The sequence below is a fragment of the Lucilia sericata genome, unplaced genomic scaffold (genome assembly GCF_015586225.1).
Source record: "Lucilia sericata isolate MDLA Ls3-8-SP2 unplaced genomic scaffold, ASM1558622v1 Contig000439F_arrow, whole genome shotgun sequence".
Lineage (NCBI taxonomy): Eukaryota > Metazoa > Arthropoda > Insecta > Diptera > Calliphoridae > Lucilia > Lucilia sericata.
Window position 1 is genome coordinate 174,227 of NW_023994454.1, and position 140,774 is coordinate 315,000.

A 140,774-nucleotide genomic window follows, 5' to 3' on the forward strand; every position below is an offset into this window, starting at 1 on the left:
TGATCCTAGAAGCATGAAATTAAGCATGTAGAGCCTGGAGTAAATGAGAATCTATAAAAGGGGACTTTTTGGTACTTTTTCGTTCTTCAAAAGGTACTTTTTGAATTTTCTATAATATTGATCCTAGAAGCATGAAATTAAGCATATAGAGCCTGGAGTAAATGAGAATCTATAAGAGGGGACTTTTTGGTACTTTTTCGTTCTTCAAAAGGTACTATTTGAATTTTCTATAATATTGAACCTAGAAACATGAAATTAAGCAAGTACAGCCAAGATTAAGTGATAACCTATAAAAGGGGACTTTTCGGCACTTTTTCGTTCTTCAAAAGGTACTTTTTCAATTTTCTATAATATTGAACCTAGAAACATGAAATTAAGTACGTAGAGCCCGGAGTAAGTGAGAACATATAAAAGAGGACTTTTTGATAATTTTTCGTTCTTCAAAAGGTACTTTTTGTGTTTTTTATAACATGAAATTAACCATGTGGAGCCCGGAGTTAATGAGAATCTATAAAAGGGGACCCTTTGGTAATTTTTCGTTCTTCAACTGGTACTTTTTTAATTTTCTATAATATTGAACTTGGGAACATGAAATTAAATAAAAGAGGTCTTTTGTTACTTTTTCGTACTTCATTGGTACTTTTTGAGTTTTCTAAAATATTGAATATATAAACATAAATTTAAATAGGGGACTTTTTGATATTGCAGATATATATACATTTACAATAATATTTATTTTATTCCATTACGATGAGGGTAGCGAAGCACACTGGGTATAGCTAGTGTTCAATAAATCTTGGAATTGTAATAGATTTAAGCTGTTTAAATCTTGGGATTTTTTCTATTTAAGACATGAGAAAACGTATTTCTACAAGCTGGTGGAGGGTATTTAAGATTCGGCTCAGCCGAATATAGCACTCTAACTTGTTAAGCTTCCATTTTCTTTTCAATCCTGATCAATTGAAATAAATAATAATAATAAAAACAATTGAAGCAGAGGTTGTCAGCATCATTTGATATTAATGTTAATAACAAAATTTTTTAAATAAATTTCGAATTCCATCTTTTCAAATCGTATGTCCTTTAAAGTTTAAGCTCGTTTTACAGGGACATAAGAGTTGATTATGAAAAACTTTTTACACAGAGTTAATACTAATGGTCTACAGTATCCTGTAAACTTAGATTTTTTCATGTTTGAATAAGTCATATCTTCTATCTATATATACATATAAAAATGAATGTGTGTTTGTTTGTATGTTTATATGTTTGAACGTTATAGGCTACTAAACGGTTGAACCAATTTTCTTCAAATTTTCACAGCGTATTCCTGTATGTCTGGAATAGGTAATAGGCTACTCTTTTATTTTGAAATTCCAAGTGGGCGAGGAGCCACGCCCATATTAAGAAAATATTAAATCCGTATATTTGAGATCATATAACAATTAGTGTCCTCAAATTTTTTCGGAGCAACTTTAGTGTCTATATGATTATTTAGAACAAAAAGTAGGCGGAATAGCATTAGGGGGCGTGACACCTCCCATATAAATTAAATACAAAAATTCGTTTATCTTGGAAACTGTTACAGTTAGAATCTTCAAATTTCGCACGAATAACTTTAACATCCATTTAAACATTTTGGGTAATAAATTGGTAGACTACCCATGAGGGGAGCGGCACCTCCCATATGAATTAAATATAAAATTTCGTTTATCTGGGAAACTAATAGAACTTTAATATTCATCTGAACATTTTGGAGGAAAAAGTGCGGACTTTCATCTGGGGAGCTTAAAGCCCCCACATGAATCAAATAGAAAAATTCTTATATCGTATATCTTTAAATTTTATATGAAGAACTTTGACATTCATGTGAACATTTAGTGCATAACGGGCGGACTTTCAATGGGTGGCTTGGCACAATATATATATATATATTTCGTTTATCTTGGAAACTCTTATATTATTAAAATTTTTCATAGATAGATAGAAATTAGTGATAGATAGAAACTGGCGAACTTGCAATTATTTGCTTGACATCTCTCATATGTAGCATATTATAAATCTGGAAAACTATTGTAATTAGAATCTTCAAAATCTTTAGGGTAGCAAAGCACACTGGGTATAGCTAGTTTTACAACTAAGGCAATATTTTAATACAAGAATACACATGAGATTTCCAGTATCAATATGAATTGTCGTTATTTAAAAAATTTGCTAATTGTTTTAAAGATTATGCAAATGTGGGAAGATGAAGAAGTTGATGAACATGAATTATTCTAGACCGTTTAATATAAATATGTAATAAATGTTGAGTTTGAATGGGACTGACATCTTGTTCCATTATTGTAAACGTAAAAACTTAAATTCATATTTTCACGAATATTTGATAAACAAAAATAAAATTTAAATTCAGTTGGAAAACCTCTACTATCTGAATCTGATTTAATTTTTGAAATCCCTTGAATTATTTAAAATATATTTTAACAATTGTAAAAGGTCATTAATCAATCAAAGCCATTTATGTATATCTAAACGATTTTTTTGGGATTATGACAGTCTTGTAGTAAATGAGAGATGTGTTATTTGTTTTTATACCCTCCACCACCATCAGTGGTGATAGAGGGTATAAATAACTTCCGTCACAATGTCGATATCTTCACAAAATTTTACAAATTAAAATCTTATGTCAATAGAATTCATTTAGAGAAAAAATTTTCTGGATCGGTCCATAATTGGACATAGCTCCCATACAAGGTCCCCTCCCGAAAATCACTTAAACGCGTATAACGCATTACTTAATTAAGATATCCATATAAAATTTGGGACAAGTATTGCTTATCTATACAGAAATATTACCGATAAATGTTTTTCCGATCGGTCCATAATTGGTCATAGCTCCCATACAAGGTCCCCTCCCGAAAATCACTTAAACGCGCATAACTCATTACTTAATTAAGATATCCATATAAAATTTGGTACAAGCATTGCTTATTTGTACAGAAATATTACTGAGAAATTTTTTTCCGATCGGTCCATAATTGGTCATAGCTCCCATACAAGGTCCCCTCCCGAAACTCACTTAAACGCACATAACTCATTACAAAATAAAGATATCCATATAAAATTTGGTACAAGTATTGCCCGTATGCACAAAAATATTACTGTGAAATTTTTTTCCGATCGGTCCATAATTGGTCATAGCTCCCATACAAGGTCCCCTCCCGAAAATCACTTAAAACCACATAACTCATTAGTAAATGAAGATATCCATATAAAATTTGGTACAAGTATTGCCCGTATGCACAAAAATATTACTGAAATTTTTTTCCGATAGGTCCATAATTGGTCATAGCTCCTATACAAGGTCCCCTTCCGAAAATCACTTAAAACCACATAACTCATTAGTTAATGAAGACATCCATATAAAATTTGGTACAAGTATTGCTCTTATATACAGAAATATTACTATGAAAGTTTTCTTGGATCGCTCCATAATTGGTCATAGCTCCCATACAAGGTCCCTTCCCGAAAATCACTTAAAACCACATAACTCATTATTACTTAATTAAGATATCCATATAAAATTTGGTACAAGTATTGATTATCTGTACAGAAATATTACCGATAAATTTTTTTCCGATCGGTCCATAATTGGTCATGGCTCCCATACAAGGTCCCCTCCCGAAACTCACTTAAACGCACATAACTCATTACAAAATAAAGATATTCATATAAAATTTGGTACAAGTATTGCCCGTATGCACAAAAATATTACTGTGAAATTTTTTTCCGATAATTACTGAATTAAGATATCCATATAAAATTTGATACAAGTATTGCTTATATGCACAGAAATATTACTGTACTTATTACTTATTTTCCTATCAGTCCATAATTGATCATAGCTCCCATACAAGGTCCCTTTCAGAAAAACACTTAAAGGCACGTAGCTCATTACCTAATAACCCATTAAATATGTGGCATAACTATTATTTTTGTACACTTAAATGTTATTTCAAATTTTTTTCATGATTGGTCCATTCTTGGTCGTAGCTCTCATACAAGGTTCTCTCCCGAAAATCACTTAAACGCACATAACTCATTACCAAATATTGATATACATACATTTAGCAAAAATATACATAAATTAACCTATAAAATTGTTGTACGATCGGTCCATATTTGGTCATAGCTCTCATACTAGGTCCCCTCCAGAAAATCACTTAAATGCACAAATCCCGCAAACGCACATTACTCTTTACCAAATAAAGCTATTGATACAAAATTTGGCATAAATATTAGTTTTGTATACAAAAATTCAATTTCCAGATTTTTTCACGATCGGTTCATAACATGGGTGCGGTCGGTCCCATAAAAGTTTCCTTTCAGAAAATCAAATAAACACTCTTATTACAAAATTACGATATAGATACAAAATTTGACTGAAATATAGCTTTTATGTACAGAAATTTTCTATTTAAGACATGAGAAAACTTATTTCTACAAATATTTGATCAATTAGAAAAGTATTAATATAAAAGTAGCTGGTGGAGGGTATTTAAGATTCGGCTCAGCCGAATATAGCACTCTAACTTGTTTTAATTACTTCTTACAATTTTATATTTTCTTAGGTCTTATCATCATTTGAACAAATTTTAAAGAATGTTTGCAACCTCTACTAGAATTCCAACATATACCAAAATTTGTATTAGTAGATACTTCTTTCGCATGATATTTTCCATTTAAATTGCTAAAAGAATAAAAAAGTTAAATTAAATTATTAACATTAAGGGAAAGCCTTGTTTAACAAACCTATTAAAACAGGCATGAAACCACCATGCACTTTTAAAATACTCAGCACAGTTTTTTTCATTTGTATCTAAGTCATTGTCACGATCTTTCGTGGTAAACATATAACCCTGATGTGGACTAAATGAATCAGTAGCATTGCCAGAATATTTACCCACTTTCAGTAATTTATAATTCTCCAATTCATCTTCGACAATGAATTCAGCATATTTGGCATATGTCAAAGTATTATTGAAATCTTTTAGTTGTATCAAGAGTTCTACTGGTTGTAGTTCAGTCGTCAGGGCATGAAGTTTATCGAGACCGATGAAGAACTCGCCTTCAATATCACCGAAGCCCATCTTATATTCTGACCATTTGCGGTAGAAATCTACGGAACCATTAATACGTCTTTGGATGACAGTCCATCCACCACCATCGGTCTGGTTATCACATGATACATAAAATGGTTTTTGTCCATAAATCTTACTAAATATGCGACATTTGTTATTTGAACAATAATTAGTATTGAAATCAGCACAACTGGTGGGATAAGGATTGGTAGTGCTGAAAATGATATTGTTTATCTATAAATATGTATGTATTTATGTTTGTAGTTAAACTATTTTTGTAGAGAAATTTTTGATCAATTGTAGCTATTATATTTGATTGATAACTGTGTGTATAGTCATATTTATTGACGATACTTTAACTCATAAGTTTGGCGAATTCGATTTGTTAACTTACCAAACTACTGCTTTGCCTTTATGCACGGCAATTAAGTTATTAGCTTCTAAAATAATAACAAATACAAGTAAAAATTATTTTTTCTTGAAATATATTCATACATTCATATGTATGTATGTGTGTATGTGTGCATGTATGTATGTATGTATGTTTGTATGTATGTATGTATGTAGTAGTATGTATGTATGTATGTATGTTGTATGTATGTATGTATGTATGTATGTATGTATGTATGTTGTATGTATGTATGTATGTATGTATGTATTTGATGTATTGTATGTATGTATGTTGTATGTATGTGTATGTAATGTATCTTTGTATGTATGTTAGTTATGTATGTCTTGTCTGTATTTATTTTATGTAGTCTGTATTATGTATGATGTATGTATAGTATGTATGTATGTATGTGTATGTATGTAGTATGTATGTATGTATGTATGTATGTATGTATGTATGTATGTATGTATGTATGTATGTATGTATGTATGTATGTATGTATGTATGTAGTAGTAGATGTATGTATGTATGTATGTATGTATGTATGTATGTATGTATGTATGTATGTATGTATGTATGTATGTATGTATGTATGTATGTATGTATGTATATGTATGTATGTATGTATGTATGTATGTATGTATGTATGTATGTATGTATGTAGTATGTATGTAGTATGTATGTATGTTGTATAGTATGTATGTATGTATGTATGTATGTATTGTATGTATGTATGTATGTATTGTATGTATGATTTATGTTATTGTCTGTATGTATGTAGATGTATGTCTTGTATGTATGTATATGTCATGTTATGTATGTATGTATGTTATGTCTATGTAGTATGTATGTAGAGTTGTATGTATTGTATGTATGTATATGTAGATGTATGTATGTCTGTATGTATGTATGTATGTATGTATGTATTGTATGTAGTATGACTGTATGTATGTAGTATGTATGTATGTATTTATGTATGTATGTATGATGTATGTATGTATGTATGTACTGTATGTATGATGTATGTCTGTTAGTTGTATGTATGATATGTATGTACTGTCTGTATGTATTTATGTATGTATGTATGTATGTATGATGATGTTTATTGTATGATGTATGTCGTATGTAGTATGTATGTATGTATGTCTGTATGTATGTATGTTATGTATGATGTATGTATGTCTGTCTGATTGTATGTATGTATGTATGTATTTGTATGTATGTATGTATGTATGTATGTTGATGTGTATGTATGTATGTATGTTGTATGTATGTTGATGTATATGTATAATTATTTAACTCTTTACCACTTTTATTGAAATGTGTGTGATTATTGATTAAGTTCCTTGTGATCCGCTTTAGTTGCTGCTGTAGTTATAATATCTGTTAATTTCGCATCGATAATTTCTAATTTTGTTAAATTTTTAGAAACACTATTACTCAACTGTTGAGTTTCGAAAATATTTTTGTTTAATATATTTTCCATATTATTTAGTTTCTCATTTAATACTCCTAAGAGAACATCATGACCTTTAACTATTTCCTTGATGTCACTTATCATTTGGATTTTATCATTGGCAAGTATCTCTTGAAATTGTGTTTCAATCAGTTGATTTTGTTTTCCAATTAAATCATTTAATATATCGAAATATTCCTTGCTTTGTGTCTGTATTCTAATTTCTATGCTTTGTGTGCTCTTTTCGATTTTTTCCTCCAAACGTAGCAAAAACTCATCTTGTTTATCCATCCTTATTTTAAGTAATTCATTACCAGTTTTCAGCGCCTCTAGTTGACTCTCGAAACGAGTAAAATCCAAGGTTGGGAATTCATCACAAGCAAGAATATATTCAGGCTATAAATGAAAAAAACAAGTAAGAGTGTTATACTCGGCTATGCCGAATCTTATATACCCACCATCAAATCACTGCCATATAAATAAACTTTGATATTTTGAATATTTTATTATTATATATCGATATTAATGAGAACATCAGGGTAATATTTGAAAGAGGTCCATTAATGGGGGTTTAACTATTGACAGTGCTCTTTCAAATTAAATATGTTAATTTATATAGGGAGTAGTGTTATATATACATAATGGACCAATTCTCATAAAAGTCGGTAGGAAGATTTCAGTTCCTTATTTATTTCAAAGTTCATAGATCTACTTGTATTTTTAAACCAGTAATGAGCATTAAAGTCATTTTCTTAAAGGGACCTTATACGGGGTTAGAGTTAATTATGGACCAATTCTCATAAAATATGGTAGAGAGATTTTAGCATAAAATTAGTTTATGTCGAATTGCATTGCGGTATTCGTATTTTTCTCGTTGTAGTCATTTTCTGTGGGGGAATTTATATGGGGTGGGGTTATAATGGACTGATCCGCATACAAATTGGTAGAGAGACTTCGGTTCCTATAGAACTTATCAGTGTCGAATTTCATCGCTGTACTCGCATTTTTAAGCCAGTAATGAGCGTTTAAGTGATTTTCTGATGGGGACCTTAAAAGAAGGGTAAGGTCAATTATGAACCGATCCCCACAAAATTTTGTAGAGTGATGTTAGCTCATACAAAACTATATCAAATTTCATCGCTTTACTCGTTTTTTAGGCCAGTAATGAGCGTTAAAGTAATTTTCTGTTGGGGACCTTATATAGGCGATAGGGTCATTTAAAGCCCGATCCACATACAATTTGTGGAAAGGTTTTTAGCTCCTAAGATACTTATTTATGTCAAATTTCTTCACTATACTCGTATTTTTACGCCAATAATGAGCGTTAAAGTAATTTTAATTAGGGGACCATATATAGGGAGTAGGGTCAATTATGGACCGATCCACATAAAATCTGCTGGAAAGGTTTTGGCTCCTAAGATACTTACTTATGTAAAATTTCTTCGCTATACTTGTTTTTTTACGCCAATAATAAGTGATAAAGTAATTTTCTGAAGGGGGACCTTATATAGGCGGGTAGGGTCAATTATGGACCGATCCACATAAAATTTGGTATAGAGCTTTGGCTCGTATAAAACTTACTTTTATGAAATTTCATCGCTATACTCGTCTTTTTACGCCAATAATGATCGTTAAAGTCATTTTCTGAAGGGGACCTTATATGGGGGGTAGGGTCAATTATGAACCGATCTACATATAGTTTGGTGGAGAGATATTAACTTGCATGAAACCTATGTGTGTCAAATTTCATCGCAATATTCGTATGTTTAAGCCAGTAATCAGCATTATAGTCATTTTCAAAAGGGAACCTTATATGGGGGGTAGGGTCAATTATGGACCGATCCACATAAAATTTAGTAGAGAGATTTTGACTTATATAAAACTTACTTCTGCGAAATTTCATAGCTATACTCGTACATTTAAGCCAGTAATGAACGTTAAAGTAATTTTATGGAGATGACCTTATGTGGGGGGTAGGGTCAATTATGGACCGATCCACATAAAATTTGGTGGAGAGATTTTAACTCGTATAAAACTTACTTATGTCAAATTTCATACTCGTATTTTTACGCCAATAAGGAGCGTTAAAGTCATTTTCTGAAGGGGACCTTATAAGGGGGGGTAGGGCCAATTGTGGTCCTATGTCCGCCATAATTCAAAATTTTATTTCAAAGAACTGACTTATGCGAAATTTTGTGGCATTTGCTTCATAAATAACGAATTTGTGAATGTTTGAAGCTTTTTACACAATATTCCGGGGGGTACATTTGTATGGGGGCTATGTGAAATCGTTGACCGATTTTGCCGATTTTCAATACCAAACATTTCTGATCAATAAAAAATATTTTGGGAAAATTTCATCTCAATATCTCTTTTTTTGTGGACGCTATCGTGCCAACAACAGACAGACGGACGGACAGACATAGCTAGATCGTCTTAGAAACTTACGAAGTCCTAGAATATATATACTTTATGGGGTCTGTGAACAATATTTCGATGTGTTACACACGGAATGACAAAATCAATATACCCCTCATCTTTTTCGATGGTGGGTATAAAAATATGAGTAAAACTTTCAGACTACCTCGAATAAAATTACATTTTTTTGCAATTCTTTAGTAGTTTTCTCAGAAACTACCAAATATATTTCGATAAATTTTGTTAGGGATCAAGTATGTTCAAACTCATAAAAATTGATTCAATATTTCTCATAGCCCCCATACAAAGGTATATATTCCAGGAAATTAGTTTATCGTTAATAATTCCCTCATATATATCGGTGTCAACACAAAATTTTGTACATGCCAGTTGGTAAACAGAAATCATATTACCAACATAGATCACAGTCGGTCCACAATTGGTCATAACTCCGAAAATCACCTAAACGCACATTGATAAATAAAACTATTGTGATAAAATTCGAATTGAATATGTTTTTTGTCCATTATTAGTCTCAGATTTTCCCTCATATCTGAATTATTTATGGACCGAGATTTAAATAAAGTTCTTTTCGAACCTATGTCTGATAGAATTAGAAAAGATTCGGATTTCTCAAATATCTAGGGTATTCTGAAAATATATTCCAAGATATACACACACAGACAGACAGACGGATAGACGGTAAAATGAACATGGGTAAATCAACTGCGCTATTTATAAGGATCTAGAATATAAATATACTTTATGGGGTGGATTATATCGTCACCTGAAACGCAAACGGCCCTAACTAACCCAAAATACAAAATTGATTTTATGATTGATTCTAATACATCAAAACAAATGTTCACAAACAAAATTGGACTCCTCGAAACAAAATTTGCGATTTTATTGACAAAAAACAAATGGCCCTATATACAAAAACATTTAAATATTAATGGTAAAATGTCCAATTTATCCATTTTTCTATACGCCTTTGTCAACTACCATAACAAATGATAGGTTTCACTATTAAACAATTGCTTTATTGAATAACAATAAATCGTGTTGATAGAAACAAACTTTTCAATTAAAATAGTTTTTTTGCTTCACCTGTAAAATTTTTAAAATGTTAGATAGGGTCATTTGCGTTTTAGGTGACGATATGTATAAGTGAAGACCGGCATAATCCAAAAATCTTATATATGTATGTATAAAGTAGAGCACTATATGTTTCTCATCTGTATTTAAACTTAACTTTTACTTTTAAAATGTTGAATATAATCATGAGATTTAGAATCTAAATCACGTCGAAAATACATTTTTAAAAACAGAGAAAACTTTATGAAAGTCACACATTGGGACGTTGCATATTTTGTAGCACTTAGCCTAAAAAGTCTTGTAGTAAATGACTCATTTGGCTTCTCTCGGACTCCCAGGGTACAATTAACTAAAGAGATTGGATCAAATAAATGTTTCTTTAGAAAATCCATACAAATTTGTTAAAATATCTACGCCAAAACAAATAAAAACTTACATCGATTTCGGCATCTACGAAATTATTCGAATTCCAAACGTAGAATATTAGTATTAAATGTAATAATATGTTATAAAACATCTTCTTTTTCGTATAATACTTTTTGTATTTAATTATTCAATATTAAATGCACAATGAATTGAGATTAAATTTACATGCAGTTTATAAATAAGTTTTAAATTGATAAGAAATATAAATATTCAATCGATTCTTATTAATTGACTTACAATCAGTCGTTTAATTAACTTTGTCAAATGCAGCACAGTGGTTTAGAAAGAACTTTTTTATAATTCATTAACTCATGAACTAAAGGAGATTTGGAGTTAGTTGTATTTATGGTTTCATTGGATGCAGTAGGCTATTTCTTTAAAACTCTATAATTAGTTTAAGTGGTTAGTTTTCATTTACATAATAGTTAAAAATATCTAAAATGTCTTTCTATTATTGTAAGAAATTTCAAATTTATATTCCTTATTATCCACCATATTGATAAAATTGTATTGCTGCAGAGTGGGAAAAATTAACTGAATATTTTTGTAATTTTAAAACTGTTAATTCCTTATTAAAACATCCAAAGAGTGGATGTAATGTTGTGTTTAACATTGATTTTAGTTCTTATATAACCATCTGGGTTAAAGTGTATGGAACAAAACAATTCAATTGGTGTGAGCATGAGCTCAGGGTCATGGACAAGAATTATAAATTTCTAAATTTTGTCTGCTTACTCTACAATATCGTGTAACATTGCAATTTTACTAACCTTTATTAAACTCCCAGCTGTCAAATTTGTTTTAGGATTTTCAGTACCTAATTGCGCAAATTTCGGCAAATTTGATACTTACGTTTTATCAAACGAATATCCTTAATATTATACAAAATTAACTAATTAGAAATTGTTTTGAACAAGAAAAGATTTTTTGACTCTCGTATAGTGCGTATACGTAATATGAAACTCTAATATTGACAAATAATAATCATACGTAAATTACACATTTTTGTGAGACAAAATGTTTAAATACATTTTTGAGACAAATTTTCTTTTTATACCCTCCACCACCATCAGTGGTGATAGAGGGTATATATAACTTTGTCATTCCGTGTGTAACACCAAGAAATAGTCATCTGAGACCCAACAAAGTATATATGTATATTCTGGGTCCTTATCAAATTCTGAGTCGATTTAGCTATGTCCGTCTGTCCGTCTGTCTGTGTAAAACACGCTCTCGATAAAACGAAGCAATGGAGTTTAACCAAATTCACCCAAAATGTTCTTCATTTTCCTAAGTTGTTTGGTATTGAAAATGGGCAAAATCGGTTCACACCGGGAAAAGTTATGAATCAAAATTTAAAACAACCTCGAAAAAAATAAGCAATTTTTAGACATTCTGATGTAATTTTCTCGAAAACTATGCAAGATAATTCCATGAAAGTCATTATACATTCGTTCCTACACAAGAGCTTGATCCCTGCTGAAAATTACCAGAATCGGTCCACAATTTCATATACCTACCATACAAAAGTACATATTCCCAGAAAATGGGTTTTTGTTAATAACTTCCGTTAGAATTTCGATATCTTCACAAAATTTTAGAAATTAAAATCTTATGTCAATAGAATTCATTCAGAGAAAAAAATTTTCCCGATCGGTCCATAATTGGTCATAGCTCCCATACAAGGTCCCCTCCCGAAAATCACTTAAACGCGCATAACTCATTACTAAATTAAGATATCCATATAAAATTTGGTACAAGTATTGCCCATATGCATAGAAATATTACTGTGAAAGTTTTTTCCGATCGGTCCATAATTGGTCACAGCTCCCATACAAGGTCCCCTCCCGAAAATCACTTAAATTAAGATATCCATATGAAATTTGGTATAAGTATTACTCATATGCACAGAAATATTACTGTGAAATTTTTTCTCGATCGGTCCATAATTGGTCATAGCTCCCATACAAGGTCCCCTCCCGAAAATCACTTAAACGCGCATAACTCATTACTAAACTAAGATATCCATATAAAGTTTGGCAGAAGTATTGCTCATATATAGAGAATTATTACTGTCAAATTGTTTTCCTATCGGTCCATAATTGATCACAGTTGCTATACAAGGTCCCTTTCAGAAAAACACATAAAGGCACATAACTCATTACCAAATAATGATATAAATAAATACTATTTTTGTACATCAAAACTATTTCTGTACACATAAATGTTATTTCAAAATTTTTTTCACGATCGCTCCATCCTTGGTCATAGCTCCCATACAATGTTCCCTCCCGAAAATCACTTAAACGCACATAACTCATTACCAAATCTAGATATCCATACATTTAGCAAAAATATTGCACTTATATACATAAATTACACTATATAATTGTTTTACGATCGGTCCATATTTGGTCATAGCTCTCATACTAGGTCCCCTCCAGAAAATCACTTAAACTCACATTACTCATTACCAAATAAAGCTATACTAAATTACGATATAGATACAAAATTTGACTGAAATATAACTTTTATGTACAGAAATTTAGCTTAAAGAATTTTTTACGATCGATCTATAATTGATCTTATCTCCTAACTGTCCCTAAAAGCGCTTTAACCTTATTTAACTATTTGCATTATCAATTTGTGTAGAACAAAATTATATATATGTATGTATTTTGAAAATCCTTAAATCTTTCACACACATGCATACATGCAAATTATTAAATATTGCTAAGCGCTATAAAAATATAAAAGACAAGTAAGAGTGTTATATTCGGCCATGCCGAATCTTATATACCCACCATCAAATCATCCTTATAAATAAACTTTAATATTATCGATCTATGTTGAATCATAAGTCGATATTATTATGAACATCAGGGAAATATTTGGAAGAGGGAATTTAATAAAGGCTTAAGCATGGACCGTGCTCTTCCGAATTAAAAATATTAATTTTGTTTGATCCAATATTTATAACCATAAACTGTTTGTTTTTTGTAAGAGTGGTTATATGGAGGGTGGAGTCAATTATAGACCTATCCTTGTCGGTGTATAAAATAATTATTTGTATCTAATGTAGCTGTACTTGTATCTTTAATTCAGTCATGGGGTTTAAAGTAATTATCTGAAGGAAACCGAAAATGGGTGTTTCGACCGATCCTTATGAAATTCGTTTGAAAAATTCCAGTTCCTATAAAACTACCGTAATTTGGAAGAACTTTTGAGCCATACATGAGCGTTAAAGTGATTCTCTGGAGTGAATCTTATATAAGGGTCAATTATAGACCGATGTTTATAAACTTTCGTACATAAATTATGTTCGCAAGTCGCAATTTTAAGCAACTAATGAGAGTTAAAGTAATTTTACTGAAGTGGTCATTTATCGATCCATCTTCATCAATGTCGGTAGGAAGATTTCAGTTCCCATAACACTTATGTTGAATTGCATATATCTACTCGTATTTGATGCCAGTAATGAGCGTTAAAGGCGAACCTATACGCCCACCCCCGTATAAGTCAATTATTGATCGTTACTTCCAAAATTTAGAACGGGTTTTGTACATACAAATATTGTTTATGTCGCATTTTTGAGCCAGTAATGAGCTTTAAAGTAATTTTCTAATGGGGACCTTAATAGGGGCATAGGGTAGGGGCTCATACAAAACTTGTTTATGTGAAATTTCATCGCTGTAGTCGCATTTGAGCGACAGTCACTATCTGAGGGGGATGGAGGGTGGGGTCAGTTATAGACCAATCCCCTTAAATAGTTTTTGGCTAGTACAAAACTTGTTTACGTAGAATTTCACTGCTGTAATCGCATTTTTGAGTCAGTAATGAGCGTTAAAGTAGGGTACCTCATTTTCTGAAGGGGACCTTGTATTGGGGGTAGGGTCAATTATGAACCGATCCTTATAAAATTTTACGAAGAGATTTAAATTCTTATAAAACATGTTTGTGCCGAATTTCATCGCTATTGATGCTTTTCTGAGCCAGTTATGGGCGATACCCCCATCTTTTTTGATGGTGGGTATAAAAATGGTGTTAGTAATGTTCAATAAATCTTGGAATTGTAATAGATCTAAGCTGTTTAAATCTTGGGATTTTTCTATTTAAGACATGAGAAGACTTATTTCTACAAATATTTGATCAATTAGAAAAGTATTAATATAAAAGTAGCTGGTGGAGGGTATTTATGATTCGGCACAGCCGAATATAGCACTCTAACTTGTTTTATATTTAAAAGAAAACAAATAGGAAATATTTAAACAATGCGTTGACAAAAAAAGTGGTGATTTTCTAAAGGAATATGTGCCTACCTTTAGAAATGTTAGTAGAGAGATTTACCTTTACATCAATACATTTTGACAAACAAATTTTTATCAATAAGAAGGAATTTAATTAAAACGCAAATATTTTTTTTTTTTTAATTCAATCAATACTTATCACTTTTTACGCTGTGAACCGATTTTGTATCTGTATTCATACATATATTTAATATTAAGAATGTCACAAATTTACTTATAATTAAATTACAATTAACAAATATCAAATTCCCATATATACATACATACATATGTATGTATCTATTCTGGCGCTATACGTTTTTCTATATGAATTCGCGGGCCTTTCACCAATTTCAGTGTCATATGGTTTTCTGGAACAATATCTTCGTATTTGAAATCTGTTGTAAATTTATAGGCTTTAATTAATTTAGCCAAGGAAATTTTAAGAAATAATATGGCATATCTCCAACCTTTAATAGAATAAATTATACATTAATATATACATTATAATTACTATAGTATGTACATTTACACACCGATACAAAATTTCTGTCCCTTAGTGAAGGGTATAAATGCGTATGGATGTCTGGCGGCAACGTTTTCTGGCAGAAAATTGTCGGGATTAAATGAATCCGCTTTGAGACCCCATAGTTCTTTGCTACGATGCAAACGAAAGATATCAATACAAATGCTTTGGCCCACGGATAGAGTCAAACCATTGCTAAGAGTGAGTTTATCATTTTTAACTTTTCGAAATACCATTGGTACTACGGGCAAAAGACGCATAGTCTCATTTAATATCATTTCCAAATAGATTAATTGATCAAGTTGTTCCAATGTTAAGACAACATTGTCATCCTCGGGTAATATGTTTATTATTTCCTCAAAAGCACATCTCTGATATTCTTCATGCATGGCCAGTAGTGAAATTGCAAAAAATAATGTACTTGATGTGGTTTCGGTGGCCTAAAAGAAATAAACATTTTTTAATTTTAATTGATTTGAACTATTTGTCCCCTACCTACCCCGGCAAAGATATGCATTATTTGTCCTTCGATTTCATCATATTTAAGTAAATTCTGATTAGTTCCATTTAATACATGTTCTAATATACTATTAACCTTTGGCAAATAGCTGGGATCTGTTTTATTATATTGCATAACATACAATGATTCAGCGACAAGTCTTTTAAACATATCCAAACCGTCTCTAGCCGATTTATAAAGAAAGTTATCAGCTATCTTGCGAACCCAGCTTATGTTCATAACAGGGTTAAAACAAATGTCAGCTATATAATGTAGAATACTGGAAAAGTGTTATGAATGTGTAATAGCATTGTTTGTTTGTTAACTAACTACTAACTAACTAATTAATTAATTAATTAATTAACAAACTAACTAACTAACTAACTAACTAACTAACTAACTAACTAACTAACTAACTAACTACTAACTAACTAACTAACTAACTAACTAACTAACTAACTAACTAACTAACTAACTACTAACTACTAACTAACTAACTAACTAACTAACTAACTAACTAACACTAACTAACTAACTAACTAACTAACTAACTAACTAACTACTAACTAACTAACTACTAACTAACTAACTAACTAACTAACTAACTAACTAACTAACTAACTAACTAACTAACTAACTAACTAACTAACTAACTAACTAACTAACTAACTAACTAACTAACTAACTAACTACTAACTAACTAACTAACTAACTAACTAACTAACTAACTAACTAACTAACTAACTAACTAACTAACTAACTAACTAACTAACTAACTAACTAACTAACTACTAACTAACTAACTAACTAACTAACTAACTAACTAACTAACTAACTAACTAACTAACTAACTAACTAACTAACTAACTAACTAACTAACTAACTAACTACTAACTAACTAACTAACTAACTAACTAACTAACTAACTAACTAACTAACTAACTAACTAACTAACTAACTAACTAACTAACTAACTAACTAACTACTAACTAACTAACTAACTAACTAACTAACTAACTAACTAACTAACTAACTAACTAACTAACTAACTACTAACTAACTAACTAACTAACTACTAACTAACTAACTAACTAACTAACTAACTAACTAACTAACTAACTAACTAACTAACTACTAACTAACTAACTAACTAACTAACTAAACTAACTAACTAACTAACTAACTAACTAACTAAACTAACTAACTAACTAACTAACTAACTAACTAACTAACTAACTAACTAACTAACTAACTAACTAACTAACTAACTAACTAACTAACTAACTAACTAACTAACTAACTAACTAACTAACTAACTAACTAACTAACTAACTAACTAACTAACTAACTAACTAACTAACTAACTAACTAACTAACTAACTAACTAACTAACTAACTAACTAACTACTAACTAACTAACTAACTAACTAACTAACTAACTAACTAACTAACTAACTAACTAACTAACTAACTAACTAACTAACTAACTAACTAACTAACTATACATGAAAGGAATGTTTAAGCACAATGAGGGACTAGGCTCAAATGTAAACCGATTTAATAGTGAAGAATGTTATTATGATTGTGACCTAAAGTTGGAGGTCCACAACACGCGTTTTCTCGTCAAAACATTGCGTGCTTTTCATACTTTCTGCATCTGGGTAGAATCATAATTTTTTGAGTGAGCGTCAACGAGTTAAGCATTCTACGCGTCGAGGCTTCCTAAGTTTTTGCTTTTGTGACTTTCAGCATACAAATAAATTGATTCTACTTTTATGCCACCTGTAGAATACGAGAAAGCATAGAACACCTGGTGTGGACCTCCAGCTTAACAAATATTCTTATTTAGGACTTTTTAAACAATATATTTATATTTCAACTTACCCATGAAGATGTTTTGACATAATTACTGACTTAAACTCAGTCTGCTCTAAATTTCTTTGAAGTAGAGTTTCTGCAAAATAATATAAATTTTTAAAGTAAAAACTATTTCAGTCGCAATAAATTTTAGTAATTTGTTGATAACTAAGAATTTTTGAGTAATGTATAAGAATTTTACTTACTTGTCGCATTTTTAATAGTTAATTCCCGAAATAATACTAACAACTCGATATCTTCTTTATTTTCTAAACAGCTCTGAATTTGTTCGACCAGAGCATTGCTTTCTTTATGGAATATTTTAATGAATGATAGCAACATTTTATGCGAAAAAGCTTTATTCAATAATTTACGATGTTGAGTCCATATTGGTTCTGAAATTTGTTAAAAATTCATATAATTCAAATAATTATAGATTGTAGCAAATTTGAACCATACCATTTTCTGTTATTATACCTTGGCCGGCTACAGTAGTAAATCCCTTGTATAATATTAACGGTTTGTCTATGCAATTTTTAGAAGTTAGAATTTCCTTTAATATCTGGGGATCAGTTGAAATGAAAAATGGCAATGGCCCCATCCAATAAACGCAATTAGCACCATATTTCTTACCATATTCATACATGCATTTTAAAATATCTGAAAATAAATTTGTTATAGCTTTTTTTCAGAAATCTATTAAGGAATAATAAATATTCTAGAATCTTTTAGTTCTAAGGTTGGTGTTTGACTTTTTACCTTTCCCCCTTAATATTTTACCCCAGCCCAGTAGGGTGTGCCATCTATTCGATGGTACTTTATAGGCTAGACTCACAAATGCTCTGGAATACCAACGACATATAAGCCACACAAATACAATGAAGACAAAAAGTCCAAAGAAAATTATTTCCATTTTTAACAGATTCCAATGATTAAATCAAACCAACTGTACTTATTTGACTCATGAATTGTTGTATTTATATGGCATTCATAGAAACTTTTGGGAATGTTTCCCAACTCGGAAATTGCATCATAGTTCTAAATATATTTAAACAATATCACAACAACAACAAATTTCTAAACAATATATATATATATATATATATATATATATATATATATATATATATATATATATATATATATATATATATATATATATATATATATATATATATATATATATATATGTCATACAAAAAGTAAGATTAATATTAGCTTAAGATTAAGTATGGATTAACTTAATATTTTGACGGTCAGCTTTCATTCCCTTAGATAATGTAAAATATATGTATGTATATAATTAAAACTTCCATTAACTTAATTAAATATCTTTGCACCATTTTTATTGTATATTTTAATAAAATTTTGCACAAAGGTTAACTTTCTAACTATAACAATTTTCGAAATACTTTGCCAAATTATCTTGATATTTCATATAGACGAGGTTATTGACATTAGAATTTAATATTTTAACAAGTTATAGTACTATATTCGGCTATGCCAAATACTAAATACCCTTCATCTATATGTGTATTTTATTAACACGTCAAATATTTACATGTATTTACGTTTTATAAATTTTGAAAGCTTAACAATTAAGAATCATCCTTATTAATAAACTTTGATATTATCGAAGCAATTTTCTCATGGAGCGTTCTTTTCCGAATTAAAAATATTATTTTTTTTGGTCCAATTTTTATAATTATAAACTGTTTTTATACCCTCCACCACCATCAGTGGTGATAGAGGGTATATATAACTTTGTCATTCCGTGTGTAACACCAAGAAATATTCATCTGAGACCCAACAAAGTATATATATTCTGGGTCCTTATCAAATTCTGAGTCGATTTAGCTATGTCCGTCTGTCTGTCCGTCTGTCCGTCTGTCTGCCTAAAACACGCTCACGTTAAAACTAAGCAAAGGAAGTACGCCAAATTCACCGAAAATATTCATTGTTGTCCTAAGCAGTTTGGTATTGAAAATGAGCAAAATCGGTTCATACCGGGAAAAGTTATGAATCAAAATTTAAAACAACCTCGAAAAAAATAAGCATTTTTTACACATTCGGATGCAATTTTCTCGAAAATTATGCAAGATAAATTCATGAAAATCACTATACATAAGTTTCTATACGAGAACTTGATCCCTGCTCAAAATTGCCAGAATCGGTCCACAATTTCATATACCTCCCATACAAAAGTACATATTCCCGGAAAATGGGTTTTTTTGTTAATAACTTCCGTCAGAATGTTGATATCTTCACAAAATTTTACAAATTAAAATCTTATGCCAACAGAATGCATTCAGAGAAAAAATTTTCTGGATCGGTCCATAATTGGACATAGCTCCCATACAAGGTCCCCTCCCGAAAATCACTTAAACGCACATAATTCATTACCAAATGAAGATAACCATATAGAATTTGGTACAAGTATTGCTCCCACATACAGAAATATTATTACGAAGTTGTTTCTTGATCGGTTCATAATTGGTCATAGCTCCCATACAAGGTCCCCTCCCGAAAATCACTTAAATGCGTATAACTCATTACTTAATCAGGATATCCATATAAAATTTGGTACAAGTATTGCTTATCTGTATAGAAATATTACTGGGAAATTTTTTTCCGATCGGTCCATAATTGGTCATAGCTCCCATACAAGGTCCCCTCCCGAAGATCACTTAAACGTACATAACTCATTACTAAATTAAGATATCTATATAAAATATTACTCTGAAAGTTTTTTGCGATCGGTCCATAATTGGTCATAGCTCCCATACAAGGTCCCCTCCCGAAAATCACTTAAACGCGCATAACTCATTTCTAAAGTAAGATATCTTTATAAAATTTGGTACAAGTACTGCTTATGTGACTGAGAAATATTACTGAACAATTTTTTTCCAATAGGTCCATAATTGGTCATGGCTCCCATACAAGGTCCCCTCCCGAAAATCACTTAAAACCACATAACTCATTAGTAAATGAAGATATCCATATAAAATTTGGTACAAGTATTGCTCTTATATACAGAAATATTACTATGAAAGTTTTCTTGGATCGGTCCATAATTGGTCATAGCTCCCATACAAGGTCCCCTCCCGAAAATCACTTAAACGCGCATAACTCATTACTAAAGTAAGATATCTATATAAAATTTGGTAAAAGTACTGCTTTTATGACTGAGAAATATAACTGAAAATTTTTTTCCGATCGGTCCATAACTGGTCATGGCTCCCATACAAGGTCCCCTCCCGAAAATCACTTAAAACCACATAACTCATTAGTTAATGAAGATATCCATATAAAATTTGATACAAGTATTGCCCTTTTATACACAAATATTATAATGAAAATTTTTTGGATCGGTCTATAATTGGTCATAGCTCCCATACAAAGTCCCATCCCGAAATCACTTAAACGCACATAACTCATTACTGAATTAAGATATCCATATAAAATTTGGTACAAGTATTGCTTATATGCACAGAAATATTACTGTGAAATTATATTCCTATCAGTCCATAATTGATCATAGCTCCCATACAAGGTCCCTTTCAGAAAAACACTTAGAGGCACGTAGCTCATTACCAGATATTGATATCCATACATTTAGCAAAAATATACATAAATTAACCTATAAAATTGTTGTGCGATCGGTCCATATTTGGTCATAGCTCTCATACTAGTCCCCTCCAGAAAATCACTTAAATGCACAATATTCTTTACCAAATAATGATATAGATACACAATTTTGAAATTTTGTCTTTATATACATAATAGGTCATAGCTCCCATACAAGGTCCTTTTACGAAAATCTCTTAAACGCACATTACTCTTTACCAAATAAAGCTATTAATACAAAATTTGGTACAAATATTAGTTTTGTATACAAAAATCCTATTTCCAGATTTTTTCACGATCGGTTCCATAAAAGTTTCCCTTCAGAAAATCAAATAAACACTCCTAACTTATTACAAAATTACGATATAAACACAAAATTTCACTGAAATATAGCTTTTATGTACAGAAATTTAGCTTAAAGAATTTTTTATGATCGGTCTATAATTGGTCATATCTCCAATACTAGGTCCTGCCCTTAAAAGCGCTTTTACCGTATTTAACTGGTTGCATTATCAATTTGTGTAGAACAAAATTATATATATGTATGTATTTTAAAAAACCTTAAATCTTTCACACACATGCATACATGTAAGTTATTAAATATTGCTAAGCGCTATTAAAATGTAATGTTCAATAAATCTTGGAATTGTAATAGATTTATGCTGTTTAAATCTTAGGATTTTTTCTATTTAAGACATGAGAAAACTTATTTCTACAAATATTTGATAAATTATAAAAGTATTAATATAAAAGTAGCTGGTGGAGGGTATTTAAGATTCGGCTCAGCCAAATATAGCACTCTAACTTGTTTTTATACCCTCCACCACCATCAGTGGTGATAGAGGGTATATATAACTTTGTCATTCCGTGTGTAACACCAAGAAATATTCATCTGAGACCCAACAAATATTCCGGGTCCTTATCAAATTCTGAGTCGATTTAGCTATGTCCGTCTGTCTGTCCGTCTGTCTGCCTAAAACACGCTCACGTTAAAACTAAGCAAAGGAAGTACGCCAAATTCACCGAAAATATTCATTGTTGTCCTAAGCAGTTTGGTATTGAAAATCGGTTCATACCGGAAAAAGTTATGAATCAAAATTTAAAACAACCTCGAAAAAAATAAGCATTTTTTACACATTCGGATGCAATTTTCTCGAAAACTATGCAAGATAAATTCATGAAAATCGCCACGAATAAGTTTCTACATGAGAACTTGATCTCTGCTGAAAATTGCTAGAATCGGTCCACAATTTCATATACCTCCCATACAAAAGTACATATTCCCGGAAAATGGGTTTTTTGTTAATAACTTCCGTCACAATGTCGATATCTTCACAAAATTTTACAAGTTAAAATCTTATGTCAATAGAATTTATTCAGAGAAAAAATTTTCTGGATCGGTCCATAATTGGACATAGCTCCCATACAAGGTCCCCTCTCGAAAATCACTTAAACGCGCATAACGCATTACATAATTAAGATATCCATATAAAATTTGGTACAAGTATTGCTTATCTATAAAGAAATATTACTATGCAATTTTTTTCCGATCGGTCCATAATTGGTCATAGCTCCCATACAAGGTCCCCTCCCGAAAATCACTTAAACGCGCATAACTCATTACTTAATTAAGATATCCATATAAGATTTGGTACAAGTATTGCTTATCTATACAGAAATATTACTGAGAAATTTTTTTCCGATCGGTCCATAATTGGTCATAGCTGCCATACAAGGTCCCCTCCCGAAAATCACTTAAACGCGCATAACTCATTACTTAATTTAGATATCCATATAAAATTTGGTACAAGTATTGTTTATATGTACAGAAATATTACTGAGAAATTTTTTTCCGATCGGTCCATAATTGGTCATAGCTCCCATACAAGGTCCCCTCCTGAAAATCACTTAAACGCACATAATTACATTACAAAATTAAGATATCCATATAAAATTTGGTAAAAGTATGCCCGTATGCACAAAAATATTACTGTGAAATTTTTTTCCGATAGGTCCATAATTGGTCATAGCTCCTATACAAGGCCCCTCCCGAAAATCACTTAAAACCACATAACTCATTAGTAAATGAAGATATTCATATAAAATTTGGTAAAAGTATTGCTCTTATATACACAAATATTACTATGAAAGTTTTCTTGGATCGGTCCATAATTGGTCATAGCTCCCATACAAGGTCCCCTCCCAAAAATCACTTAAACGCGCATAACTCATTTCTAAAGTAAGATATCTATATAAAATTTGGTACAAGTACTGCTTATGTGACTGAGAAATATTACTGAAAAATTTTTTTCCGATCGGTCCATAACTGGTCATGGCTCCCATACAAGGTCCCCTCCATAAAATCACTTAAACGCGCATAACTCATTACTTAATTAAGATATCCATACAAAATTTGGTACAAGTATTGCTCTTATATACAGAAAAATTACTATGAAAGTTTTCTTGGATCGGTCCATAATTGGTCATAGCTCCCATACAAGGTCCCCTCCCGAAAATCACTTAAAATTTGGTACAAGTACTGTTATATGACTGAGAAATATTACTGAAAAGTTTTTTTCCGATCGGTCCATAACTGGTCGTGGCTCCCATACAAGGTCCCCTCCCGAAAATCACTTAAAACCACATAACTCATTAGTTAATGAAGATATTCATATACAATTTGACACAAGTATTGCTCTTATATATACAAATATTATAATGAAAATTTTTTGGATCGGTCTATAATTGGTCATAGCTCCCATACAAAGTCCCATCCCGAAAATCACTTAAACGCGCATAATTCATTACTGAATTAAGATATCCATATAAAGTTTGGTACAAGTATTGCTTATATGCACAGAAATATTACTGTGAAATTATTTTCCTATCAGTCCATAATTGATCATAGCTCCCATACAAGGTCCCTTTCAGAAAAACACTTAAAGGCATGTAGCTCATTACCTAATAACCCATAAAATATGTGGCATAAATATTTTTTTTGTACACTTAAATGTCATTTCAAATTTTTTTCATGATTGGTCCATTCTTGGTCGTAGCTCTCATACAAGGTTCCCTCCCGAAAATCACTTAAACGCACATAACTCATTACCAAATATTGATATCCATACATTTAGCAAAAATATACATAAATTAACCTATACAATTGTTGTACGATCGGTCCATATTTGGTCATAGCTCTCATACTAGGTCCCCTCCAGAAAATAACTTAAATGCACAATATTCATTACCAAATAATGATATAGATACAGAATTTTGAAATTTTGTCTTTATATACATAATTGGTCATAGCTCCCATACAAGGTCCTTTTACGAAAATCTCTTAAACGCACATTACTCTTTACCAAATAAAGCTATTGATACAAAATTTGGCATAAACAAAAATTCTATTTCCAGATTTTTTCACGATCGGTTCATAACATGGGTGCGGTCGGTCCCATAAAAGTTTCCTTTCAGAAAATCAAATAAACACTCATAACTTATTACAAAATTACGATATAGATACAAAATTTGACTGAAATATAGCTTTTATGTACAGAAATTTTGCTTAAAGAATTTTTTACAATCGGTCTATAATTGGTCATATCTCCAATATTAGGTCCTGCCCTTAAAAGCGCTTTAACCGTATTTAACTAGTTGCATTATCAATTTGCGTAGAACAAAATTATATATATGTATTTTGAAAATTCTTAAATCTTTTACACACATGCATACATGCAAATTACTAACTATCACTAAGCGCTATTAAAATATAAAGAAAATCTTGGAATTGTAATAGATTTATGCTGTTTAAATCTTGGGATTTTTTCTATTTAAGACATGAGAAAACTTATTTCTACAAATATTTGATCAATTAGAAAAGTATTAATATAAAATTAGCTGGTGGAGGGTATTTAAGATTCGGCACAGCCGAATATAGCACTCTAACTTGTTTTTTTTTTTTTTTTTTTTTTTGTAAGAGTGGTTCTATGGAACGTAGAGTCAATTACGGACCTATCCTCATCGGTTTATATAATAATTATTTGTATCGAATAAATTATGTTTCGTAAAGAAGTTATTTATTCGAATTCTATCGCCTAAGTCGTAATTTTAAGTAACTAATGAGAGTTAAAGTAATTTTCTAAAGTGGCCATTTATCGATCCATCTTAATTAAAGTCGGTAGGAAAATCTCAGTTCCCATAAAACTTATTTATGTTGAATTTCGTATATCTACTCGCATTTTAATGCCAGTAATGAGCGTTAAAGGCGCCCTTATACGGAGGTGGGGTCAATTATGGACCGATTCTCTTAAAATTTAGAACGATTTTTGTTCATAGAAATATAGGTGCTCATAAAAACTTATTTATTTGAAATTTCATTGCTGTAGTCGTATTTGAGCGTTAGATTAATTTCTGAAGGGCGCAACGAGCGTTACAGTCATTTTCTGAAGGGGACCTTGTATGAAGGGTGGGGTCAATTATAGACCGATACCCATAAAATTTGATAAAGAGTATTTGGCTAGCACAAAATTTTTGTATGTAGAATTTCACTGCTGTAATCGCATTTTTGATTGAGTAATTAAATTTAAAGTCATTTTCTGAAGGGGACCTTATAGGGGGGTAGGGTCAATTATAGGCTGGTCCTCATACAATTTAGTAGAGAGGTTTTGGCTCTTACGAAACTTGTTTATGTCGAATTTCATTTCTGTACTCGCAGTTTTAAGCTAGTAAGGAGCGTTAAAGTCAATTTCTGAAGGTGACCTTATATGAGGGGTAGGGTCAATTGAGGACCGATCCTTATGAAATTTTACAAAGCGATTTAGGTTTCTATAAAATATGTTCGTGTCGAATTTCATCGCTATAGATAATTCTTTTAGTCAGTTATGAGCGTTAAAGTCATTTTCTGAAGGGGGCCTTATATGGAGGGTCAATTATGGACCGATCCTTATAAAATTTTACAAAGATATTAAGATTCCTATAAAATATATTCATGTCGAATTTCATCGCAATAGATGCTTCTTTAAGACAGTTATGAGCGTTAAAGTAATTTTCTGAAGGGGCACTTATATGGGGGGTAGGGTCAATTATGGACCGATCCTTATAAAATTTTACAAAGCGATTTGGGTTCCTATAAAATATGTTTTTGTCGAATTTCATCACTATAGCTGCTTCTTTTAGTTAGTTCTGAGCGTTAAAGTCATTTTCTGAAGGGGACCTTATATGGGGGCTAGGCGAAATCGTGGACCGATATTGCCCATTTTCAACACCAAACAAACTGCATCAATACAAAATGTCTATGCAAAATTTCAGCAGACGGACAGACAGACGGGCGGACATGGCTAGATCGTCTTAGAATTTAATAAGGATCCAGAATATATATACTTTTATGGGTCTTAGATTAATATTTCGATGTGTTACAAACGGAATGACAAAAACAATTTTTTGATGATGGGTATAACAAGAAATATATTTGATTTCCGGAGTTTGTCCTCTTTCATTTGATACCCATATTGACTAAAACTGTTCAGTAATAAATATATTTCAATAAAATTGTATGTCCTTAAAATTTTGAAGTCCTTTAAAAAGGAGAAACGATCAGAAAATTGTAAACTGAAAACGCAGTTTCTCTTTAAATGTATATGGTCCAAATCCAATAAAAAAATGGAAAATTATATCACGGTGTAACTATAAAATGTTATAATAAAATCGGATAAGTAGTTTAGAAAATATGCAATATTAAACTTCATTCTTCAAAAATATAAATTTTGGACTTTGATAAAACGTAACGAATTTGTTAATTTTGGATTACTTTCTTTGCATAACGTATGTTCGAAATTGCATATTTGTTCGAAATTTTTAAAAATTACCCATATTGTTATAAACATCAGGAAGATTTTCGTAATAGGTACTTTAATGGTATTGCACCTTTTAAATACGAAACAGTGCTTATGAATGGAAAATATTTGTATCGGAAGGACATGAGAGTTTTTCATGAACAAATTTTGGGGAAAACTGTGGGGAATTCAATTTAAAACAAGTAAGAAATTATAGTCGGGCGAGGCCGACCATATAATACCCTACACCTTTGACAAAAATATAATGTGATTTAGTTGCCATAATAAAGCATTTAAGTTGAATTGTACCTTGCCTTAGATATACAATTTGAATAAAATTGTGGACATTTAAGTGAAATTTTGATGGGGCTTTTCATAGCGGCTAGGGTCATATGAGAACCTATTATTATGGAATTCGTGGGGGTCATCAAGTCTTGTATACAACTTGGTTATTGCAGCTTTTTGTCGAGATATGAGTATATTAAACATAATTATGAACTTAAAAGCCCTATTCGGCGGGTTCAGTTGTATGAGGGCTAGGTGAAATAATGGACCGATGTAAACCATTTTCAACAGGATTCATCTACGGTACCATAAAAGATCATGTGCCAAATTTCATTGAATTATCTCCAAAATTGCGACCTGTAGTTTGATTACAAGTTTTAAAAGCCCAATTCGAGGGGTTCAGTTATATGGGGGCTAAGTGAAATAATGGACCGATGGTAACCATTTTCAATAGGCTTCGTCTACGGTACCATGAAAGATAATGTGCCAAATTTCATTGAATTATCTCCAAAATTGCGACCTGTAGTTTGATTACAAATTTTAAAAGCCCTATTCGGGGGTGCAGTTGTATGGGGACTAGGTGAAATAATAGACCGATGGTAACCATTTTCAATAGGCTTCGTCTACGGTACCATAAAAGATCATGTGCCAAATTTCATTGAATTATCTCCAAAATTGCGACCTGTAGTTTGATTACAAGTTTTAAAAGCCCTATTCGGGGGTTCAGTTGTATGGGGGCTAGGTGAAATAATGGACCGATGTTAATCATTTTCAATAGACGTCGTCTACGATACCATAAAAGATCATGTGCCAAATTTCATTGAATTATCTCCAAAATTGCGACCTTTAGTTTGATTACAAATTTTAAAAGCCCAATTCGAGGGGTTCAGTTATATGGGGGCTAGGTGAAATAATGGACCGATGTAAACCATTTTCTACAGGCTTCATCTACGGTACCATAAAATATCATGTGCCAAATTTCATTGAATTATCTTCAAAATTGCGACCTGTAGTTTGATTACAAATTTTAAAAGCCCTATTCGAGGGGTTCAGTTGTATGGGGGCTAGGTGAAATAATGGACCGATGTTAACCATTTTCAATAGGCTTCGTCTACGATACCATAAAAGATCATGTGCCAAATTTCATTGAATTATCTGCAAAATTGCGACCTGTAGTTTGATTACAAGGTTTACATGGACGGACGGACGGACGGACGGACGGACAGACGGACGGACAGACGGACGGTCAGACGGACGGACATAGCTAAATCGACTCAGAAAATGATTCTGAGCCGATTGGTATACTTTAAGGTGGGTGTAGGACCAATATTATTGTGCGTTACAAACATCAGCACAAACCCAATATACCCTCCCCACTAAAGTGGTGTAGGGTATAAATAGGGATTTTTTGGGAACATTAAGCTTAAGATTGGGGACATGAGTCAAAATTTTTCTGACAACACTGCTGACAACACTGCTTTAATCATTTTCAGAAAAATAAACATGTGCTAGTACTGACATCTGCAGTATTTAATATTTATTTCTATTAGTAAAAACAACAACCATTTTAATAACTGTTGAAAACATTGGTGAAATAACCATACAACTCTGCGACGCCCTTTCCATAACAGGCATGGAAAATTGAGTCTTTCTAAAGTATTTAAGGCAATAAAAGTTAAATTAAGTAAAAATTACATTAAAATTGTTAAAAATTACATATATTATTACATAAAACTTCAGAATTATTTAATTATTCTTATCTCAGAAGCCTTAAATAATTACGCAATAAAGAATTGTCTAATAGTACTGTATTTTCCATCCCTGATGTTTTCCTTCAATATGTTTTGTTTACATTTTACTATTTAAACAAAATTAGAAAAATTTGTGTGTTTTTAATCAAAATTGTGATATTTTTATAAAGAAAACAAAAAAAAATAGTTGCAGCAACAACAAATTTATATTAAATTAAGTAAACAACAAGGTAATTTGTCGTAATAGTCACAGAAATTTATTTTGATTAAGAAATGCTTTCATTTATTCGAAAATGGAGTTAAAATAGTGTGGCGCAAAGTTTTAAGGGTCATATTTTGTCTTAGAAGGAGATCTTAAGTTATTGTAGCAACAGTTCGAAATTTTTAAAAATTACCCATATTGTTATAAACATCAGGAAGATTTTCGTAATAGGTACTTTAATGGTATTGCACCTTTTAAATACGAAACAGTGCTTATGAATGGAAAATATTTGTATCGGAAGGACATGAGAATTTTTCATGAACAAATTTTGGGGAAAACTGTGGGGATCTCAATTTAAAAATAGGGATTTTTTGGGGACATTAAGCTTAAGATTGGGGACATGAGTCAAAATTTTTGTGACAACACTGCTTTAATCATTTTCAGAAAAATAAACATGTACTAGTACTGCCATCTGCAGTATTTAATATTTATTTCTATTAGTAAAAACAACAACCATTTTAATAATTGTTGAAAACATTGGTGAAATAACCATACAACTCTGCGACAACCTTTCCATAACAGGCATGGAAAATTGAGTCTTTCTAAAGCATTTAAGGCAATAAAAGTTAAATTAAGTAAATATGACTTTAAAATTGTTAAAAATTACATATATTATTACATAAAACTTCAGAATTATTTAATTTTTCTTATCTCAGGAGCCTTAAATAATAACGCAATAAAGAATTGTCTAATAGTACTGTATTTTCCATCCCTGATGTTTTCCTTCAATATGTTTTGTTTACATTTTACTTAAACAAAATTAGAAAAATTTGTGTGTTTTTAATCAAAATTGTGATATTTTTATAAAGAAAACCAAAAAAATAGTTGCAGCAACAACAAATTTATATTAAATTAAGTAAACAACAAGGTAATTTGTCGTAGTAGTCCAGAAATTTATTTTGATTAAGAAATGCTTTCATTTATTCGAAAATGGAGTTAAAATAGTGTTGTGGCGCAAAGTTTTAAGGGTCATATTTTGTCTTAGAAGGAGATCTTAAGTTATTGTAGCAACAGTTCGACTGTGGACGATAGTGCTTTCCTGGGGAAAAGGTTTTCGTTTGATGCAGATGACCGCTATTTACTAATACCAAAAGCAACTGGCAGCTCTCTTTTGTGGCGGTATAAGAGTTTCCTCTGTGAACCTGACCTAGTAAGGATTTAGACCCATCTGTTATGCAAACAATGTCGTAATACTTCTAAATGGAATTAATACACATCACTTATGTCAGTTTTTAGTTAAGGTTACAAATGAAATGGAGTTTGCTGCCTTTGTTTTTACATCACTTACATATATGTACTAGGTATTTAAGTTCCGTTATTTTTTATCATTTACATAAGAATTTATATTTGCACATCGGTGCTTTAAAATTACTATATGGTAAACAACGATAATTAGTATTAAATTAGCTCTTGAAAAGTAAAGATTAAATATTCCGAAAAATTCAATAATTAAAATATTTTTCCACAAACTGTACCCATTGAAATCGAAATTTCTATGAAACTCTTAAAACTGTTTTGCTAAAGCAATATAGTATAACAACAATAATAATTAATATAACAAATAAACTGACCGGCAGCACTTGGAGTATGGATAAAGAAATGTTGTTAGCTTCTACATATAAATGACTTATTTAAAGATAAAGAAAAGAGTGATAAATAGAATAGATAAATAAAATTAAATAAAAACTACTTTAGGACAAGTAAGAAAGAGTCTTAAAAATATTCGGCAGAGCCGGGTATTGTATTAACATTTAAAATTTAAAACAGGTATACAACCAAATGTGATTAACATTATGTACATATCATCATATTTATTACAGTTTATAACTTTCAAAATGACCACACCAGTACAAAAACTTATGGCACTAAAAGTAGGACAGCTACTGCTAGTCGAAACAATTGGAGGAGAACTACTAGTTGGCACGTTAAAAAGTATAAATATCAAGTATCTTATGGTTGAATTGGACAATGTACGAGATATTAAAACCAACTATACATATCAATCATCACAAATATTGGCCTATACCCAAATGAAAAACATTAAATTAATGTTAAGCGAAAATGAGGCCAATTGTAAGAGCACAACTGAAACGGATACTGATAGCACAGCAGAACTGGTAAAAAGTTGCAATACATCCTTAATTGACATGGATCAAATGTCCAATAGTAGTAGTAGTGGTAAAAAACCAACTGTTGACAGTTTAAATATACAATTAACAGCTTTAGATTTACATTTGCTACAAACTCAATTGGATAGCATGTTATTCATAACACAAACCGATCACAAATATCACAAGGCCTTAAATGACATGAAAAGTCAAACGGTAATTGGCCTTTTAATCGATCCCATAGAAATGGGCAGAAATTGCAAGACATCTTTAATGGCTGTCTCTACAGCTCAGAACATTTATATATTTGATATGTTGGCAATTGGTAAAATATTCAAAGAAATACGTTTGATTTTGGAAGCAGAAAGACCACGCAAAGCTGTACATTTTAGCCATAAGATTGCAGATCATTTAAAATATCGTCATAATATTGTACTCAAAGGTATATTTGATACATTTTTGGCCTATTGTGTAGTGACAGGGGAAAAGTGTAATTTAACTTTGGAAGAAGCTGTTCAAAAAACTTTCAGCATATCAAATGTATATTTTGAAAATGATGAAGATAAAGAGGTAAGTTTTGCCGTTGGCGGAATATTTGTAAGTTTTTAAAGTTTAGAGAATTTCTTTAAAAAAAAAAAACAGAATGGAATAAGTTATTTTGCCTTAAAATAGAAACCCTTTTTTCTATTTCTAGATTTCTGTCAATAGCTATCAGCGTCCTTTGCCCCCAAGCCAACGTATGTTAATTGCCAAAAAAGTGGCCTTTCAACTGAAACTTTACGATCATTTATTACATGAATATATGTTAAAAAATTTCTACCGGCAATGTGAAAATTTCTCTCAAACATTTTATAATAACGATGATAATTTCCAGGTAGGTCAACAATTACATCCCAGCAGTCGTGCTGGTTATGAACATATACAACCAAATGGCAATTGGAAAGATAAGTTAAATTTTAATTTAGAAATATTTAAATAATAAGTAAATTTTAATATAATTAGCAATTTTCTATAGGATATGTTTTTATTAGTCCTTAAGGCATCTTTACATTGTTCTACAAAACGTTAGATTTTCATTTTATAACGACAAAGATAACTAAAATGAGAATTGTTATGATTTTTAATGATACCTAATAGAAAATAAAAACCGCATCAGTTGATTGATATATGTACATATCTTCATATTAATTTTAAATTTGTTTTTGTTTTTTAAACTCTGTTAAAATGGACTTTCAGTTTTCCATCTACAATTTTTATTGCTTTCATTTTATTTGTAGTTTTGTCATGTCGTTTTATTTTGTAGAATAATGTAATTAATATTAATTAAAATTTACATTAAATGTGTAAGTTGAAAAGGAATCACACATTTGTTTATTTATAAGCATATTTATTTCTCCTAATATTAGTATAAATACTTTTAATAGTTTACTGAAGAAAACTACTATTAAATTTATAAACACGTGTAAGTTTCTTTTCATTTGTGCAAATTAACTATTTACATTCTTTTAGAATCTATTCTCTAAATATGGTTTTAAAAACCTTAAAATGTTAAAATAATTCAAGTCATAAGGTTAAGTTTATTACTAATACAATCACGAACAAGGCTTTTAAAGAATTCTCTAATTCATACACAGGCCAACGAAATCAAGTTTGGTAAAAAACTTATTAACTCAATTTTTAGGTAATGAAAAAGAGTTTATATAAATTTTAAAATAAAATAATAATTTACGTTAAAGCATACATCGGCAGAGAGTTCGGTAAAGTGTCAATACACACGTAAAAGACCGTCATTTACAGTAATGTGTTTAACACTAATTTGTATATAAGTAACGTGACCAGACATCCCGCCAAAAGCGGGATTACCCCGCTTTTTAAAGATTGATCACGACTTAGATTTCCATCCCGCTTTTTAATAACAAATCACGCTTTTTGCTACAAATCTCTATCAGGACAATTGTCCTTAATTTTATTGTAATCAATTTGGGATTTACTCTTTAAAAGTTTAAAAATTAAACTTTAAATTTAAATTAAGAAATTTTGTTAGAAAATAGAATGTCTGTTCATTAACAAAAATTTGTTACAAATTATCAGAAACTGTTTTTGTATTTCAATATAAATTTCAAATATTTTGTGTGAAAATTAGTAACAACTTTTAGTTATTGAACAGACAAAGATATTCAAAAAAAAAAATACTTAATCTAGTAATTTTTAATAATTTTTCAAAATGTGGGTAAAACTAGACATCCACTTTTTATATAACTAAGTTGATTTTTAAAGTTAATGGTCAAAAAAAATTATTTTAAGTGACAAGTGAGCATTGACTTTTTGGGCCCATGACTTTTAACTTATAAAGCTGGAAAATTGAATTTATTCTCACTTAAAGTGACTATATATCCGATCTAATAGAACACACTAATATTAAACAATCAGGAGAAAAAATTTGTTCTATTTGTGGTCCCATTCTGATTTGTTTTATTTTATTTAATATTTCAGAGTGATTTTATCGAATTTTTCATACACTATGTTTCCTAGATTTTAGGCAGAATTCTAGAGGAACATATGTATGCTGTATAAAAAGATTAATTTAGACTGATTTTTTTTAATAACACAGGCCAACAAAAAATTATATAAATCGAAATGAAGGATTGCTACTTAAAATTTGAATCTGGCATTATAATTATATATATATATTCTGGGTTCTTATTAAATTCTAAGACGATTTAGCCATGTCTGTTCGTCCGTCTGTCTGTCTGTTGTAAACACGGGCGGAAAGAGCTAGAGAGTTGAAATTTTCCACAAATATTTCTTATATGTAAAGTTTGTTTGGTATGTTTGTTAGGGGAATATCGGTCCACGTTTTCGCATAGCCCCCATACAAGTGGAAAATAAATAACATTTTATGAGGATCGGTTCATAAATGACCCTACCCCTCATATATTGTCCCCTCCAAAAAATGACTTCAACGCCCATTACTCGCTTAGAAATACGAGTCTAACGCAGTAATTCAATATAAGTGAGTACTACGAAGGGTAGTACCGAACAAACCTATTAGACCTACAACTTAAATCTACCCCTAGCCTCCCGACTATCCAGATGACTATATATTTTAACATAAGCTTGTCCTAGGAGGAAGTCACAATAGGGACACTCAGACATTACAGAAAGAGTATATTCGTGACTAATGACGAATTGACACACCTTCTATGGAACGATTCTGGAAGTAGTTTTTTAATAAATGATTTTTGTTAGAATTTGTTAGCCTCATAACTAGTACGCTCATTTACTACAAGACTGGTATAATTGAACAAATTTCGTTTCGAGAAAAATGGCTTTCGTTTTTTTAAAGATATTTCACTAGTTTTTAAATAACTTTTAAACAAATCAAGGGGTTTGAAAAATCAAATTGAGATAGTAGAAGTTAATATGTTTCTCATCTAAATATAAATTAAATTTTTATTTATCTAATATTCATGAAAAAATTAGTTTTAGTTTTCACGTTTACAACAAAAAATCGATCTCACTCCCGGTCCAGTAGTTGTTTAATTCCTCATATAAATACATATTAATATTTTAATGCATGTTTCATATTCGTTAAAAATATTTTATTAACTATTTTAGATTTTATTGTTTGTTTTTTTTTTTTCAATTTTTTTTCAAAAGGAAATTGTTTCGATACATGTATGCCTTCCACTGAACTAGTGTAGTACTAATGTATGACTAGTACCAAAGAACTAGATCGGAGAGAACTCTTTAATAAGCTTTAAATTCTTATTTTAAAAAATTCTCTTAATATTTGCACAAATGAAAAAAAACTGTTAAATTAATTAATTTTATGAAAATGTACATAATTTTTAAAAACTTGAATTGAATAAAATAAAATGAATCGTTTTTATTTGATATGTTAACAATTTATTAATTTACTTTAAAAAAAATAGCACTGTAGGTCCTTCCGTTCGGAACCTATGCGGTTTTCAAAAAACATAGTTGAAACTTTAAGCAGTCGCCGAAATTCATAGTATCAACTGCCGCCGACGTTATTGTTTTTCGACTCAGGACTCTGCTTGTTTATATTGGCAAAAAACGAATAAACTCAAGTTATTTTTGGTTGAAAATTTTAAAAACATAAATACAAATTGCAAATTTACTTAAATAAAAAACATAAAACGCAATGTACAAATATGCTGCAACAGATTCAATATTTGATGGTGTTTCAAATATTTATTTAGTAAGCATTGCAACAGCATTTTTAGCGGTTATTATAGCATTTTATTGCAGTAATTTTCTCAAGGACGAAAGTGTAAGTTTTTGTTATTGTTGTTCGATAATCCTTAAATGAAATTATTGACATTAATTGCACGCAAATTGTAGGAAAAGCAATTAAAACAAGTATTAAATGAAGTAGGCGAGGAATATGACGAGGATATGGGGGAGGAAGAATTGCCAGAACATGATGATTATCTTAATAATACTACTACCACTGAAATAGAAAATCATTATCAATTAAAACAGGAAATACAAAAACGTTTAAAACTTGATGAATTGGAAAATACAAGTGATTATGAGGACAATGACGCTTATAAAAAAGTTTATGCGAAACGCAATTCTAATACTTCGACTAATGACAATTCCGACATTGACTATGATACGGATGATGATATGCATGTCGATGGTCTTGTTAGTAAATTGAAATCGAAAAGAGTTAAAGAATTGGAAGCCCAATTAACCAGAGATCAATTGGAGGAAGAGAAAAGGTAAGTTGGAAAAAGTTATATATATAAAACACATATTTTTTCTAAATAGAATTTTAATTAAAATGTCTCTTTTTTTAATATAAATATTTCAATGATATTGGTTTTCTAATTAGAAAGCCAGAAAAACACTATTCATTTTAGACCACCAAGTTTTTCTGATATCAAATGAATAAATTAAAAGTCATGCACTACTCACTCTTCCATTTAAGATCAATCCTTTTATGTACTACCTACCCAATTATTCCACATCAAAATTTGTTGTAAAAAATCTGGCATTTTTCAGATTTTTCTTAGTACACAATTTGCTGTGTAAAATAAGTTTTTTATAACTTGTGAATGAATAAAAATAATTTATACCAAAGTCTTGAAGGACTAATATTTAAATAGTAGATATATTTTGAATCTAATTGAGATATTGGCTTGAACGTTTTTTGTAATATCTAAAATTATCTTATTTTAAATAATTTATTGTAAATTTTTTTATTATACACTTATTAAATTTTATAATTTTTTTTTTCAGAATTGAACGCGAACAGTTGGCAGCCATTTTTGAGCTTTTAAAAAAACAAGAAGCCGAACTTAATATGAAGGAAATCGATGAATCAGAATTAAATGCTCAATTAGCTTTATATCGTTAAATGATGTTACAACAAGTTTTAGATTAACAAAACCAAACCAGGAACCACCAATTAGATACGTTTCTCAGAGTTTTTAAATTTCATATAGTATATAATTATAAATATTTTTATATGCTATATATAGTAATAGATAATATAGTATTAATATATATGTTTTTGTCCATAGTAATTGTGTAATAAATGTTAAATTTTAAACATTATTTAAATGGTTGAAAATTAAGTACATAAAGTGGTTAATAATTTACGTTATATTTTGAATGACTTTTCTAAATGAAAAATACCACTCGTAAGGTTTTAAAACTTGTACTTTGTTTTAAACTGAGTTTTATTTAATAAATATATTTCATTGTTCTTAAGTTACTTTTTTCTCTTTATTTCTTATTACCCACTTACCATTATATATTTCCATAAGTGTCATAGGTTACTTACGGAATTTTCAACTTTTGTTCAATTTCACTGCTCTGCCACAATATTTTTTTTTAAATATTGTTCTAAAGTTACTTTTTTCTTTTTATTTCTTATTACCCACTTACCATTATATATTTCCAAAGTGTCATCGGTTACATACGGAATTTTCCACTTTTGTTCAATTTCACTGCTCTGCCACAATATTTTTTTTTTAAACACAGCATTTGATCGTATGTATTATGAAAAATTATATTTTTTAGTGTCCTCTTTCACATCTAAGTTTAAGGACCTTAATATTTTAATTGGCATTTCGCAGCCTTAAAAAATTTCCAATAAAGTGACACATTCTAATGAATGCCAATTACAGAATATTCAAAAGAAATTAAATCTTATAAATTATATTAGAAATCAAGAAGAAAGCACAATATATAATTTAGTTTATATTAAATTTATAAATTTAGCCGTACTTAATTTCATCACTTTTACTTCACAAAGTTTGGATTTTTCTTTAGTATAACAAAACCTTCCATAATGGGTGTTAATGCAATATATTCTTCGGTGGCCAATTCAGCACGTTCTCCCATAGCCAAGAGTACGGGTGTTGTATGAGTTTGGAAGCCGGTTATGGTCTTGGGTTTACCGGCTTGACCGACAACATCAATAGCCATACCCACACGTACGGGAACTTGTAATTGATTAAGATCTTCATCGAAAGTAATAAGCATACGGGCCTGCATGGCGGGCACCAAACAATACAGCAAATAATGAGAGCGACCCAAAATAAGATTTTTGACATCTAACAGAGACACGAGTGTGGCCATAAGACCAGCAACAGCCATAGGATTCATTAGTTGACGATCACTATGGTAGGGACTTAGGGTAAGAGTACCCTTGCCCAAATGTGTTAAACTTTGAGCGATGCGCACCATGAAAAGATTGCTGGGATCTTTAGAATGATATTGGGCCAACTGACGCAACATAGCAGCCAAACGGGCATTGTTGGTGCCAGCACCAACAAGACCCATAGCAAAGATAGCATTGTGGGCTACCTCAGCATCGCTGTCATGAGAAAATTTACTCAAAGTATCCAAAATATTAAGTTTAGGATTAGACGCAGATATCAAACCCAAAGCCAAGGGTACGGAACGTCTTATACAGGGCTCGCAATAACGCAACAGATTACCAAATGAACGGAATGCCATTTCGGCACCAATATCTTCGCCCATGGCAATGAGAGCAATACCCAATACAGCAATAGCTTGAGTAGCAGAAAGATCTTTTTCCTTTTCTTTCTCTTTTTCGGCCTTATCCTAAAATTAAATTGAAAATCTAAGTTACTGAAATATTTCATAAATTAATAGTAATATTACCTTTTCCTTGTTGTTTTTATCCTTTTTATTTTTATCATTATCGCTTTCGCTGCTATTCGATGTTTCATAATGATCGGAGCAAATGTGCAACAATTGTTGAATCTTCAAAACATTACCAGTACCGGCATAAGCACAGATATCTACCATAGTGGTAGCCATTGATCTGTAGGGTTCATCCAAAACCTCCAAGGTAAGCATAACAGCTTCTGTGGCCTTCTGGCGGCCTAAATAAAGCAAACCCAAGCCCAAGAACAGAAAACGAGTGAAAGTATCTTTCAAATCGGTCTTAGTCAAGTACATAATGGTTTGCAATAAGAATTCCGTGATCTCGGCATTGCAAGAACCCACACCAATCAGACCCAATGACAAGGCAGTTATACCCATAATCTCTACACTGGGCGTAGATTTGTCATTGTGTGAAAATACTGTTTTCAAGGTATCAATAACAATGGAACGATTTGAGCCGGCATAAGCAATGCCCAAGCCCAAAATTGCTCCAATACGCATGGATGTATTGTGATTATGAATATAATCGGAGAGTAGAGCATGAGCAGGATCTACTTCATTACGTATGCCACAATTGACAATACCACAAGCCAACAAAGCTCCAGATTTGATATAGTCTTCGGTAGAATATAGATATTTATCGATCATGGTCAAACCACCATCAACATCCCACAAGAGAATGAGACCCAACGAAGCTGTAGCTGAAAGCATGCCATGTTCTTTATTCTTATACAGCCACTTATTTCCATCTTCGGAGAGAAGTTTATCGACACCGAATCCAGCATTAACAAAACCATTTACAAAACTAGCGGCAAGATTTTGTTTAGCAGAGTCTACCTAAAATTTGACATAAAATAATACATGTAGTTTCTTAAAATTAATATTTTGTGTTTTTATAGAAGAACTGTAAATAAAATGTATTTGAAATTCAATTACATACCTGAATCGATGCAAATCTGGTGCGAGCATTATCCAAATGAGATTTATAAATATCTTCGGGAGTTTTCGGTTCCATAATATCCAACTCACGAGCCAAATTCAAAAAGTGCTTATTTAAATTAGCATTTGACATAATCTCCATGAGATCATCATAATCAGGAAATGATTCATCCAATTCCAAACACACTTGTTGTCTGGCCAACATAAAAGCCAATTGTTTTTGAATGGCAGCATCTTTGGTCTCCTTGAAAATTTCCGTTATCTTGTCCATATCGTTTAGCATCAAGGCCAAACGCATAGCCTGCGTATACTGATTAAATTTACGTGATAGCTGCAATGCCGTTTCCAAAATTATAGTGTTATCCGGTTCGGGTACATAAGGATAACAAGACTGTAGATATAAACATACTCTCGGATAGGCAGACTCATCTACATACTCTTGCAACAAATGCAAATGATCGATTTCGATAAGTAAATCACAAGCATCAGCTTCGGCATTATGTTCCATGTTGTAGGGTATAATCTGTTTTACCAGTTCAATTAGTTGGGCCTGGAACTCACCAGAGGTTTCTAAATAATGGGCAGCTATCTCACCCGATAAATGGCGTACATACTCATGACCCCATTCACCAATTTTTTGTGTACGATCACACAAAAAACGATAGGCCAAGCAATCTTTACCACTACCCATGGTCATGGACAATACCGAAATAATATCGGCACAAAGATGGCGGGTCTTCTCATCTGGCATTTGTTTATACAATGTTTTCATAGTCTCATAATGGGGTCTCATGAACTTGAGAGGTTTTGGAACTGAGGTCATTGACGTTGTGGAGGCTCTTATCAATTTCGCCATCATTTCCAAAGCGGGCAGATACAGTTTTGTATCGGGCTCTTGCAGACGTTGTACCAACATATCTAATTCCTCCTGTAATTGTTGATCCTCATCGGATAGCTCTTGTTCCTTTTCCTCCTTATCCTTAGCATCTTTATTGTCGCCAGCTTTTGGATCATGTTCTTTCTTTTCGTCTGCTGCAGCACTAGGTTTCTTTTCGGTTTTTGCGGCTTCGCTGGGCATTTTCTTGTTTTTAGATTACGCTTTTTACTTGAAAGATAACGAAACAAAATAGCAAATTAATTGTTGAATTTATTTTGAATATTTTCCAATATACAATGTTTATGACTTTTGTTATTTACCTTTGTTAATTTGCTTGAAAATTATAAAATTTGTATTGCAAAATATTTTCGCTTTATTTCACTTCAACAATTACTTTGCGTTTTTCGTTTGTCATTTGTTGTGGGAATTGCCAGCTTAAAATTTGAAAAATGTAAATTTGCTGAGTGTGCCCACAGTGTTGTATTATTTAACTCAGGGTTGTATTTTTGAGTGAGTGTATGACGTGTATGAATGTATGAAGACTTGTAGAAATCCTAAGCCCGTGTCTAAATTAGACAAATATTTATCACGGTACTTGACAAAACGTCGGCAGAAAAATTGTCAGTTTTTTGTTTATGTTAATGCATAGGGGCAACAAAATGCTGATTTTATCACGACAACTTACAGATAATTTTAATGAAATAATGCTATATTTTATAAAAACATTTAAAATTAAATGCAAATTTTGTAAATAAACACTAATTTCACTAAAACTTATGTTAAAAATCAATTTTAATTGTACAAAAACAAAATTATAAACAAATTTTACAATAAAATGACGTTTGTTATCTAGACAACGTTGTCTAAATAATTGTTTAGACAACACTGTAATAACGACGTTATAACGCTAATAAAAGCCATCTTTTATCATGATAACAATTTGACGTTTAGCATAATAAATATTTGTCTAATATATACACGGGGTAAGGTCGTCATACCATAAGAAAAACACGGGATTGTATGATGACTTGGTATGAAGATTTGTTAACCAAGTTCACACGAGCAGTTCGGCCTCTAAATGATGATAGCCAATTAACCCGTTTCTACAATACATTCGTAATTCGTTTTGATAGTCCATTGACATGTTGTTTTTTTTTACATTCATTATTTTGTCGTTTTTTAATATATTTGGGTGTGTGTATGATACAAAAATACGTTTGTTACATTATTTCAACAATTTAAGTTGTATATTTTCTATTTATTTGCATTTTTTTTTAATTTTAATGAAAATAAACAGCTGATTATGATCAGACCTGGGCGATTTCCATTAATTTTGCATTAACATTAAATTAAAAAAAAATTAATTTAATGTAAAAAATATTGCATTAACATTAAATTTTATCATAATTTATGATAAATACTCGATACAAATTAGAGATGACACTCATTCATTCGTAATTCGAACTGAATTAAGTACAGCTTGTGTAATTCGCAGTTGAAATTTTGTATAGCGAATCATGCCATTCAAAACGTAATTGGGGTTGAATGATGAATGAGAGCGAGAATTACGAATAATTGCAACGTGTGAACGGGGTATTAATTGGCTATTGTAATTCAGAGGCCGAAGTAATTCAACTGTCCGTGTGAACTTGGTATAAAACTGTTAATGTACCGCTACATTTATTGCATATATTAAAATGATTACCAAACAATTTCTTTCAGTGTAAACAATCATACAAGGTTGTAAATTTGTGATGATTCATTTCACAACTACTACCTTTTTCATTAACCCTAATATGTTAGTACCTCATTAGACAACCATTCCTACTTTTAGTAAAAAAAAATAATTTCTTGCATTTCTCGAGCAGCATCTGCTTAAAAATTTGTTAAAAACAATAAAATTTCCTAATTAAAAGTCCAAAAAATGGATAAAAATAGCGCTGCCTTAGTAAAGAAATTGCAATCCGAATTGGAAGCTTACCAAAATTTGCAAAAAAGTATGTAATTCACAAACAAAACATTTTTCATTAAGCCGGAGAACGGCGGCCCACCTTAACCAAAATTTTTTTTATTTATTACACAGCATGTGTGAAATTAGTCAAACAACGTACATTATTGGAGAGTCAATTGAATGAAAATAAATGTGTTTTGGATGAACTTAATCTCTTGGGACCCGATAACAAAGTATACAAACTCTATGGCCCCGTATTAGTTAAACAGGAGTTGGAAGAATCACGACAAAATGTGGGCAAACGTATTGAGTATATATCGAAAGAACTTAAGAGTTCCACTGATACTTTGGAAAATGTAGAAAAGGATATGACCAAACATCGGGAGGCTGTGCAAAAGTTGCAACAACAATATCAAGTAGCTGCCGCTATGAAATAAGAAACTGGAATATGTAATTTATTAAAAAATAAGTTGTGTTAATGCTTTAAGTCAATAATCATATAAATGGAAAAGAATTGGCATCAAATTTCGCTAAAAAAATATATACATACATTTTTACTTGAAAGAATTTCTGAATGAATCGTGGGAAATGATAATCAATGTTTATAGTACTTTATATCACATTAATTTCTGTAGACAATATTTTCGTCTTTCATATGATAAGTGCTTGATAGTCCTAATCCATGAAATGCAAGCGTTATGTACTCAAAATTAGAAAAAAATTATTAAAAATCAGCTATTAGGTATTGTGCTAATTTTTGTCTCACTTGTAATACCTTGAACATAATTTTATTTTTTTAAATTTTATTATTACTATGGGTCCATTATTTTTTGCAAAAAATTAATTTGAATGTAAACAAAACAGTGAACCTATTTAAGTGAGCGGGAGTGTATACATATGTTTATTAAACCAAAAAAAAAAAAAAAAAAATAGCTGTTGGTCTCACCTTTCAAATATGACAAAAGTTTTGTCACAAAATTCAATATAAAACCTCTATTTGTTTAGCCACAAAAAAATATATAAATCTGTTAGAATGAAAAAACTCTAAAAACATAATTTTCTTCAATTTCCTCACATCGTCTGAAAACTACAAACCTCAACTTAAAGTATTGAAAATTCACTATATTATGCAGAATTTTTGTCTATCGAACTGTATACTCAGTTAAATTTTTTCCTTTTTGGCCAGGTATTCAGGGTAAATTCCGCATAATGTATCGCGTCAACATTTTTTTAAATCACCTGAATTAGAACTCTTGGTAAGTTTCCCTTTTTGCATCAAACAATTTAAATCGAATTTTAATATAATTAATTAAGTACTACACAGAAAAAATATTTCATAACCATAATGAATTTTGTAATAAATAGTATGAGTCAAACAAGACTTTTTACCAAACCATTTTCATTCTAAAAAAATAATAAAATCCTAATAGTAACGAGTACACGCTATCTTTCAAACTAAAATTCATATGGAAATTAAAATTTTCTAAAGCTAAATTTCTTTCGGATATTTTCTTTTATTATTATGACGAATATTTTTAAGAATTTACATTTTATAGATTTTGAAAGCTTAAATAATAAACAAATAATGGACCGATCCAGAAAAATTTCACAGATCGATTTGTATGTGTACACAATATATTTGAAATTAATTTTACCCATATATAGTTATTAATTTATGAGGTATTTCCGATTATTTGAAAGCTATAACGAATTATCTGCCGATTCGGAACTAATTCGGCTCAGCCGAATTATTTCTAGAAAAAAAGCTCTTTATTTAACCACTGTGCAATATAAATCGCTAGAAACTAAAAATCGCTGTACATTATAAACAATTAACATACTGACAACACTGAAGAAATTATAGAATTATTTGGTTTTTTTTTTGACAGTGCCACGCAATTCTTAACAAAATTTTGTTGATTTTTCTTCAGTGGAAAAACAATTGAAAATATTAAAAATAGTTTTCCAAAGATTTTAAAAATATCAATATTTTTAAGCAAAAGTTGAAATTGAAAAAGAGAAAGTTGCCAGTTAAAGAAACTAGAAAGCTAAACGAAAATGGGATCAAGTCATAGTGTGGAGATACCCGGTGGAGGAACTGAGGGCTACCACGTATTAAAGGTAATGTTATTGAACTGCATACTAGGTACATATTTATCAATTTATTATATACATATATGCATGTCTTTAAATTATTATATCTTGTGTAGGTGCAAGATAATTCGCCTGGACAAAAGGCTGGTTTGGAAGCCTTCTTCGATTTTATTATTGCCATAGCGGGTACACGCTTGGATCAAGACAATGACATGCTAAAGGAACTTTTAAAGCAAAATGTTGATAAGCCTGTAAAGTTAGTGGTTTATTCGAGTAAAACTCAAACGGTGCGAGAATTAACTCTAACACCCAGTTCGGGCTGGGGTGGTCAGGGACTTTTGGGCGTTAGCATACGTTTTTGTTCCTTTGAAGGTGCCAATGAACATGTTTGGCATATTTTGGAGGTACATCCCAACTCACCAGCAGAGGCTGTTGGCTTGAGAGCCTATTCGGATTATGTTATAGGTGCAGATGCTATAAGACATGAAAATGACGATTTATTTACTTTGATTGAAACGCATGAACAGCAGCCCTTAAAAATGTACGTGTATAACATTGATGATGATGCCTGCCGTGAGGTGACAATCAAGCCAAATACACATTGGGGTGGTGAGGGTGCTTTGGGGTGCGGTATTGGTTACGGCTATTTACATCGTATACCCATACAAGCTGGTAATGCTTCTGTTGCTAAACCACCAACAACTATTCCGTCATCTACAAGTGTGACGGCACCACTGCCAACATCTACGCCCGTTATACCAGCAACGGCACCAAGCACAGTTATAGCACCTTCATTGCCTTATGTGCCTCCTCTAAGTAATACTTTTGCTACTGCCGCATCCAACGTAGCAACACCAACAACTATAACGACAACACAACAGGATAATACGGTAAATCCTCCAACTCAAAGTGTTTTCAAGGCCTATTTCAATCCCGATGATAATACACCTGAGTTGATAACAACACCTGAAACAAATAATTTGGAAAATAAGGCGGAAACTACTAGTGAACAAGTAAAACAGCCAATTGAACATAATTCTCCTACTGAGGCCTCCCAGCCAACAGCGACACAAAATGAAAACTTAACAGCACAAATGCAAACTTCTGCTGATGCCAATTTTGCTACTATACCAACATCTGTTACCACTACTTTGCCACCACCTTCGAATCTTTATATACCAGGCGTTATAGAAGCAACTAGTAATATTGCTAATATGCCACCAATACAGGCCCCAACACAATTACCCTATCCTCAAGCTACTGCTCCCCCAACACAGATGAATGCTAATGCAATTCCTATGTATTCGACTGGTATACAACAATATATGTCATCTCCAGCGGCTTTATCGTATCCGGCTGCCCAAACTGTACCTAGTTATCCACAAATTCAACCTTCAATGGGCGGTTTATATCCTACACAAAGTACACCTATGCCACCACAAATGGCGGCTTATCAACAACAGCAGCAGCAGCAGACACAACAAGCAACACCATTAGTACCCGTCATGGCACCAACAACTACATCTGCTCCTGTTATGCCGCCACCAACATCGTCGTCTATGAACCCCTTTACTCCTCCACCACCCACTTCTACAGCATTTAATAATTAAGTTATATGTTAAAAGAAACAGAGTTTATAATTATGCATAAATTTGTTTTTGTTTAAAATTTCTATAACAAACGAAATAACCTTATCTTTTAGTTTCACCCTCTCTCTCCCTTTCTTCTTTAATTATTTCTTATCTTTAGCGAAATTTTATTCTCATAATAAAACTTATTCCCTCTCAACTGTGACAATTGCATGAGCTTTTAACTTTTTATTTTTATTGAATCCCAAGTCCATTTTCTTTTTAAACCCATATATTTTAATTTGCTGACAAAGTCATAATTTAAAATTAAAAGACTTTAAAATGGTTTTAGTATTACAATTAACTAACACATTTAAAAAATAAATGGGCTTAAATTAACTTCATCTAAATGGCTCATACATACATACATACATATATTATTTAATATTAATTTTGTTTATTATTTTTTTGCCTTATTGATTGTTTTATATAAATAAATATAAATAAACTTTATAATGATGTGAACGTATTGATGGTTTTTAAGAAAAAAATTTTATTATAATTATTACAAAATTTATATGTACACTTTATAAATAATAACCATTACATATTTCAAATATTTGTACTACTTCATCTGTATGTACTGCTATTAATAATTATTATATATTATACATACTTAGATAAAAGCAAGTCACAAAAAAAACTTAAAAATTACTCGTTTTATTAAAAAATATTATAAATGAAGAAACTCAGAGACGAAAGTGAACTGAGCCTCAGAATTTCTCCATCACACTATGTTTTTCAGGAATCATTTTCTAAAGTTTGAAAAAAATGTTTTTGGCCACATTTGAGAAGTAATAACACCGCAAAGACAAAAAACATGTTATGTCGTCCAATGTGACGACTTTATAATTAAGTCCAATGTGTCGACTTTAAAATATATGTCTCAAATATGACTACACTGAAAATAATCCATGCCTAATATACACGAAAAAAGTTTTACATTGTACGAAATGCTTCGTGGTTTCGCACCACGAAATTCTTTCGTAATATATACGAAATTGTACGAAATATTTTAATAAAATGCAAAATAATTTTAGAAAAAAAAAATTTGTTAATTTTACGATTTTTTTAAGACATAAATATTTTAGTTCTTTTCAAATAATTATTGTAAATTTAGAAAAAGATTGCGAATTAAAAAAAAAACAAATTTTTTATGTTTTTTAAAAAAACAAAACATTTTTGTAAAAGAAAACAAAGTTTCTTAATATATACGAAAAAAGATATTACGGCAGGTTTTCGTACTTTCGTAAAATTAGAAAAGGGGTTGATTAAACAATATTTCGTATTAAACACGAAATTTTCGTATATATTACGAAAAAAGTAGTTACGAAAGTTTTTTTTCGTAAAGTTAAGCATGGATTATTTTCTGTGTACCTTCGTAAAATTAGAAAAGGGGTTGATTAAACAATATTTCGTATTATACACGAAATTTTCGTATATATTACGAAAAAAGTAGTTACGAAAGTTTTTTTTCGTAAAGTTAAGCATGGATTATTTTCAGTGTAGAATCAGTGGTTTGTTGGCCTGTGTAAACTGCATTTAAATGTCTTTCGTTAACGTTTTTCAGTTCTGTTTCTAAGCTATTTTTATAACCATAGTAACCAAAACTTTGTTTATTCAAATAAATATTGAAAATTATAAAATATTTTACCCAAAAATCTTCAGAAGAAACGCAGCACAATAAAAAATAAAACCAATAAAAATATGGCTAATTTCGTATATCCCGAAGAATTAACATATTTTATTGAAAGTATTCGACCATTTCAAATTAAAGATGTTGGTTCATCAAAATGGTTAGATGTCCATGAAATGATTATTAAACTTAGCCAACAGGCTTTACTTGAGGCTGCTGAACATCGTGAAGAGGAAGTTAAGGAAATGCTAATAGCTCGTGATAAGCTTAAGGTGCTAATACATGAAGCATTCTGTATATTTTTGTGGAAAACAAGAGTTTTACCGCATCTTTTAGACATCGATCCAAATCCTGCAGCTACGTTTTTGATCTACACGGTTTTATATCATGAAGGAGCAGTAATTTCTCTCTTAGACATGGCATTATATCATGAAAGTGGTTGTGAGGCGTTGCAGGATTCGGCTATTGATTTGATCGACTATTGTGCTCAAGCGGTAGCTCAAGTTATTGGTTTAGCAAGGTATGTTTGATAAGAAAATTAACATAAAATGATTAGCCAGGAACTAAATTATATTTTTACGAAAACTCATTAAATTCGTATCTAACCTCAGAATTTCTTCATTACATCAGATTTTCAATGTTTTAAACTTTGTACGAGAACTTTAATTTTAATTTTATCCAGACAGTATGACTTCCTGCTAGGGTTCTATAGTTGAAACGAAAAGTCGACTTTTCGACTTTTTTCAATTAGTTAAAAGTCGACTTTTCGACTTTTTGCATTTTATGAAAAGTCGATTTTTCGACTTTTCCACTTTTTTCATTTAAATAAAAGTCGACTTTTAGACTTTTCGACTATAAGTATTTTATAAATAGTCGACTTTTTGACTTTTTCCGACTTTTCGACTTTTCGACTTTTTCGACTTTTTCCGACTTTTTTCGACTTTTTCGACTTTTTGGCTATTTTCGACTTCTTTCTACTTTTTTCCGACTATTTTTTGACTTTTTTCGAGTTTTTCCGACTATTTTAGAGTTTTTGACTTTTTTTCCACTTTTTTAAAATTTTTGACTTGTTTCTACAATTTTCGACTTTTCGACTTTTTCCGACTTTTTTCGACTTTTTCCGACTTTTTACGACTTTTCGACTGTTTTCGACTTTTTTCGACTTTATTCGACTTTTTTTCGACTTATTGACTTTTTTCGACTTATCGACTTTTTTCGACTTTCAGACTTTTCGACTTTTCGACTTTTATTCACAAAGTCGACTTTTCGACTTTTTTCACAGACGATAGTCGAGTTATCGACTTTTTTGGAACAAAATAGTCGACTTCGACTTTTCGACTTTTTTCGACAAAAAGTCGATTGTTCGATTATTCGAAAGTCGATTTATAGAACCCTACTTCCTGCTGTTATAACTTCTCGAATTTGAAAAAATGGAAATTTTTGAGGTCGAAATCGGATTTAATTCATCTCAATAATTAAGAATAGAGTACTTTTGCCTCAGATTTAAAATAGCAGTACATATTTTTAATGCGTTCCATTTCATAAAATTATCTTCAAAGTATTCTTTTTTCCTTTTTTAGCATGGGATATCATGAGAATGATACTAACATTGATGTCGATGAGTCCATACTCACAGAGTTAGAGCGTCAAAAAAGGGATTTAATCTATAAAATTGGATTGCGATCAATTTCCATACTTAATTATTTGGCAGACAATGCAAACTCTTTGCCTATAAGTGCTTCTAGACGTTTAATAGTTACCCATGATATACCATGGTTAATGGCTGATCTCTTGAATTTTCGTCCTTGGCAAAAACGTACTAAAAAGGGCCTTGAAAAATATATTGATGAAAAATGGACTTTAGTCAAAGGTGAAGCAGTGGCTAAAGTTGTAAAACACGAAGCTCAAGCTTGGTTCTGTTTGCGTCAAATACTTTTCAATAACAATCTTATGTCATCATATGAATTAAATGACGAAAGGCGCAAACAATTGGCTAAAGTGAGTTTAGATATTTTGTCTAGCAAAAATATATCCTAAATTTTTAACTATCGTTTTCTCTTTTGTAAATACTAGTGTCAAGGTCTTTTACATGAATCGCTATTAGATCAGTTGCCTCCCTTAATTGATCTCAAACAATTACTATGCCAACTTACAATGTCGTCTAAAAGTTCGAATGTTTCTAAAAAAACGAATTTAGTTTTAGAAGAACTTCCTGAAATTAGAGAAAATCTTATAAAAGAAACAGAAGAATCTGGCGGTTTTTTGGGTATAGCTCAATTGCAGGAATCGATATTTCTTAACAATGACAGAGATCAAATATTAAATACAGCACAACGTTTAAATGCAGCCTATAATACGGATTTATTAGCTGAGTTGGAAGCCAAAGCAGAAGAATTAGAAAAGGAGATTAAGGAGGAAAAAACAAATAAAGCAACTAGTGAGAAGGACCATAAATGTGCTAATTGTTTGGCCGATGCTGAAAAGAAATGTTCCAATTGTAAAAATATTTACTATTGTTCAAGGTAGAGTATAAATTGATTTATTCTAAATTTTTGTTATTTATTGCAAGGTTATTTAAAAATTATATGTATTAAGATGAAATTTAATCATAAATTGAATCTCCCAATTAGACAGTTATCTGTTATCTGTGTATTCTGAAATACATGATGATAACACTAGTTTAATGAAAACTTTTTATTGTTAATAACATGGCGCATCTAATAATTGTTTAATAATTTAAAAACAATACTAATATGCATTCCAAAATTTTATTTAAATGTTTACACTACTCCTTTCTATTACATTTTAAGATTTCTTTTTTACAATATTTTTTATATGCAGATACTTTATTTTCTTTTCAAAAATGTACATTTCTGATGACTGACTACTAGTAGTAACTGATTTAGCCTCGGGCAGTTTAAATTTTGTACTTGTCTCTGGCGAAACTGAAGTTTTTCTAAACGCTTGTCTAATTCCTAAAGACTTTCTGGTATTTTGTTCCAACTCCTCCATAAAATGGACTTTTCTTCCTCTAGATTAACTACTTATTTTCGTTTGCAGTTTTTTCTGTAACAGCATTTGTCACTTTCATTAGATGATAAATTTGCGTAAAAAGATATAGAGATATAGAGTCGTTTAAATTATTAGGTATAACATTAAAATCCATTTTTGGTTGATAATTAGTTGTAGTAGATAAAGACATTATTTTGTCATTTGTTTTTACCAAAGTTGGTGTAGTGGGGTGTCGTTTAACGAAGTCTCTCAACCATTCCGTATCCGCCAATTCATGTTCTAACCAAGTTTTAGGCATTATTTTATTATTTTTCTGTGCAATAAGAAACACAAATTTTCGTATATCATTTCCATCCAGTTCATATTGTAATTTTGCTAATGTTTTGATATATTCCGCCAGAAAGATTTCCTCCTCATCAGTAAATATTTGTTTGTTTTGGTTACTGTTGCTTACAAGGCTTTTAACGTAAACACAATTTTGTTGTTGTTGTTGTTGTTGCTGTTGGTTAGACATTTGGTGTCTTTTATAGTGCCTCCACAAGGTTGTTTTGGCAATTGTATGCTTTTTGGCAGCAGTTTCTATAGTCATTCCATTTTCGATATCCTTTATGGCCAAAGTTATATTCGATAGATTAATAATTGGCCGTTTAAGGCCATTAGTTTTACCTTTTGGCATAATATTTTCTCTTTTAGACTATTTTGTTTGTTAGGTGTAATAACTGAATATTTACGAAGAGAAATAAGATAAAAAACAAACTGCATATATGGTGTAAAATTTACAACCATTACCGTTATGGTGGCAATAACAGGATGTTTCAAAATAGTTTAATTTATTATATTTATTATTGTACTATACTATAGTATCATTTCTATATATTCATAATAAGATTTCAAATTTATGCAAGTCGAAAATCGTTTTAAGATTTTAATAGATTCACTTCCTATGCCTTTCACATTTGTTATCTACAAAATCAACAATTTAATTTTGCGAACCTGTAAAATATACATCCGTATATTTTCTAACTCTTTGTAGAACTTATAAACTATATTTTAAGTTATCAAATATACGTTAAACCTTATCTTTTAGTTTTGTTGTTTAAAACAACTGATTCAGGATCGCACAGCTGAATCTAGAATTATTACATTTTGACAGTAGTTGTATTATTAGTCATGTATATTCACTAAGGAGAGATTTTTGGAAATTCGAATTATTAGGGAATGGACAAAATTAATAACGGATAAATTCGGTAACCTCATATCTTCTATACTAAAGCACAAAAATATAATATCTTTGTTTATTTAAAAAATAAGTGGTACTTTCTTTAAAATTGGCCCTTCTAGGAAGTATACAGGTAAAAACTTTATTTTGGTACTTTCTTTGCATCTCATACAGGCACGGGAAATTGAAATTTTAAGTACTAACTTATAAAAAAATAGTACTTTTAGGGTTTAAAGTACTAAACTAATTTTCCGCTAGACTGTAGACACCACGATAGACTAGGCTAGTTTTCCATTGACTACCATATAGACTTTTATCAAAATATTCCACATTAAAAATGTATCAAAAATGTCGTGGGGCTACCGTGGTACTAAAATACCGAATTAAGAGAATACTTTTTGTTCAACTGATACATTTTGAATTTTCTATAATATTTGAACCTAGAAACATAAAATTAAGCACGCATGCACTTAACTGAATGGGAATCTATAGAAGGGAAGTTTTTGGAACTTTATTACTGCTTAACTGGTACTTTTTGAATTTTTCTATAATTTTCATGTCATGATTGCATTAAAATCTGTATAAAAGAGAACATTCCTTTTTAGTTCATCAAATACCTTTTTTTTAATTTTTAATATGTATATTGAAATAAAATGTAAAATTTTGGAGGTAGTTGAACTAGTTACCTGATTAATTAACTGCATATCTGTTAATTTGGATTAAACCATTCCTATAGAATTTTGAGTTATAAAGGAATAAAAAGCCTATAGGTTTCACAGATTTTGTTAGGATCAAGTTCATTTTTATACAAAGTTTAAATAACTCACTTGTATTTTACTGGAATAAGGCTGTTTTGTGCGTTTCAATTACACCAAAAGTCTCATAAGATCATATCATAGCAATATATTAAGACAATTCGTCTCTTTTCGCTTTTTGCAGAAAATGTCAGCTTGATGACTGGATGCAACATAAACAGAACTGCACTAAAAACTAGAAGAATGATCCCAGCATTCTGGATTCTCTATACCATCTCTACCTTCAACATAAACTATTATCCTTTCACATTATTTCTTTAACAATTCATAACACTTTTTCTTTTTTTAATATTTTATCAATTTTTAATAAAAAATGTTTTTGATTCAACATTAAAAAAATGTTTTTTTTTTGTTGTTTTTATTACATCTATGTTTTTAGTCACAAATTTGTTGTTATTTTGGTGTGTTTTTGATAAAAACAAAAACAAGATGCATCGCTATCATCGTACAGATGAACCCCATTTACAGACTTACTAGACAACATAATTAGGAATGTGTAGTTTAGCTGTTTTGTCTGAGGTGCTCCTTGACGACATCCAAAGCTTGGGTTTCCTCACCGAAGTCCTTGATGACAACAACGGAACAGCCGCAAACCTTACGGGGCTTGCCTTCTTTGTCGATCTTGCACAAACCAGACCATTCACCGAGTTTCTTGTGGGAATCGACACGGATCAAGGGGATTTGATGTTCATGACAGAGGGCAGTAACGAGCTTCTTGTAGTTGGGTTCGTCAAAAGACTCAGCCAAGATACACAAAACAGCTTGACGTCTAAAAAAAAGAGGGAAATTAAAAGAAAACATGAGGTTAGCTGAATCTTTTATAGAAACGGAATAATTTAAAACTTACTTGTCCAAGGCCTTGCAGGCTTGGTGAATACCATGTACAAGACCATCGGCAATTAAAGACTTCTTCAAAACTTCTTGCAAAGCTTGATTAATGTCCATGGGACCACCTACAGCGGGAGCTGCTGAGGGAACATCTCTGTAAAACACAGAAAAATACACTTCCAATTAACTATCTCATTACAAATTGCTTTACATAAAACAATATTGCTTTTTATTTAACATCGTCCATTTAATATTAAGTTTTAATTAGTTTTATTCAATATTTGTTTGCATTGTTTATGTTTAGCATTTCATTATGTTGCGTACACTTTTTTCTAAATTATTTTAACACTTACACATCAACGTCAGCCATATTTAAATGTATTTGTCGTCCTTGCACTGAAATAATACAAAATTTCACTTATTAATTCAAAGATGTTCATTATTTTTTATATTAAAATTTTACAATAGCTTTAGCAGCGAATTCATTGCTTTCGTACCTTTTTGACAACCGGAAAGAAAGAAGGGTGTTTTGCAGCCAACTTCACATTATTTTGATAATTTTCGTTAAATTTTTGACATTTATGCTGAGTATGTTCAGTGATTTCGTTAAGTTGTGTGTTATATATGAAAGGTAGTTGTTGTGACAACTTTTGTTTATTAACAACTAAAGTGCACGTTATTATTTAAATTACTACTTTTTATTTAAATTATTAATTTTTTATAGATTTAAAGTTATGTAAAATTTATAACCATTTTCATCTATTGCGCGGTGTATAAAATGTATTTGATATTAGTGGGTGTTAAGTTTAAGTAAAGATATTACAACAAATTATGAATTTTATATAAATCCAAAAGATATAAAGTACATCCAGATATATGTATGTATATATACAAATACGAAAACTTATAAAACGGGGAAAATGTGTTCAAAAAAACTGAGTTTTTTTCATAAAAATGCACACTGTGGCGTTGTGTGATATTAAAAAATCTTTGTACATACATATGTATATTTAAGGAATATATAGGACCATATAAATATGGAGCTGTAATGGAATCGGTGCTTTGTTCGGATGGGGCTGATAGCGGCAGTGCCCGCTTAAATGAGCGAAATTTTGTTTTAAGAGCGGGTTTTTGAGATGGTAATCAAATGCCAATTAATAATCAGATTAGTTAATCTATAAATAAATTTAACCTTATGTTAATCCCCTTTGATGTTTTTGAGTACAAGATTAAACTTCGCAGTGTTGCCATACAAAACAACAGAAAAATTCACTGTTTGTTATCAAAACAATGCATATTTTATAAAAAGAAGAAGACAATTGTAAATTTAATATGAAAATTAATGAAAACTTAAATTAAAAACAAAAAAATGTATTTTGAAGTGTCCATAATTTATACTAATCAATAAATAGAACATTTTAATGTTTATATTTATAAAAATTTTATTAATTTTTTTGCATCAGCTGTTTACACTTTTGCATTTCGTGCTTAAGATTAAACCACCTCCATTGGGCGCTTAAACTTGCAAACAAAATTAACTAATTGAGTACTCAAAAACATCTTTCGAGGATTAATTTTAATTTAATCGCTAATCTTTCACCTAAAGATTGGCCCTAAGCGTTTCAGCAGTATTTTGTCTTTCCGGATCATATAAAATTGTATATTGGGATTTCGTTTACAAAGTCTGTGTTTTAGTCTAAAGTCAAAAATATAACGTCTAATTTATAATCTAGTCTAATGTGTGATCAAGTGTATGGTCTACTCTATAGTCTATATTCAAGTCTGTATTCTAGCCTCTTGTAATATCCATAGACTTGTGTATGTCTAGTCTTTAGTCTAGCCTATAGTCTAATGTTATTATCTAATTAAAAGTACAGTGTATGGTGTAGTCTATTTTACAGTTTAGTCTCTAGTCTAATATGTTGTAGTCTCTAAGCAATTCTAGAGTCTAGTGTATGGTCTAGTTTGTAGCAGGGTTCTATAGTTGAAACGAAAAGTCGACTTTTCGACTTTTTGCATTTAGTTAAAAGTCGACTTTTCGACCTTTCGACTTTTTCCATTTTATGAAAAGTCGATTTTTCAACTTTTCGACCTTTTTCATTTATTTAAAAGTCGACTTTTAGTATTTCATAAATTGTCGACTTTTCGACTTTTTGACTTTTTCCGACTTTTCGACTTTTTGATTTTTTACGACTTTTTGACTATTTTCGATTTATTTCGACTTTTTTTCGACTATTTTTTTTTTTGAGTTTTTCCGACTATTTTAGAGTTTTTGACCTCTTTTCCACTTTTTTAAAATTTTCGACTCTTTTCGACTTTTTTCGACTTTTCGACTTTTTCCGACTTTTCGACTTTTCCGACTTTCTTCGACTTTTTTCGACTTTTCAACTTTTTTCGACTTTCCGATTTTTTGACTTTTCGACTTTTATTTACAAAGTCGACTTTTCGACTTTTTTCATAGACGATAGTCGAGTTATCGACTTTTTTGGAACAAAATAGTCGACTTCGACTTTTTTCGGCAAAAAGTCGATTGTTCGATTATTCGAAAGTCGATTTATAGAACCCTAGTTTGTAGTATTATCTGCATGCATGTGTATATTCTGCATGTCTATGTTCTAATTTTTAGTCTAGTCTATAGCTTATTTTATGATATAGTCTATAATGTATTCTAATATATAGTTTAGTTGACGGTCTAGTCTATGGTATGGTCGAGTTTACTGTAATTTATATATTAGAATATTATATGATGTAGTCTAACGTATGGTCAAATATAATCTAATATGTAGTCTAACATATGGTCTCTAATGTATAGTCTAGTATAAGGTCTAGTCCATTGTCTCGACTATAGTCTAATCTATAGACTCTAGTCTAATATATACAATTGTATAATCAATATTATGTATTTGGTCCAATCTAATCTATTGTCTAGTATATGTCCCTAGGCAATAGTCTAGTCTATAGTTTAGTCCCACATTTCACCTTTACATTTTTTTACACCTTAATTAATAATAAAAACAAAATAGCATTTTTTGTAGTTTTTGAATAATTTATTGTTAAATTTTTATTTTGGGGATTCATAATTTATATATAGGAATTGATCATTTGCAGTTCTTTTATGTTTTCTATGTGAAAATTTTTAGCTAAATCTTTATATGCAGTACAGCAAACAGAAACTAATTGTTTGAAAACACCCTCACTTTGTGATTGAATTTTATTGTACAATAAAGATTTCACAATACTTTTTTGTATGTCATTTTAAACTGCCATATGTTTTTAGAACTGATTTTTAAATAGTTACGTTACGAATGCTTATATGGGGCATGATTAATAATAATAAGTATTTTATATATAATTATATTTTTTTGTAAACGAAATTATATCATGTACTACAATTGAGAAAATAGAGATTTAAAAAAATCAAACCTAATCCAATGTTTGTTTTAAAATTATAGAATAAAAAAAAATGGGAGTTATTTAAATTATAAAATGAAATGTATAGATATTAAATCAAAATTAACTACATTTAAACGAAATTATTTATATATATAAGTATGTAAAATATTGTAAAATTTCTTGCACAATTTGTGCAAATTATTTAAAATATTATTTTATATATATGTATGTATGTATGTCTGTATATTAAAATATTAATAAATACGAAACTAAAACTCAAAAAGTATCATATTTTAGAAGTGTGTATGTGTGTGTGTTTTTGTTAGATAAATTTAATTTCCCGAAGGATTGACACCGCTAGTATTATTCGACAATTGACCAGGAACCGAAAATTGAGGCCGGAAATTAGAGAAGTTGCCAGCTGGTCCACCAGTAAACGCTGGTAGAGTAGTGCCTTGAAAACCAGCAGGAAATTGAGCCATTAGTTGAGCTAAAAATAACAAAAAAAAAAAATTTAATTAACAATATCATCACAAATTTCATCTACAAGAACTAAACAAGAACTGAACTAACAATTTCTCTAAAAATATATTAAATAAAACAACAACTTACCGGCATTGCTAACATTTCCAGCTGTAGCAGCTAATCGCGAAAGAATCGATCTCTCAGACATCTGCAAACGTTGGGCAACGGGTGGTATACGTGCCAATGTGGCCGGTAGACGAGAAACATCACTCTTCATATCGGATAATAATTCCTCCAATTGATTGAGTACTTTGTGAAGAACAGCATTAGCTGGTTTATTACCAGCCAATGATTCCTTGCTCAAATGTTGATGAGACTCGGCCAAGCATTCAACCTCAGCGAAGCGTGCATTCAACGACATGGCTGGATGATTAGGATCTTGTGCCAAATTCAAGAAGGCTGCCCTTCTCAGCTGTTCTTCAATAACCAAAGATTGTTCGAGTAACTTAAAACGCCGGGCCAAGAATTTATTTTTAATTTCCAAGAAATTTCCTTTGCCAACATCCATTTTGAATGGTTCGTTGATAATGGCAAAACGTATATCATTTTGTATATCCTGCCAGCGGCCATAGCCGTGAGTAACAATTCCCGCCAACAGCCAATAGTCATGACGACGATGCCAAATTTCATACTCACGGCCGGGAACAGCGGCCTTTTCTTCATTTAACCACAAGGTGTGTAGTTCAGTGAAACCACCATCGGCTATATTGAACATAAATTTACGTTTTAATACTTCTAAGCTCTCCTCAATCTTGGGCTTGCTAATGTTGCTATCCTTATCAGTTGATTTATTCAAAGACATAGAGCTATTGGGCTTTTCAACTTCACCATCTTCTTTAACGATTAGAACATCATCATCGTCGTCGTCAATGATTTCGGTAGTTTTATCATCATCCTCCTTGGGTTTTGCCAAATCTTTGTCGTCTTTTTTTGCTTCTTCCTTGACATCTTTCTTGTCATCCTTGGATTTATCAATGTCAGCATTGTCACCGGCTTCGGATTTTTCGGTTTTAACATCCTTTGTTTCGGAGTCCTTGTCTTTTTCAGATTTTTCCGCCTTAACATCAGCTGAGACATCTGGTTTTTCTTCGCTCTTATCTTCGTCTTTGTCGCTAGATTTCTTTTCTTCGGCTTCCGTTTCTTTTTTAATGTCGTCATTTTTATCCGCAGCCGCAGATTTTTCATCAGCTTTTTCTGAGGCTGGTGCTGGACTGGGAGCAGCACTTGTAGCTGGTGTAGCACTAGTACTGGTAGTTGCACTCTTATCCTCTGGTTTGACTACATTTTCATTGCCTTCTTCTTTTTTGACTGGTTCACATGGTTTCAAAATCAATTCTGGCATGCTATAGTAACCATTAATGTGTTCGAATTCCTGCACCTTTTTACGTATCAAGGACATGACGCCAATGCGTGTTAAAACATGTTGCCTAGACAGACCTTCTCTGGGTACACCATCAGCAAATGTTTCGGCATTATCAGCTCCAGGTTCACACAAATGACGCATGAATAGTGAAACATATGCCTTGAAATTCCGTTCCGATTTTCCTCTCAAATCTCGTACTAACCATTGGGAATTGAAAGCATCTTGGGGTGGCATGCCATAACGCATAATGGCATTGAGGAAACTCTTACGTTGGCGAGCATTAAAACCGAGTACCTCTATGTTGCCACCAACACGAGCCAAAAGAGGTGGTAGTGGGCGATCATCGCGGCGTTCTACACGTCTACGTGCTTTACGTCCCTCCCCGCCATTTTGGTCATCGAAATCATCATCGCCTCCATCTTCATCCGAACCGGCAGAATAGTCAGAATTATATTCAGAGTTGTTGTCTTGCCAGTTGGTGTCTTCACGTGTGGTATCGGCCGCCACCACGCCACCATCGGTATAGTTGACTTGTTTACGTACACGTTTACCTTTGCCCAAAGTACGACCCACATCCTCCTGATGCTGTTCGTAGTGATGACGTAACAGTTTAACCCAATAGGCAGGATCAGAATTTTCAGCTTCTTGTTTAATGATTTCAGTTTCCTCTTCCTCCTCTTCTTCTTTGGTGGCATAAGAAGCCACTTTGAACGATGATAGATATTCATTAGCCCAGGATTCTTTTTCTTCGATACCCTTGTTAGATCTGTCCAGTAGCTCGGCCACTGCTTTGTCATCATAATGAATAGCTTCTTCTTTGTCGTCTTCTTTGAAGAGCTCCTCGGTACCGAAGCGCAAAATATCATCTAACTCTTGTTTAGTGAAATTAGCTCCTTTGCCGCCCATACCCGGCCTTACCACCAAATGTGTCAACATCATTTTTCGTTTGGCTACTTGAGTAACTCTTTCCTCTACCGAATTACGTGTGACAAAACGATATATCATAACCTTATTGGCTTGACCGATACGATGGGCTCTCGAAAAGGCCTGGATATCATTGTGAGGATTCCAATCAGAATCGTAGATAATAACAGTGTCTGCTGTGGCTAAATTAATACCCAAACCACCGGCACGTGTACTCAACAAGAAGACAAATTGCTGAGCACCTGGTGCATTGAAACGATCAATCGCCTCTTGTCTCAAATTGCCAGTAATGCCACCATCAATACGTTCGTACTTATAGCCCTCGCCCTCAAGGAAATCCTCCAGAATATCCAACATTTTTGTCATCTGTGAGAAAATCAATACACGATGGCCCTGTTCCTTCAACTGTTTCAACATTTTCGAGAGTAGCACCAATTTGCCAGCAGCTTTTGTTAGAGAATTGATTTCATATAAACCTCCTGCCGTAGTAGTGGCTTCCTCAGCAGCCGAGGGGAAAAGATAAGGGTGGTTGCAACATTTTTTCAAATCCATCATGACGTTAATAAGAGAACACGAATTGCCGCCACTCTTTGAATTCAAAGCTTCGTAGTTTTTAGTCAAAATAAATTTGTAGAATTTCTTTTGTTGGGCCGATAGTTCAACTCTTACAATGAATTCTGATTTGGAGGGCATATTCTTTAAGACATCAGCCTTCAAACGACGCAACATGTGTGGCCCCAACATTTCATGTAGACGTTTAACTTGTTCTTCTTTCGAAACATCGGCGAATTCGTTTTGGAAAGCATTCAAATCGTTGAATTTATCACGTGACAAGAAGTTAAGCAAATGGAACAATTCCTCTAGATTGTTCTGTAGCGGAGTACCAGTCAACAGCAACTTGTAGGCAATATTATAAGAGTTCAAGATACGGAAAAATTTACTTTGATTCGATTTTAAACGATGAGCTTCATCGACCACAAGAACTGCCCAATCTATTGAGCCCAAACAGGCAGCATCCATAGATATTAACTCATAACTGGTGAGTAATACGTTAAATTTGTATTGGGTTGTTCGCAAGCGGGAAGCCTTGCCTCCCCTAATGGCACCCTCTTCAAAGCTCAACTCGTTTTCACGTATAACAGCTCGAGAATCTTTATCGCCCACATAGGTAATGCAATAGAAATCGGGAGCCCACAACTCGAATTCTCTTTCCCAATTGATAATGGTGGAAAGTGGTACGGCTACCAAGAAGGGACCTTTGCAGTGACCTTCTTTGTAGAGGGAATACAAGAACGTTACAGTTTGAATAGTTTTACCCAAACCCATTTCATCGGCCAGAATGGTGTCTACTCCATTGCTCCAAGAGTAACGCAACCAATTGATACCTTCAATTTGATAGGGATGCAATTGCATGCCGGTGCCCTCTAAAAATGGTGGTTGACCTTCATATTTCTTCTTCAAGTCAGTTGTGGGTTTTTCTGGCGGTGGAGTGTAACGTCTCACTTGACGGTCTTCATCTTCTACCTCTTTAGCTTTACTCTTGCGTCCCTTTTTCTTTTTGCCCAAACGTTGTTCAGATGTACACATGGCTCTTAGATCCAAATAATAATCGATGGCTTGCTTAAGACCAGGAATATCATCGGATTCATCTTCCCATGTCGATTTGTCGTACGGCAGATCACGCCATTTCACCAAATACATAGTAGTGCCGTCTCTAGCTGTGCGATGATTAATGACACGTTGCACTATCAACCATTCCGGTTTAACACCGTTTTTATAGAAACGATCTTCCAAATCCTTTTTATAGGATTCATCTTCATCCTCCGCCTGTATACCGCCTTTAGCTTTGTGCCGTTGTATGCGTTGATAACGGGAATCAGCTTCATCTAAGGTTTCCTCGAATTTGGGAGGTTCCTCCATGTCGTATTTACGATGGAATGATCTGATCATTAGAGGATGATGGACTTCCATTTGAATTTCTGGCACCCATTCGCAATGCCAGTAAGACATGTTGTGCCATTTAATGAAGTATTCACGAATTTTACTCTTGTTCTTTTTCGAACTTGATTCCGGCTGTTCTGCCCAACGCCAAGTAATGATTTTCTCAGCTTTTCCGGTTAATGGTGGACAACTGCAACGGGGACATCTCCAATCGCCGTCAGGTATGTTTTCCAGCGGTGGATTCAAACAGAATGTATGATATGCCGAAGGACAAGAGTCGCAGCACAATAATTCTCCACCATCTTTGCAAACCCTGCAAAATTCTTGATGTTCATCATCGTCCTCCTCTTCAGCAGCACCACCATCAGCTTCGCAATGGGGACAAGACCATTTTCCTTCTGGTGGCTCCTCTAATTCGGGTTCTAAGCACACCAAGTGATAAGCCCGTGGACAAGTGTCACAGAGTATAATTTCACCGCCCTGTTGACACACTTCACAATAGTCCTGGTGTTCATGCTCACCATCTTCTCCATCGGGAAAGCGAGATGTCGTCTTAAGCTTCTTCTTCTTTTTGAACTTGTTGCCAATTTTAACTTTAGCCTTCTTCCGAACAACAGGTGTACCATCATCATTGGTGGCTGCCTGACCGTCAGCCGCACTAGTTGAAGCGGCTGCTGCCGACGATGTGGTGGGAATATCATCGGCACTATCATCAGACTTCTGTAACATTTTTTCAAATTCTAAATCAGAATCTCGTTCCGATGCACCAGAAGCATCTTGATCTTCATCCGAACTACCACGTTTACGTTTGCCGAACTTTATTTTTAATGTTGGAACCTTGCCAGAACGTCTGCCCTTTTTGCCACGACCTCTACCTCCACGCTTGCGACGCCCACTTGAAGATTCTTTTTCCTCTTCTTCTTCCTCCTCCTCTTCTTCCTCTTCTTCGTATAAATCATCAGGCTGAAGGAAATATTTCACAATTAGTTTTATTATATTTAATTAATAAACTTAACCACTTACCTTTTCATTTCTTGATGATCTAGAAGATCTGGGTTCATCAGCCTCCTCGCTCTTAGCTTGTTCGGTTAACAAGTTGGGATGAGCTTCACAAAATTCACGCCACTTAGCATCGACCAGCATCATTAGTTTGGGTGCTGGCACTTTGGCATTCTCCTTTTGCAATATGGGTCGAACGTGTTGAGTGAAAGCCTTGTATGAGGTTAGATTTTGTAAATCCGTTTCGGAATATTCAATATCTACATCTGTAACGTTAAAAGCTGAGCAAACTTCTTCTACCGAGGGCATGCCTACAATTATTTACGTAATAAAAATTTTTTGATTATATATTTTGTTTAAGAAATGCAAAAAATTCTTTTACCCGATGCTGAAGCTTCTTTCTCCTTGTTGGCTTTATCGGCATCTTTACGCTTGCGTCCACGCTTTGATGACGAAGAAGTTGTTGTGAAATCAGCATCGTCATCATCACGCAGGGCATCACTTTCCTCTTCACTTTCATTCTTCTTGCGTTTCTTTTTCTTGCGTCCTTTTTCTTCTCCTTTTTTGGTTTTGCGTTTTTTGCCCTTTTTCTTTTTACGAGTATCTTCGGGATCGTAATCGTCATCCTCGTCGTTCTGTGTGAATCGAAATAAATTAATTATTGTTTTAATTTTAGTATAAATTCGGAAGAAAAATAAATGTCTCTGCAACTATAAGAGATACTTGTATTTTTACAGGTCGTTAGTGGACCTATCTTTATTTATAGTTTTGTTTCATTGGAATTATAAATTAATTTAATCCTGATTAATACGATTGCTGTAAATCCTGACTCAAACACTTCTCTTAATAGACTCTTTCTGGGGACTCTATTAACCTATTCCCTAGATGGAAGGGCTGCTCTCTGAATGAAAAGAAGAAGATGTAAACAACGATTCTAAACTCTTTTAAGTTTTTTTTCCTGATCGTCGACATTTTGGACTTTTATTTTTTACAGAACCATAGTTTCAAGAAGAAAAATCCGATGATCCTATACTCTTTTCAATTTTATCCTGATCGAAAATATTTCCGATTTGTGCTTAAGAGGTACGACTCCTAATCTATTTGTTCCACCTAAACCAAAAAGTTAAGAGATTTCCTAGTGTCCTTATTTGCTCTACCCTCTTTCGATCGTCTAGCTTTAGAGCGGCTTTCTGCCAAAACAAGTTTGTCAAGTTTCTTTCATTGTATGCGCATACTCGATTGGATCCCTTTGGTCTCATCGTTAATAATGCATTCGTCTATCTCCTTGTCGTAGCATGGAGTTATAATCTCGAACCTCAGCATGATACTAGTTTCACCAAAAGAATCCTTCATCTTTCCAAAAGACCGCATTACAGTCCCTTAAAAGCTGTCCTTCATGTTCAATGATCCTGTCGAATTTTCGTCACTGTCAAACCCCCCTATAATGTCAAGAGGCCATTACTGAAGTTCAGGAAGTTAACAACACAGAGCGCAGGCAAGCCTTTGCAGTATACACTTGTTGTCTGGGTAACAGTTTTATCATGTCTTGTGCAAAGACGAGCACCCTTTAAGCATATTCTGATGTATGGAGCGCTTGTCTGGTGGAAAGCTTTGGAAAAATCCACCTACTGCAATCATACTGAAGGAATAATGCGAGCTTCTGCACTAATGATCACCGGTGCGATTAGAAGTACGCCATCACAGGCGTTGTTCACACTTATGCATTGGTTGCCTGCCGATCTGATGGCCAGGCAATTGGCATTAAACTCGGCAGTCAGACTTCATGCTGCCGGAATATGGAAGCCAAACCGACATGGTCATGCTTCTATCCTGGGAAGTATGTCTTACATCCCCGAAAATATAGATTACTGCTCTCCCACGCTCCTTCCGGACAAAAGATTCACAGTTAGGATGTCAAATGAACCATCCTTCTCAGAAGGCGAAACACTTGACATCTTTACTGATGGATCTAAGTCCACTACAGGCGTGGGTGGTGGCTTCTTTATTCCCCGCTTAAATAAAGCGGTATGTTTTAAGCTGAACGATAACTGCAGCGTCCTACAGGCTGAAATCTCAGCTATAAAAAGAGCGGTCAACTGGATGAGGTACTATAGGATATACAATGTTAATATCCGAATTTGTACTGACAGTAAACCTGCTATAAAGTCTCTAACTGGTATCTACACGACATCCAGACTGGTTCGCGAATGTCGGGTGTCTCTTGACGAGATGGCGAACCATTCGTGCCTGGAACTACTCTGGGTACCGGGTCATTCTAACATTCCCGGAAACAGAAAAGCGGACGAACTAGCAAAAACTGGCTCCCGCCTTCATATAGGGGACACTGACACACTAGTCGGTGTTCCGCTTTCATGCTGTAAGGTTTTAATTTAGCATGAACTCTATGGGTCTGCTCAGACCAGATGGTCATCACTGACCTATTGCTCTACATCAAGAATGACCTGGCCTCTCTATGATGAGCGAAGGTCTTTCTGTCTGATGGGGCTTCCAAGGATGAGACTACGCAAACTGGTAGCCATCCTAACAGGGCACTGTACTATAGGTGCGCATGCAAGAAGACTAAATCTTCCATACAATGATTATTGCAGGAGCTGTCAAAGTGAGGAAGAAGAGGAATCTGTAGAACACTTTCTCTGCCTCTGCCCTATCTAATATCAGGACTGAGTTTCTAGGCAGTCCAATATTGCATGAACTTGCGGCTTTATCTAATATAGACATATATAAGATTGAATCGTTCATTCGTGCCTCTGGCTGGTTTAACACCATGTTAATCACGGACATGTAATGTCCCATAGGTTGGTCTTCTCTTGGCAGGATCCACTATAGGGTATCACAACGGGACCATTAGGACCCAAGTGAGTCGGTCAAATGGCCGACTGCCTCAATAACCTAACCTAACAGTCTTATCATGTGATAAACAAGAAACCTAACAACTGTAAATCAACTTGAAAACACCTGAACTACAACCAATGTTAAATTCTATTGCGAAATCTCCAATAGTTCACGAGATAACGAAGTATTAAAAAACTATTTATAAACAGTGATAAGTTATCCGAAATATTATATACTTACATTGGGTTTTAAAGGTGCATCCGAATCATTAGATACTTCCGCCTGTTGAGCTGATTCATCTAAAGCATCCTCCTCTTCTATAATATATATATAAAAAATAAATTTTATTAATTATTGTAATATATTTTGTATTTTTCTATAAATAAATCAAACTATTCATGTGGCTTTATAATTTTAGATTTGTTTTAAGACTTTTAAAACTTACTGTGTTTGTTTTTCATCATTTACATCTAAATAAAAATAAATCAAAATTAAAATAATATATTTAAAAAAACTGGAAATGTTGTACCCAAATAACTAAGGGATGAAATATTACACAAATAGCATTTCTACTTGGTCGATGGGGTGTTACAATACTTATTAAACAAACACTTTACTTACTTTAAAAATGCCTTCGATGATTCCATTTAGGCGCTTTAAAATCTTAAAATGTGTTTAAACAAATTTCACTTAAAGATCTCTAGAGTTTATTGAACTTATCTTAAAAGATAAGATACATTATTATTTGTAAACTACTTACTATATTATGTTCTTAAAACCTCCAAGGGGGGTTAATGAACCACACCAACCAATCTTATGTGTTAAGGGAAAGAGGAACTTTATACACAAACACAAGAAGAAAAACAACAGGTGTGAGTTTAAAATAATAAAAAACAAATATTAATGGAATGATTGAAACATCTGGCGAGTTTCTTTTAAGAAAAGTAGTTTCACGGGATCAGGTATATAAGAAATTTAGATTTATTTTGTAAAGAGAAAACCCTTTGTAGCTAGAAATCTAAACATAGGTTTCTCTCCTTTTTAACAATAATAAAACTGCAGTTGATACTTTTTTTTTATCAATATTTTGTTTTATAATTTATTTAAATATTTGTTTCTTTTTCAGTTTTTAGGTTGTGATCCTTTTCCTTATAGTTTGTCTTTTGTCATATTTTTAATATTTGTTTTACTTCATTTATTTCTTTGTGGGAGTTTAAATGTTGTTTTTTTGTTTTGTTAATAATATAAACTACATAATAACAATATCATAAATTGTATGATATAAATAGTTTTGTTTTTTTTTTTAATTTTTTTGTGAAATATTTTTTTTTTTCATTGATTGCTGTTTTTCAGCAAAATTTGCCACTTAAATGCTAATTTTGAATAATTGTAATTTAATAATATAATTAATTTTAGTCTAAGTTTTTCTGTCGTTTTTTGTTTAAGTTTTTCTTGTTTTAATATCGTGTTTTTTTATTTTAAATTTAGTCGTTATGATTAATTTATATAAATTGTATATAAAGATAAAGTTTTTTTATGTTTAATTTACTTTTTTTTAATTTCACACAAAATTTGTTTTTGTATTAACAAAAAAAAAAAAGGAAAATGTTAAAATTAAGGTACATTATTTTTAGATATTTTTAGAAATCATAAAGAAATAAAAATATTTATTAAAATTTCCAAATAAAAGAAAATGTAGCAATTAATCTATATTATCCGAGTATCAGGGGCTAACTTATGTTTGTTTACAGACTAGTTTATGGAACAGTCCAGTAATTATTGAGTAGTCATGGAGTAGTTTATTAATTTATAAATAAATTACTCTATGGACTGGTCTGTGGTTTAGACTATGAACTAGTCTAAGGACTATGTTCTACACTGTAGATTAGTCTATGAAGTGATCTACTGACTGAACTATGAACAAGTGTACAGACTATTTTAGGGTCTAGACTAAGGGCTAGCCTTTCGGCTAGACTATGTACAAGTCTATGGATTAGCCTGTTGACTAATCTATGGTCCAGTCTATTGACTAATCTATGGTCTAGTATATAGACGAGACTGTTGACAAGTTTATAGACTAGTTTATGTACTGGTCTATTGTATAGTCTATGGTCTTCTCAATTGAAGAGTCTATAAACAAGTCGTATACTGATCTATGGTCTGGTCTATTGTTTACGGTCTAGTCTATTGACTAGACTATGGACAAGTCTATGCTCTAGCCTATTTACTAGTTAATGTACTAGTTTATTGTATAGTCTATGGTTTTCTCAATTGAATAGTCTATGGACTAGTCTGTTGACTAATCTATAGTCTGGTCTATTCATTTGTCTATGATCTAGTCTCATAAAGACTAGAAAGAAATAAAATATTTATTACAATTTCCAAATAAAAGAAAATGTAGCAATTAATCTATATTATCCGAATATCAGGGGCCAACTTATGTTTGTTTACAGACTAGTTTATGGAACAGTCCAGTAATTATTGAGTAGTCATGGAGCAGTTTATTAATTTATAAATAAATTACTCTATTACTCTATTACTGGTCTGTGGTTTAGACTATGAACTAGTCTATACTGTTGATTAGTCTATGGAGTGATCTATTGACTGAAGTATGAACAAGTGTCTAGCCTATTGACTAGACTAAGGGCTAGCCTTTTGGCTAGACTATGTACAAGTCTATGGATTAGCCTGTTGACTAATCTATGGTCCAGTCTATTGACTAATCTATGGTCTAGTATATAGATAAGATTGTGGACAAGTTTATGTACTGGTCTATTGAATAGTCTATGGTCTTCTCAATTGAAGAGTCTATGAACAAGTCGTAGACTGATCTATGGTCTGGTCTATTGTTTACGGTCTAGTCTATTGACTAGACTATGGACAAGTCTATGCTCTAGCCTATTTACTAGTTAATGTACTAGTTTATTGTATAGTCTATGGTTTTCTCAATTGAATAGTCTATGGACTAGTCTATTGACTAATCTATAGTCTGGTCTATTCATTTGTCTATGATCTAGTCTAATCTATGGTCTACTCTATTGACTGGACTATGGACAAGTCTATGGTCTAACTAGCAAGCCTTTCAATTAGACTATGTACAAGGCTATGGATAAGTCTCTTAACTAATCTATGGTCTGGTCTAATGATTTGTCTTTGGTCTAATCTGGTCTATTAGTCTATTGACAAGTATATGGACAAGTCTATAGATTAGTCCAAGTACAAGTCTATTGACTAGTAAATGGTCTATGTACAAGTCTATTGACTAGTCTAAATCAGTATTAATCAATTGAATAGACTATGAACAAGTATATTGACTAGTATATGGACAACTATATCGACTTGCCTATGGATCAGTCTAATGACAACTGCTATTGATTAGCTTTTGATGTATATTCACTAGTCTATGGTCTAGTTTATTGACTATAGATTAGTGTATTGACAAGTTCAAGTCTATGTCTGTTGACTAGTCTACTAATCCAAAAATAACTCTATGAACTGGGATCTATAAACTAGTTTATGGAATGGAATATATTTACTAGTCTATGATTTAGTATAGTGAGTGTCTATGTCTATTGGGTAATCTATTAACTTGTCTTGTGACTATGACTATGTTCCAGTTCTATAGACTTGCGTTATTGCTAGCCTATGGACTCGTCTTTGGACTAGTTTATTAACTTTTTATTAACTAGTTTATGAACCAGTAAATTAAATGGACTATAGACATCTCTATTGACTAATCGAAAGCCATATATATGGAATAGATTAATGATTAGTCTATAAACTAGTCTATTCATTTGCCTATTGCTAAATTTAACAACTGACAACTCGGATATTGTAAGATTATTTTACAACCAATTTAAAATAAGTAAAAACAAGTTAAACAAAAATCAAACAAATTCTAAAAATTTTACAAAAAATATTGCATTTACTTTTAATTTACACAAAAAACCAAACAGATTTTTATAAAAATATTTCATTGTATGCTAAAAAGCCTAATTTAAAGAATTTTACTCGTATAAAAAATAATCTTTAAGCTTTTTTTTTTTTTTTTTTTGCAAAAAATATTTACATTTTAAATTAAAATTTATATTTTTTAATGAAAAAATTCAAAATAAGAGTAAAATTAAAAAGCTAATTAATTATTAAATTACGAATTAAATGCATATTTTTTTGTTTTTTTATTTTAAATGAGCAAAAACTTTTAATAATAAAAATTTATTAATTATTTTTTGTAATGTGTGTGTAAGTCAATTTCTTTTGTAAAATAACGTTTTTTTTTTTTTTTGTTTTAAAGTAAAAACTAGAATTTCACTCAACATTTTTGTTTGTTTAAAAAAAGAGTTTTTTGTATTTATATAATATTTATTTTTTTTATACAATTTCTATAGGCTTTAAAATAATATTGCAAAAAAATATGCCACTTTTTATTTACCTAAATATGTTTTTTGTAAATTTCCTTCCCTATATGTTTTTTTTACAAATTTTAATTATTTAACTCAAAAACTGTTTATATGAGTTAATGAAAAGTGGTTGTAGACAGAGGGTTATTTAAAACTTTGTAAAAGTTTTATCCGATTCAAAACTAAGCAAGAATTAGATCTATTTAGAATTCACCAATAGTTTTTTTTTATCAAATGAAAGGTCCTTCGAATATGTTTTCTTTTGTTTTCTTTGGAACATATTTTTCCAAGGAACATGTTTTTTTCGCATATTGCTTCTTTGCTGATCGCGGTTTGAAAAGAGCTTCTATACTGAATATTACTGCGGGATTCTGAACCGTCCTGTGCAAGCTATTGGGATACTCTAGTGGTTTTGTTTAAAACCCAAATTGCCCTAAGAGAATATTAGTTAAAATTAATATTTCGTTATAAGTTTACGGTGCTGTTGACGATTCCACAGCACCTCACATAGGAGTGACTGCGGGGAATGAGTTGATATCACAGGAATACCTGTGTATATTGTTTCAAGCAACGATTGCACAGTAACAAACTCATCCTGTGGTTAAAAAAGGTCAACGCACAGTGATATAGAAAAAAAATGGTTTACTTGTTTTTTTTTCATCCTTTCCAATCGATGGATTGGATATTAAGTCTACTTTTTAGAAATTCATAAATTCAAAGAAGATTTTTATACCCTACACCACTTTAGTGGGGAGGGTATATTGGATTTGTGACGTTTGTAACATACAAAAATATTCGTCCTGGACCCACCTTAAAGTATACCAATCGGCTTAGAATCGTTTTCTGAGTCGATTAAGCTATGTCCGTCCGTCCGTCTGGCTGGCTGGCTGTCCATGTAAACCTTGTGCGCAAGATACAGGTCGTAATTTTCAAGATAATTGGATGAAATTTGGCACGCACGTTTTATTTGACCCAAGGACACAGCCTATTGAAAATGGTTAAAATCGGTCCATTATTTCACCTAGCCCCCATAGAACAGGTTCCCCCGAAAAGGGCTTCTGAGCTCATAATTATGTTAAATATACACATATATCGATAATATACGGCACAACAAAGTTTTATAGAAGTCTTGATGACCCTGCCAAATTTCATAAAGATCGGGCCCCATCTGACCCTAGCTCCCATACAAAGTCCCCTTCAGAAAATTACTTGAATGTCCCAAAATAGCTTATAAACACAAATATCGCGATGAAATTCAGTACAATAAAATAATATGTAAATATAAATATATTCACAAAATTTTATCGGGCTTGGTCCATATTTGCGCCTAGCCCCCATATAAAGCATCTTTCAGAAAATTAGTTTTTCATCCATAAATTGCTTAAATGTATCGGAACAAGGGAATATTGAAGCTAAATGCTTTATTATGAAAAATAAATCACATTTAATATTCATAACTGGTGTAGGGTATCATATGGTCGGCCACGCCCGACTATACTTTCTTACTTGTTTAATGTGCAAATGTGTGCACCATGAGTTTAAGCTGTCAAGGTAGGCGCTCATGTAAAGCATTTCACATAGACTTCTCACTTAGGTGAAGGATATACAAATTGGTCTCTTTACTCTTGAATTGAAAAATAACATGGACCTTCGACTTATTTACAAATTTGTATGTTAAATACATTCAGACATGTCACAGCAGTTGAAAATTGCAAGCACATATTGACGCATCAAAGTTATTTTTATGTAAAGTGAATTCAAATACTGTTCGGAAAATGACAGGTCTGAAATCTTTATCCTTTCGAAAGGAATAATGAAAAACCCTCAGTAACTTTAAGTTAAAGTCATATTTATTTTTCTTAATTAAAATTATAATTTCAAGAAATATGTATTTAATTAAAAATTAAATTTTCTACTTTGTTCATTAGTTTTATTTTTTTGCTTTCATTTGTTTTTAAAACATATTTTTTTAAGTTGTAAAAATTTGTATATGGACGAAACAAAATGGATGTGTTTTAAAACTGATAAATTTAACAAAAATGTTTTGTTAGTCCCATCTTTTATTTTAAATTAAACATGCTATGCAGCCTTTGTTTTTGTTTGTTTGTCTAAACTAATTTTTTTTTTAAATACATGTTTTCCAAAGTGGCCTTTTTCGTTTTATTCTCTAAGTATATAATTTGATCCTTTTGAATGTTTGTTGTTTGTGTCATTTGTTTAATAATTTGTATGATTCTTTTTTTTTGTTTGTTTATATCTTAATAAAAAATAGGATTTATTTGTTTGTTTTAAATATTTGTTTTGTTGTCATTGTAAATAGTTGTTTGTTTTTCTTTATGTTTTAATATGACATATTTTGTTTGTTGTTTTTTTTTCCTTCTTTAGAATACACATGTTTTTATTTACAACTATAATTAAATTAATAAAATACATATTTGCAAAATGAATTCCGTTACCATTTCAAGGAAATATTTCAATTTGTTTAAGAGTTATTGTGTAATAATTAGAATGATGACATGTTATTTTTACTATACCCACCTTATATGAAAATATTTTCAATCAACAATTGCTTAAGATCTGATTTGCCACATTTGTACAATTTGGAACGAATAAATAACGTTTTGGCCCATGTATACAGGTTAAGGGTTAAAATATGTTATTATTTTTTGTTAATTAAAAATAATAAAAGGATTTAAAGAATTTTGTGTTAATTTAGAATAAAGAAAGAGCATTTAATATATAATTTAAATAAAAAAGTTTTGAAATAAAGAATTAAACTCCAGATTTGTCCCGGCAGTTACTTACTTTAATAATGATGCTGAATGATCAACTGTAATTTGCTGATTCACCAAAATTTGTATCATGTTCCTATTCTGACCTATTCTGATGATGATATTAAATATCGTACTATATCGAAATCATTTGTGTGATCTCCTTTGCTGAGTGATAATCAGTGAAGATATATTAAGAGGCTGCCACAGAATCGTGGATATATATCATGCTAAATAAATAGTTCCTTCTTTAACATTACCCAGTTAGATGCTCCCGTGAGGTATGTCAGGAAGGTATATCGCACTTTTTATTTGAATACGACCTATTGGTACTTACACGAGTATTTTATTTTATAGAAGTTAAATCTGAATCTGGACTACACTATAGCCTTGACTATAGACTAGACTATAGATTAGACTATAGACAAGACTATATATAGACTAGACTTTAGACTTCACTATAGACTGGCCTATAAACTAGACTATAGGCTAGACTATGGACTAGACTAGAGACTAGACTATACTATAATATAGATTAGACTATAGACAAGACTATATATAGACTAGACTTTAGACTTCACTATAGACTAGACTATAGACTGGCCTATAGACTAGACTATAGACTAGACTATAGGCTAGACTATGGACTAGACTATAGACTAGACTAGACTAGACTATAGACTAGACTATAGACTAGACTATAGACTAGACTATAGACTAGACTATAGACTAGACTATAGACTAGACTATAGACTAGACTATAGACTAGACTATAGACTAGACTATAGACTAGACTATAGACTAGACTATAGACTAGACTATACTATAGACAAGACTATATATAGACTAGACTTTAGACTTCACTATAGACTAGACTATAGACTGGCCTATAGACTAGACTATAGGCTAGACTATGGACTAGACTATAGACTAGACTATAGACTAGACTATAGACTAGACTATACTATAGACTAGACAATAGACTAGAATATATAGACTAGACTATAGACTAGACTATATAGACTAGACTATAGACTAGACTATATATAGAATATTGTGGGGAAACCACCAAAAATAACTAAAAGTACTAAAGAACAGAATTTTCCATACCTGGCTGCGATCGTAGTAATGCAGAATACATGCAATCGTTAAGCATTAAAACGAAATGGAGTTTTTCGAACGTCTTTTTATAACGTCTACTATATGTCCAAGAACGCAATATTTTAAAATTTAACAATTTGAAACAAAAAACGCTGAAAAAAAAACTAGTTCTAAAAGTTCCCTAAGGCTACCCTAGAACTAGTTTCCAGGGTGACAATTTCGAACATCATTGATCAAAAAACTAATTTCAAAACAGTTCTGAAGCATACAAAATTCCTGAAATTTGGCTTTAGTAATAATGGGAAAGAGTAGGAGATATATTTAAACTAAAATTAATTTCCCGGTTTAAAGCCCCGTATTCATAAACGCATTATAAAGTTAATGATGAAATGAAAACTTAAAACACACAATTGCTAAAGACAACTTTCATTCGTTCCTCTCCAAAACTTCATTAGAGCCTAAAATATTTTCAGTAAGAAACAGAGTTTGTTGTTTTTTTTTTTCATACAAAACGAAAAACAATAAAATTGCTTTTTTGTTTATTTTAATTTGAAAACAGAAAAATAAAACAGATAATTTTTGTTTTAACTTAAAAATAATAAATGATAAAAGGCTTACATGGCTAATTATTACACAATTATTAAAAAAAAAAAATAAGATTTTATGTGTGGTTGTTTACAAACTTTTGCGTTTTACACTTTAGTGTTTTGTTGTTGTTTTTTTGGAGCTTTTCTTTTTTTCTTTTAATATTAATATTTAATAATTAAATATAAATTTATTATATAGTATATAAAAAAATTCTTTTTTATTTTCTTATAATTTTTTTGAGGATTTTTTTTTTTGCTTGCAAATAATGTGTATAAGTTCACTTATGCTTACAAATAATTTCAACATATTTTGTTTTTATTTTATGTATTTAGTTTTGAATTGTTTTTTGCTTAAGGTTTTTTGTTTTGTGGTTTTTTGTTTTTGCTTTTTAATTTATATATTTATATATTTTTTTGGAAATATATAAAACAATTAAAAAAATGAGCGGTTTTTTTTTGGGGAAATTGGATTAATTAGGAAAGTAGTAGAACATTTTGTTTAAAAAGAGAAATTTACAATATTTTCATTACAATAAATTGTTAATCTTTTCGAAAGAAATAATTTTAGTGCAATAATTAAAAGGTTTTGAAAATTTCTTCTTTTTTTTTTACTCAAAAACACAAGATTCCAAGAAAACATTTAATGTGTAACTTAGCAAAACTTCTCTTTTTAAAAATAGTATTCTTACAAATTTTATAAACACTTTGGTATTCATTTAATAAATTATCTAGCTAATAAGAGGATTTTTCAAATTCAATACAATTTTGCCACAATTTTATTTAATTTAGAAAATTTCCATTAAACTTCTGTATATAATTATCTTAAAACGGCCAAACTTTAATAAAAATTCTGGAAAACCCGCAGAGATTAATTTTTAATACTGAAAAACTTACAATTGCGCCTATCGCCAATCAAAATTTCATGTAAAAATATGTTTCCTTTTTTCCCTGTTGTGAAATTTTTCTATGGAATTTTGTAAACAATGAACAGCTGTTGCGAACAAAAACAATTATTGTGAATGAATTGAAATGAACCTAAAGTTCAAGATAGTTATTTCCCCTTCAAGGTGAATGAAAATTTCACTTCTATTGGCGATACAGATGAATATCACAATACTAATTGCAACGAAATCATTTTAGTCTAAACGTCAAACGTATAGAAAACACTTTATAATCCAAAAAGTTTAACAATACATGTCTTCTTATTTGTATGAATACATTTTAAAATGTTTTTACCACAAAAGTTCATGTAGAGAAAAATCTTTTCAAATTCAATAACAGTAATTCGTAATGAAGCAATGCTTCAGTAAAATAAGATTTCCTAATAATGCTGATTAATAAAGCGTAAGATTTCTATTGTAACCAAATTATTGATCTAATTTTGACTTGTAACATATTGATCTAAATTGGACTTGTAACATCATATTTCCTCATACATATATAATGCTCATTTTTTTAATTAGTTTATACATTTCGATTTTGTTTATTTTGCATTTAATATTATTTTAAAAATTTAAAAAAATAATAATAATTATTTTACACATATAAACCAAAGAAGTAGTAGTAATAGTGTTGAAGAACAATAATAATAATAAGAGTGGTTTGTTTGTTTGCGTTTGGTCGTCATCATCAGTAAAACAAGGGGGGTACATTGCTATGGTCTTGATCATTGGTTATCATTATCATCATCGTTGGAATCATCATCATCATCGGAGTTATCATCATCATCTTCAGAGGCATCCGAATTATCATCATCTGAGTTGTCATCGTCGTTGGATGAAGATGATGAGCTTGAATCACTATCTGAATCGGAATCATTATTATGAATGTGATTTTGCTGTTGTTCTGTTGATGTTGTTGGCTGATAGTGTTGCTGCTGCAGTTCATGTTGTTGTTGTTTTCTTTTATTAGAATGTGTTAAAGATGCAGGATTTGTAACATGTTGTGGGTGATTTAAATGATTATTGCCAACAACGACACCACCACCAACTCCGTTACCATTGTAGGAGTTATGTTGATGATATTGCATTGATGTTTCTTCTTCATCATCATCGTCCTCATCATCCATTTGTATCGTTTCTGGTTCATGATGTTGTTGATAATGTTCTTGTTGCTGCAGTTGCATATGTTGCTGCTGCTGATGATGATTATTTTTCTGATGATGTTTTGAACTCTTTTTACCATGGGAAGATGATGACGAAGAACTCTTAGAATTTACAGCTGCACCACCACCACCATTAACTGTTGTAGGATTCATTATCACCAACGGTGGAGAATGATTGCTTTCACCACTGCTTTGTAGCATTGGAGATAGATGAGCTGAAGTATTTGTAACTGTAATTTGTTGCTGTTGGTTTAGTGTCTCTGGTTGTTGCTGCTGTTGTTGGTTAGTGGTTGTTGTGTTTGTTGTAGGTGCCGCCAGACCACTGGTCAATTTCTTATCATAATCCATAACTAACTGTTTAATGTGTGCCAATTTTTCGTGCAAATAATCAAACCTCTGTTTATCGCGATTTATGGCCTCTTCTTGACGTATGCGATTGTATTCGGAAACAATTTGTTCCTTTATATTATAGTAATCGATACAACCCTGTTGTACACGACTTAAACGATCGGCCAATTGACGAAACCGATGTCCAACACTTTCGATTTGTGCCAAAAGTTTACGATACTCATCGTAGTCACTCTCAAATTCAGTCTTGTATTTTCGCCTCTGTTCGATGCTGGTTATGGGCGTGTAACTGCTAAAATCATAGCGAGGTGCGTCTCCCGATGATGTGGAGTGGTTGGTTAACGAAAATGTCGAGGCAGCGGCGGCAATTTGTTGTGTGGGCGAAGAGTGTTCCTGTTGTTCTCTTTGTTGCGATGAATGCGAGGCAGTTTGGGGCGGTGTTCGGGCAGCATTGTACAGCGCTTGCTGATCTTCCTGCTGCTGCTGCTGCAGTGTTTTATGATGATGGTTATTATTAGTACTATTATTTTGCAGCTGTTGCTGAACATTAGTCGTAGCAGAATTATTTTTACTGCTGTTACTACTATGTTTGTTAAAATGCTTTTGAGTCGGCGTTGAAGATCTTGAATGTTTACTTGACGACGACGACGATGAAGATTCACCATTACGACCATTTGTTGTTGTTGTTCCGGATGAGGTTGATTGGTGCCGTGAACGGCTAGATGATGTATTTGAATTGTGGTTTATTATTGGCGGTGAATAGTCATCAGTCATGCTGGATATGACACTATTACTGCTGTTGCTTGCTTTATGAAGGTGATGATTATTAATGTTATTATTGTTGTTGTGTGTGTAGCTAGGAGATGACTGCTGCTGTTGTTGTCTTTGCTGTTGCTGTTTGTTCAACCTACTATTGCTGCTGCTACCGTTGGAGTTTGAAGAAATTTTAGTTTCAGGCACAAAATTATTAGCATATGGCGTTGGGGAATTTTTACGACGCATGGCAGCAGAGGAGGTTGATGAAGCTGTTGAAGATGTGGATGACGTTGACGAAGATTCACGATTACTGCCGTAACCACTAGATGAACTACTGCTTCCGCCAGAGTTACGTTTCTCTTTAGCATTCGTTGAGGACGTTGAACTACTGTTGTTATTACTATTACTGCTGCTAATTGATGGTGATATCTTACTATTACCCGCTGTAGTTTTACTACGTCCGGCAAATGTCGAATCGCCTCCCACCACAGCTGTATGCTGTATAAACTCATCCATATTATTGAGCACATTAAATGTTAAATCAGAATTTCCAGAATTCTCGTCGTTGCCATTATTTGTATTGCCTGTATTGTAGTTGTGGGGAGAATAAGCTGCAGATGAGGATCGATGATTTTGATTATATGCACCACCACCGCCGCCACTACCACCTCCTCCCATACCCATTCTTGCGCCAGCGCCCAAATTGCTGCTATTTATTAAACTACTACCATTACTATTACTGCTAGTTCCATCCTTTTTGTAATGGCTTATACGTTGTTTTTTCGATTGCATACCCAAGGTTAAGGCCCCATCATATAAATCTGGCTCTAGACTAGTTCGTTTCATGCCGCCGCCACCACCTACACCACCATTCATATTGGCTGTTGCCACCAAAGGAGGCGGGCTCCCCGTATGTGTAGAAGAAGTCGGGCTTTGACCCGACGTTGAACTACCGGCATCTGAGCTCATAGGTGGTGTTAGATTCTGAGGCTTACGTCTTTTCAATTGTTGGATCTCTTGTTCCGAGAAAAATGGCCAATTTTCATCAACATCATTCCACATGCTACGTCTCAGGTTGTAGGTATTGTCGCGCGACAATGTCGATATGTCTTTGAGTATCGTACTGATTAGTTGTCGCTCCCGTTGAGCCAAACCCTCGTTCGTTAGCCTTGTATAGAGTTCGGGTTTTTTGAATGGCTTCAAAGCTAACAAGTGAATCAGACGCTCACGGATTTTCCTCTTTGAGACATCAAGGGTTTTGCCATTCACTTTGCCATTAGTGCCGAGCGAACCTTTAGCGGCTGAGCCATTGCCTCTGCTGTTTACACCGTTACCCATATTCGCTTTCTTGGCTTGCGGATGCAGCGAAGACGACATATGATTGATGCTAGTGGCAGATCCCGGTGGAGAATAACCACCAATGCCATTTGCCATATTTGTGGACAGCGAGGGTAAGTTGGAAGAGGGAAGATTTGAAGGACTGCCATAGCGATTAGTACTACTATTGCCATTGCTGCCGCCCACGGTACCACTGCCACCTATTAAAGACGGATTGGGGGAAGAGCGTAGAGAGGAGGCATTTGTTAACAAACGTGAACCGTTAACACCCACTCCAACCCCTCCGCCGCCGCCGCCAGCACCACCTGGTGGCGGTGAGTGTTGATTGAGCGTTGATGCTGATAATTTATTACGACTATTACTATTACTACTGCTGCTGTTGATGTGGTTGTTGCTGCTATTACTTAAATAACTACTGCTGCCATTAATGCTACTACTAATGCTGTTGCTGCTATTACCATTACTTAGACCATTTAAAAGTGATGACGTCGAAGAGTTGGATGTCGTGCCATTCGTATAGGCCTGTATAGAAGCAGCCGAGACGGGCCTTTTCACCTTTCGTCCAATGTCTGTCTGATTAGGTTTAATCTCACGTATACACTTACTCTTCTCCGTCTCCTCGGCAATGGCCATTTTTGTTCTTGTCGTATCGTAGACATCATCATTGGCATGAATGCGCATACGATAATTAAGAGATCCCAATACATCCAAATCGGCTCCCGACTGTTGTATGCATTCCAGCGAGCCCTCAACATCATCGATGGCAAAACCGAACTTCCGTCCATCGGCTGATCCGTTGGCCGTTGAAGCATCAGCTGTGGGTGGAAATTGTATAACGCCAGTATTTCCAGTAAATTGTATCTTGGCGCATTGTCCTTTTTGTAAACGTTTCGACTGAGCGTTACGCTGATATTCCTCAATTGCACGAAATGCCGAATCAGTAAGTTTAACAAACACATACTCTTTGGAATCATCGATAATGCTGTGACGCTGTGACATACCATATTTGCCGGACGTTAGGATAGACGGGCATTTTGCAGACGCAATCGAATTTGTCATAACGCCTCTCAGCGTAACTGCGGTAGAGAGGTCAGACACGCGGCGTTGTTGCTACAAAGTATTTTCAGCTGTGTGAATTACTTATCCAATTTATTCCAATTTAGTTGTAAATTTATGCTTTTAATTATGTAGTTGCAACTGGGACGTTTAGAAAATAATAGAGTTTAACTCTGTTTTGTGGTATTTTTGTTTAATTTTATACAAAAACTAGATAATTTTGACAAAATTAAAGGAAGATTTATTGGAAATTTGTTTTTCTCTCTATTTGTGGAAGTTTTTTTTTTCTTAACTGATCTTCTAAAAAATAAATTAGATTTCGTCTTTTTTATATTGGGGAGTTTGATTGCAGTTCCGTTCCGTTATGTTTTTTTTCTATAATTGCAATTTTTTTTTATTGCTGTGTTTGACACAATGTTGTTTTTCTATAATGTTGTTTATGGGGAAGTTTCTAACAGCTTCAGTTTGTTAGGGTTTTAAGATTTCTTTTGGGTGTTTTTAAGCATGGAAGCCTACGTTGATTTGTTGGTTGTGTTGATGCTTTGAACCTACCGACCGATCAGACTAGATCTTATCAGGTGGTTTTGTGGTGTGTGATGATGAAGTTTGACTTTAGACGGGAGAATTTTGATTGTTTGACTTTGGCAAGCTCTTTTTAAAGGACGTTCTAGTTGATTTTTTACTCTCTTTACAAAAATTTTGATTTTAATAACAATTTCTGCCACTTTTGATAATTTTTCTTTAAGGCAGACTGTAGTTTCCTTGGTTTATCTCTCTTTTAAACAATTTTTTTCAACACTTATTTAGAGAGTAATCCATTATATTTAGTAGTTGCGTTGTTATTTTAAGGCAGAGCTGTAATATTTATTAAATTTCATTTATTTAATATATATTTTTTAGAAGGCAACAAAAATGTACAATTGTTTTTAAAAACAATTTTTTAATTATCTCTCGTTTACGATTTTACAGAATTTACACTTGTTTTACACTTTATTATTGATTTTGTTTTCTTTTATTTTTACGGTTTTTCTTATTAATTTTTCTTCTTAGTAACTTTGTTTATTTTATATTTTCTTTTCATATACTGATTAAAAATTAAAAATAATGACGTGTATTTTTTGTTTTGTTGGCAAATAAGCTGTTGTTGGCTTGTTGCTCTCCTCCGTCCGTGGTAAAAAATAAATAATTGTTGTTAAAACGAATTATAGAAAAAATTTCTTTTTGTTAAATAATAATTTCAATAAATGAATTGGGTTAAGGTAGGCATGGATGATATCGGTTGTTTGCTTCAATGTTTTCTCATTAGTTTTCATTGTTGCTCGCTCTCTGTCGAGTCTTTTAATCTGTCCGTCCTTCCGTCTGTCAGTCTGTTTATATGCAATTATGTTTTGACTTTTAATTGTAGTGGTTTTAGCATTTTATTTCACGTCGTAATGTTATTTTTAAGATGTATGTATGTATGTATGTATGTAGTTCAATTTATTACGAGAGTGTATACAATTTATTTTTGAGCAGAAAACAAACAACAACTTAATACATATGTTGTAGTTTTATACAAAGTCTTTTGGTTGGTTTAATTAAACAGTGTTTAAAATAAATTTTCTTTAATTTTATAAAACTGAGAGAAAAAAAAAGGTAAACAAGCTTCCCTAAAAATAGTTTAAAGAAATAAACTTTGACAAGTTTATACTACAAAATGTGTATGTACATACATTAAGTGGTTATTTACTATACTTCAGCAAATTTACAGGTTGGAAAATATTTGCAACTGCTTAAAAACTCCCAAAATTTGAAAGACAAAGACATCTTGCAGATATTGTAATTATTCGCTAGCAAAGTTTAAAAAATAGTCTACTAAGGGCCAATCTTTAGGTGAAAGATTAGCGATTCAATTAAAATTAATCCTCGAAAGATGTTTTTGAGTACTCAATTAGTTAATTTTGTTTGCAAGTTTAAGCGCCCAATGGAGGTGGTTTAATCTTAAGCACGAAATGCAAAAGTGTAAACAGCTGATGCAAAAAAATTAATAAAATTTTTATAAATATAAACATTAAAATGTTCTATTTATTGATTAGTATAAATTATGGACACTTCAAAATACATTTTTTTGTTTTTAATTTAAGTTTTCATTAACTTTCATATTAAATTTACAATTGTCTTCTTCTTTTTATAAAATATGCATTGTTTTGATAACAAACAGTGAAGTTTTCTGTTGTTTTGTATGGCAACACTGCGAAGTTTAATCTTCTACTCAAAAACATCAAAGGGAATTAACATAAGATTAAATTTATTTTTAGATTAACTAATCTGATTATTAATTGGCATTTGATTACCATCTCAAAAACCCGCTCTAACTAGTCTATGACCTAATCTATAGACTAGTCTTTAGTCTTGTCTGTAGACTAGTTGTTGTAACAGATTGGCTGTGACTGGATGTTATTCCCTGGGGAAAAAACTTCCGTTTGATACTGAGTTGACAATATTTGAACGATTAAGAATCGGGTAGTTCCGGAGCGGACATTTAATTGTCGTGGGAACGTGTAGATTAGTCTATTGACTAGTTTATAGAACATTCTATTGATTCATCTATTGACTAGTAAATTAACTTAATTATTGAATAGTCTATAGAATAGTCTATGGAATGATCTGTTGACTAGTCTATGGACTAATCAATTGACTATTCTGTCGATTAGTCTATTAAATAGCGTATTGACTAAACTTTGGACTCGCCTATGGGCTCACCTAATAGACTAGTCTATGAACTAATCTATATATTAGTCTATGAACTAGTCATTAGTCTAGTCTATATCCTAATTTATAGAATATTGATTTATATATAGACTAGTCTACTGGCTAGAATATTAGGTGAGCCCATAGGCTAGTCCAAAGTTTAGTCAATACACTATTTAATAGACTAATCGACAGAATAGTCAATAGATTAGTCCATAGCTATTGAATAGTCTATGGAATGATCTGTTGACTAGTCTACGAAGTAATCTAATGACTATTTTATCGATTAGTCTATTAAATAGTAAGTATATTGACTAAACTATTGGCTAGTCTAACTAAATATGAATACTATAAACTATATACCAACCTATCGACTTGTCTATTGAATAGTTCATAGACTAATCTATTGACTAGTCTATAGATAATTCAATAGAAAAATCGATTGACAATTCTATGCACTAGTCTAGTCTAACAAAGTTTATAGACTAGTTTATTCACTAGACTATTATTTACTAGCCTTTACAATTTTCTATTGATTAGTCAATAGGTATGACTATTCTACAGAATAGTCAAAGGTTAGTCTATAAAATAGTCTATAACTAGTCTATATACCTCCAGAGCTTTAGTTTTTTTGTTATAATTTCGCTAATTAAAAAAATGAATTTCGATTTAATTTTATATTTCAGTTATTTAATAGACAAAAGAAAAAGATCTCTATAAAACTGCAAAAAAAAAATACAAAAATTTTTGTCAATCTATTAGAGGTGGATATGTGTGTATGTAGATTTAATTTGAAAGGTGTATATTTTGTTGTTATTGTTTTTTTAATTTTTTTTATATTATTTCTTATAGACAGACTATAAGAAATCGTAACGAATTGTGGTTGTGTTCAGTTTTATTTTTTCAAGTGGTTTCTCGTTTCTTCGACACTCTCTATTTTTTTACAAATACTATATAGAGTAGTGGTGGTACATATTAGACATACATATGAAGAATTATGTCGTTTATATAGTATAAATATACTTATATGAGAGTATTTGAATGTTACAATAAAAAAAAAAACAGCAACAACTACTCTTTATACATATGCATACCTATAGAGCATATGTATGTACATATATATGTCTGTCTGTCTGTCTATATGTTTATACTATATATATAATACACTATACGAAAGTAACCATTCATTTTAGTGTACGTGAGTTGTATCACTTGCCTAAGCTGATCATAATTTTTATATTTTCTTTTAAGTTTTTTTTTTTTTTTTTTTTTTATTATTTTTCGGTTTTGTTTTTCGTTTCTTCTACGCTAAAACAAACAATCATACTCAGCTGCTAGATATTATTTAAATATAAGAAAAAAATCTAAAAAACAAAAACAAGTTTGCAATTTTATATAAAATGGGTTTTTACAATAGACTCATACTCTTTTTTGTGTATTTTAATTTCTCTCTTTATATAAACGTAACTCCCCATTGGCTTACCAGATGTCTGTGGTTATATTAGTTTAACTTCTACTTTGTAATCCATTATTTTCGTTATGGTATTGAATGAGCTCAATATCTCTGAAGAAATTTGTAAAATCGGAAATTTGGAATCGGTAGGGAGATTTAAATAAAACTTTAATTGTCTGGACACATGGAAATGATCGACCAAACAAGTTAAGCGGAATAGAATAAAAAGAAATGTGTACATCTGTAATATCAGAATGATTGTTATGTTATGTGAAATTTTACTTGGGTAATGAGGAAGAAGAAGAAATTATGGACCCACAATGCACTGTGTGTTAGACTAAAGATTTGATTGAAATTTCACTTGATAAATATAATGAAGTGTTTATGTTTTGAATTTGTACCTTCATGGGCTAACTCACAGTGGCAATGAAATGATCGACCAAAAAAGTTAAGCGGAATAGAATAAAAAGAAATGTGTACATCTGTAATATCAGAATGATTGTTATGTTATGTGAAATTTTACTTGGGTAATGAGAAAGAAGAAGAAATTATGGACCCACAATGCACTGTGTGTTAGACTAAAGATTTGATTGAAATTTCACTTGATAAATATTATGAAGTGTTTATGTTTTGAATTTGTACCTTCATGGGCTAACTCACAGTGGAAATGAAATAAAAAAGAGCGAAATAATTCTCTAACTTCTAAACTGTTTGTCCAATTCTTTACATGCGTAAAGAGGAAGTATTAACAAGTTTAGATTATAAATTTAGACCTCATGGGCACACCTGGGGAGTAATCAGATACTATCCCCTTATCGAGCACTATAAAAAAATTATCGTAGCTATCTATTATATCTTATAGCTTATTAGACATTCGCATTACCGCATACCGAATACTTTTTGAAAATATTTTAAATGAAAACCAGGGATTAAGTGTGTGCTTAAAACGTCTATTTTTACATTTAAAATTCAACTTTAGGGTAAAGATTAATAAGTCGCATTGTAGATATCAAATTACAGTGGACGTCCAATAGTACGTACACTCTTTATTACGAATATCCAATAATACGAATGGCAAAATTGTTGCATTGTCTACTCTATAGTACGAATAAAGTCACAATTTTTCTGTTCGATAGTACGAATAACGCATTTTTTATGGGAATTTTGGTTTTATTTACGTATGAATGAAGTTTTTATTATGTTTTTATTTTATTATTTCGGTATCATTCACCTTAAGCTCAGTAATTTTGAAGTTTTTTTGTATTTATTACAAGTGTTTTGTATTTTTAAAAATCCTATACACACAATTTACTGCATGTATATTTACAAATCAACATTTATTTAGTGTTATTAATTTATTTTATTGGAATTTTGATGACCCAAGAGAAGAAATTAAATTGGATGATAACGCCAATGAGGAAAGTATTTTATTAGTTCCCGACAATAACTCTGCTGAGAACAATATTGAAGCCTCAAAAGCGCTGTTATTGAAAAAGCCGTAAGAATCATTTTACAATGTAATAAACATCGATGTTAAATGATGGATTTTTTAATAATTAAAATGATATTTATATACATATGTATGTATGAACTGTTAATTTTGAAAGTAGTGTGACTCCACATTCCAAACAATGGGTTTAAGGATAACTATTCTAATTTTTAAGAGAAAATTATAAATTAGAGAATTGTGGTATATTCCATTCAAGTTTCTAATAAATGTTTTATGTAATCTGAACATTTTAATACATTTTAGAACACATATGTAAATTGCAAATTGTCTTTGGCACACATCTTTTTAAAAACATTAAAATTTAATACCTTCTACATATATCTCATTTCAACCATTGGACTCACGATACTTTCAAAATTAACAATTCATATACGTAAATATGTCCCTTTTATGCCTGTTTATGTACAATAAATTTATTTAAAATAATACACATTTATTATATTTTGTTCCGTTATGTAATTTTTAATGAAAAATAAAACAAAAATAAATAAAATCCAATATTTTATGTGTATTATTTGAATTTAAACATACAAAATGTGTTGTTCAATAATACGAATTTTTCGGTATTACGAAAGGGCCTGACACTATATAATTCGTACTAGTGGACGTCCACTGTATAGTAACACCTTTTATATGGAGTGTTAATTCTCTCTTTTTTTATTTCTATTTATATACCACGAGTGGACTAGGTCTATTGAAAATACAATATTTTTATATAAAATTCAACTTTGGGGAAAAAAAATTCGCAGATTTCAATCAAAATAAATACTGATAACAATAAAAATTTGATATTTCCAAAGAAATTCATAGATTTATTATAATTATTAAACTAACCCACTACTTCTCCTTCAAAATTATCTGGTAACCCTAATAGAGATTTTCAAAAACAATTACAAATAACACTTTTTTTCTCCCTCTCTTTACATTTAGCTCTTCTGTTTTGGGTGGCTGTCATTGTGTCATTTTATTTTTTTTTTTATTTTGATATTATGTTTATCACTTTACTTTTTATTGTCATATACTGTATGTAGTATATTTAATTTATTTTATATTTCATATTAAAATTCTACATTTGTGGTTGGTTGTTTTAATAAATTAATGATGGCGTTTGTTGGTCGTGTTTTTTTTTTGTATTTTAGGCAGGAGGGCTGCTTGAGGAGTGGGAGTAGGTAATGGTTGCAAATACATATGTATGCAGGATGAGAGAGGGAGAGATATCTTGACGACAATTAAAGATTATAAAATAAAAAAAAAAGTTTATTAAAAAATAAACAATACTAACACACAATATGTGAATATGATTTCCGAAATTGCGAAAACAAATTATTGTCGTCAACATCAATTATTTTATGAGATATATAGTATGTGGGTATGTACAATATTTTATTATTGTTTTCAGAAAATGAAGAGGTTTTTGTGTAAATAAATCTAAAAATATTTTAAAAAAATAGTCTAGTTAAATAGGCCTACGGTTTAGATTAAGAAGGGTTATACACCATAAGAACGGGGCATATCCACTCGAAGACTTTAAGGTCCATTGTGATTTCCTTCAAGGCGTGAGGATTCAAAAACAGAAAAACAAAATAAACAACACACTAGAAGTAAATACAGAGAAGAAGGTAAAAAGGATAGATATAATTAACAAATCTGTACCCCAAAGAATAAAGAGATAAGAGATAAGAGATGTCGTGGAACCTATTTCCTAGCCATATCAGCCTGAGACTCTGTATCTTAGGACAGTGGCAAAATATATGCTCGATCGACTCCACTTCCTCCTCATCCTCGCATAGCCTACAATAATACGGTGTATTACGGTCCCACTTACTGACAAAGGCCCTAACTGAGCAGTGCTCCGTTAGCATCCCTATCAGAATTCTTAGACTGCGTCTATCAAGTCCTATGAGTACTTTGGTAGCCCCTATATCAAGTTTTGGCTATACATTTTAATCCAATCTACTATTCCAGGCCTGGTTAATGATGCCACGGATTCTTTCAAAAATCAGCCTGTAATAGTGACAAATGGGTAGTTTTACCATCCTTCCTCTGTCATCTATATTAAGGCTCGAACCTAATCTAGCTAGTTCGTCCGCAACCTCATTACCATGCACGTTGCAGTGTCCCGGCACCCAACACAATCTAATGACAAACAGTCTACAACCGTCTCAGGGCTTTTCTACAATCTACAACCAGGCGCGTTTTGCAGTTTTCACTGTGTGGCTGAAATACTTTACAACGAATGCAGAGAGCTGTCTAATAGATTATTTCGGATTAACCAAAGGAGGCAAATGTTTTGATGCTTTATCTGCACCGAAAACCGTTAAAGGCATTTGGTCAGAGCTCATCATCAAGCTCGTCCAGAATAATAATGTGTGGAAATAATGTCAGAATCTTTATAGAGGCGATGCGAGATTTAAACAGCAAATTTCTAAAGATGTCCAAGAAATTTGTTATCTTACAACTGTCGTTTATTGTATGACCATATGACCAGGGCACTCTGGTCAGGACGTTTGTAAAGGAGATTAAAAGATTTCTCAGCAATTTTCTGATAATGTCAAAGTGAACGCATTCATCCCTAAGACTGTGCTGTAATTTCCCTTCGAGGGAAACTAATACACATTTAATGGGAACAGAAATTTCACTTCTTGTTGCTGATAGAGGTAACTACTAAATTGATGAAAGTTTCAAATCGCTAGGAAATAAGTTGCACAATGTTGTTTAATCGGGAAAAACAAATGTTCCATTTACAGTTGTAGTTGGAATAATATCTTTTATGCAGAATTTCATAATATTATTTATAAGTGAATTATTGACGTGGTTTAGATAAGGCCCGAACATTACGAAAATCTACACTATAATTTAGACTTAAATAAAACTAAGTTGTTCCGATTTTTGTAGAGATACTAGAACACAACATAATTATAAGCTTAGATGTAACCATTTTCGTTTTTGGGTTATGAGAAGAGTATGTGCCAAATTTCATCAACGGACGGACATGTCTAAATCGAAAGTGATTTTGAGCCGATTGGTTTAATTTAAGGGTGTTACAACCAACTATCAGCATATAGTATATACAATGGTGTAGGGTATAAAAACTTCTGTCCAAAGTCGAAAAAATCTTAAAGTACTATGTAGGTATAAACTTTTGTTAGCAACTTAGGTATAATATAATCATCATCATCATCATCATATGTATTAATTAATGTCAAATTTTAAGCCAATAACAAAACAATAACAAGTTATTTACCAACAAATTGTAGTAAACAAAAACAAGGTCAATTAAAATCAGGTGTAAATTTTTGTATAATTTAAAATCGAGAGATAATTAGCTATAACTATTTTGATATTTAGCTTACTTTGTTTTTAGTTTATTTTTGTTTGTAAAAAAAAGAAAATCTTTTTACAATGTCTGGTGAGATGATGTTGTTTTTGATGTTATTATTGTTGCTGCAACGCACCGACCGACAGACAGACAGACAGATAGAAGAGAGTTGGAATAAAATTGTATTTTATAAAATTCTGCCTTTAATTGTTGCTTTAATTTAGTTTGATGTTATAAATAATTGGACGTGTTTCATGTAGTAACTCTTTTTTTTCTTCTTCAATGCATAAAAAAATCTTTGCAGTTGTTTTTGTTAAAGATGTTGTTGTTGTGTGTTGACTTGGTAAAATTCCAGAAATTGTTGTTGCTTTAATGCTGCTTTATATCTCTGACGCGTGTAATTTGTTGTAAAACTATATATTTAAAGAAAATTTTATTAATTTTTTGTAAATTTTCGAAGTTTGTTTTCACATTTTTTTTCTAAATTAATTTCTCCAATATATAATGTGTCGTGCTTCCTTTTTATTGAATTTCTTACACTTTTCTTGTTTTCTTTATCACTTAAATTAAAATATTTGTTCCATTTTTTCTTTTATTCTCTCTTTTTTTTTTTGTTTTGTTAAACACTCTTCTCTTTTAAGTATTGGAATGTTTCGTTGGTTTTCTTCTTTTATTTTCCTTTTTTCGCTTTAGCTCTTTTATATATAATAACGAATTTGCACTCAGCTGTTTTTAAAAGATCACTCGCATTTTTCACTCGTTGAGTTTTATTTTATTCGTTAGTTCTGGTGGCATAAAGAAAAATTTTAATCGTTATTTCATTTTTTTTGTACTGTTGTCAAATTATTATTTTTATTTCACTTTTGACATTTTTCAACAATTTATGGGAATTTTTTCTTTTTTTTACAAATTCACAATTTTTGCATTTATTTTTTCAAGTTATTTTAAACTTTTATTTAGTTAAATAATATTTCACTATAGTTTATATAAATATAATAAATATTAATAGATTATTTCTTAAGTAAATTATGCATTTACTATATATAATTTTTTTTTTTAATATTAAATTTAGTTCACACCATTGTCACCTTAAGCAGCAGAAACTACTCTGGTACCACAACCACACCACTAATTGAACTGCTTCATTTAGTATATTTTTTTCTGTTTTCTCTTTGTCTCTCGTTTCTGTCTCACACTTCCTCTCTCATATACACTTTCAACGAGAAAAACAAAAAGGTTACATACAAATACATTTATGTATGTTTGTGAATGTGTGTACGAATTTGTAGTTTGACGTTTATTTCAAGTTTTTGCTTTATATTACGAATCGTGGATGATACAAAAAAGAATTGGGAAAAAGTACTATTCTTTGGGTACAAAAGGTATTAAAAAACAAGTGTTTTTAAGTACTAAAACTAACTAAAAGCTGGAGAGGGCATTACTTTAGGCGTTAGGCAATATCACTGAACTCAGCTGATCATTCATAATTTTTTGGGTTGGCAACGTCAATTCAATTTCAAATTAGTTGTCAAAGTTTTCTTAGCAATTTTGACATGCCCAATAAGATTCTATCAAAATAATGATCAAATCGATTTCGAGATATCGAAAATTTTTATATACATAAAATTATATTCGTATTTACCCGTAAACGTAAGATTTTGGTCCAAATTAATTTCTCTAAAACAATATTTTGTAGAAACAAATATTAAAAAAAAATTTGACATATTAGCGAAATTAACAGTGAAAACTTATTGTATAAGAAAACGTAATATAAAAAAATGTTATTTAGTACATTATTTTTGCTGAGTACAAAATTGTTATTATTGGTTTTCATCATCACTGACATTTTACTTCAAATCCTCTCATACACACAAAATTGTATGAAATGAAAGCAAAATGTGTATAATATTAGAAGAAAAATACATCAAAACATAAAACAAAAAAGTTGTTCGTTGGGTTTTTTTTATAAATTTTTGCTTCTTGTTGTTGTTTTTGTTAACCAGGATATAATCGCTTTGTTACGTGTTATTTTATATATAAACTAGTTTAAAGCCAAATAAATGGTTATTAAATTAAAAGAATTTTACATATTTTTTAGAAATATTTACATAGTTTTAACAAGTGTTGTTTACTTTTTATTAATATAAAATTCTAATATGTATAAATTGTCAACAGCTAATTAACTATATTTAGATAATTCTGTGTTCGCTCGTTTCATTCTTCTCTCTTTTAGACTTATTCTATTCTGTTCTCTTAGTTATAATTTGACAGCAATCAGCTGTTATTCTGTTAAATTCTTAAAAGGGTTGCCATATAAGAAAAAAAAAAAAAAACATCTGTCAACATCAAGTGAATTTGTGGTAAATTCCAATATTTTTTTAATAAAATTCATTAAATTTAGTTATGGTAACATTTTTTATGCCAAATTCTAATAATTATTTTTCTTTTCTCTTGCTCATTTCTAAAATACATTCTCTTTTTGATTAGTCTCCATATTTGTCATTTTTTTCTGTCAAAACATACACTGTACATGTTTTCTTTTAAAATGTGTATTTCTTTACCAAAAAAAAAACTGATAAGTATTGTGGTATAGTTGTTTTTGTAATTTATTTATTATTATATTAACTGACTGACGTCTTGTTTTTACATTTCACCAACTAATGGTACAGAAGAAATAATAACAACAACTTATACAACAATACAAAGGGGCACGTTACTACACCCATTAGTTAGTAGAATATCCATACACACATATGTACATGCTTACATATTAATATACTCCTACATGCTTGTACAAACTTATAAACATATGAAAATTTCTTTTAGAGATTTGTTTCTTTGTTGTTGTTAGAAATTGTACTGCAAAACTGTTGCTGCCTGCTCTGACTTTGCTATTTTTTGTTTTGTTATGCTTTTGTTTTCATCATCGTCATAAGGTGTGAAGCAACAGTAAAAAAACTCTTATCACGTTGCATTGCATTGGGTTACGTGCTAAACATTATAGAGAGAAATAAAATATTTTGATTTAATATTTTTTTTCTGTTATTTTGCTGCTACTAAAATAGACTAATTTAGTGAGATTTTTACTTTTTTCGTTAATGTGAATAATGGCGAATATTTTTAAAATGTTAATAGGCTCTGGATCCAAAACATTTCATCAGAAGTAAAAAAGGACGACAAGCTCCCCTGAGGCATGATAGGAAGGACCTTCGTGTATAAGAAAACGGCATTCATACAGGTCAGGAAGGAGCACACCTTCTGATACTGATTAGTTTACTACTTAGCCAAAGTTTATACAAAAAAGTAATACAATAGTACGGAATTTTCCATTCCTGGCATTGGCATAAGTCAAACTGTTTGGTATTTCGGATCATAAGGAGCAAATATTGTTTTCGAATAAAAACAAGTGATTTGAGTTTACAAATCTGTTAGCGTCTTATACGGAAGACTGAATTGACGCATCTAAGATGGAATTGATAGAATTAGAGTTCTTAAAATTGACTCTTGACCAAACGACTATTATGTCGTAGGAAAATCGACATAATCTTATAGGGAAAAAGATTCGAAAATATGATATTAAAAAATGATTAGGAGCAGACTATGATAACTTAAAGCATTCATTGGTAAGCAGGACGACTTTTTGTCGGATGACTAAATCGAAATAACAAAGGATTAGAATCCAAGAGGCATTGATTAGCATTAACAAGTACGTTACTTATTATATCAATTAAGTTTTTTATTATTATGAAAGCTAAGCTAATGTAAATGATTTTATATCACTGATTTTTAATATTGTATATCTATAGCAGTAATTTTTTTCTTTTTTCCCTTGTTTTTCATTTACAACTTTTGCATAAAAGTAAATTTATTGACCTTTATTTTTCTCGCTTGTATTTTATTAAAATGAATGTCCTTAAAAAAATGTTGTGTTTTTTCTGTGTATATGGTTTTTGTTTGCAGTTGTTGTTTTTGTCTTATTTTTTTGTTTTAATTTAAAAATGAATTTTTTCATTTTGCACACGCCATTACTTAAATATTCTACTCGTGCATCGCTGAACACCAGCCAGAGTAGTCAGTCAGGCACACAAACAAATAACGACGACGACTACGTCGAGGTCCACAATAAAACAAAAAAAAAAAGTGAGTCAGAGATTTAATTATTGTATTTCACTTCATTTCTTCATCATCAGGTGGTGTTTAGCAATATATAAATTAATTTATAAATACAAGTTATTACCAGTAGAAGTTTATTTTCTGATTACAAAGAAGATTTTTTCAAAGAATATTACAAGAGTAATATGAATATAGTTTGATTAGTATTGCCAATTTAACGATTTCCCGTCAAATCTGACGTTTTTGAAATGGCAATTGTGGTCAGTGCGAAATTTCGAGATTTTTAACCAACGTTTTCCAAATAATATGTAATAAACATTGAATAGTTCATATATAAAAAATGAGGTAATTACATTGAATAGTCTATGGTCTTGTGTAGTCAGTCTATAGACTGTCTAAGTCTAGTCCATAGTCTAGGCCATAGTCTAGCATAGTCTAGGTTTATAGTCTAGGTTTTTAGTCTAGTTATAGTCTCGTTATAGTAATCGTCCATAGTCTAGTCTATAGTCTAGTCTATAGTCTAGTCTATAGTCTAGTCTATAGTCTAGTCTATAGTATAGTCTTATAGTCTAGGTCTATAGTCTAGTCTATAGTTAGTCTAGTCTATAGGCTAGTATAGTTAGTCTAGTCTATAGTCTATTCTATAGTCTAGTTATAGGCTAGTCTATAGTCTAGTCTAAGTCTGTCTATAGTTAGTCTATACGTTATCGTCTATAGTCTAGTTTAGTCCTAGTTATAGTCTAGTCTATAGGGTAAGTATATAGTCTAGTCTATAGTACTAGTCTAGTCTTAGGTCTAGTCTAGCATAGTCTAGTCTATAGTCTCAGTCTATTCGTCTAGTCTATCGTCCTCGTCTATAGTCTAGCTATAGTCTAGTCTATAGTTCTAGTCTATCGTCTGTAGTCTAGTAGTCTAGTCTAAGTTCTAGTCTAGCTAGTCTATAGTCTAGTCTATAGTCTAGTCTATAGTCTAGTCTATAGTCTAGTCTATAGTCTAGTCTATAGTCTAGTCTATAGTCTAGTCTATAGTCTAGTCTATAGTCTAGTCTATAGTCTAGTCTATAGTCTAGTCTATAGTCTAGTCTAGTCTATAGTCTAGTCTAGTCTATAGTCTAGTCTATAGTCTAGTCTATAGTCTAGTCTATAGTCTAGTCTATAGTCTAGTCTATAGTCTAGTCTATAGTCTAGTCTATAGTCTAGTCTATAGTCTAGTCTATAGTCTAGTCTATAGTCTAGTCTATAGTCTAGTCTATAGTCTAGTCTATAGTCTAGTCTATAGTCTAGTCTATAGTCTATAGTCTAGTCTATAGTCTAGTCTATAGTCTAGTCTATAGTCTAGTCTATAGTCTAGTCTATAGTCTAGTCTATAGTCTAGTCTATAGTCTAGTCTAAAGTCTAGTCTATAGTCTAGTCTATAGTCTAGTCTATAATCTAGTCTATAGTCTAGTCTACTGTCATATTTCGTTTGTGGTGTAGCGAATAGCAAAATTTTTGCTGAATATTGCACATTTACAAGAACTCTTTACAATAATTTTTGCAATTAATTGTAGTGAATATCTGTCTTAAATATTCTGTTATTATGGTTTAGCAAATTTTAGAAATATGTACTTGTAAATATACCACACTTTGTAAAATTTATTTTGTATATGCAAAAAATACACCAATAAGATTATTAGCTGTCAAAATAATCTTATTGACAACTGACAGCTATAATTATTTTCTTTGTTTTACTTATCAGTTATACCTCGTATAATACTACTGTTGCCGTCATAGCTAGAGTTTATTAGAGACATAGTATACATACATACTGAAGGTCAAATCTAAATATTGTTTTCTTTTGTTTAATAACAATTCATTTTAAAAAATGTTTTGTTTTAAAAACCCCCAAATTTTATTTTGATAACTACAAATATTTGAATATAACGGTAGTTATACGGTTTAAGTTCTAATTAAATATTGCTAATAGACAACAACAAATTTTAACCGGATGAATGGATTGGGTGGTAAATTGATTTACTCTTATTATAACAAAAACAACAAATGAAAAAGCAAACAAATATTCGCATAAATTACGTTTTCGTGTATGAGGGGAGGCTACTAACGACGACAACGACGCTATTTAAAATGAGCGAGCAAAAAAAAAACTGTGGAAAAAACAACAACAAACATGAAAACATATGTATGTATAGTATACTCGTGTGATAGATACAATTTGATGATGATATGTAACAAAAACCTAATACAACACGTTTCATTGTCGTCATTTAAACAGTAAATAATTTGTGTATTGTTTTTTTTTTTCGTCAGAGAGAGGTGTGTGTTTGTCAGACAGTGTATTTTGTATTTTGTTGCCATGCTCTTTTTCTGCTTGTTTTTTTTTTTTTTTCAACAGAAAACTATTTTTGTCTTTACACTTAAAGAAAAATGAATAATAATTTGGTTTAAATATATACATATCTATATAATTAATAGGCAAGACGATTTTTTGTGACCCCTTTTACTCTTACAGTATACATCTGATCTTGGCAAAAATTATATCATTTTAAAGGTATTTGTTCGCAGATGTGCACAATATATATATTAATGAGATCGGTTCAGAATTTTAGGAGCTATAAGAGTTTAAAGTTGTTACTAATACAGAGAAACAATAGTCACACGTACGTATTCTTGAAATTAAAAACAAACAAAGCAAGAAACAAAACAAAAAAAGTAAACAACACGGCTTTTTGAAAAAAGAGAGGAGAGTGCAGAAACGTTTAACTTCTCTGTTGCTGTTTGATTTTTGTATTTTGCATGATATTCGTTTTTGTTGTTGTTTTTAATAAGGCTTAGGCAATGCGAAAATAGGATTTTATTGTTTTATATTTTTGTGTAAAGTGCTAAATTGTTAATGAGATAATGATCTATTTTGTTATAATATCGTTACGATTGTTACCAAATCGAAAGGAATATTTTTATAAGAAGTAGGACTTGAGTTTTATATTCAGAGTTTTCGATTGGAAGTTTTTCGTTATTTAAACTTTTCAAAATAGTTAAATTGAAGGACATTCCCGAGGAAACAACGAACTGGGAATATAAAAACATGCGTAAATAATGCTTGGGGACACCTAAAGAAATGCCAAACAATGTACTGATATTGGTGTTTGAACTGGAAAATTATTGGTAGGACATCAGTACCGGAATTCAGTATTTTTTTTTTAATTTTAAGTATTGATATCTAAAAGTAATGACAAATATCAGTTACATTAACGAATTTCCCTAACTTTTTAACAACCGTAGAATATTTTAAAGGCAAATGTCGGAAAAATATAAGAATGTCAAAAGTTAAGTATTGAAATATTTTTAAAATATAAAATTATTAACGTGAACTTTTAATTTATTTTTTACTTTTTCGATTATGTTTAACGAAAAAAATCGGTGAAATGAAGTTCAGAATACATACCACATAACGACAAAATGTTGTAGTTAAAAAAAATACTGAATTGCGATACATAATTATTAGTTTTGATTGATTTGGAAGATTTAAATGATGGATTAACGAATTGATTCAGTGTCAGTAAGTAATAAAAAAAGCCTGTATAAAATATAAGTAAAGTTTAGTTCGTCATGCCGGTACATGATACACCGCAATAAATGGATAGGTATATCGCTTATATGCAGGTTTAGCACAGCGAGGATTTGATGATATTCTCCTTTTTTGGGTTATTCTAACCAATTAGGAAATAGTAGTGTAAAGTGAAAACTGTAAGTTGAATAGGTGATGGTTATATGCTATATAAAAATAGATAAAACTGCTAGATGAAACTGCTAAATATAAAACATGTCTTTTGGGATAAAGAGTGTTTAACCGTACTTAGCAATTTATCGTTTATTTAATAAATGTATGTCTGCTGAAGTCTTTGTCGAGTGTTATAAGGGAAAATTTATACAGCATATACCTGATGGATGGACTACTAATGACATCCAAATAAAATTTATTTATAATTAGATAAGACATTATTTATTTTAAATATTTTTACTGTTTTCACAAATTATTTAGAACATTTCAACTCTGTATTTTGAACAGCTAACATTTCTTTACTGGTGTGTACACTGTACAGTAGAGTACTCCAGCATTGTGAACGTAGCGTAAATATGTAGGGGATAATAAGTCGATAGAAGAAATGTTCGTTATTTTTTATTATTTTTAAAATAGTTGAAATACTTTTGTAAAACAAGTTGTATAACTAATTTTAACAATTGAGGTTTTAAACTTCTGATGGAAGTTTTACTAAAACCCATCACATTTTCTAAAAGAAAACATTATTCAAAGCAAATTATACACTTTTATAATATCAATAAAGTTAATTTTTTACCACAGATTTGAACTACAAAAATAGGGTTTTATTTTAGCTTATTTATGCAATTTTTCCAGCATTGGTTCTGGTCGAATTTCGACCGCTGGGCGAACTCTAGTATATATAAAATTGCAAGAATTCTATTCGGACTGTTATGGTAAACTGGATTTACACTTCGTTTGTCAGACATAAAACACGTAAGAAGTACAATACAGGATGTTTTAAATATCTTCCTATGTACCTATACCTTGGAATATAATCTGCAGGGTCAAAAATGCTCTCAGGAACAAAAATCTTCTACGGGTCATTAACGATTGTATCGAGAATGGGGTGCCAAAAATAGTTTCCATTTAAGGAATGGCCAGCAGTTCTGTCGGTAAGTCCCGAAATACCATTACGAAAAGACAGACAAAAAGCATAAGTTTGTTTTTTAAGTGTTTCCTCTCTCTCTCTATCGCTTACAAAGAGGACACTAAAGTCATGATTATCTTCACCCTCGTTTACAACGAGTATATCCGTGACGAAAGACGAATTAGAGCAGGTGGTTAGACTTTAATGGAAATCAATGTCTTTTTCGGATGCATTGACTCTGTCGAAATGCTGGGTGATTTTCAGATGTTAAGAGCAAATAGATTAAATTGATCAACTTTCGTGTTTTTTTTAACTTTTAAGGAGATAGATTAGTTTCTCCAGAATGATAAGTATTTAGAATCCAAGGACTAACTTCAATAGATAGATAGAGGAATAACTATCATATTATCAAGTAGAATGTTTGTGTTTTGACTAAAGACAACATTCGGTTAAGTTCCGATATTCAAGAAAGTTTAAGGTTTAGAAAAAAGTTGCAACTACATTTTAGACCAAAAGGTCCATTAAGATTCACTTCGTAGAGTGAAAGATAGAAAAAGAAAACACTAGAATAAAATATCGTAAGTAGAGAGGAGAGTGGCATATAAACAGGTCAATTCCTGTTTTCTATAAAACATTCACCTCATAAAATGTGATGATTAGATGAAACCGGAGATGAAACTTGATCAGAATAGGGAGTTTATTTTTGAATTGCACACTGAATGTTCTTGTGAGCAACAATATTAAAAACTTTAATTGCTATTTATGGCTCGATTTAGCAGATTTTAAATATCAAACTTAATGAAAGCATGTCTGATGTAATTATTCATTATTTGGATTCCTAAAATATGTGGGAATCTTAAGACAATTGATTTCAAAATAAATTCAGATGGTCTAACTAATAGCTGCTTTATAATTCTATATATTTTTTTAAAGTGTACTTGTTGTTTATAAATACAAATATATTAATAAATTGTACCAATAAATACATTTTTGTGTGTTCTATGCTTGGGTATATATAATAATTTGTTTGTGTATATATTCACTTTTCATCGTACACTATCTGTTGTATCAAATTCATTAACTTGATTTTTATGCATATTAATTTCATTTCACATACCCAACAGCAAGCAAATCGGTAAACATTTTTGTGTAATATAGCAAATATGTACGAGTTATAAACTAGTACTTTAGCTAAATTATATGCTATATTTGTTGTACATTGTCTAACAAAAAGTACTGGTAACCTTTTTATGTCATTTTATCTATAATTTACCGCATTTTTTTTTTTTTTTTTTAATTGTATTTCTATTGACAATCATTTGTGTTGACAAATATATTCCCATAGAAATAATAAATATACATGGTTTGGTTATAAAGTAGGTCGTTAGTAATATTGAAAGTATTTTTATTACTTTAAAATTACTTCATTCTCCCCTTTTAATAGTTTTAATTCTTTTTTTTATAAACGTAACTAACAGGTCAATAATTATAAAGCGAAACTGACCCACATAAAGTAACAGTTAGGAGGAATAATAGTAAAGAATTTTGTTTACTATACTTTTAAACAATTATAAATGTATGTGAATGGGCATGACCAACCATATTATACCCTACACCGCTGAATATGTTAAAAATTTTGATTATTTTTATATAAAGCATTGAAGTTGTTTTTGTAACCTATTTCCGAAATATATTAACAATTTGTTGACAAAAAAAGTGATTTTCTGAAAGAGGGAGTTATATGGGGTTAAAGGTTAATTTTACTAGAGGAATTTATGTTTTCATAAAAGTTATTTATGCAGAAACTTAGATTAAGATTGAAAATTAATCATTAAAAGTTATTAGTTTTAACTTAAAAAGAGTTTTAACAAACATTGAACTCTATAGCATATTTGCAAGAGTAGTAAATATACTAAAAACATGGAAGATATTAGAAAAATCTAATCAAAAACCTATAGAGTAAACAAATAACATATCTACACGAACTAGATAATGTTTGTTAGCTATGCTTACTATATTTACAAGAATAGTTTACTATATTGCTAATAAATACATTTTCTAACAAATCAAGAAAAATCAACATAAAATGACATATGGCATCTTTGGTTTAAATAGATCAAACTTGAAGAAGAAAAAAACAAAAAAAAAAACACACATAAATAAAAACCGTTGAAGCAAACAAATACTAGACCCAATAAATAACAAAGAAGAGAGAATTACTATATATAGCAGACTCGTTTAAGATCACAAATACAAATGAAATAAGTTTCAACCTCAAAACCAGTATAAACCATGCAAATTCAATAAGTATAGAGACACAGCTAGCTAGATGATTTTTCAAAAACAAAATATGTATAAATAAAAAAAAAAAAAAAAAACAGTCCATACACATTGGGACAGAGAGCCATTTATTTGTATTACGTTAATCAATGCCAAACGTTGAAATTCCAAAATAATATAATAATAATAAAAAAACAGAGGGGGAATGTTATAGGAAATGCTGGTTTAAGTAATTAACTTATTATGAGAGTTAAAAAATAATCAAAACAAAGTTTTTTTCTGAAAAGAATAGGAAAAATATAGTTTTGTTTAAAGTAGACACATCAAGGTGATAAATATAAATTAAAGTGTTATTTCTCTTTAATTTAACAATTTTATTATAAAAAAAACTACTCTTGCTAAGTTTACTAGTTGAGAGAACAAGAAATTGTATTAAATTTCGATTTACTATACTTTACCAAGTTTGCAAGACTACATATTGGTTGCAAGCTTTGCAAATAGTTTAACAATACTGTTAAGAATTGCTAATTTGAAAATATTAATTATACTTATATTTATTTACCACACTTCACCAAATTTACAAGACTAACAAACCAATGCTTATGTGTCTTGTAAATGTGAACTTGATATTTTTTTACTTTTGTAAAACAAATCGCAAATTCTATGCATAAATGTTTGAGATATAAGTTAAATCCCCAATAAAACATATTTCTCGAAAAGTAAGTTCTCACGAATAGCATTCTTCATTAAATATACAAATAGCATCTCAAACGTATTCAAAAATGATAAATACAAAAATGATAAATTTTTATAGGATCTCCGTTATTTTTAAAGGGTATAAAAACGTCAATTGAATGAAATTTAAAATGAAACAATTATAAACAAATGTTTAAGGAATTATTTAAACAAAGAGAACATGTTGAATAGAGAATATGAAAGAAAACAAGTGTGTTATATTAATAAAAACAAAATAAAATCGTAACATATTTTCCCCCTATACAGTGTTGATCAAATTAGTAAATAACAAAATAATTGGACTCATACTCAGGCAAAGGTTATCAACTCAGCGACATCTGTATTAGGCATGAACTTTTTTTCAGAACTTTTTGTCTAGTCTACAGTATAGTCTTGTCAAAAGTTTAGTCTATAGTGTAGTCTATAGTCTAGACTATAGTCTAGTCTATAGTCTAGTCTATAGTCTAGTCTATAGTCTAGTCTAGAGTCTAGTCTAGAGTCTAGTCTATAGTCTAGTCTTTAGTCTAGTCTATAGTCTAGTCTATAGTCTAGTCTATAGTCTAGTCTATAGTCTAGTCTATAGTCTAGTCTATAGTCTAGTCTATAGTCTAGTCTATAGTCTAGTCTATAGTCTAGTCTATAGTCTAGTCTATAGTCTAGTCTTATAGTCTAGTCTATAGTCTAGTCTATAGTCTAGTCTATAGTCTAGTCTATAGTCTAGTCTATAGTCTAGTCTAGTCTAGTCTAGTCTAGTCTATAGTCTAGTCTATAGTCTAGTCTATAGTCTAGTCTATAGTCTAGTCTATAGTCTATAGTCTACTCTATAGTCTAGTCTATTGTCTAGTATATAGTCTTGTCTATAGTCTAGTCTTGTCTATAGTCTAGTCTTGTCTATAGTCTAGTCTTGTCTATAGTCTAGTCTTGTCTATAGTCTAGTCTTGTCTATAGTCTAGTCTTGTCTATAGTCTAGTCTTGTCTATAGTCTAGTCTTGTCTATAGTCTAGTCTTGTCTATAGTCTAGTCTTGTCTATAGTCTAGTCTTGTCTATAGTCTAGTCTTGTCTATAGTCTAGTCTTGTCTATAGTCTAGTCTTGTCTATAGTCTAGTCTTGTCTATAGTCTAGTCTTGTCTATAGTCTAGTCTTGTTTATAGTCTAGTCTATTCTATAGTCTAGTCTATTCTATAGTCTAGTCTATTCTATAGTCTAGTCTATTCTATAGTCTGGTCTTTAGCCTACCCTATAGTCTGGTCTTTAGCCTACCCTATAGTCTAGTATATAATGTAGTCTAGTCTATAGTATAGTCTATAGTCTAGTCTATACTCTAGTCTATAGTATTGTCTATAGTCTAGTCTCTAGTATAGACTATAATCTAGTCTATAACCTAGCCTATAATCTACTCTATAACCTAGCCTATAGTCTGGTATATAACCTAGTCTACAGTCTTGTCTATAAGTCTAGCATATAATCTAGTCTACAGTCTAGTCTTTTGTCTAGCCCATAGTCTGATCTATAGTATAGACTATAGTATAGTCAATTGTCTATAGTATAATATATAGTATAGTCTATAGTCTAGTCTGTAGTCTAGTCTATAACCCAGCCCATAGTCTAGTATATAATCTAGTCTACAGTCTAGTCTATAGTCTAGCATATAATCTAGTCTACAGTCTAGTCTTTAGTGTAGTCCATAGTCTAGTCTATAGTCTAGTCAATAGTTTAGTCTTTAGTCTATTAAGTGTGCATCTGGGTAGATTCATCATTTTTTGGGTGAGCGTCAACGAGTTAACTATAGCATATATTGTTTGCCCCTCACTGTATTGTGTATGTACCACAATAAAAATTTAATAAAAAAAAGTGTGGTGGCTGGCCAGAGTACATATTTTCGTTGTAACTTATTTAAACAAAAAAATCAACTTGTTTTATTTGTTTGCTTGAATTGTTTTTGATTTTGTTTTAATTTTTGTTTTGTTTCTTTGCAAGTTGTTTCGCTAACTTAAAGATTATAATAGACAACAACAGCAACAATAATTATAAAAAAAACAATAGCAAGAAAACGTATAAATATTATACATATCGTCGTGGTGTATGATTAATGTGACCAAGTCATAGACCAATTTGTTGTCAAAATTGCCAAAAATGTGCCATTCATAAAAAATGCAAACGAACATAATCGTTAAATCGAAATTAAGTTTAAAAGTTGTTTTGCCAAAAGTACAAACTATCTTGCCTAAATATCAGACTATAATGCCGACTATAGTCTTATCTGTAGTCGATACTATAAGTTTATTAATAGTAGAGATCATGCCTTTTAGCGATGACATAGGCTTGTCTATAGGTGAGAATACAGTCATATATATATAGTCGAGACTTCAGACTGCAGTCGAGTCTGAAATCTTTTCATTAGTCTATAATACATTTTTGTGTATAAACGATACTGTAGCCGAGGCTTTAGTCTTTTCTACAGTCGAGACTAGGTTACAGTCAAAGCTATAGTCGAGAATTGAAGTTTAATTTGGTTTCTAGAAAACATTTTAAAGCAATTATAGTTTTATAAGATATTTCTAAAAAATAAATCTCATTCCTTCAAAATCTTGAAGAAAAAAACAAACATTTATTTGGTCACGTTATGTATGACTGATTGAATAAATGACAGAGACAAACTGGCGGACAGACAGACATTATGACTGAGTTTAAAGCTACAACTGCAGTCGTCAGTTATCAGAGAGCAGAGTATAAAGCAGGCAACAACAGCAACAATATTTAATAAAATAAAATACAAAAACACATAAAAAAAAAACAAAAACCAGCCACAAAATATAATACTTTCACTTCTTGTCATACAGAGATTTGTGAGTGTAGTAGTAGTGCAGCGGTAGACAAACAGATAGACAGACATTTAGTATTGTTGATGGTGGAAGAAGTGATATGTATGTACAGAAGAAGAATAAGCAGAAGTAGGAGGAGCAGGAGGAGAAAAAGGTAAAGCTTACTTATTATTGTTGCTGCCGCTTGTGCTCATTTTATTTATTATACATTTTTGTTGTTGCTGTTATTGTTATTCATACATATGAAATACATTTCAATGAACGCTGCTGCGCTACATAATAATACAGATACAACAACACTAGATTTAAAATACTAAACAAATAATAGTAAAAAAAAAGACAAGACGAGTGAGAGAAAAAAATAACAAATAAACAACAGCAGCAGCGAAAAAATATATCAAAAATAATCATGCAAAGCTTTAATGACCATTTAATTTGGTCGTGATGTTCAGATACATAGATAGATAGATTGTTGTTGTCATTATTATTATTTGTTTTTAGGGTAGACATATCCATCTCTCTAAAGTTTATTATTGTTGTAGTGTTTGTAAAAAAACACAATTTTTTATAAAAATTTACTTTTTTTTGAAATTTATTTTTGAATTTTTATTATTTTTTCTTCTTATTATTAGTAGTAAGTTGTTATTGTTTATATAAATATACAACAACACAATAGATTCTACAACAACACAAGATACATATAATACAGTGGGCGCTATCGTATATAAATTTGTTATAAATATTTATTAGAGATTTTGTTTAAATATTCGCTTCCAGTTTTATAATTCTAGCAACTAAAATGGCAACTTGATACTCGATTACCTAGGTATATCGTTGAGTTTAGTAAGTTAGTCAGTGTCGCCGAACCGACACTGCGTGAATGGTCCGCCGCCTCTTAGAACAGAATTGAAGAAGGAATTGTCGTAAGAGTAGTGTAAAGATAGACGCTATGGCTTTCAGGGACTGTGAGAGTGTTGAAGGTGGTGACACGGACTTAATGAGATTTGAAACTTACTACAGTTCATGTGGAAAAGCTTCAACTGATTCGCTTCTATTAGAAAACATTATAGAATGGGTAATCGCAAAGTCTAATATAACATTTAAAACAGCAAAGTAAGCAAAGCTTATTTACGGACTCATCACATAAATCTTAAAACGTGTCAGTTTTCATCGTCCTGCTAAATTCCATTCGAATTTGAAATGGTATAAACCTACTTTATTTAAAGATCACTTTCCTTTTCTAAAGCCTAATAATTAATGATAAAACAAACATTTTTAACCACTGTAAGTAATACTTCTACATATTTGTAGCGAGATAATTCCCCTGCAACCTCCTCAACATGACCTCAAATGTTTCGTTCGTACTCCTGTTTGGAGAAAAAAAAAAAACAAGAGTCTTACGTTGTTGCAGATCAACTCACAAGAGTGAGCAAGAGCTGAAATAAAACGGCAAACTAACCAATACTAACACTATTAAGAAAAATCAAAACATAACCGTTTAGTCACTTTGTTAATGGCTGACTGATACATATTAATGGTAATTTAAAAAGAAATAAATAAAACACATGAAAAAAAAAAAAATAATCAAATTATTTAATACAACAAGTTTTCATGTCGAGGAAGTTGAACAAAAAGGTGGCTTGCTGCTGGCAGCATAAAAGAAAAATAAAAAACAAATTCAATATTAAACAATAAAGTTTTTCTTCGTTTTATATGTAAGATATACTATGTAGGTACATAGAAAACATAACAGGATTTTTGTAGAACCAATTACTAGAGTTACTTTCCACAAACTTATAGCGTTTTATATTAAAGACAATGCAAAATGTTACATAAATTTTAAGTGTTTGCTATTAAAGTTTAACAGGAAAAATATATAATACTTTTAGGGTGCTTAGACTATTGGCCTGACCTGTTTCGACAGAAATTTATTGTTCAAGAAAAAAATAATTTCAAAGGTCTATTTGCAATTATTAATCAAAACTTGATACAAAAAACTGGAATGCCTATTGGTTTGGGAAGAAGAATCCATGTTAATTAAAATTAGAGTTTTCACCAGTAAATGGGACAATATCATAACAGAGTTTTGTAGGTAATGTAAGGATATTGAATAGCTAAAGATAACTAGAACATGGTTTTAAAAAGTCCCCGCAACAACCTGAAGATTATTACTAAGTTCTAGATTTTAGCGTGAATTCTGATTTCATCTTTCTCTCCATCTAACTTTTAGACTTGTATCTTTTGTGATCTAAAATGAGTCTTATTCCCTTGGATCTATGACCCTTCTCTTTTATTCTTTTACTCAGTATACTTTTTACTTAGGGGGAATCACAATGGTACCTTTGGGCTAAAATCGGTAAGAGTACAAATTTCATCGAATTATCTTCAAAATTTGCGATCTGCAATTTTGATTACTAGGTTTATATGGACGTACGAAGGACGGACATTGTTAAATCTACTTAGAAATTGACTTAAGTAATCCTAAAAACAACAACATATATTAAAATTTGTATACTTATTGTAATAACCTATAACTTAGATAAGTACAGACATATAGAGAAGCCTATGAAACAAACAAAAAAAGGAAATCGTGTATGGATTTATGATTACAGAGGATTATTTTGTAAATTATTGTTTTTGGCTTTGGTTAGTTAAAAATAATTGCCGTAGATGGTTAAATATAAATGTACAAGAAATTACAAGTTACCTAGTTACATACATTTAAAAAAAGAAGAGATTTAAAAAAGTAAAATTATCTTAGCTAAACCTTAATGTCAAACTATCATTCTAATGTGAATGCCAAACTCGTAAGTAGACAAAACAGAAGAGGAATAATTTCATCGGTTTGTATACAAAAACCCCAAGGTCCTAGGTTACATCCAAAGGAATGATAGCGTATAGACTGTATGGAAATCGGAGAGTGCACGATGATCACTTGAACAAAGGATCGATGGCATTAGATCTAGTAATAGTCCTGAGGACAATTTATTTATTTCGATAAATATCTTTAAACGGTTCCTTGGTAAAAGGAATCTCCCAATGTGGTGGAGAAAGATTTTTTATTTTAATAAACGATACAAACGACAAATACAATATAACCAGGATTTTCTCCAGTTCCTAGATCTTTTTTTCAAAAGGGGTTCATAAAGAACTCAAGTGTATCTGTAAATGTATTATTAGAACACGCTATGGAACAGGTCAAAAAACCCTGAAAACGGAACATGTACTTTTAAGACCTGTTACTATTTATATTAAGCCCTACATATAATTTGAAAAGAATCCCTATAGAAAAGTAGACAAAAATGTCAACATCTGTTTAACTTTACCAAAAATCCAACAATTATTTTTTTTAAACACCATACTGTTTTAAAAAAAGGAAAAGAAAATTGTGTTAAGAAAATACATGGAATTTTCTATTGGTTTCTGGGATTTTCCCGACATTCGTAAATAACTTAAGTTCGTGCAAGAAAGAGAGAAATGTAAATTGCACAAAATACAAGTGAAAAAAAAAAAACAACAAATGAAAGACAACAACAAAAAAATCAACTACCTAGAGACAAGGAAGAAAAAAATACAGTAGAAATGAATTGAAATGAAACCAAAGAGTGAGGATGATTAATTTGTTGAAAAAAAGCAGCAAGGGGGAGGGGTGGACAGACAAGAAATAGAAAATTTATTTGTAATTAAACATTACTAATTTTTAATATTTCTAATAAATGTTTCTAAAACTTAAATATAGAATAGTAGGTAGGGAGGAGAGTAGGAGGTTATGGCGAAAAATAAAATCACCTTATATACCAAAAATTATTCAAACCAAGGTTGTTGCGTCGTATACTTGGCCAATATTGTATGTAGTATGTTTTTTCACAATGGCTGGTTGAGTTTTTTCTTTTTCATTTTTGATTTTATATATTTTTTTTCTGTTTTACTTTCTGGTGGTATTAGTGGTTGGTGCTTATTTTTTTCATACCATTTTTGCTTACTGTGACTTGTATAATTCAACTTAGTGGATATACTCATGTTGTTGTTGTTGTGGTTGTTGTTATTATTGTTGATAGGTTGAAAGGTTCAGTTGTTGTTGTTGGTTGCTGTTCAGTTGAGAGACAGACAGACAGAGAGAGAGAGAGCGAGAACGAGAGCAAGACAGAGGTGGTAGTAGTGAAGATAATGGTGGTTGTTGTTGTTTTTGTTGTTGGTGGTAATTTTGGTGACTGATGAAATTTTTCTTTATCATTCCATTATAGGTAATTCTATTTTTTTTTCTTAAATTAACATATTTTATATTATGATTTCAATAGTTAGCAAATAATTACAACAATAACTGTTTATTTTGTAAGGAAAGTTTTAACAAAACGTTTTTAAAAAATAATTGTATAATTTATAATGAAAAGCGAAAGAAAAAAATTCAATTGAACTTCGCATAAAACACGACGATTTTTTTTTATAAATACACGGCTGACTTTTGTAACAAATGTAAAATTTTTGTTGCTGTATAAAGTGAGAAAACGAGACGTTTTATTGGAAGAAAAAAGTAAAAAATTGTAAATTAATTACTTTATAAGGTTCGACACAAAATTGGGAAATTAATTTTTCAAAAAAAAAAAATATAAACACATGAAAAAATTTCACTTTTTAACATCAAATCAAATTTATCAATATAATTACGCACTTGATTTCTTAGTAATGAAGATTTTTTTCTTTTTAATAATCTTGTTCCGGCACTTTTTACTCTTTCTCAATGCAAAAAATATTTCGTTGTTTTTTATTATTGTATACAACACGTTTTCGAGTTTATTGCAAAGCAATAATTTCAGGGAATCTCAAGATATTTTTTCTTTATTTCTGTAACTTAATTAAATAATTTTTTTTTTATTATAATTCTAAGTTTTACGTTCATCCAAAGTCAAAAAATCACGTCATGGCTGCCACGTCCAAGCAACAATGAATCGTTGTTTCTCATTGCGTTCCTCAAATTTAGCCAAGAAATACAAAGAAAATCTTAAAGTGAAACAATTTGACAAAAGAAACATTCGTTGTGTGAATGTGTATAAAAAGAGATGTCATTATATTGTTTACATTCAACGAAATGAAAATTTTGTATGATTTTACATTGGAGAGAATGAAATGGCTAGTGTATGAATGTAGTGCAAGAAAAAGGCGAAAAGTATTTGCAAAGTTTTCTTTTCTTCTATTTTCTGCTCAAGTAATACAGTTATTAGTTGATGTGATATGATTTGACAAAAGAAACAGGAATAGTTAGAAATGGTTTTGCAAAATTATTGAAAATACGTTTATAAAAGAGAACATAATTGTAGAAAAATATATTTTAATTTAAATTGAAAAAAGTAGACAATTTTAAAATAAATATTTTTTAGAAGAAAATTAAAGCAACGATACATTTTAAGATGTTTTGAAAATAAAGATTCTAGATTTTCACGTATTCTTTTTGCCAATTCCATACGTTTCAGAATATTAAATTTTAGAAATTGGAACGTTTTATGTAAATATGAAATTTATTAAAATGATCTATAGGTTCGCTTAAAAAAGTTGTACAAGCTTTTATTTAATTTGCTATTAGTTTGTTAGTTAGCAGCAAAATTTGTAACTGAATTGTGAAATATGTGCACACCTAGTTGAAAATTTTTGCATTTAAAAGCGATCAAATTCTCAATAAAATTTAAAATAACTTTGTAATAAATTTCGATCACTTTCAATGCCAGAATTTACCTTTGATGACAATGTAATATCGTATTCGAAAAATCGATGTTATGGTCGAAAATTGGTTAAAGCTATTAAATTAATTTTTAGATCATAAGATTTCATAAGGACTTTTGATACTTTGAATTTATGTTCGCTTTCTTTTTAAAATTTATTTTCATGTAAAAAGAACAAATCATTTGCAAAATGATTTTTAAAAGATTTATTAGATTCTGAAGGAATATTTGTATCGATCAGTTCGAAAACTCTAATTGAATGGAAATTATACTGAGTAGTTGGAAATTCCAAAAGTTTAGTATGTATCACCACAAATGAATTATTTTAAATTACCTATAAAGACTTCTAATTTAAAAGTCCGCCATCGTGATAGGTTTCAAAAATGTAAGTAAAACTTGAAGGGTATCTAGATTTATTAAAATAAAGAGTATAAAAATGGGAATTTTGGAGATACATATGTATGTATGAAATAATTTTTAAAATTTGACCATCAAAAATCTACAATTTATTACAGGCCATATTGAAAATTAAACTTGTGAATTTCCTCTCTCAACCTATAATTTTATGATGTTTTGCCTCATTTTCTGTAAAAATCGATTATGTTAAATATCTTCTTATATTCGAGAATTATTTTTCGGAATAATTTTTATTAACAATTGAGGTGCCTTTTATGTATTCAATTCCTAAACGAAAATTTCGAGTTTGTAAAATTCTTTATATAATTATGTATAAAATCTCCACTTGATGCTTCTTTAAAATCCCATTGCAAAAGTACATACCAACATTTATAAAAAGATCGCCATTTGATCAAACTGTTGACCAAATATGTATACCATACAATAACTAATTGTTTGTCCTATTAACAATCTATCTAGTCGAACTAAAAAAATAATACTCGATAAAGTTAATCAATGAATTAATTTTCAGAATTCGAAAGATAGGCAAATTGTAAATATTGTTAATTTATTAACAATTTGCACTTACAATTTGATATACGAGGGGTGTAAAACAAATACAATCATGGAGATTGCTGCTTTTGTTTATATACCCCTCGTCTTCAAAACTTTTTTCTTAATAAATTAGTTATAAAAGCACAAAATTTATATATAGAACTTATATGGTAACGGATTCTTTTTTGCAATATTTATTAATAAAAACACCACTTACCTTAGAATTGTTAATTTTCAGCAATATTTTTTAATATACTTAAAACTGTAAAATTATTATAATTAAAACCTCTTATGATGACAAAATATTTTTTTATAAAATTCTGTTTCAATTTTCATTGCGTTTCCTTCAAAAATACGTATTTTTTATGTGTAAATAATAAACATTGGCAATCATTATTTAATTTACTACTGAATTTTGCAACTCTTACAAGTTTTATTCCATTTTGAAAAGAACAAAACAAAAAGAGTAAAAATGACTCTATAGTTCTCTCTCACTGCTCTCCATAAAAACATAAGAGAAAACGAGATAGAGAATAGGAATGCGGGAAATTACAAGAAATTGCGAAAAACGCAAATGAAAATGATTTTTGTTTTTTTTACATTTGACTTTTAACAAAAAAATTAAATATACATTTGTAAATAATGCTAACAATTAATTATAATATTATTTACCCTAGAAACTAAAGCCACAGGAATAGATTAACATTTATTTAACAATAATGTTTTAGCCAATTGTTTGTTTTGATATTATTATTAGTGGACATCATAAAACGAAGCCCTCAAATACCGCTGGCTTTTTCATCGTCGTGACATGAACCAACACACACCGACGTGTTTTCAATGTTCTTTTTTTACTTTTTTGAGGCATCAAAACTTTGGCTTGTGTTTTAAAACAAAAATTTTCCACACTTACCCTGAAAAGTCTCCTCATTTTCTTCGTCCGATGCCATGGTCAATAGTTTAATTAAGTTTTTTATATGAAAATTGTTAAAAACACGTTAAAATTTGCACTGAATTTTTATGCACAATTTATTTTCAACACCACACAATCACAAAATAGAGTTCTTTCCACAAAAGCGGCTTCAAAACAAATATGGCGTAGGCAAAAAGAGTTTTGCGTCAACCAAAATTAACAACGGCGGCAGCAACTGACATTTGACACATAGTTGTTATAAAATAGGATTAAACTTCTGGCCTGTTATCGATAACTGTCATCATGAATTTTGAGCGGGAAATCAGCTGCAATCTACTTTGAAAACGTATTTAATTGTAAATACTAAATATATTGATTGATTTGAGGGCTGTTTGTGAGATCAAGATGATTAAAAAATTTAAGTAATGATGTTAAATAATTAATTATTTGTCTCTAAAAAAAGAGGAGGCATCATGATGGTTTCCTGGAAGAATGCCCACAAGAGAGTGGCAATTGTATACCTCCCTAGGAGAACATGCCAATGTTGAAATAACTAGTCAACACCCCCACTGTCAAAATAACTTTAGAAGAAATGAGGAGATGTGTTTGGATTTGAATTAATTTCGAAAGATCATCTTAGCATGCAATATATTTCAAATCGAATTTTTGGTCTGTCATTAAAGTCGCACTTGCTGATGGGATGTATCCTAATATATGTATTTATGTACATTAAATGCCTGCACAAGACAACAATAATGCGACAATTTGTTAAAAAAAATTCGTGTGCTTATGATGGCGCATGTGTATCGGATTCTAAGGTTAATCATATTAAATCACCCTGCAGAAAAGAAATGGTTTTATATACAAATTCTATTTTGCGACCATTGAATTTAGACTATGATAAGTTCGTTGAATTTTGATTCAAACTGGATAGTGTACGAAAAAGAAACAGATAGTTCCAATTGTAATGGTGTACAATGTAATACTGCTGTGACGCCTATTACAGCTGCTTTGTTTGTAGGTTTGTTGTAAGGTCGCCTACAGAAAATGACTTTAACGTGCATAACTAACATAAAAATGCCAGTGTAGCAATAAAATACAATATGATCGAGTTTTATATCAATCGAAATCTCTATAGGCCATAATTGACCCTGCCTTCAATAATTGATTTTAACGTTTTTTACGGACTTAATAATACCATAATAAAATAAGTTTTGTTGCAACGAAAATGTGTCTACCAGATTTTATGACGATTGAAGCATAATTCACCCTAAATCCATATGAGATCTTCTTCAGAAAATGACTTAAACGCAATGGCTTTCAAATGTCGATGTAATAATGGAATTCGACGAAAAAATCTTTTTTAGGAACCGAAACCTATATTTATGAAAAATAAAATTATGAGGATCGGTCGCCAATATAACCATCTTACAGAACATCAATTTATATCATTCCAAAAGTTATCATTATGATAGAATTATGGTAGAATTAAAAAAATACTTTAAATTATGGAGAACTTGGTCCATAATTGACCCAATCCCACATTTAAGTCTCTATTCCGAAAATCACGCTGACGTTCTTATTAATCTAATGATCAAAATCCATATACTTCCGAAATTTAGTTTGGTTTCTTCAGAAAATGACTTAAACGCACATGAATGTGAAACTTTTGGAATATTTTTCAATCTCTTTGTGATCCCTTTAATTGATGTTATTCTGGTTCTCATTATCCCTAGCTGGACCTATTTAATTTTTTTTTTTTTTTTTAACAAAATCTTAAAACTTATTGAAACTTTTAAAATTTGGTGTTCTTGAAATCGAATTTTTATTTGAACGTAGAATTTAGAAAAATAAACTTATTTCAGCTTTGTTCCGGAACTTTTCTGGCTAAAGAGAATTAATGAATTTTCTCTTCGTACTTGTAAAAAGTACGGGAACCAGGCCTACCAGATTTGCCGATTTATCGGCATTTTGCCGATATTTTACCTTCCAAATTGGAAAGTGACGATTTCCCGACTTTTGCTTCAAAAATGCCGATTTTATACCCAATCGAACAAATTAAAGAATTTATTATAACTTTACATAAGCAAAAATTACATGGAGCTTTTAAAACAATTGGGAAAGGAAAATTTACAGTACGGTAGAACACAATTTGCTCCATCACCAATGTCAATTGGATCGATTATGAAAAGGAAACACAATTTATGTATGAAAATCCTGAAGAGGTTCTAAAAATCTGATCTAAGGGTGCTAAAATTTTAAAATTTTTAAGAAATTTTTTATGGTTCGAAAATAAATTTACACATTTTTGTGGAAAAGTTAAAAAATCTGGAGAAAATTTCCCATTATAAAAATGTACTCAGCAAAATCTTTACCTATCCGGTTTTTGTTCGACGATAACCAATAACAAATGTGATAACCCCACTTTCTTGGATTTAAAATCGGCTTTGCACTAATTTTCTGTGTTTATTAGTCTATTCTATTTGATCGTGCAATTTGGAATGGTTTTAACAAAAATTTAAAAAACAATATTTTTTGAAAAAACTTCTAATATTGACTAGGATTAGAACCATTAACTAATTCCACATTAGACACACGCTCTAGACAATTGGTTACAAATCCTATTGTAAAAATTAATTAATATTGTTGATAACGATCACTCACTGTCAAGTAATGTATGAAATAACTACATCATTCATAACCAAAATTTGAAAATTTTTTACAGCGTAAATGTATAGTAATCCACAAATAATTATACATTTACATTTTTCTGCAAAAGTGATACAAATTCTAATAGATTTTATTCCAGTAAACCAAAGTTTCGGTGTACCCTTACAAAGAGTTCTTTTATTAGACCTATTCTGAATAAAAATTCCCTGAGTTATGAATGTATGTAAAAACAATATTGTGATTTTTGAATTTATTTGTGTTATGTTTCTTTGGTACAAAATAGTGTTTCTTTCAATTGTCGATTTATTGCCGATTTTTAAAACGTAAGTGCCGATAAATGCCGATTTTTTGGGAAAAAATTGCCGATATTTCTACAAATTTATCTGGCAGCCCTGACGGGAACAGAAAAAACTAAATTTCTCTTTCAATAAATAAAAAATTTCAAACATTTTTCTCAATTTTGTTCTCTTTTACAACTTCTGGTAAAAACCTGTAAACATGACATTAGAATAAAATTACATTCGATTTACTTTCCACTAGATATGTGTACTCGGTTTTAAAACGAGAAAAATTATGCGAATTCGTTTTTAAACGAGAAATTTACCTGGATTCGGTTTATAGAACAGACTGGACTATATAATATTAGGTCTGTTCGCGTACTTTCCAGTAAAAAATATCCAGTAACTTTATTTTAGAGAGGAATTTTTAATTATCAACGAACTGTCATTTTATATAGGCCGATCCTCGTAAAACTGTGTGAAAGGGTTTGTTTTTAGTTTTTAAGAATTTTTTATCCATCGCTCCATAAATTCTCACAAAACTTTTGTGCTTGTACTGTTTTGTTGTTATAAACAATATATTTGCTTCCAGAATCCCACTTTCTGATCCCTCGGATTCCGTTTTTATCTAAAATCGTTGAAAATATAAAAGTATAAATATAAAGCCACCGCCGACATATTTAGTGTCAGTAGCCGCCGCCGTTAATATTTGTCGGCGCAGGGCTCTGTTCCCCATAAACGTTTGCAGCAGCTTTTTTGGTTTTTTGACGAAAAATTTTTCAATTGATAAATTCTACATTTTTAATTCATATTCTCCATGGTTTTAATTGGTAAATACGTTTATGATTAATTAACAGACCATATTAATTGTGAAATTATGTCCTATTATACGCGTAAGGAGATTGATGAATTACACGATGACATTGCCTCGCTGGCTGCCAAGGCTACGGCGGATGAGGAGGAAAAACGTTCTGTTATATCTTCCATAGAGCATTCGCTACACAATGGCTACGATCGTCGACGTATGTGTGAAAAGTTGGAAAAATATTTAGATGCTAAACAGAGTTCACGGTTGGTGGATAAACTGCAAGACCGTTTAGATGAGTACAAGAGAAAGGCTCGCAAACGTAATGGTGGTTCGGAAGACAACAATTCAAAACCGGATGGATCAGCTCCCGAAGCACCCAAAAAGTCGCGTTTCGATGTTGTCATACCAAAATCGAATGGAGACAAAGCAACAGCACCGCCCCCAGTGGTGGCTAATCCAGTGTTATCGTTACCCGTAGCTCCCCCTACCCTAACCACAGCTTCGTCTTCACTGAGTAGCAATCAGATTAAATTAATGATGGTTAATGCCCAACGTGAAATTGAGGAACGCAAAAGGGCTTTAACTCAACTGAAAGCCAAAGATCCCATATTAGCTTCCGTACCACAGATAGGTCTGCCGGTGGCTATGGCTAGTCAGGCTTTAGCTAAACAGCCACCACCGGAAGATATGGATAAAGCCAAGAAAATTGCCGAACTGCAAGCACAGATTCGAGCAAAACTTTCAGGTTCCTTGGCAAATCTTATACAACCGCCAGTGGCTCCCACCACTGATCGTCCCAAACCCTTGATTTTAGATGAAGATGGCCGCACGATAGACAAAAGTGGTCGTGCTGTTAATATACCCACACTAACTCCAACTCTCAAAGCCAATATTCGTGCTCAAAAGCGAGAAGTTTTTAGCAAATCCCAAACCTATTCCGAAAAGTCTTCCTCTCAAGAGGATACTGTGAAATTTTTCGATGATCGTATAGCTATAAAGCCCGGCAATCGCAATAAAAGAGCTTTGCGTTTCCACGAACCAGGCAAATTTCAACAGATGGCCGAGAGAATGCGCATGAAAGCTCAACTGGAACGTTTACAGAATGAAATTTCACAGATTGCCCGCAAGACCGGCATTAGTTCAGCCACAAAATTGGCACTTATTGCCCCAAAACAAGATACGCCCGACGACGTGCCATCCATGGAATGGTGGGATTCGGTAATATTGACCAACGATCTGTATACTCTGGATGAAGATGGCAAAATTAGCATAAGACAATCGGCAATTACTAATTTAATTGAACATCCCACACAAATGAAACCGCCGAGTAAGTAAAGCGTTTTATGTTTCTTCAATTGAAGTTCTCGTAATCTTTTTCTCAAAAATATAAAATTCAAATGTTTAGAATAGGATCACTTAAGTTTACTGATGACGCCTTTAGCGATACAAAAAATCAATTCCAAATTGTCAAATGTTAAGTTTGCAATGTGGTATTCAAATTTTATAAGAATTTATAGAGAATTGGTCAATTTATTTAGGAAATTTATTAGAATTAGAGATCAATTTCTATCGAAAATGTTTAGGAACAAAAGATTCCTTTTTTGGGATTCTTTTTTTGTGAGCTAGAGAAAAATATTAGAATTTTTGATCAGTTTGCATAAGGAAGCCAAAGATCACATTCTAAAGAAAGTTTGTGGAAGTTAGCACCGTTAAAAATTTCTGCTTTAAAATCAAACTAAAATTTCCCTTATTTATTGTAAATTTTAGATGAACCGTTGAAACCTGTCTATTTGCCAGTATTCCTTACCAAAAAGGAACGTAAAAAATTACGTCGTCAGAACAGACGAGAAGCATGGAAGGAGGAACAAGAAAAAATACGTTTGGGTCTAGTACAACCACCGGAACCCAAATTACGTATATCGAATCTAATGCGTGTTTTGGGCACTGAAGCTGTACAAGATCCTACCAAAATCGAAGCTCATGTACGTGAACAAATGGCCAAGAGGCAAAAGGCTCATGAAGATGCTAACAATGCTAGAAAGTTAACGGCTGAACAGAAGAGTGAAAAGAAAATACGCAAAATTAAAGAAGACACTTCGTGCGGTGTGCACGTAAGTGTTTATCGTATACGAGATCTGCAGGATAATGCTAGTAAAAAGTTTAAAGTGGAAACAAATGCCAAACAGTTGCATATGACGGGTACGGTGGTTTTGTTTCGTGACTGTTGTGTTGTTGTTGTCGAAGGCGGGCCTAAACAGCAAAAGAAATACCGACGTCTCATGTTGCATCGCATTAAATGGGAGGAGGATATGGTTAAAGGTCCAGATGGCCAAGAAGTTCCTAATTCCTGTGTACTGGTCTGGGAGGGCACTAGTCAACGGCGACATTTTGGTGAAATTAAATTTAAAATTTTTCCCATGGAAAAAATGGCCAGAGAATTCTTTCAGAAACATCAGGTCGAACAATATTGGGATTTATCCTACTCTGGAGCTGTTTTGGAAGCTTCTACCGATGAGTAAATGTTATCACATGTGTTATTTCTAGAAACGAAATTCTTATCTTTAGGTCTATATTCAGGAAAATAAACTTTTCTTTATAAAAAAATAAAACAAATAAAAAGTTGATTTTTGGAAAATCTATACTAAAACTATTTTCTCATTTATTGTCAGTATCATTCATTTCTACTTCTTCATCAGCACTTTGCTGGACAGCAATATATTTCTTAACTTTATTAACCAAAACATGGCGTATAGTATCCAGCATTCTTTGATTAATAGCAAGTGAATGATCGCACAAACGTTCTAAAGTTTCGGGCAGAACATAACCCTTTTGAAAGAATTCTGATACTTGTCCCACAGCCGATAGACTAGCAGTTACCACTATGCCCTGCTCTTCAACGACAGTGCCATCTTTATCCTCGCAAGCTGAGAGTGCCAACAGTAAATCTTCCACATCAGCTAAAATATTATACAATAAAGCAATATGTTTATAACTTTAGTAATTTATCATTATATTACCAGTAGGATTAATAAATTCCTGCTGCTTTAGCAGGCACACGGTTGAGGCGGTTATCAGATCATAGGTTGGTATGCCTCCCTCAATTAAAGCAGCACCACAGCAATTAATGGCCGTACTTAAGGCACAACCATCATCATCTATGATTAAAACTTTTATTTCCAATTGAAAATTGGCAAATTCATGACGACATATTACCGGCTCCAAAGCCTTCTTCAAAGCCACACTCATGAAACTTCCTTTGCGTGCTATTACCTCGCTGTCGATGTTGGTAAATGGAGCATATTTAACACTGCATATAACTAACCCCAGGGTGCCACTAAAACATACATATATCAGTTATGAATTTTTCTCTAAAGAAATCTTATACGAGTTTTTGCCTTACCATCTATTATTCTGTTTGCTTATTTCTTTAGGTGGTTCCACTTGGGCCATTACCTTGGTATTGCCATATTCCATATAGGCGGAACCCTTAACATTTGATACTGCTCCCACTTTTAAAACTGCAATGGCTTTCATTGTTATAGAATTTATTGAAATCGTTAGTTACTCACATGTCGGTCTGGGTTCCAGTTCCAAAGTTTTTGGTTTAGGCAATCTATCAAATAATTCCTGTGGATCTTCTTTGGCCTTATAAATGCCAAATTTGATCTGCGATTCATTTCCCAGGGAATAGGACATTTTTATAAACTAAATTTAATTCAAAAATTTGTTGTTAAATTATAAATTTTCTATTTACTACTTCAGCGCAAAGTAAATTTATAAAGTAGACTCATTTGAACAGCTGACTATTTTTTTAAACTTGCTATTTGTGGACTTACTTGTCAAAAATGTTTATGTTGCCATATTTGCTTTCATTTTAACGCTTGCTTTTGTACAAATTTCTGAGTAATTTGTTGTATTTAATATGAAAAAGTGTATTTTAAGTGTATAATATTTTTAAAAATGTTCTAATTTTGAAAAAATAAAGAAAACTCTGTGACTTTTAATATAAATAACAACATATTTTTGGAAAGTACAACAATAATGCCATATTTTCCATTAATTATTGGTTCATTTTTGTAAACAAATTTTGACAAGTGATTATTTCGAACAAAAACAAATTGCCTGTGGTTTTTGTAGACGTTTGTTGTACAACAACTCGTGTCGCTACTTTATTAATTTACCTTGCTTCAGCGTGTTTTTTCAAATGTTTTATTGTTTATTTGTTAAAGAAGACACTGTTGGTTGTCAAAAGTTATCGATAATTTAGTGCTGCCAGGTGATTGTTTTTTAACTCAGAGATTTTATTGTGTTTTTCATTTCGTTTACAACTAACAAACTATAGTTACTTAGGTTCTAAACTAACTAAACTAACTAACTAACTAACTAACTAACTAACTAACTAACTAAACTAACTAACTAACTAACTAACGGAACTCACGAACTAACTAACTAACTAACTAACTACACTAACTAACTAACTAACTAACTAACTAACTAACTAACTAAACTAACTAACTAACTACTAACTAACTAACTAAACTAACTAACTAACTCAACTAACTAACGACACTAACTAACTAACTACGAACTACTAACTAACTAACTAACTAACTAACTAACTAACTAACTAACTAACTAACTAACTAACTAACTAACTAACTAACTAACTAACTAACTAACTAACTAACTAACTAACTAACTAACTAACTAACTAACTACTAACTAACTAACTAACTAACTAACTAACTAACTAACTAACTAACTAACTAACTAACTAACTAACTAACTAACTAACTAACTAACTAACTAACTAACTAACTAACTACTAACTAACTAACTAACTAACTAACTAACTACTAACTAACTAACTAACTAACTAACTAACTAACTACTAACTAACTAACTAACTACTAACTAACTAACTAACTAACTAACTAACTAACTAACTAACTAACTAACTAACTAACTAACTAACTAACTAACTAACTAACTAACTAACTAACTAACTACTAACTAACTAACTAACTAACTAACTAACTAACTAACTAACTAACTAACTAACTAACTAACTAACTAACTAACTAACTAACTAACTAACTAACTAACTAACTAACTAACTACTAACTAACTAAACTAACTAACTAACTAACTAACTAACTAACTAACTAACTAACTACTAACTAACTAACTAACTAACTAACTAACTAACTAACTAACTAACTAACTAACTAACTAACTAACTAACTAATAACTAACTAACGAACTACTACTACTAACTAACTAACTACTAACTAACTACTAACTAACTAACTAACTAACTAACTAACTAACTAACTAACTAACTAACTAACTAACTAACTAACTAACTAACTAACTAACTAACTAACTAACTACTAACTAACTATCTAGCTAACTAACTAACTAACTAACTAAAGTAGATTATCGAAAATTTTGACTTCCGTTTAAAGGTTAACATTAACCAAACATTAATTATCTGGCAACACTATAGCTTTTGGAACTCACGTCACTTTTTTATGGAATAATTTTTATTTTAAACCCACTGTAAAGCAAAACACGGGAATTTTAACGCAAAAGAAAAATATAAATTGTGTAAGCATTAGAAATTTTAGCATTTTAAAAGAAATAATAAAAGAATTATAATGCAGAAATCACAACTTTTAGCCGAGTACAATACGGTGGAAAAAATGAGCGAACCATGGCCCGAAGATGCTACTCTCTATCAGCCCTATGAGGCTGAACAAATTCTATTGCCAGAAAATGCCAGTTGTCTGGCTGTAAAGGCGTACCTCAAAATGTGTAACCTGCCCTGCGAAGTAAGATCGTGTGCCAACGCTGAGTTTATGTCTCCCGGTGGTCGAATGACGAAGTTGCCTGTTTTGCGTGCAGGGGCCTTTGTCTTTGCCGAATTTGAACCTATAGTCAATTTTGTAGAGCACAAAACTGAAGCTATTGGTCAGTGGTTAGATGAAGACGAAAAAGATGAAATGCGTACTTATGTCTCATTGACTGAGCACATCTTCACCATGGCTGAATTGTATGTAAGTTTTGTAGTTGACCGTGTTTATGAGGATATTACAGCACCCCGTAATGGCTGCGTGTTCCCCTGGCCATTAAATAAAATGCAAAACTTCTCGAAGAGGCGTCAAGCTAAGAAGCTCTTAAAAGTTTACCAATGGGATGATATGACCATAGAGGATGTCATCGAAAAGGTTAAGAAGTGTTGTGATACATTACAAATGAAATTACAAGAAACCCAAGGACCCTATTTCTATGGTGAACAACCCTGTGAATTGGATGCTATTGTTTTTGGACATTTATTTTCAGTGCTTACCATCAATCTACCCAATATGGCTTTGGCTCAAACGGTCCAACAATTTAAACCTCTAGTGCAATTTTGTCGTTTTATAGATGATAAATATTTCCAAATGAAACCATTGTAAAATATTTAAATGATATTTTATTGTTTTTGTTAGTGTGTTTTCTTTCTTGTCTCAGTCAATCCTAATAATAATAATGAACACAGCATGTCCTGCTGTTGGTTTATTATTGATTATTATATTTTACTAGTTTTTTTGTTAATAAAAAGAACAAATTGTATTTTTAAAATAAGAAAAAAAATTGATTTATAGTATTTGTTACCAACATGATGGTGAGTAATATAGTTCCATATCATGTTCTAATGATTTCTAGAGTTATTTTTGTTACAGTTCTGCTATTGTTTGAAGTTCTTCTGAGGATGAAAGTCCGTATATACTGATATCACTGAGATGAATTTAATTGACCGATGAAGATTCCAATCGTTCCTGATCGAAGATGTAATTATTGTAGAAGAGAATTTATCACGAATTCTTTACAAAATTAAGAATAAAAATTTCTTCATTAATTTTAATATAAATTCTCCAAATATTCTTTAAAAACTGGAAACTAATTGAAAATGCTCTATAAATTAAGAATTCATCATTGATTATCGAATATTTTCAACATTACTTTCCTATAGAATTCTCCATGTATTGAAAATGAATCGGATATTTTTCGTAAATTCAAAAACTATTTAAATTCTTTAAATTTAAATTCTTTACAAGTCGCGCGATTTGTGTTTTACTAAAATTACACACTCCTATCGCTTTGGTCAAACGTTCTAGTTACCCAAACATTAAATACCTTTCAATTTGTCCCTCTTGCAATATGATTTTCAAAGCATTACCCACATATTTTTCATTTCCATAAACATGGGCACAATCTATAAGGCGATAAACAATTTTAAAAGCATATTTAACTGCCTCTTTAGCTTGATCTTCTAAACTCTTGAAAGAAATTATACAAATTACAAAATGTTTAAAGTTTTAATAAAACTAACTCCCCATGTTCCAAAACCAAATGCTGGAATTTGTAGACCATTATTTAAGCTAATTTTCAATAATTTAACTGATGATGTTTGTAACATACAACGTCCTAGACCCACCTTAAAGTATACCAATCGGCTTAGAATCGTTTTCTGAGTCGATTAAGCTATGTCCGTCAGTCCGTCCGTCTGGCTGGCTGGCTGTCCATGTAAACCTTGTGCGCAAGGTACAGTTCGCAATTTTCAAGATAATTGGATGAAATTTGGCACGCACGTTTTATTTGACCCAAGGACGAAGCCTATTGAAAATGGTTAAAATCGGTCCATTATTTCACCTAGCCCCCAGAGAACAGAACCCCCCGAAAAGGGCTTCTGAGCTCATAATTATGTTAAATATACAGATATATCAATAAAATACTGCACAACTAAGTTTTATAGAAGTCTTGATGACCCTGCCAAATTTCATAAAGATCGGGCCCCATTTGACCCTAGCTCCCATACAAAGTCCCCTTCAGAAAATTTCTTGAATGTCCCAAATTAACTTATAAACACAAATATCGCGATGAAATTCAGCACAATAAAATATTATGTAAATATAAATATATTCACAAAATTTTAACGGGCTTGGTCCATATTTGCCCATAGCCCCCATATAAAGCCTTTTTCATAAAATTAGTTTTTCATCCATAAATTGCTTAAATGTATCGGAACAAGGGAATATTGAAGATAAATGCTTTATTATGTATATGTATATAAATCACATTTAATATTCATAACTGGTGTAGAGTATCATATCGTCGGCCACGCCCGACTATACTTTCTTACTTTTTTATAATTGGACTTACTTAGTCATTTGTATTGCCCTTAAATGTACACATCTTCGGTACGAGATCTTTTGCAAATATTTTGGAATGATTTGTTTAAATAATCAATAAATAAAATATTTTATTGCAAATAATACAGATTTCGCAAAAACAATTTTTTTATATTTTTAAAAAATAAATTTTATCAATTTTTCAAAACGCATTCCCCAAACATTAATTTCGACCAGTAATTCTTAAAGCCTTCGATAATAAAATTTATAAAGAATTTGATAGTAAAATGTATAAATATTCCCAATATATAAAAAAAAATCGGATAATGATTGAAAAATTCTCTATTTACATCGAATTTTTAATGACCACTATTTTATGGTGAATTTTGTAATAAGTTCTGACTATAGTCAAGACTTTTGTCTGGACTATAATCTTGACTATAGATTTCACTATAGTTTTGGTATATTAGTCCTTGAACTATAATTTTGTATATGGTCCTCGATTATAGTTTCGTTTATAGTTTTGACTATAATTTAGGACTATAGTTTTGGGCTAAATTCTTGGAACTGCTGAGTAGAATCTGTACTATAGTCTATAACGAAAGTGTAGACTGTTAGCCTGTGCTAATCTATCGATCTATCTATCTATCTATATCTATTATCTATCCTATCTATCTATCTATCTATCTAATCTATCTACTATCTATCTATCTATCTATCTATCTATCTATCTAGCTATCTAGCTATCTATCTATCTAATCTATCTAGCTATCTATCTATTATCTATCTATCGATCTATCTATCTATCTATCTATCTATCTATCTATCTATCTATCTATCGATCTATCTATCTATCTATCTATCTATCTATCTATCTATCTATCTATCTATCTATCTATCTATCTATCTATCTATCTATCTATCTATCTATCTATCTATCTATCTATCTATCTATCTATCTATCTATCTATCTATATAGGATTATATTCTAATGTTTATATAAATCCCAGTCAGTTTGATAAATTTGTTTTTATGCAAAATTCAAATATATTAAAATAATTTAAAAGACGAATTTCCTTTTCCTGTTTTACCACATTTTCAATTAATTATTCTTTTTACAATACAACTCTGTTTTAAAAAGGCTGTCAATTAGTGCTAAAAAATGACAACCAAAAAGCTTTTTTTTTAACTCGTTGACAAAAAAAAAACACAAATTCGGCTATAAAAACACAAACAGCTGTTGAGAGAGCTTCACTTTTTCATAATTTGCCGGTGAATTTGTGTGCCAAACGTCACACATCTCTTAATTCAGTGATTAATAAAGAAAATTAAGGAAAAAACCTTATCTGTAATAGTTATTTAAACTATTAACAATAATTAATTTTATAAAAAACAAGTGTTTTGTGTAAATAGAACAAATTCAATTGAACAAAATGGTGAATGTACCAACTATAACTTTGAACAGTGGACACCAAATGCCTGTTTTGGGTTTGGGAACATGGGGTGTAAGTATTGAAATCTAATTAAAGAAACTATTGAAGAAATTTAGCAAAATCATGTTATTTGTTGTAATATAGCAGATAAAATTAGCAAGTTTCAAAATTGATGGCATTGGTTAAAGGGGAAAGAATATTAATAATTCTTATATCATTTATAGAATGAAAGTTATTTTCTAATATTTCTAGTTTTATTTCAATTAATTATGCAAATTTAGTTTATTTTAGTATTCTTATAGTGTATAAATTTTAAATTGCATATTGCATTCAAGGTCACAATGGGTAGGGAACACAAAGAATTCTATATCGTAATATTTATTTAAAAAGCTGCCAGATGTTGTAATGTTTTTGTAATAGGAAAAAAAAGGGAGCAGGCAGATAGAGAGGTAGGTTGTGTTTGAAATCGATGAGGAAGTTTTTTTTTCTTTTGCGAATCTAGAATATTCATAAATTTGTATTGGTATTAGTAGCTATGAGATAGTGTTATATTAGTTTTATGAAGACAGTAGAGTTAGACTAATAAATTAAATGTGGTTTAGTGGTAAATCTTGAAGATTTTCTTTAATAAAAATTAAAAAAATATAGTATATGTGAATTTCTAAAGTTCAATAGATTCGATATCCTAATCTTGACTATATTGTGTACTGTAGTATGTATAAAAGTATTGAACAGTCTGTACTATATTCTTGTCGAAAGTCTGTACAATAGTCTTGACTAAAGTCTGTACAATAGTCTTGACTATTGTTTGTACTACAGTCTGCTCTATAGTCTGTACTGTAGTCTTGACTATAGTCTGTACTGTAGTATTAACTATAGACTTTACTATTGTCTGTACTATAGTCTTGACTATAGTTTGTACTGTAGTCTTGACTGTAGTCTATATTATAGTCTTGACTATAGTCTTGATTATAGTCTGTACTATAGTAATGACTATAGGTTGTACTATTGTTTAGACTATAGTCTGTTTTAAAGATTTGAAGTTAAAATTCATTCTTTAAAGTTTGCTAAACATATATAATTTCACCATAAATACTATCAAAGTAATAAATTTAGATGCTCCCATTAAAAAAAAAATATATACATATATATTTACAATGATTAAACCCCCATTAACTTAACATTCAATAAAGCCTATCACCTAAAACAGTTTTATATTTCTAAAATACTAAAATTGTTTTCTTCGTCATTACTCTTATCAGCTATAATTTATTATTGCGATTATTTAATCAGCTAGAGTAGCGCTGTTTTTACAATTCCTGTTGATAAAACAAATGGCAATTTATTAGTGAAAAAAGAAAAATTCGCATCCAATGGCCAAGTGTTTAAGTTACAATAAATACGTAAAAATATTCCATTAAATACTAATAAAATGTAATAAAACACAAATTGTTGACCCTCTACAGCAGTGATAACAATAAGTAAATTATTCGCTTAATTGGTTTCATTTTAACATAATTAATTATTAGTAAATACAAATCAAATTATGTACAATACATACATTTATTTTTAAATATATACGGCAACAGTAAACTAAACAATTAAAATAACATTTAAAATGTTAGAATTTATTAGGGCTTGGAAACAAATTGTTATGGTCCGAATTATTAAATTTAATTACTGCCTGGACAGAGATAAAAATGTCTAATTTATTTGGTGTTTTGTCGGAAGATTTATGTAGCAGATTAAAGGGTTTAATTTTTTAGTTGTTGTTGCTTTTATAAATAGACTGTTTTTTTAATTAAGTTATTTTAATCTAATGGGTTTTGTCTGTTTCTCTATGTCTGTCTTTCTGTCTGCTAACAATTTTGTTTATAATTAAAGTTTTATTTAAAATACATATCTAGGCTTTTTTGTTATTGTTTGAAAAAAAGTTTATTGACTATTTGCGATAAGATTAGGAATTTAACAAACAATTTCTAGTTCAACTAGTTCTAATCTTAAATGTTAGAAAACAGGATTACATGTTTGAAGTCAAAGGTAGCGTTTGTTTTTGATCACGTATAGTTAGAATGTTATTTCTAGTTTTGGACTGTCTGGTTTTCAAATCTGTTTTTTTGATGTGTTGAAGTCTAACTCTTTGATTTATTATCTTGTGAAAAGTATTTAGAGAATGAATTTGCATTTTGTTGTAGAGATTTACTTTGGACTGGACCTTTATATAACGGACTAGTTTTAATCTTCGTTTATTTTTGATCACGTACATATAGTTAGATTGTTATTGTATTTGTACTATCAGGACTTATTGATTTCTTATCTCATCGAAAAGTATTTGCGAAATGAATTGCAACTTCTGAAAATTCTAGAAAAGTTATAAATTAACTTTAGACTTTAGAAATAGATAATTACGAACAGTTTTTAAAACTTATAGTCATCGTAAGAACAATTTATCAAATTGATTCTTTGATTTCTTATCTCAATTGAAAGTATTTTCGCAATGAATTGCGTTTTTGTAGTTTTAGGTGAATATTGGAGTAGGACCTTTGAAAAATAGACTAAACATGACAATAGAATCATTGGAGTCAAAGATAGCGTTAATTTTTGATCACGTATCGTTAGAATGCTTTAGGACTGTTTGGTTTTGAAATGTTTATTATTGACTAAAGTCTTACTCTTTGATTTCTTATCTCAGCGAAAAGTATTTGCGAAATGAATTCGCATTTTTTGTATCTTTAGGTGTAGCTATTGCTTCAAATTCTAGAAACGTTATAGATTTATTTAAGACTTTCGGAATAGATAATAATCAACCTTTATGTATGAAAAATCATTGTCATTATTTGAACAATTAATTAAGCAAATTTCGATTTATTACCAATCTCAATGATTCCTTTCATATTGAATTATTGGTCTCAAATTTATTAATAGCTTGTTTTAGATTTTAGTTGAAACAACACCCTCCCCTTCCTTACCTTTCCCTAACTAATGTTTTCTGTTTTTGCCAAAGCATCATTCTTTTTAGTAATTACCGGCTTAATTTCTTATATATTTTAAGTTTTGAGTAACAGTAGAAAGCTCTGCAAACTGACAGTGGTCCAAGCTGTATATTAGATCAGCTGTATAAAGAATTGAGAAGTGTAATGTATCCACAACAATTGGATTTCTTCTCCGGAATGACCCGATTTATAACAGGTTAAAGAACTTCCGACAACTAAGAATCTTTTATGATCTTTTCTTGGCCAAGAAAGTAAAGATGGCTCTTAATTGAATTACATACAATCCTATAGTGCAAAACAGAGGCAGTCTTCTTCACTTTTTAGTTAGTTAGATAGTAAGTTAGTTCGTTAGTTAGTTAGCTAGTTAGTTAGTTACTTAGTTAGTTACTTAGTTAGTTGGTTAGTTAGTTAGTTAGTTAGTTAGTTAGTTAGTTAGTTAGTTAGTTAATTAGTTAGTTAGTTAGTTAGTTAGTTAGTTAGTTAGTTAGTTAGTTAGTTAGTTAGTTAGTTAGTTAGTTAGTTAGTTAGTTAGTTAGTTAGTTAGTTAGTTAGTTAGTTAGTTAGTTAGTTAGTTAGTTAGTTAGTTAGTTAGTTAGTTAGTTAGTTAGTTAGTTAGTTAGTTAGTTAGTTAGTTAGTTAGTTAGTTAGTTAGTTAGTTAGTTAGTTAGTTAGTTAGTTAGTTAGTTAGTTAGTTAGTTAGTTAGTTAGTTAGTTAGTTAGTTAGTTAGTTAGTTAGTTAGTTAGTTAGTTAGTTAGTTAGTTAGTTAGTTAGTTAGTTAGTTAGTTAGTTAGTTAGTTAGTTAGTTAGTTAGTTAGTTAGTTAGTTAGTTAGTTAGTTAGTTAGTTAGTTAGTTAGTTATTAGAAATACACCTAGGCATATATCGCGTCTGCTGTACGCTCCTTTACCAGTGCCTCAGGTGGGTATTGAGCTCATGACTTCCGGTCTATCAGACTAGAACACTAACCATTAAGCTACCGGTGGCCACACAGTTTACAGGATCAATGACATTTCTTCAAAGTTGTCAACTTTAAAACTTATTCAGATGAAACTTTATGGAGCCGATAAACGTTCTATGAAACGGTTTTGGTATCTATTCTTTAAATTATGATTTCGTTAGTATTTGCCATCCTCGGAACTTTACAACAGTTCTAAAATACTTCTTTTTTTAGCGTTTTTTGCTGCGTATGTTATCCAAAAAGGGGGAACATGCGCCATAGGGCAACTTCTGCTTATACTGATTAAGTCAAAAGTCACCTAATAGGACTCTTTCTAGGCTTTATTCCCTTAAGTAAAATAATTAAGAAAGTTTTTAAAAATATATTTTGTGGGTTTTATTAAAGAACGTATAAAAAAGGTGGTACTTTTTCCCCCAAGTGGAAAGTATTTGCATAGATCTCACCTAGAGTGGAAAAATTTATCTTTTTCCATGATCTGTCATTCGAATATTAAGTTATTGAAAACTATATAGTCAATAAATCTACAAATGATTAGTTTAACATAGTTTTTTGTACTTTTTTTTTTAAGTTTTACTTTAATTTTAATGATTTACCTTTACTTTAAGAAATGATTATATTTTTTTTTAAACAAAGCAATAAAAAATTGTGTGAAAAATCTCCATAAAAATTAGTAGTTTTAATTATCAAGTGTTACAATTTCCACTTCAGTTACAGTATTAATTTTCACACAACAATAATTAATATGAACTTTTAGTCTTAACATTTACAACAAATTGTGAAATTCTATATAAAATATTACATAGTATGTAATTCATACATAACATACAAAACTTCAATCTTCAACAACATTATGAAATTTATAATAAACGATTATTTAATTTATTTTTCTATTTGTTTCTACTATAGAGTCCCAAGGGTGAAGTAGCCCAAGCTGTTAAAGATGCCATTGATATTGGTTATCGTCATATCGATTGTGCTCATGTTTATCAAAATGAACATGAAGTGGGCGAAGGTATTGAGGCTAAAATTAATGAAGGTGTTGTTAAACGGTAAGTACCTTTAATAAACTCTTATTAATAAGATTATATAAAACAATTATTACAGATAAAAACTAATTAATTTAATTTTATTGCCTTTTATTGTTTTACAGTGAAGACTTATTCGTTACCAGCAAATTATGGAATACCTTCCATCGTCCCGATTTAGTACGTGGTGCCTGTGAGACTACTTTGAAGAATTTGAAATTGTCTTACATTGATATGTACTTGATTCACTGGCCTATGGGCTATAAGGAGGGGGATGATTTATTCCCTGTCGATGAGGCTGGCAAAACCGCCTATTCCGATGTTGATTATGTTGACACCTGGAAGGAAATGGAAAAGCTAGTTAAGGATGGTTTGGTTAAATCCATTGGTATTTCTAATTTCAATAAGAAACAAATTGAACGTGTCTTGGCTGCCGCCACCATACCTCCAGCCACCAATCAAATTGAATGTCATCCTTATTTGAACCAAAAGAAATTAATGGAATTCTGCAAATCGAAAAATATTGCTATTACCGCCTACAGTCCCTTGGGTTCACCCAACCGTCCCTGGGCCAAGGCTGGTGATCCCGTTTTGATGGAAGATCCTAAGGTAAAAAAAGAAAACATTCTTTAAATTTTGTAAAAAAAATAAATTTTCATTCCATTTCTAGATCGTGGCTATTGCTGAGAAATACCAAAAGACCCCTGCCCAAATTTTGATCCGCTATCAATTACAACGCGGAAATATTGTTATTCCCAAATCTGTTACCAAGAGCCGCATTGCTTCTAACTTTGATGTTTTCGGTTTTGAATTATCGGCTGAAGATATTAACACCATTGATAGCTTCGATTGCAATGGCCGTTTTGTACCTATCCTCTCGTAAGTTTTTCTTTTGTAGTATTATTTTTATTTACTAATTATAAAATTATTATTTATTAAAACTTTATTTATATATAAATTTTATTTCTGAAAATAGTGAAGCTGGTGCTCATCCTCATTATCCTTTTCATGATGAGTATTAAATGCTGGTTTTTGATTAATAGAAAAAAGTTTGGTAAACCATACAATAAAACTTTTTCTAAATTTTGTTGAAATAGTGCTTGAATTAGAGATAGAATTTGTTAAATATTTCCTTTTGTTACTAACATGGAATTGTGTTCATTCAAAATCAGTAGTTGTAGTTGTTATTTCGCAAATATCTTTATAATTTCCATAAAATTGATATAAAACAAAATTCTGTAACCTTTTTTGTGTTATACACAAACATCTCTATAGAAAAGAGTGTTATGCAGAAAATTTTCTATATAAAATACTTTTATACACAACATTTTCTATAGGAAATACTGTTATACACAAAATTTTTTATAGAAAATACTGTTTATACAAAATTTTCTATGGAAAATACTGTTATACGAAATATTTTCTATAGAAAATACTGTTTTGCACAAAATCTTCTATAGAAAATACTGTTATACACAAAAATTTCTATAGAAAATAGTGTTATACACATAATTTTCTATAGAAAATACTGTTATACACAAAATTTTCTATATAAGATATGTACACATTTTGATGTAGAAAATTTTCTATAAAAAAGCAGTTATAAATTTTCTTTAGATAATATTGTTATACTTACAATTTTCTATAGAAGATACTGTCATATACAAATTTCTATAGAAAATAGAGCTATATACAAAATTTTCAATAGAAAATACTGTTATATACAAAATCTTCTATGAAAAATACTGTTATACGCAATATTTTCTATAGAAATACTGTTATACACAAATATTTTTATAGAAAATACATATATACACAAAATTTTCTATAGAAAATACTGTAGAACACAAAATTTTCTATGGAAAATACTGTTATACACAATATTTTCTATATAAAATACTGTTATACACAGAATTTTCTATGGAAAAAACTGTTATACGAAAATTTTCAATAGAAAATATACAAAATTTTCTATAGAAAGTAGTGTTATACACAAAATTTTCACTGTTATACACCAAATTTTCAATAGAAAATACTGTTATACACAAAATTTTCTTTAGATAATACTTTTTACACACAATTTTCTGTAGAAAATACTGTTATACACAAAATTTTCTATGGAAAAAACTGTTATACACAACATTTTATATAGAAAATATATACACATTTTGATATAGAAAATTTTCTATAAAAAAGCTGTTATACACAAAATTTTTTGTAGATAATATTGTTATACTCACAATTTTCTATAGAAGATACTGTCATATACAAAATTTTCTATAGAAAATACTGTTATACACAAAATTGTCTGTGGAAAATACTGTTATACACAAAATTGTCTATAGAAAATACTGTTATACACAAAATTTTCTATAGAAAATAGGGCTATACACAAAATTGTCTATGGAAAATACTGTTATAGACAAAATTTTCCATTAAAAATACTGTTTATACAAACTTTTCTATGGAAAATACTGTTATACATACATAAAATTTTATTTAAAAAATACTGTTATAAACAAATATTTCTATAGAAAATAGTGTTATATACAACATTTTCTACAGAAAATACTGTTATATACAAAATTTTCTATAGAAAATACTGTTATACGCAAAAATTTCTATAGAAAATAGTGCTATATACAAAATTTTCAATAGAAAATACTGTTATACACAAAATTTTCTATAGAAAATTCTATTATACACAAAATTTTCTATAGAAAATACTGCTATACACAAAATTTTCAATAAAAAATACTGTTATATACAAAATCTTCTATGAAAAATACTGTTATACACAATATTTTCTATATAAAATACTGTTATACACAAAATTTTCTATGGAAAAAACTGTTATACAAAAATTTTCAATAGAAAATATACAAAATTTTCTATAGAAAGTAGTGTTATACACAAAATTTTCACTGTTATACACCAAATTTTCAATAGAAAATACTGTTATACACAAAATTTTCTATAGATAATACTTTTTCACCACAATTTTCTGTAGAAAATACTGTTATACACAAAATTTTCTATGGAAAATACTGTTATACACATTATTTTCTATAGAAAAAACTGTTATACACAAAATTGTCTGTGGAAAATACTGTTATACACAAAATTGTCTATAGAAAATACTGTTATACACAAAATTTTCTATAGAAAATAGGGCTATACACAAAATTGTCTATGGAAAATACTGTTATAGACAAAATTATCTATAGAAAATACAGCTACACACAAAATTTTCCATTAAAAATACTGTTTATACAAAATTTTCTATGGAAAATACTGTTATACGCAATATTTTCTATGGAAAATACTGTTATACATAAAATTTTATATAGAAAATACTGTTATAATCAAAGATTTCTATAGAAAATAGTGTTATATACAAAATTTTCTACAGAAAATACTGTTATATACAAAATTTTCTATAGAAAATACTGGTATACACAAAATTTTCTATAGAAAATTCTATTATACACAAAATTTTCTATAGAAAATTCTATTATACACAAAATTTTCTATAGAAAATACTGCTATTCACAAAATTTTCAATAAAAAATACTGTTATATACAAAATCTTCTATGAAAAATACTGTTATACGCAATATTTTCTATAAAAATACTGTTATACACAAAATTTTCTATAGAAAATACTTTTATACACAAAATTTTCTATAGAAAATTCTTTTATACACAAAATTTTCTATAGAAAATACTGTTATACACAAAATTTTCTATAGAAAATACTGTTATACACAAAATTTTCTATGGAAAATACTGTTATACACAATATTTTCTATATAAAATACTGTTATACACAAAATTTTCTATGGAAAAAACTGTTATACAAAAATTTTCAATAGAAAATATAAAAAAATTTTCTATAGAAAGTAGTGTTATACACAAAATTTTCACTGTTATACACCAAATTTTCAATAGAAAATACTGTTATACACAAAATTTTCTATAGATAATACTTTTTACACACAATTTTCTGTAGAAAATACTGTTATACACAAAATTTTCTATGGAAAATACTGTTATACACATTATTTTCTATAGAAAATACTGTTATACGCAAAATTGTCTATAGAAAATAGTGTTATATACAAAATTTTCAATAGAAAATACTGTTATACACAAAATTTTCTATAGAAAGTAGTGTTATACACAAAATTTTCACTGTTATACACCAAATTTTCAATAGAAAATACTGTTATACACCAAATTTTCTATAGAAAATAGTGTTATACATAAGAATTCTCTATAGAAAATATAATACTGTTAAAAACAAACTGTTCTATGAAAAATACTTTTATACACAAAATTTTCTATGGAAAATACTGTTATACATATAAATTTCTTTAGAAAATACTTTTATAAAAAAATTTGTGGAAAAACTGTTATACAAAAATTTTCAATCGAAAATATACAAAATTTTCTATAGAAAGTAGTGTTATACACAAAATTTTCAATGTTATACACCAAATTTTCAATAGTAAATACAGTTATACACAAAATTTTCTATGGAAAATACTGTTATACACATTATTTTCTATAGAAAATACTGTTATACGTAAAATTTTCTATAGAAAATAGTGTTATATACAAAATTTTTAATAGAAAATACAATAGAAAATACTGTTATACACAAAATTTTCACTGTTATACACCAAATTTTCAATAGAAAATACTGTTATACACCAAATTTTCTATAGAAAATAGTGTTATACATAAAAATTCTCTATAAAAAATATAATACTGTTAAACACAAAATGTTCTATGAAAAATACTTTTATACACAAAATTTTCTATGGAGAATACTGTTATACACAAAATTTTCTTTTGAAAATACTTTTATAAAAAAAAAAATTTATGGAAAATACTGTTATACACAAAATTTTCTACAGAAAATACTATTTATTATATACAAAATTTTCTATAGAAAATACACAAAATTTTTTATTTAAAATACTGTTATACACAATATTTTCTCTAGGAAGTATTGTTATACACTGAGTTTTCTATAGGAAAAACAGTTATACACAAAATTTTTTATAGAAAATATTCAACAACAATAATTCTTAATCCTAAAAAAACTATGTAATCTTCCTTGATATTAGCCATTCTTACATAAATCGAATGTTAAAGTTTATGTATAAATATTAATATTACCAATAGTATAATTAAAATGTTACCCTCGAGCCTTGTGTTTAATTATTTAACATTTTATAACAGTATTATTTAATTAGTTTTTCTCCCGAATTAATTTATTGTTATGTTTCAAAATCTATTTAAATTTATTTAATTACAATTATATTTTTCTTTTTCTCTCCCTTTAGCGCTGCTGGTCATCCTTATCATCCCTTTGAAAATGATGAATACTAAAACGTATGCCAGTCCTTTATAATCTACCACCTACTAATTTTGCGCTATATTTGTTCAGGCGTTATGCAGGCACAATTTAAAAACGCTGAATTTTTTTTTTGTAAATCTATTAATTAAATAAATAATAGTTTGTAGTTTGTAACATCAATTAGAAATGAGTATTTTATAAAAATATACATTTTAAAATAGAAAAAAAAAAACAATAATAATAATTCGTTGTTTTGTATTTTTAAAAGTTAAAACATTCTCTATACAAAATTTTAGGAAGATCAGTCCATAATACATATTCTTAAATTTTATAACGATCCGTACATAATTGAAATTCGACACACAAAAGTTATTTTTGGAACCAAAACCTATATGTATGAAATTTAGTTTTTAAAGTGATCTGTGATCACTACTTATTGTATATATGATCTTTAAATAGTGTGATCCATTATATTTCCAACTTAAAATCGGTTGTAGGTCCTTAAAAATAGGATTTTTTTGTATAATGGAGGAGGGGAAAAATTCCCAGAGGCTTTTATGCAGGATATAACTTTTTGTAAACCAACAAGATCAGTGATTGATCACTTATTAAATATATGAAAAAGTCGTTAAAATTTTATACAACTATTACGATAAGAAGTTCTTGTTAATATCCAATTCCACGAATTCTTAAGGAACGATTAAAGTACGATCTTAAGATTCATTTCGAAATACTAGATCATAACTTATTTCAATTCTTAACTTATCAATTATCCAAAAAAAAACTTAAAATTTTCAATTTTGTTTAAAAGTTTTTTTTTTTTTCACATTTTACACATTACAATAATGAAGATCAATAGTTTATTTTTTTTGCAAGATCACTGCACTATACGAGTATTTCTCACTTTTAGGGCTTCTCAGAAAGTTCACACTCTTTGAAAGTCCCACTCATTGCACTCTCAAACGAAATGTTAATGACATTAACTTTGCTATTTGATTGTTATACCAAAGTTGAGTATAGACAGGAAGCCATATGAGTACAAATTCATTGATCATTTCTTTAAACAAATTTTGTGAAATATTTTTAAAATTATGCACTTGTATATAGTTTTTGTAGATTTATTTCAATTAAAAGCACTGATTTCGAATGGTGCTAGAAATTTTGTGTATTTGAAATGTAATAAAAGATTTTATGGGAAAAAAATAATTTATTTTCAAATATTTTCTTTAGCTCATCTATGCACCAACCGATCTCAGTTCTTTAAAATTGAATTTTCAAATTTAAAAGTTTTTATTCTTGTAGAATTTTTGTTTAAAAGTTGCACTTTATTTAAATAATCCTTTGTTATGTTAATATAATCCTTTTATTGGTTTTATAGGTAGAATATCCTTAAATTATTCCAGTTCGATAGGTGTGTGTTTTTTTTTTCTTAGAAGTAGCAGACAGATTTGATGTCATGTTTATAGCTCTGGCATTTGTCAACTAATTGTTGTAAATTTAAAACCTCAGCTTAAATGTTGAAAACCTGTTACAGCTGAGAAAACTTTTACAAAAGATTTACATTCTACTTTTATAGTTTCCTATACCTCGAAGTAAAAAAGGTAAAAATTACAAAAAAAGAAAGAAAGAAAAAAACAACAAGTCTTGTGTTTATGGCCGTAATATTATATTTAGATTAAATTTTTTTTTTTTTTGTAAAGCAAATATCATAATAACAAACATTTGATGAACATCGTCATGATCATCAGCAACTGTCTTGTCACTGTACTGTAAGTATGTACTTGTATTACATTTATTACTGTTGTTGTTATTTACTCTTTGATCCTTATTTGTTATTGTAGTAACGGTTTTGTGAATAAAGCAAATAAATCAAAATCTAGTTGCCAGATGGCTTATGTTAGTAACTTGACTTGAGTTAAGAAACGAAACCATGTGGCAACATTAACTAAATAAAAAAAACAACAGTTGTGTGCATTATTGTTAATATTTGGGGCCATCTAGAAAACAAATTTCTTAAAATTGTTCAGTAAAAATTTGCTATATTCTGGATCTATGAGCAGGAAACCGCTATAACATTTCGTAAGCCAAAGTAAGGGATGAAAATTTGTATAAGGGAAATTGTGCAGGGATGGAACAAGATACAAAAATGTAGCCAAGAGACCTTGATCGCTGCATATCCAGAATGAAAAATGGGTCCACTACGATAAGCCGAAGAGTTAGAGAAGGTATCTGAAGCCCGGCCAAATCGACACCAAAGTCAAATATTTATCGAGAAGTTTAGATTCACTCGCCTTATAGTCCAGAACTTGACCTGTCCTATTGCTATTTGTTTCGATCGAAGCAGAGCTCTGTTACTGCTAAACGATTCACTTCCGAATATGATAGTAGTTTGGCGTATGTTGCCAGAAAAAAATATTTCAAAACAAAATAAAAATTTTTGAAAAAATTCCACATTTTTAAGTTATAATAAACTAAAGTCCATAAAATTTAACGGGGTATCACTTATGTACATGTGGCCAAGACGAACACGTAGACTGATTTTGTCCATTTTCAATACCAAAGAATTCTTAGCTTTCGGACCACATGAAGCTTTTGAAAAAGACTGACTGACGAAGAGTTTTATGTATTTTTTTTGTCAAAAAATCTAACATATTTCGAAGTTATTTTTCAGAAATCTAATGCTGCAGTTCTTTAGAAACATTTTTCACAAAGAAACTAAACAAACATAAACTTTTTGTTTGCATACTTTTAGGCTTAACTTATTTAACCCTCTCAGCCAGATCAGATTTGGAAAACATAGTACTTTAATATTTATTCAGTACTTTTTGATAATGGAATATATCGCGGTATACCCCGACATATAGTAAATTCTATATTGTAGCCTACAGTTTGTCTAGTCTATAGTCTAGTCTATAGTGTAGTCTATAGTCTAGTCTATAGACTAGACTATAGTCTATAGTCTAGTCTATAGTCTAGTCTATAGTCTAGTCTATAGTCTAGTCTATAGTCTAGTCTATAGTCTAGTCTATAGTCTAGTCTATAGTCTAGTCTATAGTCTAGTCTATAGTCTAGTCTATAGTATAGTCTATAGTCTAGTCTATAGTCTAGTCTATAGTCTAGTCTATAGTCTAGTCTATAGTCTAGTCTATAGTCTAGTCTAGTCTAGTCTATAGTCTAGTCTATAGTCTAGTCTATAGTCTAGTCTATAGTCTAGTCTATAGTCTAGTCTATAGTCTAGTCTATAGTCTAGTCTATAGTCTAGTCTATAGTCTAGTCTATAGTCTAGTCTATAGTCTAGTCTATAGTCTAGTCTATAGTCTAGTCTATAGTCTAGTCTATAGTCTAGTCTATAGTCTAGTCTATAGTCTAGTCTATAGTCTAGTCTATAGTCTAGTCTATAGTCTAGTCTATAGTCTAGTCTATAGTCTATAGTCTATAGTCTAGTCTATAGTCTAGTCTATAGTCTAGTCTATAGTCTAGTCTATAGTCTAGTCTAGTCTATGTCTAGTCTATAGTCTAGTCTATAGTCTAGTCTATAGTCTAGTCTATAGTCTAGTCTATAGTCTAGTCTATAGTCTAGTCTATAGTCTAGTCTATAGTCTAGTCTAGAGTATAGTCTATAGTCCAGTCTAGTCTATGGTCTAGTCTAGTCTATAGTCCAGTCTAGTCTATAGTCTAGTCTATAGTCTAGTCTATAGTCTAGTCTATAGTCTATTCTATCGTCTAGTCTATAGTCTAGTCTATAGTCTAGTCTATAGTCTAGTCTATAATCTAGTCTATAGTCTAGTCTATAGTCTAGACTATAATCTAGTCTGTAGTCTAGTCTATAGTCTAGTATAGTCTAGTCTATAGTCTAGTCTATAGTCTAGTCTATAGCCTAGTCTCGAGTCTAGTCTATAGTCTAGTCTATAGTCTAGTCTATAGTCTAGTCTACAGTCTAGTCTATAGTCTAGTCTATAGTCTAGTGTATAGTCTAGCCTATAGTCTGGTCTATAGTCAATTCTATAGTCTATTCTACAGTCTAGTCTATAGTCTAGTGTATAGTCTAGTATATAGTACACACTAAAGAGAAGTCACGCAAGGAAAATGTGCTAAGAGTTGTTGGGAAAATGAAGATCGATATCACGACTTTGGGAAATGTGCCGAACAATTCACTCTAACACTCAACTGAAATAGCTGTTGGTTCAGTGAAACCCTAGATTTAATCTTATCTGCCGATATCTCCTTATTTGCCTTTTGGCTTTTAAACACTGTGGGCATTCTAATTAATCCAATACATTTTATACATGCGGTGATAGCAGGATTTCCGCATGATAGTTAGCGTTGTAATTGGTAAAGCAATTTCCGGATTTTTGGTGTAGATCTCCAAACCTGTTTTATCCCTTAGTTTAGAGCTATTCGCGTAACAACAGAGTACCTCAGAAGTTGACCACAATCTCCTACCTGGAATCAATGTGTTATAGTTTACAACAATTTCTGTTTTCGGCATTCGATCGGGCATCGAATGCTTTATAACCATTCTATATATACAGCATACATTGATGATGTGACTACATTGAATCATTTCGACTAAATATACATATTTCGATTAAATAGCTACATAGCAATGTTTTCGTAAAATCCGAAGTAATACATATTGTTCTTACCTGCTTGACTATGTAAGCTGTACTACATATACATACATATGTATATTTATTTAGTTAATATAAATTAATACTAATATTTTAATCTAAATAGTTAAGTATATATATGTAAGTAAGGTTACACAATTCTTTTGTTTATTGCATTTCTTAAGATTTTCTTATTGTTTTAAAAAAACTTATTTTATTTCGACTAATAGACACAAACTGAATATACAATAAAACTACGTTTCATATGATATACCTTCATTTTTAGACTTAAACATACGGAATATAATGGACGGTGGATGGAAGTATGTATATATGGATAGACATACATATGAATTGGTGGATTGTTGGTTGGTAATATAATTCAAGCGTTTTTTCCACTATAACAGACATGGGTTATGTCTTTTCGCTTCCTCTTACAGTTACTCTTCTCTGCTATCTTTTAACAATATAAAATAATTAGAATAGTCGTACAAGTAAATTGTGTGATTGTAAAGACTTACTTTTATTATTTTTTTTTATAAAAAACATCTAATATTACACATACCTATGTAGTAGTTGTTGTTGTTTTGCATCCATTGTCTGTCAAATGTTTTTTTAACATCTTTGTCTTAAGAA

The 140,774-nt window shown here is 30.7% G+C and overlaps 16 protein-coding genes across 28 annotated transcripts; 8 read left to right on the plus strand and 8 right to left on the minus strand.

Moving 5' to 3' along the window:
- Nucleotides 1-4,536: 4,536 nt before the first annotated feature.
- LOC119604869 (techylectin-5A-like) lies at nt 4,537-11,018 on the minus strand. The gene is made up of 5 exons (XM_037957759.1): nt 10,938-11,018; nt 6,970-7,381; nt 5,533-5,578; nt 4,810-5,352; nt 4,537-4,747 (listed from the first exon to the last, which is right to left on the minus strand). The coding sequence occupies exons 1-5, from the start codon at nt 11,016-11,018 to the stop codon at nt 4,615-4,617; spliced, it is 1,215 nt and encodes a 404-aa protein (XP_037813687.1). The 3' UTR covers nt 4,537-4,614.
- Nucleotides 11,019-15,513: 4,495 nt separating this feature from the next.
- On the minus strand, nt 15,514-19,042 carry LOC119604870 (probable cytochrome P450 313a4). The gene is made up of 7 exons (XM_037957760.1): nt 18,855-19,042; nt 18,555-18,755; nt 18,302-18,490; nt 18,123-18,192; nt 16,239-16,518; nt 15,750-16,179; nt 15,514-15,683 (listed from the first exon to the last, which is right to left on the minus strand). Exons 1-7 carry the CDS (start codon nt 19,006-19,008, stop codon nt 15,514-15,516), a joined length of 1,494 nt encoding a protein of 497 aa, XP_037813688.1. The 5' UTR covers nt 19,009-19,042.
- A 10,719-nt stretch (nt 19,043-29,761) lies between these two features.
- LOC119604881 (protein Exd1 homolog) lies at nt 29,762-34,751 on the plus strand. 4 transcript variants are annotated; one of them, XM_037957775.1, is made up of 3 exons: nt 29,762-29,819; nt 31,672-32,529; nt 32,654-34,751. In XM_037957775.1, exons 2-3 carry the CDS (start codon nt 31,687-31,689, stop codon nt 32,936-32,938), a joined length of 1,128 nt encoding a protein of 375 aa, XP_037813703.1. In that variant the 5' UTR covers nt 29,762-29,819; nt 31,672-31,686; the 3' UTR covers nt 32,939-34,751. The 4 variants fall into 4 exon arrangements, with proteins under 4 accessions (XP_037813703.1, XP_037813705.1, XP_037813704.1 ...); XM_037957777.1 differs by lacking the exon at nt 29,762-29,819 and adding an exon at nt 30,669-30,719; XM_037957776.1 differs by lacking the exon at nt 29,762-29,819 and adding an exon at nt 31,238-31,618.
- Nucleotides 34,752-35,958: 1,207 nt separating this feature from the next.
- On the plus strand, nt 35,959-37,632 carry LOC119604883. The gene is made up of 3 exons (XM_037957779.1): nt 35,959-36,256; nt 36,328-36,710; nt 37,231-37,632. Exons 1-3 carry the CDS (start codon nt 36,128-36,130, stop codon nt 37,346-37,348), a joined length of 630 nt encoding a protein of 209 aa, XP_037813707.1. The 5' UTR covers nt 35,959-36,127; the 3' UTR covers nt 37,349-37,632.
- A 347-nt stretch (nt 37,633-37,979) lies between these two features.
- LOC119604882 (26S proteasome non-ATPase regulatory subunit 2) lies at nt 37,980-41,565 on the minus strand. Its single transcript, XM_037957778.1, has 4 exons — nt 41,269-41,565; nt 40,073-41,176; nt 39,127-39,969; nt 37,980-39,066 (listed from the first exon to the last, which is right to left on the minus strand). The coding sequence occupies exons 2-4, from the start codon at nt 41,147-41,149 to the stop codon at nt 38,239-38,241; spliced, it is 2,748 nt and encodes a 915-aa protein (XP_037813706.1). The 5' UTR covers nt 41,150-41,176; nt 41,269-41,565; the 3' UTR covers nt 37,980-38,238.
- Nucleotides 41,566-42,751: 1,186 nt separating this feature from the next.
- On the plus strand, nt 42,752-43,466 carry LOC119604884 (probable prefoldin subunit 6). The gene is made up of 2 exons (XM_037957780.1): nt 42,752-42,945; nt 43,032-43,466. The coding sequence occupies exons 1-2, from the start codon at nt 42,873-42,875 to the stop codon at nt 43,334-43,336; spliced, it is 378 nt and encodes a 125-aa protein (XP_037813708.1). The 5' UTR covers nt 42,752-42,872; the 3' UTR covers nt 43,337-43,466.
- Nucleotides 43,467-44,762: 1,296 nt separating this feature from the next.
- Nucleotides 44,763-46,790, plus strand: LOC119604885 (Golgi reassembly-stacking protein 2). Its single transcript, XM_037957781.1, has 2 exons — nt 44,763-45,020; nt 45,110-46,790. The coding sequence occupies exons 1-2, from the start codon at nt 44,958-44,960 to the stop codon at nt 46,601-46,603; spliced, it is 1,557 nt and encodes a 518-aa protein (XP_037813709.1). The 5' UTR covers nt 44,763-44,957; the 3' UTR covers nt 46,604-46,790.
- Nucleotides 46,791-48,128: 1,338 nt separating this feature from the next.
- LOC119604889 (zinc finger MYND domain-containing protein 10 homolog) lies at nt 48,129-53,624 on the plus strand. Its single transcript, XM_037957787.1, has 4 exons — nt 48,129-48,777; nt 49,838-50,255; nt 50,331-50,779; nt 53,428-53,624. The coding sequence occupies exons 1-4, from the start codon at nt 48,329-48,331 to the stop codon at nt 53,480-53,482; spliced, it is 1,371 nt and encodes a 456-aa protein (XP_037813715.1). The 5' UTR covers nt 48,129-48,328; the 3' UTR covers nt 53,483-53,624.
- Nucleotides 51,033-53,487, minus strand: LOC119604890. 3 transcript variants are annotated; one of them, XM_037957789.1, is made up of 3 exons: nt 53,316-53,487; nt 53,175-53,252; nt 51,033-51,873 (listed from the first exon to the last, which is right to left on the minus strand). In XM_037957789.1, exons 2-3 carry the CDS (start codon nt 53,190-53,192, stop codon nt 51,298-51,300), a joined length of 594 nt encoding a protein of 197 aa, XP_037813717.1. In that variant the 5' UTR covers nt 53,193-53,252; nt 53,316-53,487; the 3' UTR covers nt 51,033-51,297. The 3 variants fall into 3 exon arrangements, with proteins under 3 accessions (XP_037813717.1, XP_037813716.1, XP_037813718.1); XM_037957788.1 differs by having other exon boundaries at nt 53,175-53,487; XM_037957790.1 differs by lacking the exons at nt 53,175-53,252; nt 53,316-53,487 and having other exon boundaries at nt 51,324-51,341; nt 51,481-52,230.
- LOC119604891 (40S ribosomal protein S12) lies at nt 53,618-54,682 on the minus strand. The gene is made up of 4 exons (XM_037957791.1): nt 54,629-54,682; nt 54,485-54,527; nt 54,151-54,285; nt 53,618-54,072 (listed from the first exon to the last, which is right to left on the minus strand). The coding sequence occupies exons 2-4, from the start codon at nt 54,499-54,501 to the stop codon at nt 53,805-53,807; spliced, it is 420 nt and encodes a 139-aa protein (XP_037813719.1). The 5' UTR covers nt 54,502-54,527; nt 54,629-54,682; the 3' UTR covers nt 53,618-53,804.
- A 2,626-nt stretch (nt 54,683-57,308) lies between these two features.
- LOC119604887 (chromodomain-helicase-DNA-binding protein Mi-2 homolog) lies at nt 57,309-112,006 on the minus strand. Its single transcript, XM_037957782.1, has 6 exons — nt 111,819-112,006; nt 66,370-66,446; nt 63,659-63,911; nt 63,301-63,587; nt 58,137-63,240; nt 57,309-58,014 (listed from the first exon to the last, which is right to left on the minus strand). Exons 1-6 carry the CDS (start codon nt 111,853-111,855, stop codon nt 57,857-57,859), a joined length of 5,916 nt encoding a protein of 1,971 aa, XP_037813710.1. The 5' UTR covers nt 111,856-112,006; the 3' UTR covers nt 57,309-57,856.
- LOC119604888 (RNA polymerase II elongation factor Ell) lies at nt 74,924-109,193 on the minus strand. 3 transcript variants are annotated; one of them, XM_037957783.1, is made up of 3 exons: nt 108,910-109,193; nt 89,637-90,015; nt 74,924-81,445 (listed from the first exon to the last, which is right to left on the minus strand). In XM_037957783.1, exon 3 carries the CDS (start codon nt 80,591-80,593, stop codon nt 76,655-76,657), a length of 3,939 nt encoding a protein of 1,312 aa, XP_037813711.1. In that variant the 5' UTR covers nt 80,594-81,445; nt 89,637-90,015; nt 108,910-109,193; the 3' UTR covers nt 74,924-76,654. The 3 variants fall into 3 exon arrangements, with proteins under 3 accessions (XP_037813711.1, XP_037813713.1, XP_037813712.1); XM_037957785.1 differs by lacking the exon at nt 108,910-109,193 and adding an exon at nt 90,141-90,498; XM_037957784.1 differs by lacking the exon at nt 108,910-109,193 and having other exon boundaries at nt 89,637-90,498.
- A 3,442-nt stretch (nt 112,007-115,448) lies between the features above and the next one.
- Nucleotides 115,449-118,213, plus strand: LOC119604862 (U4/U6 small nuclear ribonucleoprotein Prp3). 2 transcript variants are annotated; one of them, XM_037957748.1, is made up of 3 exons: nt 115,449-115,596; nt 115,665-116,901; nt 117,342-118,187. In XM_037957748.1, the coding sequence occupies exons 2-3, from the start codon at nt 115,791-115,793 to the stop codon at nt 118,091-118,093; spliced, it is 1,863 nt and encodes a 620-aa protein (XP_037813676.1). In that variant the 5' UTR covers nt 115,449-115,596; nt 115,665-115,790; the 3' UTR covers nt 118,094-118,187. The 2 variants fall into 2 exon arrangements, with proteins under 2 accessions (XP_037813676.1, XP_037813675.1); XM_037957747.1 differs by having other exon boundaries at nt 115,467-116,901; nt 117,342-118,213.
- Nucleotides 118,195-119,785, minus strand: LOC119604864 (exosome complex component MTR3). The gene is made up of 5 exons (XM_037957749.1): nt 119,768-119,785; nt 119,144-119,338; nt 118,975-119,092; nt 118,592-118,908; nt 118,195-118,531 (listed from the first exon to the last, which is right to left on the minus strand). The coding sequence occupies exons 2-5, from the start codon at nt 119,268-119,270 to the stop codon at nt 118,230-118,232; spliced, it is 864 nt and encodes a 287-aa protein (XP_037813677.1). The 5' UTR covers nt 119,271-119,338; nt 119,768-119,785; the 3' UTR covers nt 118,195-118,229.
- A 1,282-nt stretch (nt 119,786-121,067) lies between these two features.
- Nucleotides 121,068-122,213, plus strand: LOC119604865 (metaxin-2). Of its 3 annotated transcripts, none has more exons than XM_037957752.1 (2): nt 121,068-121,184; nt 121,257-122,213. In XM_037957752.1, the coding sequence occupies exon 2, from the start codon at nt 121,280-121,282 to the stop codon at nt 122,033-122,035; it is 756 nt and encodes a 251-aa protein (XP_037813680.1). In that variant the 5' UTR covers nt 121,068-121,184; nt 121,257-121,279; the 3' UTR covers nt 122,036-122,213. The 3 variants fall into 3 exon arrangements, with proteins under 3 accessions (XP_037813680.1, XP_037813679.1, XP_037813678.1); XM_037957751.1 differs by having other exon boundaries at nt 121,071-121,184; nt 121,241-122,213; XM_037957750.1 differs by having other exon boundaries at nt 121,126-122,213.
- Nucleotides 122,214-124,967: 2,754 nt separating this feature from the next.
- On the plus strand, nt 124,968-135,773 carry LOC119604868 (aldo-keto reductase family 1 member B1-like). 3 transcript variants are annotated; one of them, XM_037957756.1, is made up of 6 exons: nt 124,968-125,256; nt 130,042-130,184; nt 130,286-130,769; nt 130,831-131,039; nt 131,137-131,214; nt 135,515-135,760. In XM_037957756.1, the coding sequence occupies exons 1-5, from the start codon at nt 125,185-125,187 to the stop codon at nt 131,180-131,182; spliced, it is 954 nt and encodes a 317-aa protein (XP_037813684.1). In that variant the 5' UTR covers nt 124,968-125,184; the 3' UTR covers nt 131,183-131,214; nt 135,515-135,760. The 3 variants fall into 3 exon arrangements, with proteins under 3 accessions (XP_037813684.1, XP_037813686.1, XP_037813685.1); XM_037957758.1 differs by having other exon boundaries at nt 131,137-131,209; XM_037957757.1 differs by lacking the exon at nt 131,137-131,214 and having other exon boundaries at nt 135,515-135,773.
- Nucleotides 135,774-140,774: the final 5,001 nt, after the last annotated feature.

Bases quoted from the DNA above. Each gene is read 5' to 3' on its own strand.
- LOC119604869 (XM_037957759.1), bottom strand. From the start codon at position 11,018: ATGTTTTATAACATATTATTACATTTAATACTAATATTCTACGTTTGG. The intron at 7,382-10,937 runs GTAAGTTTTTAT...TTTCATTTATAG, and splicing joins TCGTAGATGCCGAAATCGAT to CCTGAATATATTCTTGCTTG. The intron at 5,353-5,532 runs GTAAGTTAACAA...TATCATTTTCAG, and splicing joins AAAGGCAAAGCAGTAGTTTG to CACTACCAATCCTTATCCCA.
- LOC119604870 (XM_037957760.1), bottom strand. From the start codon at position 19,008: ATGGAAATAATTTTCTTTGGACTTTTTGTCTTCATTGTATTTGTGTGG. The intron at 18,193-18,301 runs GTAAGTAAAATT...ATTATTTTGCAG, and splicing joins AACTATTAAAAATGCGACAA to AAACTCTACTTCAAAGAAAT. The intron at 16,519-18,122 runs GTAAGTTGAAAT...ACACTTTTCCAG, and splicing joins ATGTCAAAACATCTTCATGG to TATTCTACATTATATAGCTG.
- LOC119604881 (XM_037957775.1), top strand. From the start codon at position 31,687: ATGACCACACCAGTACAAAAACTTATGGCACTAAAAGTAGGACAGCTA. The intron at 32,530-32,653 runs GTAAGTTTTGCC...TTCTATTTCTAG, and splicing joins AAAATGATGAAGATAAAGAG to ATTTCTGTCAATAGCTATCA.
- LOC119604883 (XM_037957779.1), top strand. From the start codon at position 36,128: ATGTACAAATATGCTGCAACAGATTCAATATTTGATGGTGTTTCAAAT. The intron at 36,257-36,327 runs GTAAGTTTTTGT...CGCAAATTGTAG, and splicing joins ATTTTCTCAAGGACGAAAGT to GAAAAGCAATTAAAACAAGT. The intron at 36,711-37,230 runs GTAAGTTGGAAA...TTTTTTTTTCAG, and splicing joins CAATTGGAGGAAGAGAAAAG to AATTGAACGCGAACAGTTGG.
- LOC119604882 (XM_037957778.1), bottom strand. From the start codon at position 41,149: ATGCCCAGCGAAGCCGCAAAAACCGAAAAGAAACCTAGTGCTGCAGCA. The intron at 39,970-40,072 runs GTATGTAATTGA...GTCAAATTTTAG, and splicing joins CCAGATTTGCATCGATTCAG to GTAGACTCTGCTAAACAAAA. The intron at 39,067-39,126 runs GTAATATTACTA...ATTTAATTTTAG, and splicing joins ATAAAAACAACAAGGAAAAG to GATAAGGCCGAAAAAGAGAA.
- LOC119604884 (XM_037957780.1), top strand. From the start codon at position 42,873: ATGGATAAAAATAGCGCTGCCTTAGTAAAGAAATTGCAATCCGAATTG. The intron at 42,946-43,031 runs GTATGTAATTCA...TTTATTACACAG, and splicing joins TTACCAAAATTTGCAAAAAA to CATGTGTGAAATTAGTCAAA.
- LOC119604885 (XM_037957781.1), top strand. From the start codon at position 44,958: ATGGGATCAAGTCATAGTGTGGAGATACCCGGTGGAGGAACTGAGGGC. The intron at 45,021-45,109 runs GTAATGTTATTG...TATCTTGTGTAG, and splicing joins AGGGCTACCACGTATTAAAG to GTGCAAGATAATTCGCCTGG.
- LOC119604889 (XM_037957787.1), top strand. From the start codon at position 48,329: ATGGCTAATTTCGTATATCCCGAAGAATTAACATATTTTATTGAAAGT. The intron at 48,778-49,837 runs GTATGTTTGATA...TTCCTTTTTTAG, and splicing joins CAAGTTATTGGTTTAGCAAG to CATGGGATATCATGAGAATG. The intron at 50,780-53,427 runs GTAGAGTATAAA...CGCTTTTTGCAG, and splicing joins AATATTTACTATTGTTCAAG to AAAATGTCAGCTTGATGACT.
- LOC119604891 (XM_037957791.1), bottom strand. The intron at 54,073-54,150 runs GTAAGTTTTAAA...TCTTTTTTTTAG, and splicing joins GCCTGCAAGGCCTTGGACAA to ACGTCAAGCTGTTTTGTGTA.
- LOC119604888 (XM_037957783.1), bottom strand. From the start codon at position 80,593: ATGACAAATTCGATTGCGTCTGCAAAATGCCCGTCTATCCTAACGTCC.
- LOC119604887 (XM_037957782.1), bottom strand. From the start codon at position 111,855: ATGGCATCGGACGAAGAAAATGAGGAGACTTTTCAGG. The intron at 66,447-111,818 runs GTAAGTGTGGAA...TATATATTATAG, and splicing joins AAATGAGGAGACTTTTCAGG to AAGAGGAGGATGCTTTAGAT. The intron at 63,912-66,369 runs GTAAGTATATAA...CGATTCACACAG, and splicing joins ATGCACCTTTAAAACCCAAT to AACGACGAGGATGACGATTA.
- LOC119604862 (XM_037957747.1), top strand. From the start codon at position 115,644: ATGTCCTATTATACGCGTAAGGAGATTGATGAATTACACGATGACATT. The intron at 116,902-117,341 runs GTAAGTAAAGCG...TGTAAATTTTAG, and splicing joins CACACAAATGAAACCGCCGA to ATGAACCGTTGAAACCTGTC.
- LOC119604864 (XM_037957749.1), bottom strand. From the start codon at position 119,270: ATGTCCTATTCCCTGGGAAATGAATCGCAGATCAAATTTGGCATTTAT. The intron at 118,909-118,974 runs GTAAGGCAAAAA...TGTATGTTTTAG, and splicing joins AGCAAACAGAATAATAGATG to TGGCACCCTGGGGTTAGTTA. The intron at 118,532-118,591 runs GTAATATAATGA...ATAATATTTTAG, and splicing joins GGAATTTATTAATCCTACTG to CTGATGTGGAAGATTTACTG.
- LOC119604865 (XM_037957750.1), top strand. From the start codon at position 121,235: ATGCAGAAATCACAACTTTTAGCCGAGTACAATACGGTGGAAAAAATG.
- LOC119604868 (XM_037957757.1), top strand. From the start codon at position 125,185: ATGGTGAATGTACCAACTATAACTTTGAACAGTGGACACCAAATGCCT. The intron at 130,770-130,830 runs GTAAAAAAAGAA...TTCCATTTCTAG, and splicing joins TTTTGATGGAAGATCCTAAG to ATCGTGGCTATTGCTGAGAA. The intron at 131,040-135,514 runs GTAAGTTTTTCT...CTCTCCCTTTAG, and splicing joins CGTTTTGTACCTATCCTCTC to CGCTGCTGGTCATCCTTATC.